This window comes from Somniosus microcephalus, chromosome 15, assembly GCF_052327205.1.
Source record: "Somniosus microcephalus isolate GS21.2 chromosome 15, FLI_Smic_1.0, whole genome shotgun sequence".
In the NCBI taxonomy this organism is placed as follows: Eukaryota; Metazoa; Chordata; class Chondrichthyes; order Squaliformes; family Somniosidae; genus Somniosus; species Somniosus microcephalus.
In genome coordinates this window covers 122273460-122417638 of record NC_141001.1, presented here as the reverse complement: position 1 = coordinate 122417638, position 144179 = coordinate 122273460, and the positions used below count along the sequence as shown (strand labels likewise).

Genomic DNA, 144179 nt, shown 5'->3' with positions numbered 1-144179 from the left:
AGGATTGTGGTGTATGTAACCTGTTCCACCTTAAGAGAACTTAAGCCTGTTCCACCTTAAGAGATGTACTACTTTCTCTGGCTGCTGTATACGTAATACCGGTGGTGACCACCGGTATATAAGTACTGTGTAGTGATATTGTATTTAGTATAGTCCTGACCTCCAACTAGTAAAGACCTGTTGAACTTTATTCTTGTAGTCTGTGTCAGTAATTAATCTTAATACAACTGGAACACACAGACTTAACAGATATGTTGGTTAGTACTGTATTATTTGTTTTTCCCTCCCATGTACCTTATTGGCTTACATTCAATTTTTCCTTTGTGCAGTAAAATTTCATTTCGTTTCATTAAACTTGGTCTATAGAGTATTCTCTGCATTGTAGTTCCTGCCTCAAAGTCCAGTGTATAGAACCTAAGGGGTGAGTGGGTCGAACCATTCGGTAAAATACTGTGCAAGAGAGAGAGGCCTCACGAGAGAGAGAGAGACCTCATTGATCGGAAACCCCTTACACCCCCTTGCACCATTCCTCTAGCCACGTATTCATCTGATATATCCTTCTATTTCTACTCTGACTAGCACGTGGCACTGGTAGCAATCCTGAGATTACTACCTTTGAGGTCCTATTTTTTAATTTACCTCCTAACTCCCTATATTCAGCTTTTAGAACCTCATCCCATTTTTTACCTATATCGTTAGTGCCTATATGCACCATGACAACTGGCTGTTCACCCTCCCCTTCCAAAATGTTCTGCAGCCGTTCTGAGACATCCTTGACCCTTGCACCAGGGAGGCAACATACCATCCTGGAGTCTCGTTTGCGGCTGCAAAAACGCCTATCTATTCCCCTTACAATAGAATCCCCTATTACTATAGCTCTCCCACTCTTTTTCCTCCCGTCCTGTGCAGCAGAACCACCCACGGTGCCAGGAAGTTGGCTGCTGCAGCCTTCCCCTGATAAGCCATCTCCCTCAACAATATCCAAAGCGATATATCTGTTTGAGAGGGGGATAGCCACAGGGGACACCTGCACTACCTGCCTGTGCCTAGTACTCTGTCTGGTGGTCACCCATTCTCTTCCTGCCTGTGAAGCCTTTACCTGCGGTGTGACCAACTCCCTAAACGTGTTATCCACGACCTCCTGAGCATCGTGAATGCTCCAGTATGTATCCACTCGCAGCTCCAGCGCCGCAATGCGGTCTGTCAGTAGCTGCAGCTGGATACACTTCCCGCACACATGGTCGTCAGTGAGATAGGAAGTGTCCCTGATTTCCCACATAGCGCAGGAGGAGTGACATAATAAAACTCACTACACACTTGGTTTGAACATAAAGCAAGGCTTTAATCAACTTGTTTCAGAACATGGAGGTCTAGTTGTACTTCACTAATTACTGTCTTACAAAATGTCCCTGGCAAGCTGGGCCCACGCCCGAGTATTTACACTCCTTGGACGGCACCACCAGCTGGCTGTCCAGCGTTATTTCATCAGTAGTTTCTTTATGATGATGAGATTTTTAACATTCTTCCTGCCTAAAAGATTTGGAAGTTTGACAACATCCTCTTAACGGATTAGGCGGACCACAAATAGCCGCAGTCTTTTAGATTTTTGATTATGGCCAGAAGGCACGTCTCCGTGTCTTGCTCCCTGGGCCGCTTGATCCGTACCGGTGGATTGACAGGGCCCGTGTTGCTCTGATCGACCCGAGGGAGGCTGGGGAGATCGTGACTCCGGTTGCGGGTCCCCACAGGCACAGAACTGGCTTCGTCCCGTTGGTTGACCGGCATCCTGGCCTCGGGTGGCCATCCCACGGGAAGCGCTCGGCTCCCCGAGTGGATCCAGTAGGGCAGCTGGCAGATCTCTCGATGTCCCAGGTAGGGCGTCATCTTTTGGGGAGCGCAGAGTGTCGGCGCATCATCCCCGTGGGTCGCTATATCAGTTGGGTCCGTGGAACCTGCTGGACAGGGAGCCGGGTGCCGGAGCGAAACGGTGGACTCCCGGCCATCAGGGTACCGCACGTGGGCGTATGTGGGATTGACATCTGTGAGTTCTACCTCGTAGATGAGAGGATCGTTTTTAGACAGTCAGACGAATCTTCAGAGCAGCACGGGGCCGGAAGCTGCCAACCATGACGGTCGAGACGTCCCATGGGTGGATCGACGCTGGAAGCTGAAGAATTGCTCGTGAGGTGTGACATTAGTAGACATAGAAAGGAGAGACCTGATGGAATGCAACACGTCAGGGAGCATAGTTTCCTACTGCTGGCCTGGTAGGTTGCGTGACCTTAGTGCAAGACGAACAGCGTTCCAAATGATAGCGTTGTACCTCTCAACCTGTCCGTTGCCGATGGGATGGCACGGTGTCGTTTTACTTGTGGCGATTCCCCGTTGGGAGAGATAACTTTTGAGTTCGCTTGACATGAAGGAGGGACCCCGATCAGAGTGGATGAAATTGGCCGTACCGCAAAGGGAAAAGACTTGATCAAGGCATTTGATCACTGTGGAAGTAAGCATATTGGGACAGGGGAAAGCAAAGGGAAAGCGTGAATATTCGTCCACCATAGTCAGTAAGTAGGTGTTTCGCGTTGAGGAAGGTAATGGCCCTTTAAAGTCAATGCTGAGTCGCTGCATAGGCTGCGTAGCGTGTATGAGCGAGCCATCCAATGGACGGAAGAATTGCAGTTTTATTTCCGCGCAAATTCTACAGGAGGAGCATATTCTTTTCACATCCTCCGTAGAAAATGGGAGATTTTTAGATCGCACAAAGTGCAACATACGGGAGCACCAGGATGGCATAAGTCAGTATGAAGACCCGCAAGAGTTGAAGTTGACATGGAAGAGCAGAATGCCCGCGTGAGGGTATCTGGGGCCACATTTTCTTTGCCGGGTTGATGATGTATGGTGTATCCAAAGGTGGCCAATTCCATCCTCCAGAGTTGTATTTTGTTATTCTTGATCTTAGTGCATTTTCAGTTATCCAGCATAAAGGCCATGGAGCGCTGATCGGTTATAAGTGTGAAATGGCGACGAGCGAGAAAATGACTCCATTTACGTACAGCTTTGATGAGGTTGCAGATAAGACTCAAAAGGAGGGGCAGTACTGAGGGAGCGCTGCACTGTCGAAGGGGCGGTGCTGAGGGAGCACTGCACTGTCGAAGGGGCAGTGCTGAGGGAGCACTGCACTGTCAAAGGGGCAGTGTTGAGGGAGCGCAGCACTATCGGAGGGGCTGTACTGAGGGAGCGCTGCACTGTCAGGGGGCAGTAATGAGGGAGCGCTGCACTGTTGGCGGGGCAGTACTGAGGGAGTACTGCACTGTCAGAGGGGAAGTACTGAGGGAGCGCTGCACTGTCGGAGGGGCAGTACTGAGGGAGTGCTGCAATGTCAGAGGGGCAGTACTGAGGGAGCGCTGCACTGTCGGAGGGGCAGTACTGAGGGAGTGCTGCAATGTCAGAGGGGCAGTACTGAGGGAGCGCTGCACTGTCGGAGGGGCAGTAGTGAGGGAGCACTGCACTGTCAGAGGGGTTGTACTGAGGGAGTGCTGCACTGCCGGAGGGTCAGTATTGAGGGAGCTCCACGCTGTCGGAGGGGCAGAACTGAGGGAGCACTGCACTGTCAGGGGGCAGTACTGAGGGAGCGCAGCTCTGTCGGAGGGGCAGTAGTGAGGGAGTGCTGCACTTTCGGAGGGGCAGTACTGATGGACGCTGCCCTGTCGGAGGGGCAGTACGGAGGGAGTGCCGCACTGTCGGAGGGGCAGTACTGAGGGAGTGATGCACTGTCGGAGTGGCAGTACTGAGGGAATGCTGCTCTGTCGTAAGGGCAGTATTGAGGGAGTGCTGTACTCTCGGATGGGCAGTGAAAGGATTCGCAAATTTCATGTCTCCCCTGAAGATTTACTTCTGGCTTATTGGAGAAACCCTGGCTTGACTGAGTTTAAAATCCAGGGCTCCAGGGCCCAACAAGATGGCTACGGTCAACCTCATGGCCAAGGCCTGCAAAGTTCAGGTTTGGACTGACAAAGAAGGAATGTTCCAGAAATTAGAAGGCAGACAGGCCTTCTGCATTTATGTATGAGAAGCAAACAGTGGCATTCGGGCCTCTGATTAAAACCCATCAAGGCCGTTTGCACAGATAATCAACGGGTAATAGCTGTATTCAGACCTTCGTTAGCTGACTTCAACACTGTTTGGAAATGATCAACGGGGCATTAAAACTGAAATGGCCCCATCACAAGACCAGTTATATAAAGGAAAACACTTATGGGACGTTTAAAAACCAATTAACCGGCCATCCAGGTCGATGGGCCCAGATCGGTTTCCTTTGTAACATCTTCAACACGTCCAGGTTAGACAAAGAAACAGGCTGATCTGGCGAGTGATAAGGGCTCCCAGAAAGGGGTATAAGTAGTCCCTCGGGAAGCCATATCGCTCTCTCTCTCGCCTGGACTCCGGTGCCCTGCCTTACCATCAAGAAGATCGACGACGAAGAGACCGTCCAAGGGAAGCAGGATACCCGCAGTTACATTTTAAATCACTGGGGTATCTCTGCTCTGGGCAGTGAAAACCCTAAAGACATCGGCAGGCAATGGGGCACGGAGCAGGCATTTTAACATCCGAGACTGGTGAGCATAAACTTTCTGGCCCATCGCAAGACAACTTAGATAGGTGTAAAGGGTGGGAGTTAAGGGGATTGCTAAAATTGTCATTTTAGTCATTTTCCCTCGATGTGTCCGTTTCTCCTCCCCCGCTAAGTGTAATTGTGTTACATACATAGTGATTTTCTCTGTATAGTGTTTATTTTTCTCTATTTTTAATAAACATTGGTTTTCTTTGCACCAAACCACTGGTCTCGTTTTGTTTATATCGCTGCTCGTAATAAGTCCAGTGGTCAGAACCAGAGGGGAAGTGATTCGAACCGCATGGGGCTGGAGCAGCTCAGATACGCCTGACTGGCCAGACACAAACCCCAAACCAAAATCCCCTACAGAAATGGCGACCGTGGCAAGGACATTGGCAACGGTATGCGATATAACAGACAGTGGTACGGAGGGAGAAACCGCAATGGAAGAGAGGTTGTCCACTTATGTGTGTAGAAAGGTCAATATCGCCAAGAAATGGGTGGGCGCTATGTTAAAGGCCGAGCATCCCATAGACGCTGCTGCCCAGTGGACGGCGAGTAAACAGCATAAGAGGGCAATTGAAAAGGCAGTCTGGTTAATGTGCTATAAGAAACAAGCCCTAGTGCTGGACAGGGTTGTAGCAGCACAGGCTGCCAAGCTCAAGAAATTGGCCCTAGAAATGCAGGATAAGTTTGCAGCGGAAGAGAAGGTGCTAGTGGCGCTTCAGGCTTTAAGCCAAGAAAGAGCGCAGACGGCCAAGGAACACCAGGCAAAGGTAGAGTGCCTGGAGGCCCGGGCCGTCGAGGTGCAACGGGAACATCAGGCAAGGGTAGAGCGCCTGGAGGCCCGGGCCATCAAGGTGCAACGGGAACATCAGGCAAGGGTAGAGCGCCTGGAGTACCAGACCACTGAAAGTAAAGCCAGCGCTAGGCGCAAGATGGAGCACTTAGAATACCAGGTTAGAGAGGTGAGGGGCAACGAGGTAAGGCTGCAGGACACAATTTGCGACCTTACCCAAAAATTAAAAGAGCAGGAGGAGAAAGTAAGGGAGGTAAAGGCAGCATATAAGCTAGCCTGCGACCGGGGGTTCGAGGAGGCAAATTATGGGCCCTGTAGGGAGGAGATAGAAAGCTTGGGCATGGCCTTGTCGAGGGCGAAGGGGATGATCTGCCTCAGCAGCCCGAAGGCGGGCCAGTCGGACTTTACCGGCAACCCAAACCGAACCGTCCCACAGGCAGCACCCAGGACAAAGTTGGCCAAGGAATCAGAGGTCCCACGGCCGCTACCCATAGCTCCGAGTTTTCAGGAGGTCTGGCAGCAAGGGGGGGCTGGAGGATGAAGTGGTAGGGGAAGCACAGCAGGCCCTGCTAGATAGGCCAGGACCAGGACCGGTGTACCCCCTCCGACAACGGAGGTACGGCCCGCCCGTTGATGACGAGGATCCAGGGGCCATCCAAAATCAGTTTGTGGTGCCGCATGGCACCCAACAGCTCAGGGCCATGATTAGCCACATCCCCAAGCTCACCGGAAAGGGAGACCCCTCTCTGCACTTCAGGGAGATAGAACAGGCAGCGTGCGTTAATTGTTGTGTCGGTACCTTTTTACCTAGACACAATTAGAACTCAGAACTCAGAGATTCAAACATGAAGTGCTTTATTCGAAGGGAAAAGGAAGTTCTGGAGAGTTCCGGACAAAGAGAGCTAAACTTAACCAAGAGAACACCCAACCATTTATCTGCTGTGACAGCGCCACCACAGGTGGGAGGAGAACACACAATACATAACATTGATGACGCAGAGCAAGCTAAGATGCTACTGTTTTCTCTGGGGAGTGATCTCCTCCAGACCCTATCTGATGAATGTAAAAAGGGGCAGAAGGATTACGAGGATTTGAGGAATGAGATATTGGAGGCCATGGGACTCAATGACGGTAGTCCGTTCGCCCGGGTGGAAAAAAACGGTACAGCTCCCAGGGGAATCCCCGCATGCCCGGGAATGCCAGCGCGGGCATTACTGAACCAAGCTCAATTGACCCACTGGCTCCGTTGTCTAATGACAAACTGCCTGCCCCAAATCCGAGCCCAGGCTGCGGCCTGGTTTGACCCTAGTAGCCCCCAGCCCACCGAGGAAACGGTGATCCGCCAGCTCACTATAGCATTTAAAAATATGAGGGGTATCGAGACGCCCCAACCCAAAGGAAAAGACCATGAGGTTAAACCTGGGAGCCAGAGTAAGAAAGAGTGGCACCAGGAGGGGAACCGTCCCTCCCAGACTAAGTTAAACTGCTACGGGTGCGGGAAGGACGGCCACTGGCGCAAGGATTGTAAGAATCCCTGGAAGGAGAATAAGGGAAAGAATTCATCAGCCCCAGCCCAAAAGGCAGAGCCAGGTATCCCTCCCGCTGCGATCGAGCCACTCTTGGAGTCGATACGATCTTTCTTCCTGACCAACCAGGGGAAAATAGCAGCCACCACCGGTGTTGTAATCCCATCAGCCCCATACAACCCACAGCAATGACTAGAGCCAGCGCAGCCTGTCGACCTGTGTCCCCCAGAAAGACACGCACAGGAAGAGACCTCCTGTAAAATGGAGGAATACCTGCGGTGCCAGGTTGCGGAGGCTAAGTTAGTTGAGCAAGCTTTAAGGGAGGAGAACGCTAGGTTAACAGCGAGGGCTGGCAGTTTAGAGGGTCAGCTAAGGGTTTTTAAAATGGTTCATGACCAGTGTGAGCTGTTTAAGCCGGTGGTGAGGGATTGCCCGTCCCCAGTTCAGGCTTGGGAGGGGAGCAGGCCCCATGTTAAGATGGGGGTGAAGACGGTGCAGGGGAGATATTCGGTGGACACTGGAGCTTCCAGCACGGTGGTCTATTCGGAAGACCTGACCAATTCACCCCGGTCTAACAAGGTCCCATTTAGCTAAATGGGATCCACAGGGAACGAGCAGGCTGGGGAAAGGTCAAAACCTTCGGCCATAGATTTAGGATCCCTCCATACCACGTGGGAGGGTAACCAAAAGACCGACGAGGTGGCCAAGCAGGGGGACAGGGAAGGAGAGTTCTGGGACCCCTGTAGAGCAGGCCCGGTAGCAGCAATCCGAGACAAGGGAGGCACACAGGGGATAGCTTTGGCCCCGGACCAAAAGCAGGTTCAAGCCCAAGATTCCGCCTTTAAGGCCGCCCTGGTAAGGAGAAAGAATTTAGAACAGGGTTACTGGCAGGCTGCTAGTTATATTAAACAAAGTAAGTTGTTTAAACCCGAAAAGAAAGAGCAGCCAGTTGGGACAAGGTCTGAGGTTAGAAATCCTCAGCCCGCAGCGGGTACAAGCTCACAGGCTGCACAGGCAGGCGCTGTGGCTTGTGTTAGGGGAGGAGCCATTCCGCCCACTGTTCAGGACACTCCCCCAATCCTCTGGTATTCAGATGGGGAGGAGTCTGAGCGCGAGAATCCCGCCCCCGACCCAGGTTTGGAACCTGGGGGCGGAGACTCACAGCCTGCTGCAACAGGTGGCGAAAGGTTACCTGCCCTCAGCCCAAGTTTGGGAGAGGTGAAACCTGAGGGAGAGGACCCCCAACCAGCGGTCGTGGAAAACCCACAGACCGCGCTAGCAAAGGCTGCGGTCCGAGCCAAAGGTCCACCCGCCAAGAAAACCCCACCCGTAGCCCTCCCTAGAAGGTCCCCTCGGACACCCCAGCACAGAAAGGTATGGTCACCGACTCCCCAGCTTAAAACGACAACTTCCCGAGTTAAAGAGAAGTCGGAAGACAAAGGTCCCCAGCTAGCAGCTACAGACTGCAAGGGACCGGAAGTGGAGATCAGTGCAGCCACGCCGCAGGGAGCAGCCTGCAGCAGCCCAAACAGGGATTAGGCTGGCCGCCCGGAGACGGGCGGCGGATGTATATAGTTTAGGTCGTATAATTTTAAGTAATGTGTATAGAGGATTAAGTTAGGGTGTTTTTAATTTAATTCTAGGCAAGGAACCGGTAGTGTATGAGTTTTAAATATGGAACCGTTCCAGAGTGTTGTCTACGTGAGCCGAGGTCACGGGACCCGATCACACTTCCCCTGAGCCAGGGAGCCTCCAGGGAACCTGGCTAGATGTTTTTATGTCTTTTTCAAAATTTTCAAAATGTACAGAGGAATAATCCTGCTCGCCCTGTTCGGGCTGAGCCTCGCGAGAAGGGGCGATGTCGAGGACCATCATATCTTCGGATGCTCGGGGAAGAGAGCGCCCCTAGCACACGATGGAAGTGGTCTACGGGAGGCGGATGAAATCACCTCGTATGTCCACGAGGGGAGCTGGCCGGGATCCAATTCAACCCAGTATTCTAGTGAGACCGGCTTCACGTATGGGGAGGCCTCCCTCCAGTGCCCGAGGATACGAATCGTCACCCCAAGGATTAGCGTCACCGTGGGCAAAAGAATATGTTTGACCTGTAAAGGGAATGTTCCCCTGGATAGGTGGTGGTGGCTCAGAAAGTTAAGCAAGGACATGGGGAACCCCCGGGTAGAGTGGGAAAGGTTAGGGAATGACACTCACAGGACCATTACAGGGACCCAGGGAGGGTTAAGTGTGTGCTGGGATAAATGGTGGGAACCGGATCAGGGGATCTACGTCTGTATGTGGGGATCAGAGAACGCCTGCCCCACAGGCGTTTCCATCATTTTCCGCAGTCAGTGGCAAAATAACGGGAGGGGGATGGACTGGGAGTCTTGCCTGGACGCATGCGCGATCCCGTACTCCCCAATCTCGGTTAATGCCACTGAACTAGTGACCCGCCCCCGACGGCCCCTGCCCACGACCCCGACATCACGGACAGTAGCAGAGGGATGCCCCGCCACCACCAAGGGACCAGGGAACGGCTTGGTGCTAGTACCCACAGACCAGGTGCTGTACCAAGGGGTGCATTACGCGGTGGCCTCGGTGATTTTAAACCTCATTGAGGTACATTTACCCGCGTAGTGTCCCGCAGAGACTGCCAAATTGTATCAAGCCCTGTTAACTGACATGTTTCGAAAATTCCGTGAATTTGACTTTTCGGAGGTCAATAAGACCGAATTGTATACTCACCACGAGGTTTGGGACGGGGTTGGGAGGCAAAGAAGGGGTGTTTTTAATGATGTTTTAACTGGTTTTAACATGGGGTCCTCGGTCATCAACAGTTTAGATGACATCGAGCTGCAGACCCAGATTAATGGTCTAAAAACGCAATTAAAGGGTATTTTAACTGATGAGAATAAGGTGGTAGGTTCTGAGTTGCATGAAGACCAGGCCATGACTCTCCATTTGAAGGAGATCATCGCGGAGCTGGAAAAACATGCAAAGACGGTAAATGCTCTCATCAGGGAGGACAGAAACGCTTCTGACCAGGCAACAAACACCTCGCAGCCCTCCACCCTTTTGAGAACGCATTAAGCCCGTGCCAGCTCCAGTTAGCTTCTGAGGCCTACCCAGTCCCGGTGGACTGTGGGTGGTCTAACCACACCATCATGGGGATAGTTATAAGAATGCCGGTTATGGGTAGGACGACCCGACCTGCCCCGGTATACAGGGTGGAGAACATTGGAGTCATTCAAGGGGGTGCACACATTCGTTATACAGCGATCCCACCATATGTCATAAAATGGGAGCACGCTATGACTGGTACTGACATCTCGGGGTGCCATAGCCGGGGAGCACACATAATCCTGTGTCCCCAGCACTTGAATGCCTATTCGAAACCACAATGCGGGTTCAGAGCTGCTGACGCAAAACCTAAAAATTGTACCATGGAAGCCGTGGCACAAGGCCATGTTCCCCCACAGGTAGCATATATAGGAGATGGGACATATTGCATCACCACAGGAGCGTCTCACTACCAGCACGGACAGCACAGCTGGTGCGCAGTGAGTGACAGCAGTTTCTGCTTCAAACCCGAGGCAGAAGTTCAAGTGGCACAGGTACGAATTGTCCCCATTCCTGAACCATCCACTGTTCACCTCACTGTGGAGGAGAATTTCACTCACCTCCAGCGCCCATTTCGGTTACCCGATTCCCCCTCCCCCAGAGCACCTTACCAAATTATTAAAAGCCGCCCTAGTATCGCAAAAGCACTTCTACACTTTGGAACAGAAGACTGTACAGATAGGGGCCGACATTTTAGATATCACGACCCCGCCCTGGTGGGACGTTTTTGAGCGTATAGAGGTCCCCTCCTGGATTTGAATGGCGTCCCACATCTTAGTAGTCTGTCAGCTAGGGATCGTCCTCTACCTGGTCTGTGTCCAGTGTGTGAGGGTGCCGGTTCGTTCCCTCAGTAACCCCTAGATGGCACCTTCACTTGTTTGTTTCCTTTTGCTAAATTGTTACTAGTTTACTTAACTGCCTTTTATCAGGTTTATTGGTTTCACCTGTTTTTGCTTGTATTTAAGTTCTGTGGTTTCTTCCCTCTGTGCTCAGTCTTGACAAGTCATTTGCCTAGTGGTAGCTTGTCTTGAGCTCCTATGTTTGTAACTGTTTACCTGTGTGATTCTAGTAAAGTTCTTTTATTTAAGACTGCATACCTGCTTCTCGCCTCGTCTGTCTGCACTTGGGTCCAGAACCAGCCTCGCCCTGACAGAGTGTAGGAGGAAAGGTCCCGGGGTAGAATTTAAAGCAAAAGGGTTGTGGAAGGACCAGTATGCCTGAGTGGAAGAAGAAACACCCGTGTGAGCTTTGTGTCATATCACTGCTGAGTGATGGCAGATCCGTTTGTTATTTTAATAAAGCTCGTTTTGCTTTTTCCTCGTTATTTTTAATAAATATGTTTTTTTGGCTTGATGTTTATTTTTAGTAAAGGTTGTGTGTTGAAATGAAGTTCTATGATGTCCCAAGTAGTGCAGGGGTGTTGGACCCCTCGGTGCTTGGATTATTGTAACAGATAGTAATTTGTTTCTATCGATAGATGCCTGTCGTGCACTGTAGTTTTCTCTAAGTAAGAGGAATGTATGTGTCGAGGGATCGTGGATAGATAAATATAGGGGAAGGTTGTTTGTGGGGGGTCAGAAATTTGCTCACCTTGATTGAATACTTCAAGCAAGTTTCAGTATCCTAGGGGGGACTGAAAGGATTTGCAAATTTCATGTCTCCCCTGAAGATTTACTTCTGGCTTATTGGAGAAACCCTGGCTGGACTGAGTTTAAAATCCAGGGCTCCAGGGCCCAACAAGATGGCGACGGTCAACCTCATGGCCAAGGCCTGCAAAGTTCAGGTTTGGACGGACAAAGAAGGAATGTTCCAGAAATTAAAAGGCAGACAGGCCTTCTGCATTTATGTATGAGAAGCAAACAGTGGCATTCGGGCCTCTGATTAAAACCCATCAAGGCCGTTTGCACAGATAATCAATGGGTAATAGCTGCCTTCAGACCTTCGTTAGCTGACTTCAACACTGTTTGGAAACGATCAACGGGGCATTAAAACTGGAATGGTCCCATCACAAGACCAGTTACACAAAGGAAAACACTTATGGGACGTTTAAAGACCGATTAACCGGCCATCCAGGTCGATGGGCTCAGAACGGTTTCCTTTGTATCATCTTCAACACGTCCAAGTTAGACAAAGAAACAGGCTGATCTGGCGAGTGATAAGGGCTCCCAGAAAGGGGTATAAGTAGTCCCTCGGGAAGCCATATCGCTCTCTCTCTCGCCTGGACTCTGGTGCCCTGCCTTACCATCAAGAAGATTGACGACGAAGAGACTGTCCAAGGGAAGCAGGATACCCGCAGTTACATTTTAAATCACTGGGGTATCTCTGCTCTGGGCAGTGAAAACCCTAAAGACATCGGCAGGCAACGGGGCACGGAGCTGGCGTTCTAATATCCGAGACTGGTGAGCATAAACTTTCTGGCCCATCGCAAGACAACTTAGATAGGTGTAAAGGGTGGGAGTTAAGGGGATTGCTAAAATTGTCATTTTAGTCATTTTCCCTCGATGTGACCATTTCTCCTCCCCCGCTAAGTGTAATTGTGATACAAACATAGTGATTTTCTCTGTATAGTGTTTATTTTTCTCTATTTTTAATAAACATTGGTTTTCTTTGCACCAAACCACTGGTCTCGTTTTGTTTATATCGCTGCTCGTAATAAGTCCGGTGGTCAGAACCAGAGGGGAAGCGATTCGAACCGCATGGGGCTGGAGCAGCTCAGATACGCCTGACTGGCCAGACAAAAACCCGAAACCAAAACCCCTACAGCAGTACTGAGGGCGTGCTGCACTGTCGGAGGAGCAGTACTGAGGGCGTGCTGCACTGTCAGAGGTGCAGTACTGAGGGCGTGTGACACTGTCGGAGGGGCAGTATTGAGGGAGCGCTGCACTGTCGGAGGGGCAGTACAGAGGGAGCGTCGCACTGTCGGAGGGGCAGTACTGAGGGAGTGCCGCACTGTCGGAAGGGCAGTACTGATGGAGTGCTGCACTGTCAAAGAGGCAGTACTAAGGGAGCGCTGCACTGTCAGAGGGGCAGTACTGAGGGAGTGCTGCACTGTCGGAGGGGCAGTACTGAGGGAATGCTGCACTCTCAGAGGGGCAGTACTGAGGGAGCACCGCACTGTCGGAAGGGCAGTACTGAGGGAGCACTGCACTGTCGGAGGGGCAGTACTGAGGGAGCGCCCCACTGTTGGAGTGGCAGTATTGAGGGAGCGCCTCACTGTCGGAAGGGCAGTACTGACGGAGTGCTGCACTGTCAAAGAGGCAGTACTAAGGGAGCGCTGCACTGTCAGAGGGGCAGTACTAAGGGAGCGCTGCACTGTCAGAGGGGCAGTACTAAGGGAGTGCTGCACGTTCGGAGGGGCAGTACTGAGGGACCACCGCACTGTCGGTGGGGCAGTACTGAGGGAGTGCCGCACTGTTGGAGGGGCAGTATAAGGGAGCGCTGCACTGTCGGAGGGGCAGTACTGAGGGAGCGCTGCACTTTCAGAGGGGCAGTACTGAGGGAGTGCTGCAAGTCGGAGGGGCAGTACTGAGGGCGTGCTGCACTGTCGTAGGGGCACCACTGAGGGAGCGCTGCACTTTCAAAGAGGCAGTACTGAGGGATCGTGGCACTGTCAGAGGGGCAGTACTGAGTGAGTGCTGCACTGTCGGAGGGGCAGTACTGAGGGACCGCCGCACTGTCGGTGGGGCAGTACTGAGGGAGTGCCGCACTGTTGGAGGGGTGGTATAAGGGAGCACTGCACTGTCAGAGTGGCAGTACTGAGGGAGCGCTGCACTTTCAGAGGGGCAGTACTGAGGGAGTGCTGCAAGTTGGAGGGGCAGTACTGAGGGAGCACCGCACTGTCGGTAGGGCAGTACTGAAGGAGCGCTGCACTGTCGGAGGGGCAGTACTGAGGCAGCACCTCACTGTCGGAAGGGCAGTACTGACGGAGTGCTGCGCTCTCAAAGAGGCAGTACTGAGGGAGTGCTGCACTGTCAGAGGGGCAGTACAGAGGGAGTGCTGCACTGTTGGAGGGTCAGTACTGAGGGAGCGTGGAACTACCAGAGGGGAAGTTCTGAGGGAGTGCTGCACCGTCGGAGGGCCAGGGCTGGGGGAGCGCCACACTGTCAGAGGGTCAGCACTGAAGGAGCGCCTCACTGTCGGAAGGGCAGTACTGAGGGAGCTGCGCACTGCCGGAGGGGCAGTACTGAGGGAGCGCTGCATGACGTAATAAAACTCACTACGCACTTGGTTTGAGTGTAAAACAAGGCTTTAATCAACTTGTTTCAGAACATGGAGGTCTAGTTGTACTTCACTAGTTCCTTGTCTTGCAAAATGTCCCTGGCAAGCTGGGCCCACGCCCGAGTATTTATACTCCTTGGACGGCGCCACCAGCTGGCTGTCCAGTGTTATTTCACGAGTAGTTTCTTGATGAATGATGAGATTTATATCATTCTTCCTGCCTAAAAGATTTGGAAGTCCAACGACTTCCTCTTAGTGGATCAGGCGGACCACGAATAGCCGCAGTCTCTTGGACTTTTGTTTATGGCTAGAATGCACGTCTCCCCGGACAGTGTCTTGGTCCCTGGCCTGCTTGATCCGTACCGGTGGATTGACAGGGCCTGTGTTGCTCTGATCGACCCGAGGGAGGCTGGGGAGGTCGTGACTCGGTGTGCGGGTCCCCACAGGCGCAGAACTGGCTTCATCCTGCTGGATAGCCGGGGATTGACCGATGTCCTGGCCTTGGGTGGCCATCCCACGGGGAGAGCTTGGCTACCCGAGTGGATCCGGTGGGGCAGCTGGCAGATCTCTCGATGCCCCAGGTAGGGCGTCATCTTCGGGGGAGCGCAGAGTGTCGGCATCATCCCCGTGGGTCCCTCTTTCGTTGGGTCCGTGGAACCGACCGGACAGGGAGCCAGGTCGCGGAGCGAAACGGTGGACTCCCGGCCATCAGGGTACCACACGTGCACGTACGTGGGGTTGACATCCGTGAATTCTACCTCGTCGATGAGAGAATCGGTTTTAGATGATCGGACGAATCTTCGGAGCAGCAAGGGGCCGGGAGCTGCCAACCATGATGGTAGAGACATCCCATGGGTGGAGCGACGCTGGAAGCTGAAGAATCGCTCGTGAGGTGTGACATTGGTAGACGTAGAAAGGAGAGACCTGATGGAATGCAACACGTCAGGGAGCATAGTTTCCCACTGGTAGGTTGTGTGACCTCAGCGCAAGATGAACAGCGTTCCAAATGATAGCGTTGTATCTCTCAAACTGTCCGTTACCGATGGGATGATATGGTGTCGTTTTATTTGTGGCGATTCCCCGTTGGGAGAGATAACTTTTGAGTTCGCTTGACATGAAGGAGGGACCCCGATCAGAGTGGATGAAATTGACCGTACCGCAAAGGGAAAAGACTTGATCAAGGCATTTGATCACTGTGGAAGTAAGCATATTGGGACAGGGGAAAGCAAAGGGAAAGCGTGAATATTCGTCCACCATAGTCAGTAAATAGGTGTTTCGCGTTGAGGAAGGCAATGGCCCTTTAAAGTCAATGCTGAGTCGCTGCATAGGCTGCATAGCATGTATGAGCGAGTCATCCAATGGACGGAAGAATTGCAGTTTTACTTCCGCACAAATTCTACAGGAGGAGCACGTTCTTTTCACATCTTCCGTAGAAAATGGGAGATTTTTAGATCGCACAAAGTGCAACATACGGGTAACGCCAGGATGGCATAAGTCAGTATGAAGATCCGCCAGAGTCGAAGTTGACATAGAAGAGCAGAATGCCCGCATGAGGGTATCTGGGGCCACATTTTCTTTGCCGGGTCGATAATGTATGGTGTATCCAAAGGCGGCCAATTCCATCCTCCAGAGTTGTATTTTGTTATTGTTGACCTTAGTGCGTTTCCGGTTATCCAGCATAAAGGCCATGGAGCGCTGATCGGTTATAAGTGTGAAATGGTGACGAGTGAGAAAATGACTCCATTTACGTGCAGCTTCGATGATGGCCGTAGCCTCCTTCTCGACAGGAGGATAATGGAGCTCGCTACCCTGCAAAGTTCTGGACAGAAATGCAACGGGCCGACCACCTTGATTCAAGGTAGCCGAGATCGCCACCTCCGATGCATCGCACTCGACCACGAAAGGGAGATTTTCATCAATGGAACGAAGCATGGCTTTTTCCAGCTGTCGCTTGAGGAGGTTGAAAGCTGAAACAGCCGTTGCCTTCAACGGAAATGACTTTGCGTGAAGCAGGGGCTGGATCTTGTCGGAGAAGTGGGGTATCCACTTCGCATAATAAGCGAACATGCCGAGTGCCCGACGAAGAGAGCCGGGATTCGTAGGAGGAGGGAGCTCCTGAAGCGGACGAAGTCGCTCCGGATCCGGTTTGATGACACTGTTGCCCACCCAATAGCCAAGGATGTTGACTGATGGTACCGATTTCACAGATTTGGACTCATTTAAGGTTAAGTTGCGACGACGGAGAACGTCAAAAAATTTCTGGAGGTTGGCATCATGCTCCTTCTGGACCAGCAATGGTGATATTATCCAGATATGGAAAAGTGTCCGTTAAGTTCTCCTGTTTGACTAGGCTATCCATTGCCCGTTGAAAGATAGCCACCCCATTGGTGACCCCAAATGGAAGGCGACAAAACTGGTAAAGCCGACCATTGGCCTCAAAGGCTGTATACTTTTTGTCAGAGTCCTTTAACGGCACTAGATGATATGCGCTCTTTAAATCAAAAGTTGAAAATACCTTGTAGCTGGCAAGGTTATTAACCATGTCATCGATGCATGGTAGTGGGTAGGCATCCAGGTCGGTATACTGGTTAAAAGTTTGCGGGTAATCGATGCAAAGACGTTTCTTGTGTTGCTTCAGAGGATTTCTAACAACGACGACTTGAGCCCGCCAGGAAGATGAACATGGCTCAATGATACCGTCAGCTAGAAGGCGAGAGATTTCTGTCTCGATAAAGGATCGATCATCTTGGCTGAAATGTCATGATTTAGTGACGATGGGCTTACATCGGAGGGAAAGATTGGCAAACAAGGAGGGCTCGTCGAGCGAAGCCGCTGAAAGTGCACTAAACGGTACTCTCAGTACTGCCCCTCAGACAGTGAAGTGAATCCTCAGTATTGCCCCTCCGACAGTGAGCCTCTCCCTCAATAATGCCCCACCCACAGTGCAGCGCTCTCTCAGTACTGCCCCTCCGACAGTGCAGTGCTCCCTCAGTGCTGCCCGTCCAACAGTGCAGCACTCCCTCAGTACTGCCCCTCCGACAGTGCAGCGCTAACTCAGTACTGCCCCTCCAACAGTGCGGCACTCCCACAGTACTGCCCCTCCAACAGTGTGGCACTCCCTCTGTACTGCCCCTCTGACAGTGCAGCGCTCCCTGAGCACTGCCCCTCCGACAGTGCGGTGCTCCCTCAGTACTGCCCCTCCAACAGTGCGGCGCTCTCTCAGTACTGCCCCTCTGACAGTGCAGCGCTCCCTCAGTACTACCCCTCTGACAGTGCAGCATTCCTTCAGTACAGCCCCTCCAACAGTGCAGTGCTTCCTCAGCACTGCCGCTCCGCCAGTGCAGCACTCCCTCAGTACTGCCCTTCCGACAGTGCAGCGCTCCCTCATTACTGCCCCTACAACAGTGTGGCGCTCTCTCAGTACTGCCCCTCCAACAGTGCAGCGCTCCCTCAGTAATGCCCCTCCAACAATGCGGCGCTCCCTCAGTTCTGCCCCTCCGACAGTGCAGTGCTCCCTCAGTACTGCCTGTCTGACAGTGCAGCACTCCCTCAGTACTGCCCCTCCGACAGTGCAGCGCTAACTCAGTACTGCCCCTCCGACAGTGCAGCGTTTCGTCAGTACTGTCCTCCGACAGTGCTGTGCTCCCTCAGTACTGCCCCTCCAACAGTGCAGCGCTCCCTCAGTACTGTTCCTCCAACAATGCGGCGCTCCCTCAGTACTGCTCATTCGACAGTGCAGCGCTCCCTCAGGACTGCTCCTCTGACAGTGCAGTGCCCCCTCAGTACTGCCCCTCTGACAGTGCAATGTTCCCTCAGTACTGCCCCTCCGACAGTGCAGCGTTTCGTCAGTACTGTCCTCCGACAGTGCTGTGCTCCCTCAGTACTGCCCCCCAACAGTGCAGCGCTCCCTCAGTACTGTCCCACCGACTGTGCAGCACCCCCTCAGTACTGCCCCTCTGACAGTGCAGCGCTCCCTCAGTACTGCCCCTCCAACAGTGCGGCACTCTCTCAGTACTGCCCCTCCGACAGTGCAGCGCTCCCTCAGTACTGCCCCTCTGACAGTGCAGCACTTCTTAAGTACTGCCCCTCCAACAGTGCAGTGCTCCCTCAGTACTGCCCCTCTGACATTGCAGCACTCCCTCTGTACTGCCCCTCCAAAAGTGTGGCACTCTCTCAGTACTGCCCCTCCGACAGTGCAGCGCTCCCTCAGTACTGCCCCTCCAACAATGCGGCGCTCCCTCAGTACTGCTCATTCGACAGTGCAGCGCTCCCTCAGGACTGCTCCTCTGACAGTGCAGTTCCCCCTCAGTCCTGTCCATCTGACAGTGCAGCACTCCCTCAGTACTGCCCCTCTGACAGTGCAATGTTCCCTCAGTACTGTCCCTCCGACTATGCAGCACCCCCTGTGGTAAACCACTGCTAACTCTGTACATGTCTGTGTGGTAAACCACTGTTAACTCTGTACAGGTCCGGGGATGTCTCCGCCTCTGGCTCCACCCCTAAGCCCGGGTATAAAGGTGACTCACCACCCTTCCCCCGGGAGCTCTTAGGATGGATCCACTAGCAGAGGCATGCTCCAGTTCTTAGTCAATAAAAGCCTACTTCGTATAAGTTCAACTCGTAGTCTTTGGTGTTGTTGATAGTGCATCAATTTTATTGACTAAATTTTCGACATGGAACAAATCTTGAAGCTGGAACGTTTAGACCTGGATCCTCAAGCAGCAGATGCAGCCAATAACTTTGAACACTGGCTGAGCTGTTTCGAAGCCTTCCTGGAGGCCTCCAGCACTACCGTCACTACAGATGACGCGAAACGGCTTGTCTTGAACTCACGGGTGAGCCACCAAGTCTACTCGATCATCCGAGACGCCACAACTTACGCGGCCGCCATCGCGACGCTAAAGGAACAATACGTGAGGCCTGTTAACGAGGTCTACGCCAGACACCTCCTGGCTACCCGAAAACAGCGCCGCGGGGAATCGGGCGCCGAATATTTACTGGCACTGAGAGTCCTCGGCCAGGCCTGTAATTGCAAAGCGGTGACGGCCAAGGAATGCACGGAAGACCTGATCCGAGACGCCTACGTAGCTGGCATCAGGTCCAACTATACTCGGCAGAGGCTGCTGGAACAGAGGGGGCTCGACCTGCAGAAGATGGTGGCCCTCACTAACTCGTTAGACGTGGCCCTCCAGAACATGGACGCCTACCCCCCTGACCGGATGGCCACGTGGATGTCACGGGAGCAGCCATCTTGGGACCCGGTAAGGCCACAAGCCGCCAGCAGCCCAACTACAGCTGCAATGACCAGAGGCCAGAAATGCTACTTCTGCGGCCAGGCCAAGCACCCCAGACAGCAATGCCCAGCAAAGGACGCGACCTGCTCCAAATGCGGCAAGAAAGGCCACTACGCGAGAGTGTGCAGGGCGAAATCGACCCCCAATTCCAGCAGCGCCGCGTGTGAACCGTGCAGGCCGCCATTTTGGACCCCACCAACAACGTGTGAGCCGTGCGGGCCGCCATTTTGGGCACCACCAGCCGCGGGGGAGCCGCCATCTTGGACACCATTTCGGGACCAAGCCCCCGGCGCGGGCGAATACTACAGCGACGCACCGACCTCGACGATGGCCTCCATCACCCTGGACCAATCTAGGCCCCATCAACTAGCCAGGTCCATGATGAACGTAAAGGTAAATGGCCATGCCACAAATTGCCTTTTCGACTGCGGAAGCACGGAGAGCTTCATCCACCCCGACACGGTGCGACGCTACTCCCTATCGGTTATGCCCACACGCCACCAGGTCTTTATGGCCTCAAAGTCCCATACGGCGGACGTCGGCGGCTACTGTGTAGCGACTCTGACAGTGAACGGCGTGGAGTACAGAGATTTTAAATTCCTCGTCCTGCCACAGCTCTGCACTCCCGTACTGCTAGGATTAGACTTCCAGTGCCATCTGGAGAGCGTCACGATGGCATATGGCGGGCCCCTGCCCCCACTTACAGTCTGCAGCCGGCAGAATTTAAACACGGCGCCGCGCAAAGTATGCAGCCTGTCCACCCTAAAGGTCAAACCCCCACCGTTGTTCGCTAACCTCGCCAAAGACTGCAAGCCAATTGCTACTAAAAGCAGGCGGTACAGTGCCGGGGATAGGAGCTTTATTAAATCAGAAGTAGAAAGACTCCTGAGGGAAGGGATTATCGAGGGCAGCACCAGCCCATGGCGAGCCCAAGTGGTGGTAGTGAAGACCGGCGAAAAACAGCGCCTGGTTATTGATTACAGCCAGACGATCAATCGATACACGCAATTAGACGCATACCCACTTCCCTGCATATCTGACATGGTCAACCAGATAGCACAATACCGGGTATTCTTGACGATTGATCTGAAGTCGGCATACCACCAGCTCCCCATCAGGCCTGAGGACCGCCAGTACACGGCCTTCGAGGCTGACGGTCGCCTCTACCACTTCCTCCGAGTCCCCTTCGGCGTCACCAACGGGGTCTCGGTCTTTCAAAGGGAGATGGACCGGATGGTTGACCAGAACGCGCTGCAGGCCACCTTCCCCTATCTAGACAACGTCACCATCTGCGGCCATGACCGGCATGACCACGACGCCAACCTAGAAAAATTCCTCCGTACGGGCCAACGGCTGAATCTGACATACAACAGAGAAAAATGTATGTTCCGCACCACGCGCCTCGCTATTCTTGGCTGCATGGTGGAAAACGGAGTCATCGGCCCCGACCCCGACCGAATGCGCCCCCTCCTGGAACTACCCCTCCCCCACTGCCTAAAAGCCCTGAAGAGATGCCTAGGGTTCTTCTCTTACTACGCCCAGTGGGTGCCCAACTATGCGGACAAAGCCCGGCCCCTCATCAAGTCAACCTCCTTCCCCCTGACGACAGAGGCCCGTGCGGCCTTCACCCTCATAAAAGAGGACATTGCGAAGGCCACAATGCACGCAGTGGATGAGTCCATCCCTTTCCAAGTGGAGAGCGATGCATCCGACTTCGCCCTAGCCGCAACCCTTAACCAGGCGGGGAGACCCGTGGCCTTCTTTTCACGGACCCTCCAGGGCCCCGAAATTCGACACTCCTCAGTCGAGAAGGAGGCCCAGGCGATAGTGGAGGCTGTACGGCACTGGAGGCATTACCTGGCCGGTAAACGTTTCACCCTGCTCACTGACCAATGGTCAGTAGCATTTATGTTTAACAACAGACAAAGGGGGAAAATCAAAAATGATAAGATATTGCGGTGGAGGATCGAGTTATCCACCTACAACTACGATATCTTATACCGGCCCGGGAAACTTAATGAGCCCCCAGACGCCCTATCCTGTGGGACATGTGCCAACGCACAAGTCGATAGGCTACGGACCCTCCACAATGATCTCTGCCACCCGGGGGTCACCAGGTTCTTCCATTTTATTAAAGCTCGCAACCTGCCTTACTCCATCGAGGAGGTCAGGACCATGACCAGGAACTGCCAGGTCTGCGCCGAATGCAAACCGCATTTTTATAGGCCAGACAGGGCACACCTGATTAAATCCACCCGCCCCTTCGAACGTCTCAGCGTCGATTTCAAGAGGCCCCTTCCCTCCTCTGACCGCAACACGTACTTCCTCAATATTATTGACGAGTACTCCCGTTTCCCCTTCACCATCCCCTGCCCGGACATGACCAGCGCCACAGTCATCAGGTGCCTCAACGACCTGTTCGCCATATTTGGCTTCCCCAATTACATCCACAGCGACAGGGGCTCGTCGTTCATGAGCGACGAGCTGCGCCAGTACCTGCTCGAGAAGGGCATAGCCACGAGCAGGACTACCAGCTACAACCCCCGGGGTAACGGACAGGTAGAGAGGGAGAACGCAACGGTGTGGAAGACCGCCATGCTCGCCCTAAAATCCGAGGGCCTCCCAATCTCCCGCTGGCAAGATGTCCTCCCCGATGCGCTCCACTCCATACGATCACTGCTCTGTACTGCCACAAACGCCACCCCTCACGAGAAGATGTTCGTCTTCCCCAGGAAATCCACCTCGGGGACATCACTACCGCCATGGCTGACGTCTCCGGGACCCGTCCTGCTCAGGAAACGCGTGAGGAACCATAAGACGGACCCCCTGGTCGAAAAGGTTCACCTCCTCCACGCCAACCCACAGTACGCCTACGTGGCGTATCCTGACGGGCGGGAGGACACAGTCTCAATTCGAGACCTCGCACCCTCAGGTACCACCCGAAACACCATCGATCACCATCCACTACCTCCACCCACCACCACTACCCACGACGCACCACCGGGCTGTTTACCACGAACTGACAACATGCCGGTGCCATCCCTACCCCGAGAGGACGACACACCAGTGCTCCATCCCACGCGAGAAGCGGTAAAGAACCGCCGCAACCGGAACCACGAAGATCATTACGGCAGACAAGACCCCCGGAGAGACTTTCGTATACGAACTTTTGAAACACTTCACCCCGCCGGACTCTTTTTTAAACGAGGGGTGAATGTGGTAAACCACTGCTAACTCTGTACATGTCTGTGTGGTAAACCACTGTTAACTCTGTACAGGTCCGGGCATGTCTCCGCCCCTGGCTCCACCCCTAAGCCCGGGTATAAAGGTGACTCACCACCCTTCCCCCGGGAGCTCTTAGGATGGATCCACTAGCAGAGGCATGCTCCAGTTCTTAGTCAATAAAAGCCTACTTCGTATAAGTTCAACTCGTAGTCTTTGGTGTTGTTGATAGTGCATCACCCCCTCAGTACTGCCCCTCTGAAAGTGCAGCGCTCCTTCAGTACTGCCCCTCTGACAGTGCAGCACTCCCTCAGTACTGCCCCTCTGACAGTGCAGCACTTCTTCAGTACTGCCCTTCCGACAGTGCAGTGCTCCCTCAGTACTGCTCCGTCGACAGTGCAACGCTCCCTCAGGACTGCTCCTCTGACAGTGCAGTGCCCCCTCAGTCCTGCCCTTCCGACAGTGCAGCACTCCCTCAGTACTGCCCCTCTGACAGTGCAGTGTTACCTCACTACTGCCCCTCCGACAGTGCGGCACTCCCTCAGTACTGCCCCTCCGACAGTGCGGCGCTCCTTCAGTACTGCCCCTCCGACAGTGCGGCACTCCCTCAGTGCTGCCCCTCCGACAGTGCAGTGCTCCCTCAGTACTGCCCCTCCAACAGTGCAGCGTTCCCTCAGTACTGCCCCTCCGACAGTACGGCGCTCCCTCAGTACTGCCCCTCCGACAGTGCGGCACTCCCTCAGTACTGCCCCTCCGACAGTGCAGCGCTCCCTCAGTACTGCCCCTCCGTCAGTGCAGCGCTCCCTCAGTACTGCCCCTCCGTCAGTGCGGCACTCCCTCAGTACTGCCCCTCCAACAGTGCGGCACTCCCTCAGTACTGCCCCTCCGACAGTGCAGCGCTCCCTCAGTACTGCCCCTCCGACAGTGCAGCGCTCCCTCAGTACAGACCCTTCGACAGTGCAGCGCTCCCTTAGTACTGACCCTTCGACAGTGCAGCGCTCCCTCAGTACTGCCCCTCTGACAGTGCAGCGCTCCCTCAGTACTGCCCCTCCGACAGTGCAGCGCTCCCTCAGTACTGCCCCTCCGACAGTGCGGCACTCCCTCAGTGCTGCCCCTCCGACAGTGCAGCGCTCCCTCAGTACTGCCCCTCCGACAGTGCAGCGCTCCCTCAGTATAGACTCTTCGACAGTGCAGCGCTCCCTCAGTACTGCCCCTCTGACAGTGCAGCGCTCCCTTAGTCCTGACCCTTCGACAGTGCAGCGCTCCCTCAGTACTGCCCCTCTGACAGTGCAGCGCTCCCTCAGTACTGCCCCTCCGACAGTGCGGCACTCCCTCAGCACTGCCCCTCCGACAGCGCAGCGCTCCCTCAGTACTGCCCCTCCGACAGTGCCGCGCTCCCTCAGTACTGCCCCTCCGACAGTGCGGCGCTCCCTCAGTACTGCCCCACCGACAGTGCAGCGCTCCCTCAGTACAGGCCCTTCGACAGTGCAGCGCTCCCTCAATACTGCCCCTCTGACAGGGCAGCGCTCCCTTAGTCCTGGCCCTTCGACAGTGCAGCGCTCCCTCAGTACTGCCCCTCTGATAGTGCAGCGCTCCCTCAGTTCTGCCCCTCCGACAGTGCGGCACTCCCTCAGTACTGCCCCTCCGACAGTGCAGCGCTCCCTCAGTACTGCCCCTCCGACAGTGCAGCGCTCCCTCAGTACTGCCCCTCCGACAGTGCGGCGCTCCCTCAGTACTGCCCCACCGACAGTGCAGCTGTAGTGTATGTAACTGTTCTACCTTTACGAGAACTATTGTATGTAACCGTCCACCTTTAAGAGAACTATTTTAGGTGTGGCACTACTTTATCCTGGCTGCTGTATACTGTAATACCGACGGTGACCACACCGGTATATAAGTGCTGTGGCAGAATTTATTGGGCAGATTCGCCCTGACCTTCGAATAGTAAAGTCCTGTTTAAGTTACTCTTGTAGTCTGTGTATTACTTCGCTATACAACCCACAGACTTTACAGTGGCGACGAGTTCGATCTTACCCTGCGGCAATAATACTTCTGAAGAAGTAAACGAGCGTCGAGAAGAGGCACCCGCCCTCGTCGTTTTGCTGAGAGAAAACTCGAGTCTGCAGACCAAGAAAGGAGGAAGATTTCAAACACGAGGTCTCACATCAGCAACAGGCACGGATTGTTCCTTCTGCCACGGTGGTGAGTGAGCCGATCAACACGAGAAGCAAGTCGGCCACGGTGCATGTGAGTAAAGGGAAAATAGGAACAAATAAACGGAGGATAAGGGCGGTGCACTCGACCACGGTCGAGGGGGAAAGGAGCCGGACAGAAGTCGGGCCCAGAGGCGCTGAGACTGGGGCAGCGTGGAGCAGAAGCCGCGGTACAAGTGGGCTGGGGAGCGTCGTGTGACGACTAGACCGCGTCGGCGAAAAAGGCCGGACAAATACCGCGACCACGAGGCGCTGCGACCGGGATCGTAAGGCGCGGGAAGATATAAAGATAAATAAGCCACGGAGAACTCAGCCACAGCCGGGGAGGAAAGCACCGGACTGCGAGAAGCTGGGAGGCGCGATTGGGGTGAAAAGGCCAGACAGTGACTGAGGCCACGAAGCGCTGCGACCGGATCGTAAGGCGCGGGAAGAGATAAAAATAAATAAACCGCGGAGAACGCAGCCGCAGCCGGGGAGGGAAGCACCGGACTGCGAGAGGCTGGGAGGAGCGATTGGGTGAAAAAGGTCGGACAGTGACCGAGGCCACGAAGCGCTGCGACCGGGATCGTAAGGCGCGGGAAGAGATAAAATAAATAAATCGCGGAGAACTCAGCCGCAGCCGGGGAGGGAAGCACCGGACTGCGAGAGGGCTGGGAGGCGCGATTGAGAGCCGCGCGAGCGGGAGAGACAGAGCCCGAGCGAGAGCCGCGCGAACGGGAGAGACAGAGCCCGAGAGAGAGCGAGCGAGAGCCGCGCGAGCGGGAGAGACAGAGCCCGAGGAAGACTGAGCGAGATCCAGCCCAGCGGCTGAAACTGTTCGCCGTCAACGAGTTGTACCCAGAGCCGGTTGCCCGGCCGAGAGAAGGGAACGCGCTGAAGCCGAAGCACAGGCTGCGAACCCCGAAAGCCAGCGGCCGTCGCCCGAGGGAAAAGCTTACCCCTCCTGCCAGGGGAAGAAAAGCGGGAACCGCCATCTTGAAAGTGGGTGGGGAAAGAAGATAAGCGCGGGAAACCGCGGGAAGCCGCCAGTAGGCGGAGAAAAAGACAGAAGCGGGAACCGCCATTTTGAAAGGGGCGGGGAAAGAAGATAAGCGCGGGGAAACCGCCATCTTGGAAAAAAAAATAAAAAAAAGAGTTAAAGAAATATTTCGTTGTTGTTTATCAGGGAGGTGAAGATGCCTAAGCGTGGTAACATCAACGATTTCGATTCCGAGGTAGAAGATTGGGCCACGTATGTAGAACGCATTGAGATATATTGTGAGGCCAATAAAATAGAGGATGATGATAAAGCTATAACCTTGCTAAACTCGATGGGGGCGAAGACATACGGGCTATTGAAGCATCTTCTAGCACCAGTTAAACCGGCGGATCAAACCTTCGATAATATTGTTGCTGGTCTGAAGGATCACTTGAACCCCACACCGCTGATGTTGGCGGAACGATTCAAATTTTATGCGAGAACGCAACGGAAAGAGGAAAGCAACGCGGAATACTTGGTCGAACTGCGTAGGCTAGCGAAATACTGCCAGTTTGGAGGAAATCTGACAGAGGCATTGCGAGACAAGTTCGTGTGCGGGTTGTCGAAGGAAGGAACGCAAAAGCGACTGCTCGAAGAGAACGACCTTACACTGGATAGGGCTGTCCTTATTGCAGCATCACACGAAGCCGCAGCGAAAGGAACTGTGGAAATGCAGCTGAGGGCAGCGGTCCTCAGTGTGGATCAAATTACTTCGGGTGCAACGAAATGTTATCGTTGTGGGAAGACAACACACGACCAGAACCAATGCTGGTTTAAAAACCAGGACTGTAGGAAATGTGGCAAACTGGGTCACATAGCCAAAGTATGCCAGTCAGGGAAGAAGACCAACAACCAAAAAAAAAAGCCATCACAGGAAAAGTACAACAAAGTACACAAGGTGGTTGAGAAGAGTTCAGATGAACAGAATTCGGATTCAGACCCAAGCGGCCAGGAACTGGGTAGTCTGAGAATTCATAATGTGAGTAAGGAAGCTGACCTACAAACTATCTGGGTCATGCTAAAAATAGCCGGAGTCCAAGTGAGAATGGAATTGGACATTGGATCAGCCCTATCAGTCATAAATCGAAGGGATTACAACCGGCTATTCTCACATATACCCTTGAGAGATACCAAGTTCGTATTGCAGACATACACGGGGCATAAAGTATACCCCATGGGAAAGATAAGAGTCAAGGTGAGAGACAGGGGCAAAGAACACCCCGGAATGGACTTATACGTACTACCTGAGGGAGGACCACCACTTCTAGGACGGGAGTGGATCAAGAAAATAGACATGGAATGGCACTACCTCAAAGCAATAACGAGTGAGGACTCGGGGCAGACAATCAGCTCAGACTCTGAAACGGATGACGACAAGACCAGCCCAAGCATGAAAGACAAGTCTAAAATGAACTTGCTGACTAAGGTTGGTAGAACGAATGTGGGCATAAAGGCTTATGCTCCAGAGGAGAACAAAGCTTCAGAACAGAATTCCTCTGAACAACAACAACATAGCTTGACAGAGAATTCTGAGTCTGTTCAAGTTACAGACATATATATTACTGAGGAACATCGAGCTCGAACGCAAACTTATTTCAGATTACGACAGCAATTAGAACAATTGAATTGCCGTCTCGAGCAAGAGATGAAAGCAATGAAAAAGTTCTATGATACCGAATGGGAGAATCTGGAAAGACAACAGAAGCAGCTGGGGAAGAAAAGGGAGCAGGAGCACACAAACCGTCTGCACGAGGAGGCCAAACGAATCAAAGCTGATTCGGCTTCTGAAGGGGCGTGCTCCAATCCGGTGGAACAAGATGTGCCGCAACTGAAGGCGCTGGTTAGCAGGTTGCAGGCAGAAAAAGCTGAGTTGGTCGACATGACTTCCGAGCTCCTACTGAAGTTGGGTGCAGCATCACCGGACGATTCATTTGTGGAAATTCGAATGATGGGGGCTGCGGATGATGGCGAAGTAGAAGCAGCAAAGGAGCCCCAGAACAAGGTTCTAAACAGCCCTGCAGCTAATGGAAAAGGGATGAAGACAGAAGAGTTAACAGTCAGCCAACTCCTCCAGGGCAAGGTTATAAACAGCCCTGTAGTTAATGGAAAAGGGATGATGGCAGAAGAGTTAACAGTCAGCCAACTCATTCATATGCTGAGGGATAAAACTCTAAAATGGGAAAAACTTAAATACGAGCCTCAATCTTCAAAGGGAAGGGAGCTCTCAAAAGTCATTGGAAGAGCTGAGGTGGCAACCCAGACTGAGAAGTCTGCAGCAGAACAGCCCTTGGATGCCAAAAGTACGCTGACGCACGGCAATGTAGAACAACAGAATACTGAAACAGCTACTTCAGTAGAGGGATTGAATAGTCCGATCAATCAATCTCCGAATGAAGTTGAAGTATTGAAATCACAAATGAGGTCATTAGTAAAAGACTTGCAGGAAGCCCAGAAAAAGCAGGATGAATCTGAACGCATGATGAAGTCTCTTCAGGACAGATGTCGGGATTTGGAACAAAAGTTGGCTAACGTCCAGCTGGGTAAGGAGGAAATAGAAGACCCTCTCGCTGGCCTAGCTCAGGACAACACCGAATATTACCATGATCTGTTGAGTGACACTGAATATTACGAGGACCTGGTCTGCCCAGCTTGTGCCGAGAACTCCCAAAGTGCCGAAATCAGAATGAATCACTTAAAGTCTAAGGAACATAGGGAGATGGTGGCGTTACAGCTGGCAGCTGACAATGGAGCCCCGAGAGTCTCCAAGAAGCAAAAAAGGAAAAGACGAAGCAGAAGATGATAACCATCTGAACCATTATTACCTCTACCCGACCACACACGTGGTCCCCCGAACGGAGCCAAATCAGTTGGAAAGTAGGAAAATTTCCCAAGGCAATCCAACTGTTTTTTGTTTGTTTTAAAAAGTCAGCAATGCTGGTTCAGAAGTGATGGAAGTAAAGCTGTTAAGTCTAGGGAAGGACTATGGGATGAGTCCCTCTAGCAAGGTGACCCGACTACACCACGGAGGCGTGGTCCGGACCGAGTCAAGAAGATCAGAGACTGAATCTGTGAACTGTTTCCCGCAGAGACTGAATCTGTGAACTGTTTCCGCAGAGACTACCTCTGTGAACTGTTGTAACATGAAGTTGGATATGTTATGATGTTATGTTAATGGGGAATAAGTATGTTGTAAGCTAAAAAGGGAGGATTGTAGTGTATGTAACTGTTCTACCTTTAAGAGAACTATTGTATGTAACCGTCCACCTTTAAGAGAACTATTTTAGGTGTGGCACTACTTTATCCTGGCTGCTGTATACTGTAATACCGACGGTGACCACACCGGTATATAAGTGCTGTGGCAGAATTTATTGGGCAGATTCGCCCTGACCTTCGAATAGTAAAGTCCTGTTTAAGTTACTCTTGTAGTCTGTGTATTACTTCGCTATACAACCCACAGACTTTACAGCAGCGCTCCCTCGGTACTGCACTGGGAGTGTCAGCCTTGATTTCTGTGCTCAATCTCTGGAGTGGGACGTGAACCCATGACCCTTTGACTCAGAGGTGAGAGAAATTCCCACTGAGCCATACCTGACACCGTACAGTAACGTGGAGTCTCAGCAACATAGGGCAACTCAAGATATTCCTCAACTTGGCATAGAAACTTAGAATGGAAAAAAATCAACTGAAAGTGACAGACTTCAGGAGGACATAGACAGACTGCTGAAATGGACACATGGCAGATGAAATTTATTGCAGAGAAGTGTGAAGTGATACAAAATTAACAATTCAGAGATGAAACTCCCTGTTTTACGTAAGAAATATAGGAACAGGAGGAGGCCATTCAGCCCCTCGAGCCTGTTCCACCATTCAATTAAAATTGGGAAAAATTGGTGGGGCTCTGGGAAAAGAGCAGGGGGGATTGGGACTAATTGGAGAGCTCTTTGAAAGAGACGGCACAGGCACGATGGGCCGAATGGCCTCCCTCTGTGCTGTCTGATTCTACCTGTGTGCACACATTAAGATCTTCAGTACATTATAGATAAAAGTATCATAAATCATAAGAATTTAAGATGGAGCAGAGTTGTAACGTAACGGTTAAGCTCTAACTTGAAATGAGTCTTCATGACACAAATGCTCACTGGCCAGTTGTAGAAAAATCATTCCTGTCCCCACTCCTTAATAACTGGTTTAACTGACAAGTTTGTAATGCGTTTGCCAAAATCCAACTCAGTGATAATGAGACAGAACATTCACAAACTATTTTTGGACGGGTGCTAAAACACTGTGTGAACAAGATGATGAGAATGTGACTGACTGATAAAGACTGTCTGTGAAGGGTATTTAACCAACGTTGAGCTAAGGGACTGGTGTAGAGTACAGCGTCTCCCCAGCTATGTTTAATTAGCCACAGTCTGACAGATTTATATGAACAATTAGCTGAGTTATATCTGCAAAGAGAGACATTACTATCCATTAATGGCACATTGAGACAGGCATTGCGGGAATCGATTGGGAAAATAAAGATCTCAGTGAGAATGACCTCCATTTATATAATTAACAGATATTCAGCAATGACAATTTAGTCCTTTAAGAGCATAAGAATTGCATACACCGGATATACGGCACAGAAACAGGCCATTTGGCCCAACCAGTCCATGCCGGCGTTTATGCTCCACTCGAGCCTCCTCCCGTCTTTCCTCATCTCAATCTATCAGTGTAACCCTCTATTCCCTTCTCCCTCATATGCCTCCCCTTAAATGCATCCACACTATTCACTTCAACCACTCCCTGTGGTAGCGAGTTCCACATTCTCACCACTCTCTGGGTAAAGAAGTCTCTCCTGAATTCTCTATTGGATTTATTTCTGACTATCTTATATTGATGGTCTCTAGTTATACTCTTCCCCACAAGTGGAAACATTCTCTCTGTATCCACTCTATCAAAACCTTTCATAAATTTAAAGACCTCTATTAGGTCACCCCTCAGCCTTCTTTTTTCAAGAGAAATGAGACCCAGCCTGCTTATCCTTCCATTAGCAGCAGGAGTCGGCCATTCGGCCCCTCGAGCCTGCTCCGCCATTTAATGAGATCATGGCTGATCATAGAAATATAGAAACATAGAAGATAGGAGCAGGAGTAGGCCATTCGGCCCCTCGAGCCTGCTCCGCCATTCAATGAGATCATGGCTGATCATCCAAATTCAGTACCCTGTCCCTGCCTTCTCTCCATATCCCTTGATCCCTTTAGCCTTAAGAAATATATCTAACTCCTTCTTGAATATATTTAATGAATTGGCCTCAACTGCCTTCTGTGGTAGCGAATTCCACAGCTTCACCACTCTCTGGGAGAAGAAATTCCTCCTCATCTCAGTCCTAAATGGCTTACCCCTTTTCTTTAGACTGTGGCCCCTGGTTCTGGACTCTCCCGCCATCAGGAACATCCTTCCTGCATCTAGTATGTCTAGTCCTGTTAGAATTTTATAAGTTTCAATGAGATCCCCTCTCATTCTTCTAAACTCCAGCAAGTATAAGCCCAATCGACCCAATCTCTCCTTAAACGTCATTCCTGCCATCCCAGGTATCAGCCTGGTGAATCTTCGCTGCACTCCCTCCATGGCAAGAACACCCTTCCTCAGATAAGGTGACCAAAACTGCACACAATATTCAAGGTGTGGCCTCACCAAGGCCCTGTACAACTGCAGCAAGATATCCTTGTTCCTGTATTCGAATCCTCTCGCTATGAAGGCCAACATAGCATTTGCCTTCTTAACCGCCTGCTGCACCTGCATGCTTACCATCAGCGACTGGTTCACAAGGACACCCAGATCTCATTGCACTTCCCCTTCTCCCAATCTATTGCCGTTCAGATAATAATCTGCCTTCCTGTTTTTGCCACCGAAGTGGATAACCTCACATTTATCCACATTATACTGCATTTGCCATGCATCTGCCCAACCACCCAACCTGTCCAAATCATACTGGAGTTTCTCGGCATCCTCCTCACAGCACACACGCCCACCCAGCTTTGTGTCACCTGCAAACTTGGAGATATTACATCTAGTTCCCTCGTCTAGATCATTAATATATATTGTGAATAGCTGGGGTCCTAGGACCGATCCCTGCGGTACCCCACTAGTCACTGCCTGCCACTCGGAAAAAGAGCCGTTTATTCCAACTCTTTGCTTCCTGTCTGCCAACCAGTTCTCTATCCAAGTCAATACCTTGCCCCCAATCCCATGTGCCTTAACTTTACACGCTAATCTCTTATGCGGGACCTTATCGAAAGTCTTCTGAAAGTCCAAATACACCACATCCACTGGTTCTCCCTTATCTATTCTATCAGTTACATCCTCAAAAAATTCCAGTAGATTAGTCAAGCATGATTTACCTTTTGTAAATCCATGTTGACTTTGTCCGATCCTGTCACTGTTTTCCAAGTGTTCTGCTATTACATCTTTTATAATGGACTCTAGCATTTTCCCCACTACCGATGTCAGGCTTACCAGTCTATAATTCCCCGTTTTCTCTCTACCACCTTTTTTGAACAGTGGGGTAACATTAGCTACCCTCCAATCCATGGGAACTGTTCCAGAGTCTATAGAATTTTGGAAGATGACCAGCAATGCATCTACTATTTCTAGGGCCACTTCCTTAAGTACCCTAGGATGTAGATTATCAGGCCCTGGGGATTTATCAGCCTTCAATCCTGTCAATTTCCCTAACACCATTTCCCTACAAATAATGATTTCATTCAGTTCCTCCCTCTCATTAGACCCTATGTTCCCCGACATCTCTGGGAGGTTATTTGTGTCCTCCTTTGTGAAGACAGAACCAAAGTATGTATTTAATTGGTCTTACATTTCTTTGTTCCCCATTATAAATTCCCCTGATTCTGACTGCAAGGGACCTACGCTTGACTTCACCAATCTTTTTCTCTTCACATATCTATAAAAGCTTTTACAGTCAGTTTTTATGTTCCCTGCAAGCTTACTCTCATACACTATTTCCCCCCTCTTAATTAATCCCTTTGTCCTCCTTTGTTGAATCCTAAACTGCTCCCAATCCTCAGGTTTACTGCTTTTTCTGGCCAATTTATATGTCCTCTCCTTGGATCTTATGCTATCCCTAATTTCCCTTGTTAGCCACGGTTGAGTCACCTTTTTTGTTTTATTTTTATGCCAAACAGGAATTAACAAATTCTGTAGTTCATCCATGCGATCTTTGAATTTTTGCCATTGCCTATCCACCGTCAACCCTTTGAGCAACATTCCCCAATCAATCCTACCCAACTCGTGCCTCATAACATCGTAGCTTCCTTTATTTAAATTCAGGACCCTAGTCTCTGAGTCAACTACTTCACTCTCCATCTTAATGAAGAATTCTATCATATTATGATCGCTCCGCCCCAAGGGGCCTCGCACAACAAGATTCCTTTCTCATTACATAATACCCAGTCTAAGATGGCCTGATCTCTAGTTGGTTCCTCGACATATTTGTCCAGGAAACCATCCCGTATACACTCCAGGAATTCCTCCTTCACAGTATTGTTACTAATTTGGTTGGCCTAATCTATATGTAGATTAAAGTCACCCATGATACCTGCTGTGCCCTTATTGCACACGTCTCTAATTTCCCGTTTAATGCCATCCCCAACCTACACATTACTGTTTGGGGGTCTGTATACCACACCCACTAATGTTTTCTGCCCCTTGGTATTTCTCAGTTCTACCCATACAGATTCCACATCATCAGAGCTAATATCCTTCCTTTCATAAAATAATTGCAAAATACTGCGGCTGCTGGAAATCAGAAATAACAACAGAAAATGCTGGAAATACTCAGCAGGCCAGGCAGCATCCGTGGAGACAGAAACAGAGTTAACGTTTCAGGTCTGGGACCCTTCATCAGAACTGGAAAAAGCTGGTTACATCTCCAGCTTTTTCCAGTTCTGATGAAGGGTCCCAGACCTGAAACGTTAACTCTGTTTCTCTCTCCACGGATGCTGCCTGGCCTGCTGAGTATTTCCAGCATTTTCTGTTGTTATCCTTCCTTTCAATTGTGTTAATCCCCTCTTTAACCAGCAATGCTACCCCACCTCCTTTTCTTTTTTGCCTGTCTTTCCTGAATATTGATTACCCCTGGATGTTGAGTTCCCAGCCTTGGTCACCCTGGAGCCATGATATCGTATCCGTTTGCATCTATTTGCGCAGCTAATTCATCCATCTTATTACGAATGCTCCTCGCGTTAAGCCACAAAGCCTTCAGGCTTGTTTTTTTTAACACTCTTAGACCTTTTAGAATTATTATTTACTGTGGCCATGTTTGATTTAAACCCTTGATTTCTCTGACTGTCACCTTTGCTTTTCTCCTTCCTGTCTTTTGCTTCTATCCTTGTTTCCCTTTCCTCTGTCTCCCTGCACAGGTTCCCAACCCCCTGCCATTTTAGTTTAAACCCTCCCCCAGAGCACTAGCAAACACTCCCCCTAGGACATCGGCCCTGGTCCTGCCCAGGTGCAAACCGTCCAGTTTGTACTGGTCCCTCCTCCCCCAGAACCGGTTCCAATGTCCCAGGAATTTGAATCCCTCCCCTTTGCACCATTCCTCTAGCCATGTATTCATCTGAAATATCCTTCTATTTCTACTCTGACTAGCTCATGGCACTGGTAGCAATCCTGAGATTGCTACCTTTGAGGTCCTATTTTTTAATTTACCTCCTAACTCCCTATATTCAGCTTTTAGGACCTCATCCCGGTTTTTACCTATATCGTTGGTACCTATATGCACCACGACAACTGGCTGTTCACCCTCCCCCTCCAGAATGCCCTGCAGCCGCTGAGACATCCTTGACCCTTGCACCAGGGAGGAAACTTACCATCCTGGTGTCACGTTTGCGGCCGCTGAAACGCCTATCTATTCCCCTTACAATAGAATCCCCTATTACTATAGCTCTCCCACTCTTTTTCCTCCCGTCCTGTGCAGCAGAACCACCCATGATGCCAGGAGTTGGCTGCTGCTGCCTTCCCCCGACAAGCCATCCTCCCCAACAATATCCAAAACGGTATATTTGTTTGAGAGGGTGGTGGCCACAGGGGACCCCTGCACTACCTGTCTGCACCTACTACACTGCCTGGCGGTCACCCATTCCCTTCCTGCCTGTGCAGCCTTTACCTGTGGTGTGACCAACTCATTAAACATGCGATCCATGACGTCCTCAGCATCACGAATGCTCCAGTATATATCTATTCGCAGCCCCTAGTGCCGCAATGCGGTCTGCCAGTGGCTGCAGCTGGATACACTTCCTGCACACATGGTCATCAGGGACACAGGAAGTGTCCCTGATTTCCCAGATAGTGCAGGAGGAGCATACCATGGCGCCGAGCTGTACTGCCATGACTTACCCGTTAATTAATTGAAATTAAATTAAATCACTCAATCCCACCAATTACACTATAATTAAATGATGTACTCAAGGGTCCTTGTTTACCAGCAGTCCCCGCTACACAACAGAGAACCTAGAAACTAGAACCACAAAAATTTAAATTTGGAAGAAATCGAGAAAGAGAGAAATACTCTCCAACACTTACCTGCTTTCTGGTGACGTCACACTTCGATTACTTTTTACTTCTCTCTCCTCTCACATTGAGTTCAGGCCCCTTTCCGACCGTGCTCTTTATTTACTGGCCTCTGCTCCGGTTCCTGGCTAGGTCCGCTCCTCTTCGGCTGCTCACAGTGAGTTCAGGCCCCTCTACGACCTCATCGACCTCAACTTCACTTTCCCGCCTATAGTAATCTCAGATGTAATGCTTAAGTTATCCACTAGATGCAGACAAATGCTAAGGGTTCATTTACCAGTGTTTTAAGGTAATGTTGCATTGTGGGTATGACATCATAGGACCATCCATCTTGGTTTGCTCGTGCAGCAAGAAATACAGAGTGCATGTCTGTAGCTGTGAGAGCTCTGTTCTCTCATTATCCTGTGTAATTAAAAGTAAAGTTTTGAGTTCCTGAAGTCTCACTCCTCTCAGTTATTCGACCTTAACCACTCGGTTAAAACACTGCCCGATCTCCATTAACTGTTTCAACTTGAAGAAGGGAAAATACAAGAACATTGCATAATCTGCCCTTGTAGCGTGTTCCTATGCAAAGCTAGACAGGTAGCTAACAACTTGATATCTTCCCATAAAAATCACAAGGCTTGACTTTTCTTGTAAACTTTACTGAAAGATTCTTATTGTGAAACTGAAATACAATACAGAAATGGAAGCACACATTAGTACACAAGCACATAACTGATGTGCATACACAAATTTAGGTACGCCTGAGCAACACAGTACATTTGGCATGTAACTTACCAAACACGTGGAAACACAGCTTACTGTGAATATACATTTAGCAAACTGAAAGGCATTCTCTTTAAATTAGCCCTGTACATAGTGCATCAAAATACAGCTACAAGTTAACCAGCTAGACAGAGAGCGAGCACTTCACGGCTAGCTGTGTAAGTTTGCTTACAGAGAAAAGTTACAAACTAAACATTTCTGCAAAATATAGTGTACACTAATAATCTATAACATTCTCAAGTACTTACAGACAAATAGTGTCCAAGGCTGGAGCGTGACAAGAATATAACTTCCCAGACCATGTGTGACTGCAGGTCTGTGATATACAGTAGTTTACTTTACTGCACTTTACTGTGCTTTACTGCACTTTACTGCACTTTACTGCACCTTACTGCACTTTACTGCACTTTACTGCGCTTTATTGCACTTTACTGCGTTTACTGCAGTTGCTAGGTACCAAATATCCACTAGGTGGCGGCACACAATGGAAATCGACCCAAATTACTCAAACCCCTGAATTAACTGGAAAACTAACATAAATTCCTAAAGAAAGGCAGCACACTGCATCTGAATCATGGCTATCGAGTTGGAGAGATTTCTGCTTTTGATGTTCAAAATCAAACTTGGGAAGAGTATTGTGAGTTATTGGAGCATTTCTTTGTAGCAAATTATATTGTCGATGTTGGAAAAAGGAGAGCTATTTTGCTAACTTCGGTGGGAAGTCTGATGTATAGTTTATTGAGAAGCTCATGCAGTCCTGCAAAGCCTGGAGATAAATCATTTACTGAATTAGTGGACTTGCTAAAGGAACATTTCAATCCCAGACCGAGTGAGATTGTACAGCATTTTAAATTTAATTCACGGAACAGGATACCGGGAGAGTCTGTGTTGGATTATGTAGTGGTGTTGAGAAAACTGGCACATGATTGCAATTACAGGAACAGCTTGAAAGACATGCTGCGAGATAGGCTGGTTTGCGGGTTAATGGATGCTCGAATGCAAAGGAGATTATTATCCGAGACTGGGCTTATGTATGAAAAAGCATTGGAACTTGCTCAATTAATAGAGACAGCTAACCGTGATGTAAAAGAAATGCAAGGTTCAGACTGGTCTGCTACAAAGCAAGTTGGAAGTCAATTTATGGTGCACAAGTTAAATATGAGTCCAAAATCACAACGTGAGCATATTAAAGCATGTTATAGATGCAATGGAGATCACCTGGCAAGGGAATGCAGGTTTCTGGAGGAAAAGTCCCACAAGTGTGGAAAAAAAAGGACATATAAAACGTGCATGTAGAGCAAAAGCTACCCTGGAGGTATACAAACCTAAAGGGGCAGAGAAGCAAAACCTGGTAAGAGAAGTGAAAAAACAGGGAGCACATCACATCAGTGGAGAAGCTGAGGAAGAAGACGACGTGTTCATATTGCATAGTATGGTAGAGGACATACCAAAAGTGGATCCTGTCACTTTGCAACTGATAGTAAATGACACTAAGGTCAACTTTGGGTGGATACTGGGTGTGGCGTAACCATAATGAACAGGGAGGAATACTCAAAATTGTGGAACCGTGCAAAAGTTCCAGAGTTAAAGCCTTGCTCTATGAAGCTTAAAACCTATACCGGTGAATGAGTGACAACCTTGGGTACAGCTATTGTAACTGTGAAACACAGGGATACCGTGGAACAGCTACCTGTAGTTGTAATATTGGGTTCTGGACCAAATTTGGTAGGTCGGGGCTGGATAAAAGAACTTAAATTAGATTGGGGAGCAATAAATCAAATGGAGAGAGGCAAACAGTTGTCTTTGCAAGATGTGTTGATTGAACATGAGAATGTGTTCAAGGAAGAACTTGGAACATGTAATGGCCCCCCAGCTAAGATTTATGTCGACAAGGAGGCACTGCCAAGATTTTTTAAACAACGACTTGTGCCTTATGCCATGAAACCGAAGGTAGAGGCTGAGCTTGATCGTCTGTTGCGGGAGAACATTCTGGAACCCGTGAAATGTTCAGAATGGGCAGCTCCCATTGTACCTGTTTTAAAACCAGACAATTCGGTAAGAATCTGTGGAGATTATAAATTGACAGTAAATAGGGTGTCTAAACTAGAACAGTATCCTATTCCTAAAACTGAGGATCTTTTTGCAAACCTGGCTGGAGGGAAGAAATTCACGAAGCTGGATATGAGTCATGCATACTTGCAGATTACACTAGATGAGGAATCCAAGAAGTATGTAACCATAAATACACACAAGGGTTTGTTTACCTATAACTGCTTGCCATTTGGTGTCTCATCTAGTCCAGCTATCTTCCAGAGGACTATCGAGGGTGTACTGCAAGGGATTCCACATGTTTCCATCTATCTGGATGATATTCTGGTGACGGGAAGAACCGACCAGGAGCATCTGAGCACTCTGAGAGAGGTACTTCAAGGATTGGATAAGGCTGGGTTACGGCTCAAGAGAAGTAAGTGTACTTTCATGGGGAATGAGGCCGTGTTCCTGGGACACAGAGTGGATTCCACAGGGCTCCATCCAATCAAGGAGAAGGTAAAAGCACTGCAGGAGGCCCCAGATCCTACAAATGTGACTGAGTTAAAAGCTTACCTGGGACTGCTAAACTATTATAACAGGTTTTTGCCAAACTTGTCAACAGTGTTAGCACCTCTTCACAAACTACTGCGCAAGGAGACACAGTGGCAGTGGGAAGAGGAACAGAGGGTTTCATTTGAACAATCCAAGAAATTGCTGCTGTCCTCGGGTGTGCTGGTTCACTACAATGCAGAGAAAGACATCATTCTCTCTTGTGACGCTTCACCTTACGGGGTGGGGGCAGTTCTTTCACACTGTATGGAAGATGGAACAGAAAGACCGATAGGGTTTATGTCTCGAACTCTGACCCCAGCGGAAAAAAACTATTCCCAGTTGGATAAAGAGGGATTAGCAGTAATGTTTGGGTTACAGAGGTTCCACAAATACATATATGGCAGGAAATTCACCATATGCACAGATCATAAACCTCTTCTATCTCTTTTTAATGAGATGAAAGCAGTACCACAGATGGTGTCACCCTGAATCCAGAGATGGGCAGTGACGTTGAGGGCATATGAGTATGTCATCGTTTAAAAGCGGGCAAGTACCATGGGAACGCAAATGCCTTGAGCCATCTTCCACTACCAGGTACACCTATCCGTGCAGCTCCAGAGGACAGAGTTTTGATGTTGGAGGACACGGACACGGCAATTGTGACCGCAGAACAAGTAAGGACTTGGACTGGTAAGGATCCAGTACTGTCTAGAGTCCGAGAATATGTAATGAGGGGTTGGCCACAACATCCAGAAGGGACTGATTTCACACCTTACAGTGTCAGGAAAACAGAGCTGAGTGTGCAGGATGGTTGCGTGTTGTGGGGAGCTCAAGTGATTATTCCACAGCCAGCATGACAGTCTATCCTAGTGCAACTACATCAGTGTCATCCTGGAGTTTCGCATATGAAAGCATTGGCAAGGAGTTACTTGTGGTGGCCAAAGCTAGATGGGGAGATAGAAAATCTAGTCAAGACATGCAGCACTTGCCAAGAACACAGAAAGGCACCAGCAGCGGCTCCTCTCCACCCCTGGGAGTGGCCGGATAAACCATGGAGAAGATTACATGTAGATTATGCGGGTCCATTCATGGGAAAGATGTTCCTCATAATCATTGATGCACATTCCAAATGGATGGATGTGTATCCTGTAAATTCTGTTTCATCTACTGTTACTATAGACTGCCTGCGTAGGAGTTTTAGTAATCAAGGGATACCGGAGATCATAGTAAGTGACAATGCCACGTGTTTTGTGAGTACAGAAACAAAAGAGTTCATGAGAAACAATGGCATAGTGCACGTGACTTCAGCTCCATATCATCCGTCTTCAAATGGACTTGCGGAGAGAGCCGTACAAACATTTAAGGAGATGATGAAAAAAAGTGCAGAAGGGAGTTTGACAGCAAAGGTGTCACAAGTTCTGTTCAGCTACAGAATAACACCTCAATCTACCACAGGACTCTCTCCTGCTGAGTTATTGTTAGGACGTCGACTACGCTCCACTCTTGACCTGGTTCACCCAGATCTAAAAAGGAAGGTGAAAAACGGACAAATCAAACAAAAGGAGACCCATGACAGAAGGACAAACAGACGCAGTTTTGGAGTAGGAGATGCGGTCCTTACCAGAAATTTCAGTTATGGTCCAAAATGGATTCCTGGCGTCATAGACTCAATGACCGGTCCAGTTTCATATAAGGTCATGTTGGGAACTGGTCAGGTAGTGCGCAGACATGTGGATCAGATACTGACCAGACAACGGGAGATCGAACTGGAGGTTCCAGAGGAAAGGTTGGAGGACAAGTTGGTCCCCAGTTATCCAAATGCCTTGGTGGTACCAACATCATGAACAGAGACAGTTATACCTGGACCCCTTAATCAAGAGGAAACCATCGTAGCAGAGTCAGATACTCTGAGTACTGCTCAGGAGCAGCAGGTGGCTTTACCACAACCAAGCAGGGACTTGACTGTAATCTCACAAGCTGCCAGAGCGATTGATCACAACCTGCTAGATTGTTCAGGAGGGACTATCGTTAAAGGAGTTTCCTTATGGACTTTTAATAATGTTGTTAAGAATTGTTGTAACTTAAGAGGGGGGGGATATAGTAATCTCGGATGTAATGCTTAAGTTATCCACTAGATGGAGACAAATGCTAAGGGCTCATTTACCAGTGTTTTAAGGTAATGTTGCATTGTGGGTATGACACCATCAGATCATCCATCTTGGTTTGCTCGTGCAGTAAGAATTACAGAGTGCATGCCTGTAGCTGTGAGAGCTCTGTTCTTTCATTATCCTGTGTAATTAAAAGTAAAGTTTTGAGTTCCTGAAGCCTCACTCCTCTCAGTTATTCGACCTTAACCACTCGGTTATAACACTGCCCGATGAGGAAATCGACATGATATAAGGGGTTAATTTCAAGTGCTTGCTGGGTAAAAGTTTTCAGACTTGACACAGGTAAAGAGTCGATGTGTAACTAGAGCTATTGCACGAACCTGGATTACAGCCAAGAACAGATGTCTGCCCACCTAATAAGAATGTAGAAGTGAAACAATGGGTTCCATTTGATTCACCCAGTGACCTGATAACTTGCGACCGTAAGCAAACCTAGCCTCCCAATACATGATTAAGATTAAAGAGGACCTCCGGTTACACGATTCATGCCCTGTTATAGATTAACGGTTGACTTATGTGTCCAGGATCCTTCTGTCAATATGTCATAAGACCTGATGATTAATCTAAAATGTATCCTGATAGAGGAACAAAGGAATGTCAATCAAACTTGTTTGTTACACTGTATAAATATGGAACGCTTACGCTGTATCATTGGAATAGTAGCCTCACCCCTTGAGTAGAGGTGCTGATTCCCCTTGCAAGCGAAATAAAAGGCCTGTCCGTCTGACGAATCCAAGAGTGTATTGAGTCATTACCCAGAGCTAAGAAAAAAGGCACTTCTACACCGATCTCCATATCCCTTGATTCCCCTAGAGTCCAAAAATCTATCGATCTCAGTCTTGAATATACTCAACGACTGAGCATTCACAGCCCTCTGGGGCAGAGAATTCCAAAGATTCACAACCCTCTGAGTGAAGAAATTCCTCCTCATCTCAGTCCTAAATGGCCGACCCCTTATCCTGAGACTATGCCACCTAGTTCTAGACTCTCCAGCCAGGGGGAAACAGCCTCTCAGCATCTACCCTGTCAATCCCCCTCAGAATCTTGTATGTTTCAATGAGATCACCTCTCATTCTTCTAAACTCCAGAGAGTATCGGCCCATTCTACACAATCTCTCATCATAGGACAACCCTCTCATCCCAGGAATCAATCTAGTGGACCTTCGTTGCTCCGCCTTTAAGGCCATTGGGATAGTGGACGCATTGGTTGTCATCTTCCAAAATTTTATAGATTCTGGAATGGTTCCTGCAGATTGGAGGATAGCAAATGTAACCCCGCTATTTAAGAAAGGAGGGAGAGAGAAAACGGGGAACTACAGACCTGTTAGCCTCACATCAGTAGTTGGGAAAATGCTGGAATCTATTATAAAGGATGCAAAAACTGGGCACTTAGAAACTAATAGTAAGATTGGGCAGAGTCAACATGGATTTATGAAAGGAAAATCCTGTTTGACAAACCTATTGGAGTTCGTTGAGGATGTAACTAGTGGAGTAGACAAAGGGGAACCGGTAGATGTGGTGTATCTGGATTTTCAGAAGGCCTTTGATAAGGTCCCACACAAGAGGTTGGTAAACAAAACTAGGGCACATGGAATTGGGGGTAATATACTAGCATGGATTGAGAGTTGGTTAACAGGCAGAAAACAAAGAATAGGGATAAACGGGTCTTTTTCAGGATGGCAGGCTGTGACTAGTGGGGTACCGCAAGGATCGGTGCTTGGGCCCCAGCTATTCACAATCTATATCAATGATTTGGATGAGGGGACTAAATGTGACATTTCCAAATTTGCTGATGATACAAAGCTAGGTGGCAGTGTCAGTTGTGAAGAGGATGTGAAGAGGCTTCAAGGGGATCTCGACAGGCTCAGTGAGTGGGGGAGGACATGGCAGATGGAATATAACGTGGATAAATGTGAAGTTATCCACTTTGGTAGAAAAAACAGAAAGGCAGAGTATTTCCTAAATGGTGAAAGATTGGGGAATGTAGATGCTCAAAGGGACCTGGGTGTCCTTGTACATGAGTCACTGAAAGTGAATGTGCAGGTGCAGCAAGCCATTAGGAAAGCAAATGGTATGATGGCCTTCATTACAAGAGGATTTGAGTACAGGAGTAAAGAAGTCTTACTCCAATTGTACAGGGCCTTGGTGAGATCACACCTGGAGTACTGTGTACAATTTTAGTCTCCTTACCTAAGGAAGGATATACTTGCCATAGAGGGAGTGCAACAAAGGTTCACAAGATTGATTCCTGGGATGGCAGGACTGTCGTATGAGAAGAGATTGAGTAAACTAAGCCTGTATTCTCTTGAATTCAGAAGAATGAGAGGGGATCTCATTGAAGCATACAAAATTATTACAGGTCTTGATAGGGTGGATGCTGGGAGAATGTTTCCCTTGGCTGGGGAGTCTAGAACCAGGGGCCACAGCCTCAGGATAAAGGGTAGGAAATTCAGGACTGAGATGAGAAGAAATTTCTTCACACAGAGGGTGGTGAATCTTTGGAATTCTCTACCCCAGAGGGCCGTGGAGGCGCAGTCATTGGGTATATTCAAAACAGAAGTCAATAGATTTCTGACTAGTAAGGGCATTAAGGGATATGGCGATAGGGCCGGTGAATGGAGTTGAGCCAGAAGATCAGCCATGATCTCATTGAATGGCGGAGCAGGCTCGAGGGGCCGAATGGCCGACTCCTGCTCCTATTTCTTATGTTCTTATGTTCCTTAGGTAAGGAGACCAAAACTGTGCACAGTACTCCAGGTGTGGTCTCACCAAAGCCCTGTACAATTGTAGCAAGGTACTTTGTATCCTTAAGAATCCTTTTTGGTTTCCATTTTGTAGTTTATTTTTCCCACATCCTCCTCAGATTTGATGCCTCAGGTTACACACCATTCGTCGACTGAATAAGGATGGGCTAAGGCTTTTCAGCGTTCATAGCATCTCCGGGGCCAGCCATGGTCTCCAGTTGCCTGACCGACTGATGTGCTCTCACCTGCCCTGTCCAAGGCAGCAAAGCATTTCCAGGTACACTAGGACTCTTACCTCTGAGTCAGAAGGTCGTGGGTTCAAGCCCCACTCCCCAGCCTTGAGCGCAAAAATCTAAGCTGACACTGCCAGTGCGGTACTGAGGGGGCACTGGCTGGGGAGTCGCCCTGCCCAATATTTATCTCTCTTACAGCAGTGACTATGCTTCAAAAGTACTTCATTGGCTGTAAAGCATTTTGGGACGTCCTGGGGCCATGAAAGGCGCTATAGAAACACAAGCCCTTTCTTTCCTAGACAGTGACACTGGGCTGATGGGCTGCAACGGGCTTTTCCAGTCCTTTACTCTCCTATTGTTCTGGACTTATTACATGCAGATAGCACCCTCTAGTGGTAGTTAGTGTATAGCAGTGTTAGTGTATAGCATTAGGTTATTTGACCTTGTTCCTGTTTGACCCGGAAGTAGTATTCCAGGAAGAACCTGGCAAAGTTATGAAGAAAGCTACATGAGGGATTCTCAATCCTGTTCCATCTCTTCTCATACGCTAGGCAAGACGCAATGTCTGTGAGTATCTTTGTTTAATAACATGAGAACAACCTTGTCAGTGTAGTATTTTGACAATACTTTGTCTATAAGAAGTTATTAGTTGTTAGTTACCGAAGTTTAGCTCCAGTGCTATTTAATAATAATAATAATAATTCAACTTTATTGTCATTGCACAAGTACATGAACAACGAAATGTGATCTTGCAAGCTCCCATGACTGGGAGAAGCAAAGCCGCTGCGTCGGTGCGCGCCGTCATTCCATTTCCACCATTCCTCCTGTCCGACAATCTTCAGCCCAACGCCCGGGCCTGCTCACCAGCCGCTTCTCCTTCCGTGACCTTCTCACCAACCGCCCCTCCTCAGGGCTCCTTCCGTGACCTTCTGCATCTGGTCTTCCCTGATGGTCACCCCTCCAGGTACTAACCAGGCCTGGCTCTGCTTAGCTTCCAAGCCTTGCTTGGTTATACAATTAGTTATACAATTAGTCTATTCTATTGTCATATAAACATGTTTATATCTTATGTAACATCTAATGTATAGTACTCAGTTCTATGTACAAAACATACTTTGTCTTTGTTTACAGTTTCACAAATTTGTTCAAGTAAAGCTTCAAAACAGCAAACCCGCTTCTCGAGGAATTATTTGAATGAGTGTTTAACTGGCTGGATAACTAGATAGGAGCACGTCTAGCGAGACCAGTACAGTGAAAAGACAGCAATACGGCTAGCTGTGAAGAGAGGAGATCCTCCACGTGGAGCAGCAAGAACTCAGAGTAGGCCATCACGACAGAGCCAGCTTAAATCTTCACCTTGTACACCACACTTACCTCACATCAACATGTCAGAAGATAATACCGAAAACGCTACTCAGCGAGTAGAAGACCTTAAACAGTTAGATGAAACTGTAGAATGTGACAATCTGTCTATAAGCTCTCGTTGCTACAGATCGTCAGCTGGTTCTAGATCGCCAGCCGGTTCATGGTCATCAGCTGGTTCACGGTCGTCAGCCGGCTCACGGTTGTCAGGTGGTTCTAGTGTAAGCATGGCCATCGCCAAAGCACGGGCTAGGCTAGAAGCAGCCCAAGCCAGAGCTGCGCATGCCGACAAAGAAATAGAAATAAAAGTTGAACAGGCCCGTCTCCAAGTTGGACGCCAGACTGAACAGGCCCGTCTCCAAGCCACATTAGACGCTCTGCAGGAAGAAAAAGAGATAGATGCTGCATTAGCTGAGGCACAAGTATTCGAGGCAGTTTTAGTGGAAGCTGATCCTGAGGCAGCTAACAAACCTTTAATTCCCGTTCCGCGGCAGAGTCGACGACAGCGCACCAGAGATTACATGAGCGACCAAGCCGACATACAGTTTACGAGAGAGAGGGATGAAGACCCGCACATCTCTACAGACTCAAGCACTTCATATAACATGCCCCATGGCACCAATCAAGGTCAAAATGGACAGCGTGCCTCAAGTCGCGGGATCCTCCCCTGCAAAACAGAAGACACGGTGCAGAGGAATAGAACGCTGAAGAGAGAAAGTCAACAGGAAACCCCCTCTCGTTTCCTTGAGACCCCCAACAGAGCCCCTACTCAAGGCAACCCTGGCACAGGCCCCAGCACCTACGACCTCGCCAAATACCTTGCACGCAGCCAGCTGGTGACTACAGGGTTAACCACGTTCGATGACAGGCCAGAGAATTATTGGGCGTGGAAGTCCTCCTTCCACGATGCCATATCGGGCTTAGACCTGTCGGCAGGAGAAGAGCTCGACCTCCTTATCAAATGGCTCGGCCCAGAGTCCGCCGGACAGGCACGCAGGATAAAAGCGGTCAATGTGGGACATCCGCCAGCTGGGTTGAAGAAGGCTTGGGCGAGGCTGGAAGAAAGCTACGGCTCGCCTGAAGCCATTGAAAGGGCTCTATTTGCCAGGTTGGAGAACTTTCCGAAGTTGACAAATAAGGAACCCCAGAAGCTCCGCGACCTTGGAGATCTGCTGTCGGAACTCGAAGCCGCAAAGCAGGACGGCTACCTACCTGGCCTATCATACTTGGACACTTCCAGAGGGGTAAGTCCCATCGTTGAGAAGCTTCCATTCAATCTGCAGGAGAAGTGGATATCATTCGGGTCAGAGTTCAAGCTAAAGCACAACGTTACCTTCCCACCATTCTCTGCGTTTGCCGAATTCATCCTTAAAGAAGCCAAAGCCAGGACCGACCCCAGCTTCAACCTCTTCTCCTCCCACACTGCACTTGCAATGAGAGATAAGTTTGACAGACATGGAAAGACACCAATATCTGTCCACAAAATGCAAGTGTCTTCAACCGAGAACACGAAGGATCAGAAGAAATCTGAGGATATGAGCAAACAATGCCCCATCCACAGCAAGCCCCATCCATTAATGAAGTGCAGAGGCTTCAGAGAGATGTCCCTGGAAGACCGCAAACAGTATCTCAAAGAGAACTCTATGGCCTAGAAATTCAGTTTGGGCCCGCCAGCTGGTTTGCGCCCAAAAGTTAGCGCTGAGCGCGGAGCCAGTTGCGCCCGTCAGATATTCGGTTTTTGCGCCCCAAGTCGGAACCGGGCGCTATTCCAGGGTGTGCCCGCCCCCGCTTGGGGCGCTGAAACTGAATTTCAGCGCTGTAGGCGCCGCTGCGCCACCCGATGCGGTGCGGCAGGCTGCGGTACTGCAGGCCTCCTCCTTCTCTTAAGGTGGAGGTGCCTGCAACGGGGAGATCGCCGCTGGATTGTGCCGGCAAATGAGCCCGGCACCACGGAGAAGTGCCGGGCTCGCGGAAAGCAGCCGGCAATGCCGCGGGGGGGGGGTGGTGGAGGAGGCCGGGGAAGGAGGTGCGGGCAGGCGGCCACCGAAAAAGCGGCCGGCCGCACCTCCACCTTTATGCGCCCCACTAAGGCTGCAGTAAGGCCCTGGTCTCCGGATGTAAGTAGCGGCCGCCACGGAGGAGGCGGCGGCAACTGAATATGGGATTCGGGCCGGCATCGGGGCGGAACCGGGGCACTGCGCACACCGATGACGTCATCGGTGCCGGCGCAGCGCTACCGGCTACCGCCGCCATTACCGCAGCGCTGAATATCAGCGCGAACTCCTCTATTGGCGCAAAAGCCCTCTTTGGACGAAAACTGGGCGCAAAGCCAACCGAATTTCTAGGCCTATATGTTTCAAGTGCTGCTCTTCCACGAACCACCTCGCCAAGAACTGCAAGGCAGATGCAAAATGCACAGAATGTGAAAGTGATCGGCACATTTCAGCATTCCACCCAGGCCCAGCTCCTTGGAAGTCAGAGTCGCCTCCTCCCGCCTCAGAGCACGGCGGGGAGAGAGAGGGAGCTGCCGGTCCGGAGATTACATCCAAGTGCACCAAGGTGTGTGGAGAAGGAGTGAGCGCAAGAGCATGCTCCAAGATATGCCTCGTTAACGTGTACCCTGTAGGACGTCGCCAGGAATCTGAAAAGATGCATGCCATACTAGACGAACAAAGCAATCGTTCTCTAGCAAGATCCGAGTTCTTCGACATCTTCAAGGTCAAATGAAGTCCGTCGCCTTACAAGCTGAAGACGTGTGCTGGACTTTCAGAGACAGCCGGCAGGAGGGCCTGTGGTTACGTTGTTGAGTCAGCCGACGGGAAGATTAGTCTCCCCCTTCCTACACTGATCGAATGTAATCAAGTCCCCGACAACCGTTCTGAGATTCCCCCTCCGAATGCAACTCATCACCACCGTCATCTGAGACGCATTGCAGACGAGATCCCACCTCTTGATCCAGACGCAGGCATACTTCTGTTGTTGGGAAGGGACATCCTGAGGGTACATAAGATAAGGAAACAGATCAATGGTCCACATGACGCCCCTTTCGCCCAAAGGCTAGACCTCGGCTGGGTCGTTGTTGGAGACGTGTGCCTCAGGGGCGCTCACAAGCCATCTCAGGTGAGCACACTCAAGACTTCCATCTTGGAGAATGGTCGTCCAAGCTACCTTACCCCATGCAGTAGTCAGATCCGAGTGACAGAGAAGTTCAGTCATACGGCTCAGCCTCAGAAAACCCCAGCGCTGATCTCCACAAACAGCACACAGATGATGCTCACTGGAGAGAACCCGGGTCAGCCAGTCTTCTGTCGCACCGCCAACGACCACAAACTTGCTCCATCGATCAACGACATGAGATTCCTCCAGATTATGGACAATGAGGTCTCTCGTGACAGCTCTAACAGCTGGGTTGCACACTTACCCTTCCAGAATCCCAGACGACGGCTGCCAAACAACAGGGGGTATGCCTATAATCGCCTTAACTCACTCCGTCGCACTCTAGAGAAGAAGCCAAAGATGAAAGCACACTTCCTAGAGTTTGTCAAGAAAATGCTTGTCAACGATCATGCAGAGCTAGCTCCTCCACTCAAGGAAGGTCAAGAGTGTTGGTACCTCCCCTCCTTCGGAGTCTATCACCCCAAAAAGCCGGAACAGATCCGCGTGGTGTTTGACTCCAGTGCACCATATCAGGGAGTCTCTCTCAATGACGCACTCCTCACAGGGCCCGATCTCAACAACAGCCTCTTGGGGGTACTCATGAGATTCAGGAAAGAGCCCGTCACCATCACTGCCGATATCCAGCACATGTTTCACTGCTTTGTGGTGAGAGAAGACCACAGAGACTTCCTCCGCTTCCTGTGGTACCGCAACAATGACCCCAACAGAGACATTGTGGACTACAGAATGCGTGTCCATGTCTTCGGGAATAGCCCGTCCCCTGCTGTCGCTATATACAGACTAAGGAGGGCTGCCAAGGAAGAAGAAGACGACTTTGGCAGTGATGTGAGAGGGCTTATTGAATGAGAGTTCTATGTCGACGACGCACTGAAGTCATTCCCGACCGAAGCAGAGGCCATCAGTACCCTCGGACGAGCCCAGGAACTACTTGCACTATCCAACCTCAGGCTACACAAGATAGCCTCTAACAGACCAGCAGTGATGGAGGCATTCCCCCCTGAAGATCGTGCTAAGGACGTCAAAGATCTAGACCTCTTCACTGATGACCTCCCCCTACAGCGTAGCCTAGGAGTGTCTTGGAACATAGCAACAGACACGTTCACGTTCCAAGCCTTAGATGACAAGAAACCCTTCACACGTAGAGGAGTGCTCTCTACAGTTAACAGCCTATATGACCCTCTCGGCTTCTTAGCCCCTGTCACCACACAAGGCAGGCTGCTCCTCAAGGAACTCTCCACACGCCCTGAAGAGTGGGATTCACCGCTCCCTGAAGAGATGGAAGCAGAGTGGGACAGATGGAGAGACTCACTCCAAGACTTACAGGAAATCCGGATACCTCGCTCCTATACGTCCTTCTCTCCCTCAAATGCCCAATTCAAAGAGCTTTGTGTCTTTGCAGATGCATCCGCTAAGGCCATTGCAGGTGTGGCTTATCTGAAGGTCACCACTCAAGATGGACAAAGCAAAGTTGGCTTCGTCTTTGGAAAGGCCAAGTTGGCACCCCAGCCAGACCTCACCATACCCAGATTGGAACTGTGTGCAGCAGTATTAGCGGTTGAGATTGCAGAGTTCATAGTGGAGGAGATGGATCTGAAGTTCGACAGCATCACGTATTATATAGACAGCAAAGTGGTGCTAGGATACATCCATAACCAAAGTAGACGGTTCTACGTATACGTGAACAACAGGGTCCAACGTATTCGACAGTCCACATCCCCCGGCCAGTGGAGGTACGTCCCCACAGACCTGAACCCAGCTGACCATGGGTCTAGATCTGTAACAGCGTCCCTTCTCAGCAGCACGACTTGGCTGTCAGGACCTGCTTTTCTTCAGGATCAGTCCCTGCACTCCTCCGAACTCAATGAGTCATTCGACCTCCTCAACCCTGTTTCTGACTCCGAGATATGCCCACAAGTCACAGTGAACGTTACTCAAATCTCTAAGGACCTGATGAGCACCAAACGCTTCGAGTGTTTCTCCAAATGGAACACTCTCATAAAGACAGTAGCACGCCTAACCCACATAGCTCATACCTTCTCCCACCCTACACAAGAGAGTAGCTGCCATGGGTGGCACATCTGTTGTAAGAGTCCCTCTGAAGAGGAGCTCAAGAGAGCCAAAATCCTTGTGATGAAGAGCGTCCAACACGAGTGTTACTCAGAAGAGTTGAAGTGCATAGCAGCAGAACGCAACCTACCCCCTCACAGCAGTCTACGGAAGCTGCATCCTATCGCCGACACCGACGGGCTTCTCAGAGTTGGGGGACGCATATCGCAGTCTCAACTAGGAACAAATGCAACCAACCCCATCCTCATTCCAGGTCGTCATCACCTGGCCACTCTGCTTGTGCTTCATCATCATGAGGCTGTGAAGCACCAGGGCAGACATTTCACCAAAGGTGCCATCAGAGCAGATGGCCTCTGGTTGGTTGGAGCTAAGAGATGTATCAGCGGCACGCTTTTCAAATGTGTCACCTGCAAGAAACTCCATGGGAAGACAGAGCACCAACAGATGGCAGATCTGCCAGCCGAGCGGCTACAAGTAGCACCACCTTTCACCTATGTAGGTGTAGACGTCTTCGGACCATGGGACGTGGTCTCATGCCGCACCAGAGGAGGACACGGCAATAGCAAGAGGTGGGCGGTGATGTTCTCATGTATGTCCACAAGAGCTGTACACATCGAAGTTATAGAAACAATGAGCGCCTCCAGCTTCATAAACGCTCTGAGACGGTTTTTCCCAATTAGAGGCCCGGCAAAGCAAATACGCTCAGATTGCGGCACAAACTTTGTTGGCACTTGCAGAGAGCTGAAGATGGATGGATCCAGTTCCAGCTCAGAGAGTGTGGAGAAGTATCTCCAAGAGCAGAAATGTACCTAGGTATTCAACCCACCTCACTCATCCCACATGGGTGGCGCATGGGAGCGCATGATCGGCATTGCCCGCCGCATCCTCGACTGCATGCTTCTCCAAGGTAGATCGTCATGCCTCACACATGAAGTCTTGACCACACTGATGGCTGAGGTCACCGCTGTGATGAATGCAAGGCCCCTCATCCCCGTGTCTTCAGACCCAGAATCGCCCCTCATCCTCACTCCGGCCATGCTTTTGACCCAGAAGACAGGTGTTTCCCCTTGTCCTCCAGGAGAGTTTGGGGAAAGAGAACTCTTCAAGCAAGAATGGAAACGGGTTCAGAGTCTGGCAGACACATTTTGGGGCAGGTGGCGATGGGAGTACCTCAACACATTGCAGAGCCGACAAGTGGCAGGACAAGAGGCCAGATCTCAAAGAAGGAGATGTTGTCTTGATGAAGGACAGTCAGGCAAAAAGGAATGAGTGGCCTATGGCTATCATCGTGAGGTCCCTTCCCAGCCAGGACGGGAGAGTGAGAAAGGTGGACTTGAGAGTCGTCAAAGAAGGAACAGCAAAGGTCCTCTCTCGGCCTGTCTCTGAGGTGGTCCTTCTTTTATCGCCAGAGGACTCCAGTGACAAGTAGAGTTAGGATTATGTGGAGTCGCTAACGACCCCAGACGGGGAGTGTTCTGGACTTATTACATGCAGTTAGCACCCTCTAGTGGTAGTTAGTGTATAGCAGTGTTAGTGTATAGCATTAGGTTATTTGACCTTGTTCCTGTTTGACCCGATAGTAGTATTCCAGGAAGAACCTGGCAAAGTTATGACGAAAGCTACATGAGGGATTCTCAATCCTGTTCCATCTCTTCTCATACGCTAGGCAAGACGCAATGTCTGTGAGTATCTTTGTTTAATAACATGAGAACAACCTTGTCAGTGTAGTATTTTGACAATACTTTGTCTATAAGAAGTTATTAGTTGTTAGTTACCGAAGTTTAGCTCCTTGCTATTTAGTTATACAATTAGTCTATTCTATTGTCATAAACATGTTTATATCTTTTGTAACATCTAATGTATAGTACTCAGTTCTACGTACAAAACATACTTTGTCTTTGTTTACAGTTTCACAAATTTGTTCAAGTAAAGCTTCAAAACAGCAAACCCGCTTCTCGAGGAATTATTTGAATGAGTGTTTAGCTGGCTGGATAACTAGATAGGAGCACATCTAGCGAGACCAGTACACCTATGCTCATGTGTAACAGTGAATCAATGTACGGGGTGTGTTGTAAATGGATCTAGCAAGAGGAATTTCAGCCTTTAATCATTAATGATGTGATAGCATCTTTTTATCTGCTCCTTATCCAATCACTTTTCCATTAACCTCCTGCACTCATCACTTTTGCCCTTTCTAGTTACCCCAGGATTGTGAGTCACATACACGTTGACAGATTGACATGTCACAGGAATGCGATGTGTAATAATAACAGACCGAGCGCTGTGTGTTTGAGGGTTTGCAAATTGGCTTCGAAATGACTACACTGCTTATATTTTAAAATGTTTCCAAGATTGCTGGAGTCTCAGAGACTCGTTCCACATCATGAATTTATACAGGGTGCAGAGATAAGCACATTATTGCTGATGCGCCAATCCCCACCGGCCCCAACCCCGCCCCCGCTTCCCCGCAAACAAATACAGATCAAGAATTACTATTAAAAATGACTATTTAAGATTAGCATCTTAAAAAACCTAGAATCATAGAATCATAGAATGGTTACAGCACAGAAGGAGGCCATTCGGCCCATCGAGCCCGTGCCGGCTCTCTGCAAGAGCACTTCAGCGAGTCCCACTCCCCCGCCCTTTCCCTGGAGCCCTGCAAATGTTTTTCCTTCAGGTACTTATCCAATTCCCTTTTGAAAGCCACGATTGAATCTGCCTCCACCACCCTGTCAGGCAGTGCATTCCAGATCCTAACCACTCGCTGCGTAAAAAAGTTTTTCCTCATGTCGTCTTTGGATCTTCTGCCAATCACCTTAAATCTGTGTCCTCTGGTTCTCGACCCTTCCGCCAATGGGAACAGTTTCTCTCTATCTACTCTGCCCAGACCCCTCATGATTTTGAACACTTCGATCAAATCTCCTCTCAACCTTCTCTGCTCCAAGGAGAACAACCCCAGCTTCTGAACGTAAAAAGAAAGACAGACTTGCATTTCTCCCGCGCCTTTCATGATCTCGGGACGTCCCAAAGTGCTTTACAGCCAATGAAGTACTTTTTCAAGTGTAGTCATTGTTGTAATGTAGGAAACACAGTCAATTTGCGCACAGCAAGCACCCACAAACAGCAATGTGATAATGACCAGATAATCTGTTTTTGTTATGTTGGTTGAGGGATAAATATGGTCCAGGACACCGGGGAGAACTCCCCTGCCCTTCTTCGAAATAGTACCTTGGGATCTTTTACATCCACCTGAGAGAGCAGACGCGACCGAAAGACGGCATCTCCGACAGTGCAGCGTTCCCTCAGTACTGCCCCTCTGACAGTGCAGCGCTCCCTCAGTACTGCCCCTCTGACAGTGCAGCACTCCCTCAGTACTGCCCCTCTGACAGTGCAGCACTCCCTCAGCACTGCCCCTCCGACAGTGCAGCGCTCCCTCAGTACTGCCCCTCTGACAGTGCAGCGCTCCCTCAGTACTGCCCCTCTGACAGTGCAGCACTCCCTCAGTACTGCCCCTCTGACAGTGCAGCACTCCCTTAGTACTGCCCCTCTGACAGTGCAGCACTCCCTCAGTACTGCCCCGCTGACAGTGCAGCACTCCCTCAGTACTGCCCCTCTGACAGTGCAGCGCTCCCTCAGTACTGCCCCTCTGACAGTGCAGCGCTCCCTCAGTACTGCCCCTTCGACAGTGCAGTGCTCCCTCAGTACTGCCCCTCCGACAGTGCAGCCCTCCCTCAGTACTGTCCCTCCGACAGTGCGGCGCCCCCTCAGTACTGTCCCTCCAACAGTGCGGCGCTCCCTCAGTACTGCCCCTCTGACAGTGCGGCACTCCCTCAGTACTGCCCCTCTGACAGTGCGGCTCTCCCTTAGTACTACCCCTCCAACAGTGCAGCGCTCCCTCAGTACTGCCCCTCTGACAGTGCAGCACTCCCTCAGTACTGCCCCTCCGACAGTGCGGCACTCCCTCAGAACTGCCCCTCTGACAGTGCAGCACTCCCTCAGTACTGCCCCTCTGACAGTGCAGCACTCCCTCAGTACTGCCCCTCTGACAGTGCAGCACTCCCTCAGTACTGCCCCTCTGACAGTGCAGCGCTCCCTCAGTACTGCACTGGGAGTTTCACCCTGGATTATGGGCTCATGTGTCTGAAGTGGAACCTGCACCCACAACCTTTTGACTCAGAGGCAAGAGCGCCACCCACTGAGCCACGGCTGACATTACACAGGATATACGACACCGAAACAGGCCATTCGGCCCAACCAGTCCATGCCGGGGTTTATGTTCCACTCGAGCCTCCTCCTGTCTTTCCTCATCTAAATCTATCAGCATAACCCTCTATTCCCTTCTCCCTCATGTTTGTCTAACTTATCCTTAAATGTATCGACACTATTCGCCTCAACCACTCCCTGTGGTAGCGAGTTCCACATTCTCACCACTCTCTGGGTAAAGAAGTTTCTGCTGAACTCCCGATTGGATTTCTGTAGAAATAAGAAAGATCGTATTGTGACTATAAGAGTCAGGTCAACTCCCAGTGCAGATCTTTGCTTAGAAACCAAAGGACTCCGGCCGACATTAATGGACGACTGCTTAAAATGTTTGCTTGAAAGTTGTCTGTCCGCCATTTTAACGAAGACATTTATTTTAAACGGTTCTGTGGCTCCACTAAAATAGACTGACAGAAGACTGTCACATGGGCACGATTAACAAATCTATCATTATCAGGAGAGTGAGGAGCGATGTTTCATTATTCAGAGGGTTGTTGGCACTTGTAACAGTTTACCACAGGAAGTCCAATAAATGGAGGGTCAGTGGGGGGAGGGTCAGTGGATGGAGGGTCAATGGATGGAGGGTCAGTGGACGGAGGGTCAGTGGGTGGAGGGTCAGTGGGTGGAGGGTCAGTGGGTGGAGGGTCAGTGGATGGAGGGTCAGTGGATGGAGGGTCAATGGATGAAGGGTCAGTGGACGGAGGGTCAGTGGGTGGAGGGTCAGTGGGTGGAGGGTCAGTGGGTGGAAGTTCAGTGGATGGAGGGTCAGTGAGTGGAGGGTCAGTGGATGGAGAGTCAGTGGATGGAGGGTCAGTGGAAGGAGGGTCAGTGGATGGAGGGTCAGTGGATGGAGGGTCAGTGGGTGGAGGGTCAGTGGATGGAGGGTCAGTGGATGGAGGGTCAGTGGATGGAGGGTCAGTGGGTGGAGGGTCAGTGGGTGGAGGGTCAGTGGATGGAGGGTCAGTGGGTGGAGGGTCAGTGGGTGGAGGGTCAGTGGATGGAGGGTCAGTGGATGGAGGGTCAGTGGATGGAGGGTCAGTGGATGGAGGGTCAATGGATGGAGGGTCACTGGATGGAGGGTCAGTGGGGGGAGGGTCAATGGGTGGAGGGTCAGTGGATGGAGGGTCAGTGGGTGGAGGGTCAGTGGGGGGAGGGTCAGTGGATGGAGGGTCAGTGGATGGAGGGTCAGTGGGTGGAGGGTCAGTGGGGGGAGGGTCAGTGGATGGAGGATCAGTGGGGGAAGGGTCACTGGATGGAGGATCAGTGGATGGAGGGTCAGTGGGTGGAGGGTCAGTGGGTGGAGGGTCAGTGGATGGAGGGTCAGTGAATGGAGGGTCAGTGAGTGGAGGGTCAATGCCACACCAATGCTCAATGGTCCACTAGTCAATACACTATTTTATAAATTCATTATAGCCCAGGAATGAGCGGTAAAATTAGAAAAGTTGGAGAATTAGCGCCAGGCACGAATGGCTTAGATTGCACACAAAATTCATTCTCACTGCACAAAGAAATGGTCGGAGCGCTAATTCAAATCTCTAAGCCCAAACTCATTGGCGTTACACTCAAAGGGTGGACCAATATCGAGTGCAGTCTGGTGGGAAGGTGGGAAGGTGTGTAGTGGTGTTCCGCAAGGATCAGTGCTGGGACCACTGCTGTTCACAATTTATATTAATGATTTAGACTTTGGAATCAAAAATACAATTTCTCAATTTGCGGACGACACTAAATTGGGGGGATAGTCAATACTGAGGAGGACTGCAACAAATTACAGGAGGGCATTAATAAACTTGCAGAATGGGCATATAATTGGCAAATGAAGTTCAACACAGATAAATGTGAGGTATTACATTTGGGTAGAAAAATAGGGAGGTCACATATTACTTGGAAAATAAGAATCTAAGTTGGATAGAGGAATAAAGGGATTTTGGAGTACAAATACACAAATCACTAAAAGTTGCGACACAGGTTAACAAGGCCATAAAAAATGCAAACCAAGCACTAGGGTTTATTCCTAGAGGGATAGAATTGAAAAGTAGGGAAGTTATGCTAAACCTGTATCGAACCTTGGTTAGACCACACTCGGAGTACTGCGTACAGTTCTGGTCACCATATTATAAAAAGGATATAGAAACACTATAGAGGGGGTAATATATTAGCATGGATAGAGAATTGGCTAACTAACAGAAAGCAGAGAGTCGGGATAAATGGGTCGTTTTCTGGTTGGCAAACGGTAACTAGTGGGGTGCCACAGGGATCGGTGCTGGGGGACTTCAACTACAGGTACACTATCCCTTATCCGAAAGCCTTGGGACCAGCTGAGTTTCGGTTTTCGGAATTTTTCGGATTTCAGAAGGTATTATTATAAGACTGGGAAATTTGTATTTAATATAAATTTTTAAAGTTCAGGCTACCTCTTGCGACTGTTCCGTGTCTCATTCCCCTTCCTGCTTCTCTGGAAAGCCGGATATCGGCTGACTCCTACTAAGCTGGCCCACAAATCAGGTCGGGGGTCGGGTCGGATGAGGGGGAAGAAAAGAATATCGGATGGGCCGCGGTTCAGGTCGTGGGGGGTCGGGTCGGCGGCGGGCGGGGAGAAAAGAATATCGGACGGGCCGCGGTTCGGGTCGGGGGTCGGGTCGGGTTGGGTGGGGGGGGAGAAAAGAATATCGGACGGGCCGCTGCAGCTATCGGACGGGCCGCTGTATTGTTGGGTTCACTCTCCCGGTACCTCCTTCACACTGCCTGGCTCGGCCTGCAATCTCCTACCCATGAGGGAACTCTGTGACCCTCTGCCCTGCTCAGCGTAAGTCGTGCACCACTCTGGTCATGTCGTGCGCACGACTTACGCTGAACGAAAAAACTTTCGGTTTTTAGAGGTTTCCGGTTTTCGGAAGTTCGGATAAAGGATAGTCTACCTGTATTTACAATCTACATTAATGACTTGGATGAAGGGACCGAGTGTAATGTAGCCAAGTTTGCGGATGATACAAAGATGGGTGGGAAAGCAAGTTATGCAGAGGACTCAAAGAATCTGCAAAGGGATACAGACAGGCTAAGTGAGTGGCAAACATTTGGCAGATGGAGATTAATTTGGGAAAGTGTGAGGTTATCCACTTTGGCAGGAAAAATAAAAAAGCAAATGATTATTTAAATGGAGAGAGATGACAAAATGCTACAGTTCAGAGGGACCTGGGGGTCCTTGTGCATGAAACACAAAAAGTTAGCATGCAGGTACAGCAAGTAATCAAAAAGGCAAATGGAATGTTGGTCTTTATTGCAAGGGGGTTGGAGTATAAATGCAGGGAAGTCCTGGTACAACTGTACAGGGTATTGGTGAGACCACACCTTGAGTATTGCGTACAGTTTTGGTCTCCTTATTTAAGGAAGGATATACTTACATTGGAGGCAGTTCAGAGACGATTCACTAGGTTAATTCTAGAGATGAAGGGGTTGACTTCAGGTTGGGCCTATACTCATTGGGGAAATCTAGAACTCGGGGGCACAGTTTTAGAATAAAGGGTCGCCCTTTTAGAACTGAGATGAGGAGGAATTTCTTCTCTCAGAGGGTCGTAAATCTGTGGAACTCTCTGCCCCAGAGAGCCGTGGAGGCTGGGTCATTAAATACATTTAAGGTGGAGATAGACAGATTTTTGCAAGATAAGGGAGTGAAGGGTTATGGGGAGCGGGCGGAGAAGTGGCTTTGAGCCCTGTATTGATTTCTTTGTGGGTTCAATGACGAGACATTTATGAAAGAGAATGAGTTTTTATCTAAAGTATGTTCAACTCTTTTTAACAGCATTTACAGGAGACATCATGCTAGTGATGCATCTAGAACGAAACTGAAACTGAACTAAACTGCCTTGCTTGTCTCGGTCACATGCCCTCTGCTGGTCAGGCACAAGCAATCAATACATGCAAACATGCTGGTAAGGCATCATAATCAAACAGGCAAATACCATCTCTATTTGCTGATATCATTACATCTCCTTTTCTTAAAACAAAAGTATTTTACTTTTAACTAACAACATGTTTTCTTTGTATTAATCTGCATTTTAACTGTATCACTTAATGAACTTACATTATCATTATCATGATCAAGGTTTTTTAACCTTGCTTTGTGTGTTCACATGAAATATGTCAATACACTAGAACTTGAAGAAAGAATAAGATAACATTACTTCCTTCTATAACAATAGTCCTTAAATTTGCTCAATGAGTCTCTCAGGAGGCTTCACGTGTCTTGAGGATTTTCTGATTGATTGTCCTTGAATCTGAGTTGTTGCCCTCAGATGATTGGTTCTCAGCTGTGTGATCAGGTTGTTCAACAGTATCAGTCTCTTGACCTGCTGTGGCTGGACCCATGAGAAGATCTCGACGATTTCTTCTCAGAACAGCACCCTCATCTGTCTGAATGGTGTATGATCTTGGTTGAACTTCACTCAGGACAGTTCCCTTCTGAGTCCATGTGTTTGTTTTGTCTTTCAACCTTACTTGGTCACCAGTGTGGAGTTCAGGTAGGTTTTGTGTTCCTCTGTCATAGTAGTACTTTTCCTTTTCTTTCTGTTATTCTTTGAACGTCCTCACTTTCTCCCCCTCTTTTGTTTTCAGGAGGTTCTCCGGGATGGGTAGGTTTGACCTTAGCCGACGTCCCATCAGGAGTTGGGCTGGTGACTTACCATACTCGAGCGGCGTTGTGCGGTATACAAGCATGCTTTGGTAGAAGTCAGTTCCACTGTCTTTTGCCTTGTACATCAGTCTTTTCACTGTCTGGACCGATTTTTCCACTAGTCCATTGGACTGTGGATAGTGAGGACTTGACGTTGTGTGGACAAAGTCCCACTCTTTGGCAAAGTGTCAGAAACTTGCATTGTAAAACTGGGGTCCGTTGTCTGTGAAGACCTCGCTTGCCACGCCATGTCTGGAGAATATGGCTTTCATACATGTTATCACAGCATCTGCAGTGGTGGTGTACAGTCTACAAACCTCTGGATACAGGGAGTAATAGTCTGTGACTACAAGATAGTCCTTCCCTTGACATACGAATAGGTCAGCGCCTACCTTCTGGTAAGGTCTGTCTGGCGCTGGGTGTGGCTTTAGTGGTTCTACCGGATTGCTTGCTCGATATTTCAGGCATATTGTGCAGTTTGACACCTCATTTGTCACATCTTGGTTGATTCGTGGCCAGTACATCACCTCTCGTGCTCTTTTCTTACACTTTTCGATTCCCAGATGTCCTCCATGGATCTTTTTTAACATCTCTTTTCTCAGACTCTTTGGGATAACTATTTTACTTCCTTTGTAGATGATGTCTTCGACCACTGATAGTTCCGCCCTGCAGTTCCAGTACTCTGCCATGTCAGGTGAGCAGTCTTGCTTCATGTTGGGCCATCCATCCAAGATGCTTTTTCTCAGTCGTCTCATTGTTTCATCTTTGTTTGTCTCAGTCTTTATGAGCTCCATTTTTGCATCTGCTATGGGCAGTGCACTTGTGATCATGTCCACGTAGGCGTTCACTTTTTCATCCATTGTGGTGTTTGCGGGCTCACTTGGGTCAACAGCTCTAGACAACGTGTCTGCTGTATACATCAGCTTACCCGGTGTGTACGCAACATTCAGTGTATAGCGTTGCAGCCTGATCATCATTCTTTGTATTCTAAGCGGACAGCTATTTAGTGGCTTTTGGAACAATGCAATCAAGGGCTTATGGTCAGTCTCTACACTGATTGCTTGTCCTGCCACAAACTGGTGAAATCTTTCACAGGCGTATGTGATGCTGAGCAGCTCCTTTTCTATTTGAGCATATCGCGTCTCCGTGTCTGTCATTGAGCGCGATGCATATGCAATAGGTTGCCAGTAGTCATATTTTTGCAGAAGAACGGCACCGAGCCCACTCTGTGATGCATCTGATGATATCTTGATGGGTCTCGCTGGGTCATAAAACCTCAGAACTGGTTCCTCTGTGAGCAGTTTCTTTAGATCGCTCCATGACTTCTCATGCTCATGATTCCATTCCCATTCTATGTTCTTTTCAGTTAGTCTTCTCAGTGGCGCCATCTTTTCACAGAATCAGAATCACAGAAACCCCACAGTGCAGATAGAGGCCATTTCGGCCCATCGAGCCTGCACCGACACACATCCCACCCGATCCCCGTAACCCCTACACCAACACGTAACCCCACGTATTTAATCCCCCTAACACTAAGGGTCAATTTATCATAGCCAATCAACCTAACCCGCACATCTTTGGACTGTGGGAGGAAACCGGAGCACCCGGAGGAAACCCACGCAAACACGGGGAGAATGTGCAAACTCCACACAGACAGTCACCGAGGCCGGATTCAAACCTGGGTCCCTGGCGCTGTGAGGCAACAGTGCTAACCACTATGCCACCGTGCTGCGAGGTTGGATATGAATTTCCCCATGTAGTTGATCATTCCATTAAACCTCTGCACGTCCTTTTTGCATTGTGGCTTTGGCATATTCTCAATGGCGGACACCTTTCTGGGATCTGGTCTGATGCCCTCACTGCTAAGGATATCTCCCACGAATGTCAGTTCTGTCACCCCGAGCTGGCATTTCTCTCTATTCAGCTTCAGGTTTGTTTTCCTTGTTGCTTCCAGCACTTTTTTCAGTCTCTCGTTATGCTCAGTTCTCGTGCTTCCCCATACTATGATGTCATCCATTGATGTATCAACTCCCTCCAGGTGCTCATAGATCATATGAATAGTTTTGTGATACACTTCAGGAGCTGAGGCAATGCCAAATGGTAACCTTAGGAATCTGTATCTGCCAAATGGACTGTTGAACGTGCACAGTCTTGAACTTGCCTCGTCCAGCTTCATCTGCCAAAATCCTGATGATGCATCTAACTTGCTGAAATACTTTGCATTTGCAAACTGTGACATGATTTCCTCACGTGTAGGAAGCTTGAAGTGCTCTCTCTTTATTGCTCTGTTTAGATCTCTTGGATCCAGGCAAATTCTGAGCTTTCCATTCTTTTTGTCCACTACGATGAGGGAACTCACCCACTCAGTTGGCTCATCTATCTTCTGAATCATGTTCAGGCTTTCCATCCTGTCCAACTCTGCCTTCAGTTGCTTTTGAAGAGCAAACGGAACTTTTCTGCATGGATGTATGACCGTTGGCATACTTTTATCTACTCTGATCATGTGTTCTCCTGGCAGGCAGCCTAGACCCTTAAATAGGTTGTTGTACTCTTTCATGAGTTCATCATAGACTGTCTCTCCTTCGCTTTCCACAACGAGGACTCTCTTTACCAGGTTCAGTCTCTCACAGGCTTTTAAACCTAGTATGGCTTGCACATCCTTTGGCACCACGATTAATGCTAGCGTGTGCTCTCTGTCCTTGTGTGTTACTTTGACAATGCATCTTCCTTTCACTGGTATATCAGTACCTGAGTATCCTGTCACTTTCACTTTTATTCCATGTATCTTTGGTCTGGGTCTATTTTTCTTAAAATCAGTCTCTGATATCACATTAACTTGTGCTCCAGTATCCAATTTAAATGGAATGTGTATGTCATTCACTTTTAGTGTCAACATCCAGTCTCTTTCTTCTTTTTTGTTTTCAGACACAACATCTACATAGAACTCCTCTATCTCGCTTTCATCTACTGCATGGACCTTGCTTTGTTGCGCTTGGTTCTTGCAGCAACGAGCATAATGGTTGTTCTTGTTGCAACTATTGCATGTTTTACCATATGTTGGACACTTTCTTGGTGTATGCTGTGTACCACATCGACTACATGTCTTTCGATTGTCCCTTTCATTTTCGTTCACTGGCCATGCCTCTTTCTTCACATTGGCGCTCTTTTTGTTAAACGGTTTGTATCCGTTCTTTCTCACTGCATCCACGTTGCAGCTACTGTCACTGAACAGCTCCTTTGCCTGCGACTTCACAGTTTCTGTAGCCCTACACAGTACTATGGCTTTTCCCAGGTCTAGATCTTGCTCTCTTAGCAGTCTTTCCCTTAGACCATTATCTGGAATACCACACACCAGTCTGTCTTTTATCAGCGAGTCTGTCAGTCCCCCAAATTCACATGTTTTGCTTCTGTTTCTCAGTTCAGTCACATACTGATCAATAGTCTCACCCGTTTTCTGTACACATGTGAAAAATCTGTGCCTCTCAAACGTCACGTTACTTTTAGGTATGCAGTAGGCCTCAAACCGTTCCATTATTTTATCTAGTTTCATTTTGTCTCCATCAGCAGCGAATGTGAAGTTATTATACACCTCCAGCGCTTCATCACCCACGACATGTAAGAACAGTGATGATTTCTTTTTATTACTTTTCTCGTCAGCTCCGATTGCCGCTAAATACAATCCCACACGTTATTTGAATCTCCTCCAATTTTCAGCCACATTACCTGTCAACTGAAGCTTCGCCGGTGGGTGTAATCCTTCCATTTTTTCACTTCGTTAGTGAAGTAAGATTTAAAAATGAGCGTAACAGGGCACGCTTAGTAGAACGCAATTGCGCAGCAAAATGTTTAAAGATGAAATGTACTAATTACTCATATGTTTAATTGCAGAAATGACCATACCAGTTTAGAGAGATGAAACTTAGAAAAGAGACAATGACATAACCCTTTTCTGGAAAAACGAAACTTAGTAGTGGTCAAGAGAGAGAGGGTCTCGTTTCTCAGAAATCACATGACCTGATGACTCATTTCCAAGAAATCAGAGGGGCCACAGGCCCATACAGTGAAAAGTGAAACTTATGTTATTGGTTACCTTGTAGAAGTTAGGCACACCTAGTTAGTGATTAATGTATAGACTTTTAAATCGATTGGACCTCTGGAGTAGGAGGTCTCGGAATATGTGTATAACTGTGTAAACCTCAAGAGATTCGGTGGAGTTGGAGCCTTGTGTTGGGACGCAAGAGCCATAGCTCCCCAGGCCTGAATAAACCGTTTTTACTTCAATTATTGGGTCTGTCTTTCTTACAACAAGCCAGTGTAGTCGACTTTGTATATCACTTAGTCCACACTTTGGGGGCTTACATCAACTGGCGACGAGGATGGGATGCGCGTTCTGAACCAGACTCTCAGACAGCGTTAACCTAAGACGGGTGAGTATGTTTTAATTACCACCTGTAAAATTACGGGTTAATCGCTGGCGAGACATTGAGTCAGAATCGACGTATAAAAGAACTATAAGGAGAAAGACACCCTTAATTGAAGGCGGTTAAAAAGATAGGGATAAGGTGTTCCCTAAGCCGTATAGCGGCAAACCGACAGGGGCGGAAAGACCCCTACCCCGGGAGGCGGGAAATCCTCATTTAGCCGTGTGGCGGCAAACCGACAGGGGCGGAAAGACCCCTACCCCGGGAGGCGGGAAATCCTCTTTATCCGTGTGACAGTGAAATCTCAACAATTGAATGAATGGGTGCACCGTGGTGAGTGAATGAGACAAAACCTTACGGTCATAAAGAGGTTAGAACGGACAAGGGTGAGGTCTGTCCCCAGCACCTAGCCTGAGCCTGAATTAAGAGGACAGTAGTCCCACGTGACGGCCAGGATCAAGTAGGATGCCGGGAGCTACAGACCCCACAGTACCAAAACCTCGGGACTAAAGGGTTGGTGTGTGTCTAACGAAACGAAGTGACTAACAGAAAGCAAGAAACTAACTAAGGTGACGCTATAGGGGCGAACAACGTAGCGTACAAACCTAATTCACCAATACCGTGAATTAAGCATTAAACGTAGCAGTTAGTTATGACTAAGAGGGTGGAAGAAGAATCCTCAAAGGACCTGGATTCTATAACCCGACTCCTGGAAAATAAAAAGAAACAGTGCAGAGAGCCAAAGGCTTGGTGGGGAGGAGCTAAAGATAAAGAGGCAACAGATAATGTAAGGAATTGAAACAGAAGGGAGAGATAAAGTAGGAAAAAGATCTAATTTGCAGGCGAACCAATTTGAAACCCCAGCAAAAAAAAAACAAACAAACAGGGATTTGGAAACTAGGGAAAGCTGTTGAGTCAGATTTAAAAAGGAAGGAAAAGATAAACTTAAAGCTTTACCAACATGGAAGTTATTAGCATCTGTACCAAGACAAGTAAAACACGAGATTTGCTGAGTGAAAGGAACCTTAGACATATGCTGAAATTACAGTTTGTATAAAAATGTGTGAGTGTGGATGTTTTCCTGATTAGGAATGTTTAAGAGGATTCAATATTCCTTTGTCTGAAAATCTGTCCGTTAAGAAAAAGAACTGTCTGCTGTGTGTTGTAGCTCCACCCACTTCTCTGTGTTAAAGTAAAAGCATTTAACCCCTTTGTCTTGTCTGGGATTTTGGAAGTTTAAGAATGTGCAAATAAGATTGTGCCCTCAGAATGAAAAAAAAACCTATTACAATTTAAGTTAAGCTGGAGTGTAAAAACTGAGAAGAGCAACAAAAAGTTTGTTTAACGAGAGATTAAGTTTCAGTCTAAGATCTAACCTTGAAGTTATGAGGTAAATTAACCTATTAAAACCAGATTTTCATTGTGGCCACAGTGAAATTCTGGTTGATGTAAATTGGTGTAGTCCGAATTGAATAAGATAACTCCACTCCGCAAGAATATCTGATAGTGGCAGGTCCCTTTACAATATTTAATTGACTATGGTACTGGAAGCCTTATAGAAGGCGGGACTAGAGTTAAACCTTAGAAAGGTATAGGTAGGGAAGGATGAAGTAGTCGACCTAGGATACATAGTGACACAAGGGAAGAGACAAATGCCCAAAAACAGATGGGAGGGGCATTAGGACTGGCTGCGTGCTTTGATTGCTCGCAAGCTTCTAGGGATGGCAGCAGGAAGGGACCGCGCCAGAGAGGGGAGGGGGATCCGAGGATGTTTGTTGATGCATTGGTAGGGGGCCGACAGGGCAAAATGTTAATAGACACAGGAGCCACAATCTCATTGACAGACTTACCCTTGCCCCGAACGAAACTTTCAGTTAGTATAGCAGGAATCGGTGGACGAAGAATCAGGGCTTATAAGAGCGAAACAGTCTTACTAGAAATTGGATGTATAATAATACCTACACAGTTGTGGGTATGCGAGAACACGGAAGGAACAATCCTAGGGATAGATATACTGCGAGAAGTAGAAGCTTTAGTCGACCCTAAAGCGAATGAAGTGTACTGGCCCCCAGATTATAAGTCAAACAAACAGGCAGGCCCGGGAAACAAAGTAGAAATGGCCCAGCCTATACAGGATTTGATCAAAGGGGGGTAGCCAAAGGAAAATGTGTAAACCTATATAGATAGTCGGAATGCCTTTGGGGTGGTGTCTGATTACATGATAGCGGGAGTAGGCAGGGATATATGACACCAGGAGAAGACCCGTAAGAGACAAGAATATAATCAAGGAATGAGTAGGAATCTCTCTCCTACCCAAAGAGTGCATAATAATAAATTAAAGCACAGAAGAGGATGGGCAGCTAAACGAGCAATTGAGAGAGGGAATCTGACCAATGAAGCCCAAATGTTCATGTTGAATCAAAGTGTGAAACCACAACTGTCTTTCAGTCAGGGATGTTTTTTGGGTTGCGTGAAGTGACGCAATAATGTTTAGCTCCATCTTCAAAAGCCTGTGAAGGAGTTAACCCTTTCCACTGACAGCTGTTTGAGTTCACCAAGTAACAACTTCAGTATTACTGAACAGAATTTAAAGATATTGGACATTATTAAATGTAAATTTCTTAATGTTGAGTTAATATTTCCCCACAGTGATAGAAGGAAAATTAGGATTTGATAAATGGAAGTTATCTTATAAACTAATTGCAGCACCGTCTCAAACGGCCGGGAGACTGCTGGGGAGGCTGTCCGGTTACCCAAAGATAAATCTGGACAGATAGTTAGAGACATGAGGCCAAAGACCAACAGATTATACGGGATCGAGAACAGGATACACGGGACGACCAGAAGGAGGTCTTAGCAATAGATAGCAAAGTGATAGCAGAAATAATACCAGCCAAACCAGGGCTAGCACCCAGATGGTCAGGACCTTATGAAGTATTAATGAATAATGACACATGTGCTCATGTAGATGGGTCTGGAACGGGTAAAGGAAGGTGGAAACACTGGACTCAGTTAAAAATATATAAGAAAGACAATGGCCTAGAAATTCAGTTGCCTTAGCGCCGCTTTTGAGGCGCTAGAGGGACTAGCGCCAGAGTTATGGCCAGTTTAAAAATTCCCTGGGGCCCTAAATCGGCGTTGCACCGGTAGCGCTGCGCCGGCACCGATGACGTCATCGGTGTGCGCAGCGTCCCGGTTGCCGTGGTAACCCGCCCGAACTCCGAAATTGAGTTGCGGCCGCCTCGCCCGTGGCAGCCGCAAGCAACGTTCTGTCAGAGGTGCCTTACTCCAGTTTGCGCCGGCGCATTAAAGGCCCCGCGGCGGCCGCCTGCCCGCAGCTCCCTCCCCGGACTTCTCCCCCCCCCCCCCCCCGGAACAGATGCAAGCCCGGCACTTGTCCGAGGTGCCGGGCTCATTTTTAAGCTGATTTGCGCGGGCCGCGGCCGGGTGCAGGCAGCTCCTCCTTAACGGGAGGAGGAGGCCTGCACGTCCCCAGCCTGCTGCACCGCATCGGGTGCCGCAGCGCCGGAATTGCGGCGCGAAACGGCAGTTAGCGCCGATGTACCGCCGCAAAGACCCTTCAGTAGCGCCGGCAGCCGTTAGGGCGCGGCACTACTGAATTTTTGGCGCGCGCAGGGGGACTTAGCGCCGGCACTAACTTCCGGCGCTAAAGCCCTGGCTGCGCCAAAACTCAATTTCTAGGCCAATGAGTAAACCAGAGATGGTGCCCTTTTTGACAGAGTGAGGAGTATACTAGAAGATATAAAGAATGGGAAGGGGGAGTTACTACATATATCAATGATAGGGCTGTGTATGATGATAATATTATATATGCCATAGTTTGCATCTTCAGGTATGTCTGGGGACAGAGCCACAGAACAAGAAATGAACCAGATGTACAGCATTCTGAACTGATAAAATGGATAAGAGCAGAATAATTCTAACTGGCTGGTGACGACCAGCCCCCTTTTTGTAATTACAGGAACATTGGACGTCCGGAATGAGATGGAGCGTCCTCGCCTTGATTCTAGGGATAAATATAAGTATTGCCATTATCGAGGGGGATTAGTAATAAGGAGAACACAGGATGAGGTGTATTTTAGTGTAGCACATAGAGTTACTAAGCTTGCCATTAATATGAGTACTTTTGAGATACAAAACAAACCTGGAACTCCCTGTGGATAAAACAATTAGAGGATCCACAGAAAAAAATCTATCTTACAAAGATGTAAGAAACGGGGAGTATTGGAAACGACCGGAGCAGGGTATGCGGCCGGGTTAGCAACAGTTAATAGCTTGGACATAGAAGGAGTAAACGAAGGAGTAGAAGAATTACAAGCAAAAATAGAGAAGTTACTAAAACAAGCTACTGGAAATAGCCGGCAATTGACACTGGCAGGGAAACCAAACAATCAATACAATTATTGATAGACTTAATAATGCTTCTCGCCAAACCGATAAGGAACTAATATGTGCCACGTAGGGCTCATGGATATTGTCGAATGCTCAGCATAACATGAGGCAAATAAATAATGGACAGATCCCTGATTGGATTACTAATAAGGATCTGGAACCTAGGATTGACACAAATAAAAGCCTATGTAAGGAATGTAAAATGGGACAAGTATACCGGGCAGGCGATTGTCTGACCCCATGGACTAAGACGATTGGCTTTGTACTGGCCATCCCACAATTCCCAGAAGGGGGACAACCCCGATACGACGTGATTAATATAGGAGAAGTACAAAGGGAAAGTGGGTTAAATATCATGATGTCCCTACCAAGGCGCTTTGGGAAAGGGATGAAGATAATAAACAGAAGAATGAAACCTAAAGGGGGGTGGTAGTGGACGGGTGCCACCACAAGGGAAGGACATGGGTGTGCACACACCCCCCCACCGAGGGAGACACATCCGAGTGCGGATTTGCGTAAATTACCAATTGCACCCTCGAGGTTCACCCAAGGGAATACACCGGACCTGGGTAGCATCAAGGAACAATGGGACCTGTTGTGTCACCACAATTGAACAGAAATATGAATATCAAGATATGGCTTATACCATTCCCCAACCAAACCGTTGTATTGGTCTAAAGATACCTACACAGATAGGAAAACCTGGTCATTTGATAATATGAGACTTACTAAAAAGGGTTGAAACTTATGTCATACCAGAGCCCAAGGCAATTCCTAAGTTAGAGGAAGCTTGCCAGAAGTTACGGCAGGAAACGAAGGAAATTTTAAAGTACTATCATAAAATAGAAGAAGGCTTAAAGAAACAACAAAAAGACATTAGTACAACATTAGAGGAAACTCACCCACTTCCTCATATTTTGATAATTGGGGATCAGGATGGGCGGGGACTGTGGGCGCCTCGGTGGTACAAGGTATAATGATATTCCTCTTGATTGTTATTCTGATATATTGTGTATTTTTATTTCTCCAGTGCCTTTGTGCCAGAATGAGTAAGGCCGAAATTGGTGCGGTGAAGGAAGTAGAGCCTGAGGAGGGGCAGGTAGCGATGTTAAGAATGGACAACTCCCCCGCCTCTCCAAGGCAAATGGTGTAAGACGCGATGGGAAGCCCTGAAATTATATGGGATTAATTGGGCATGGTAATTAAAGACCGGGCCGGCCAACCGTAAGATGGAGGTGGCAGAAGGAGGGTGGCAGAAGGAGGGTGGTGAATGAGGATTGGTGTGTGATGACAGTCTCGAATTGGCACGTCACACACCCCACATGGGAATGAGGGACCGGCTTGAGCAGAAAAGCCTCAACCATTAGTGCAGGGTCTAAGGGGCCCCGGGAATGGTTACACCAGAAGGAGTGCATAAAGGAAAGACCACCCTAAAGGAAAGCCCACCGTAGAGGAAAGACCACCATACCACAGAGGGGGGAAGTCGGCCTCCAAATTGATAGGATATATACATGTATAACCTAGACTGGTAGAAGGCCAGGGAGTGCACGCTCTGGCAGACTCCAGGCAGTGGACATGCATGTTGACCTGTTTTGGAACAATTGTCCAAAAGGTCAAAAGGAGGGACTGAAGTAAGATTTAAAAATGAGCGTAACAGGGCACGCTTAGTAGAACGCAATTGCGCAGCAAAATGTTTAAAGATGAAATGTACTAATTACTCGTATGTTTAATTGCAGAAATGACCATACCAGTTTAGAGAGATGAAACATGGAAAGGGACACTGACATAACCCTTTTCTGGAAAAACGAAACTCAGTAGTGGTCAAGAGAGAGAGGGTCTCGTTTCTCAGAAATCACATGACCTGATGACTCATTTCCAAGAAATCAGAGGGTCCACAGGCCCATACAGTGAAAAGTGAAACTTATGTTATTGGTTACCTTGTAGAAGTTAGGCACACCTAGTTAGTGATTAATGTATAGACTTTTAAATCGTTTGGACCTCTGGAGTAGGAGGTCTCGGAATATGTGTATAACTGTGTAAACCTCAAGAGATTCGGTGGAGTTGGAGCCTTGTGTTGGGACGCAAGAGCCATAGCTCCCCAGGCCTGAATAAACCGTTTTTACTTCAATTATTGGGTCTGTCTTTCTTACAACAAGCCAGTGTAGTCGACTTTGTATATCACTTAGTCCACACTTTGGGGGCTTACATCAGTTAGCTATTCTCCAAGGTAAGTAATGATTTTCTCTTTTGGCTTGCTAATATGTGGAGAGTTGATTTAACTTCAGATTTTTCCTCTTCATCTCTTTCAATCACTTCTGACACCATGTATTGATTTCTTTGTGGGTTCAATGATGAGACATTTATGAAAGAGAATGAGTTTTTATCTAAAGTATGTTCAACTCTTTTTAACAGCATTTACAGGAGACACCATGCTAGTGATGCATCTAGAACGAAACTGAAACTAAACTAAACTGCCTTGCTTGTCTCGGTCACATGCCCTCTGCTGGTCAGGCACAAGCAATCAATACATGCAAACATGCTGGTAAGGCATCATAATCAAACAGGCAAATACCATCTCTATTTGCTGATATCATTACAAGCCCAAGATCAGCCATGATCTTATTGAATGGCGGAGCAGGCTCGAGGGGCCAAGTGGCCTATTCTTGTACTGATTTCTTATGTTCTTTTGTTCTTATGACACTGGAGAGGGGGCAGAGAAGATTTACAAGGATGATACCAGAAATGTGAGGTTATACATATCAGGAAAGGATGGACAGGCTGGGTCTCTTTTCTCTTGAAAACAGAAGGCTGAGGGGTGACCCAATAGAGGTCTTTAAAATTATGAAAGGTTTTGATCGTGAATACAGAAAGGATGTTTCCACTTGTGGGGAAGAGCAAAACTAGAGGCCATCAATATAAGATAGTCATCAAGAAATCCAATAGGGAATTCAGAAGAAACTTCTTTACCCAGAGAGTGGTGAGAATGTGGAGCTTGCTATCACAGGGAGTGGTTGAAGCGAATAGTATAGATGTATTTAAGGGGAGGCTAGATAAGCATATGAGGGAGAAGGGAATAGAGGGTTATGCTGATAGATTTAGATGAGGAAAAATGGGAGGAGGCTCGAGTGGAGCATGAACACTGGCATGGACTGGTTGGACCGAATGGCCTCTTTCTGTGCTGTATATCCTCTGTAATCCTATGTAGTCTAATCTCAAGTCATGATTGCCACAGGCTTATTTCACTACTTAAAGGGGAGGTTCATTGATGCTGCAGAACCTCATTCTCAGCATTGCTGGCTGTGCAGCTGCCTCAGCCAGCAGCAGCAGGTCAAGGAGAAGGAGCCGGAGGACTGAAGCAGCTGTACTCATGGCAGATTCACACCCCAGGGAGAGAGCCCACAGATTCTGCGGTCAAGCATTGGCGGCATTGGTGTTCGCTGTGAAGAGACGGAGGGCGGTGCTCTACCCGGCAAGTGGCAGGAGGCCCTCGCCGCAAGTCTTCTGCACCATGTGGAGGGAGGTAGCACAGCACGCCTTGGGCAGAACTGTGGTCCCCAGGGCCCACACACAGTGCAGGAAGACCTCACTCGGGTGGTCAAGGTGAATCAACGCTTCAACAAATGCTACATACCAGCATCTGAAGCACAATCTTCACACACTGCCCAAAGCACCGCACCCCCAGCACTCACCCACCAACAACCTCCACCTACCAACACTCACACCCACATCTCACACCTTGCACACAATGACAGCTATTCAACTATGACAGGCACATTACCCAAACACATTGCTCCACACTCACTCACACACTTTCCTTTCTCTTGCAGGCCAAGGCGGCTCACAACAGGAGGGAGCAGGAGCGCACAGGCGGGGGACAAGCCGACACCCAACCACTGCCTGCACTGGAGAATCGAGTGCTGCAGCTCATTGGGCGCCAGGTGGTGGGCGCTGTGGCCACTGGTGACGTTGGCCCACTTTGGGACAACAATGGTATGTTCATCCTTACTCCTTCTTCTCACATCCCACTTCCCCCTCACCCCACAAGCCTTTCGCACTTTCCAGCTAATCATGCTGTATGCATGCATTTCTCCCTTCCTGCCCCCCCCCCCGCCCTCCCCTCACCTTTACCCGACTCTTGTGCCTTTATGCTTTCAGATAATGAGGAAACAGCTGAGCCGCCTGTCCCTGAGGACACCATAGAGAGCGAGGCGGGAGAAGAGGAGGAAGAACACACCGTGTTCACCCACAGGCACCAGCTCAGATACTGGCACTACGCGTTCTTTAGAGGCTAGTATAGTAGTGGGACCTGCGCAGGGTGAGACACCGGGGATGAGTGGGCTGCAGCATGGCCAGGGGGAAGGGAAGCTCAGGGGCCAGCTCCCCACAGGGCGAGTTCCCGCGCGAGTTCTGTGGCACAGGACTCAGATGAGGACCTCGATATGGAGGCCTTTAGAAGAAGGGTGATGGGCATGCACACGGAGATGATAGGTGCAATGGCAAGTTGCCTGAGAGCCTGTCGGCAATGGTAAGGAGCGTGGAGGAGTCTGCCTCCAACATTGCACAGAGCTCTGTGAACACCATGGAGCCCATCATTTCCAGTCTGCAAAGGATGGTGGACTCCCTGAGAGACCATGGAGACCCAGAACTGATGCCACATGTGATGGGCGATCTGGCAGCTCCCATTGCAGCACAGGCATAAACTATGCAACGTCTTAGTGCCATAATGCAATCTGTGCTTGGTGCCATTGATTCTCAGACTGCTCTCATGCAGTCTCAGCTTGATGCCACGCAAGCTCTGACTGCTGCCATCGTGGCCGGGTCGACCACCGTCCACCGGGGCTTTCACGGTGTTGCAGCAGGCCAGCAATCTGTGCTCCAGCAGATTGCTAGGGATGCTGAGGTGCTGCCCCGGGGGAGCGGCAGTGTGTCAGTGGAGCAGGAAGCTGCTGTCCTCTCTTAGGATGACAGCATTCCTGCTCCAACCACTACCACTCCGCCATTGCCCTTGCCGCTGCCTGTCATCCAGCAAGCCCAGACTGCAGCCGTCCATGCTGAGGTGGTGCAGTCTACAGCCGGGCCTTCCAGGCCCAGAGCTGGTCGAGGGCGTCCTGCAAGGCCATCTGAAGTCTCCAGCATGGACACTCACCAGCCTTCCACCAGCCCTGCTGCAGCCACTGGGCCAACACTTCGTAGGAGCACTAGAGTAGGCAAAGGCACAGTAACAACAGGCACTAAGGCATTGCACAAGGGTGAATAGGTAATATTTTTGTTGTAAATATGTCTTCACTGATTACTGATAAATTTATTAATTCAGTTTGGATTCTTTTGTGGTAGGTCTCATTTCAGCTTTGCGCTGTCGTATGGCCTGAGACAGGGATGGAATGATAGGGATGTGCAACAGGGTTCTGGGGTTTAATTTATTGGAATTGCCATCTGATGCGGCCGTCACAGACTGCCCTTCCAGAAGGCCGATTGAGTGGCTGCCTCCTCCCTCGTTCCTGTTCCACCTCTTCCTCCTCCTCATCTTCCTCTTCCTCCTCACCCTCCTCCTCCTCCTCTCGCTCTTCCTCCTCCTGAGGTGGTCCCGCAATCCCTGGTGGCAAGGGCTGGGCCCTCATGATGGCCAAGCTGTGCAGCATGCAGCAAACCACTACGAAATGGGACACCCACTCTGGCGAGTACTGGAGGGCTCCTCCCGAGCGGTCAGGGCAGCAGAACCGGTGCTTCAACAGGCCGATGGTCAGCTCGATGATGTTCCTGGTGGCGGCATGGCTTTCATTATATTAGTGCTGGGCAGGAGTGTTGGGGTTGCGGAAGGGAGTCATGAGCCAGTTGGAGAGCGGATAGCCCTTGTCTCCAACCAGCCAGCCATGAGCTTGACGTGGTGGCTGGAAGAGTGCTGGCCCACCAGTCTGGTGCAGAATGAAGGCATCATGGCTGCTGCCAGGATAGCGGGCATTCACATCGAGGATTCGCTGTCTGTGGTCGCACACCAACTGCACATTAAGTGAATGGTAGCCTTTGTGGTTACGGAAGATCTCAGGATTGTTGTGTGGTGCCGGCAAAGCCATGTGGGTGCAGTCAATGGCACCCTGCACCATGGGGAATCCCGCTATCCTGGCAAAGCCACATGCACACTCCTCCTGCTTCTCTCTAGTGATGGGGAAGGAAATGTAGTCCATTCTCCTACTGTAGAGAGCCTCTGAGACCTCGTGGATGCAGCGATGGATGGCAAACTGCGAGATGTTAGCTATGTCTCCTGTTGCAGACTGGAAGGATCTGCTGGTGAAGAAATTGAGGGTGACGGTGACCTTGACTGACACTGGGAGAGCCCTGGTCACCCTGATCTGAGGCACTAAGTCTGGTTGCAGGAGGTGGCAGAGTTCTGTGACCACCTCCTTGGTGAAGCAGAGCCTTCTAATACACTGCTCCTCACTTAATTGGAGGTAGGAGGAGTGCTGTCGGAATACCCTCGGAGAGCCCTGATGGCCTTCCTCCTCCCTCTGGGCAAATGTTCCAATCTTTCTCGCTGCCTCCACTCCCTCCACTGTAGATCCTGGAGGGCAAGGTCGACTGCCAGTACAGCCCCCATTAATGTAATGATGTGTAGCACTTTGATTTTTTTAAGAATAAATGTAACTACTTTTTAGTAGCCACAACACTCCTGATACAAAATAACTTTGAAATTACGGAATGAGACTGTGGCACTATGTGAAACTGACAAGAAAACCACTGAAACTTCAGTAACCTACAGTGGTGACTCATTACTCATGATTCCTTTAAATAACATCCCTGGATCCCGCTTCCTGCTGCTTCATGCCAGCTCTCCCTGTCACTGTTTACTCCAGGCGCTAAGATAGGTGGCGACAATCAATTTCGCAGGTCTGGCAGCCAGTGAGTGTTGCACACTCACTGACGTCACGATCCATCTGGCATTGAGTCCCCCGGCGATAACTGTTAGCGGACATGTTGCGGGGGGGGGATTTGGCGTGCAGCGCTGGATTCGCCTCGTCCCGGCGATACTGCTCTAGCGCCCCATTAGCCCCATCTGCTGGCACTAACGGGAGGCATTAAGGTACAGAATCCCCCCCCGCAGGAGTATTAAATCTCGCCACCAGTTAACCTCTGAATTTTCCCTGTATGGATCACCTAGCCGACTGCACTTATCACAACACATGGAATAGATGGCAAAATAATTACATAACCAGGCAGGAAAAACAGCTCGGTGACCGAGATCCAATGGCAACAGTGATTTATCACTGCATTTAATAAAAAGGGCTAGAGGTGTTGACATTCCTGAAACACGGTTCCGATATTGTACTTGCCATTCCTGCCCAGAATAAAAATGTTGGTCCCTTAAAAACTGAAAGCAGTGATATTGACAATGATAATAAGGAAATGGCAAACATGCTAAATAATTACTTTGCGTCAGTATTTACAGTAGAAGAGGATAGCATGTCGGAAGTCCCAAGGAAACTAATATTGAATCGGGGACTCAATAAAATTAACGTAAGTAAAATAACAGTAATGAAGAAAATAATGGCACTAAAGGGTGACAAATCCCCAGGACCAGATGGTTTCCATCCCAGGGTTTTAAAGGAAGTCGGTGAGCACATTGCAGATGCCCGAACTATAATCTTCCAAAGTTCTCTCGATTCAGGAACCGTTCCTTTAGATTGGAAAATTGTGCATGTCACTCCGCTATTTAAGAATGGTGAGAGAGGGAAATCAAGGAATTATAGACCAGTTAGCCTGATATCTGTTGTCAGGAAATTGCTAGAGTCTATAATTAAGGATAGGGTGACTGAATACCTCGAAAATTTTCAGTTGATCAGAGAGAGCCAGCATGGATTTGTGAAAGGCAGGTCATGCCTGACAAACCTGACTGAATTTTTTGAGGCGGTGACTAAAGTAGTGGACAGGGGAATGTCTATGGATGTTATTTATATGGACTTCCAGAAGACATCTGATAAAGTCCCTCGTAAGAGACTGTTATCTAAGGTAGTTGCCCACGGAATTGAGGGCAAATTATTGACCTGGTTAGGAAATTGGCTGAGCGGCAGGAGACAGAGAGTAGGGATAATGGGCAGGTACTCAAATTGGCAGGATGTGACTAGTGGTGTCCCGCAGAGACCTGTGTTGGGGCCTCAACTAGTCACAATATTTATTAATGACTTAGATGATGGGATAGAAAGTCATATATCCAAATTTGTCGATGACACAAAGATAGGCGGCATTGTAGGCAAAAGCATAAAATTACAGAGGGATATCGACAGATTAAGTGAATGGGCAAAACTGTGGCAAATGGATTTCAATGTAGGCACTTTGGACCTAAAAAGGATAGAACAGGGTACTTTCTAAATGCTAAAAAGCTAAAAACAGTGGATGTCCAAAGAGACTTGGGGTCCAGGTACATAGATCATTAAAATGTCATGAACAGGTACAGAAAATAATCAAAAAGGCTAATGGAATGCTGGCCTTTATATCGAGAGGACTAGAGTACAAGGGGGTAGAAGTTATGCTGCAGCTGTACAAAACCCTGGTTAGACCACACCTGGAGCACTGGGAGCAGTTCTGGGCACCACACCTTAGGAAGGTTATATTGGCCTTGGAGGGAGTGCAGCGTAGGTTTACCAGAATGATACCCGGGCTTCAAGGGTTAAGTTACGAGGAGAGATTACACAAATTAAGGTTGCATGCCCTGGAACTTTGAAGGTTAAGGGGTGATTTGATTGAAGTTTTCAGGATATTAAGGGGAACAGATAGGGTAGATAGAGAGAAACTATTTCCGCTGGTTGGGGAGTCTAGGACTAGGGGGCAGAGTCTAAAAATTAGAGCCAGACCTTTCAGGAGTGAAATTAGGAAACACTTCTACACACAAAGGGTGGTAGAAGTTTGGAACTCTCTTCCGCAAAGGGCAATTGATGCTGGATCAATTAATTTTAAATCGGAGATTGATAACTTTTTGTTAACCAAAGGTATTAAGGGATATTGGGCTAAAGGCGGGTAGATGGAGTTAGATCGCAGATCAGCTATGATCTCATTGAATGACGGAACAGGCTTGAGGGGCTGAATGGCCTCCTCCTGTTCCTATGAAGGACGTGAAGGCTTTGGAGAGGGTACAGAAGAGATTTACTGGAATGGTTCCAGGGATGAATGATTACAATTACGTGGGTAGACTGGAGAAGCTGGGGTTGTTCTCCTTGGAGCAGAGAAGGCTAAGAGGAGATCTGATAGATGTGTTTAAAATTATGAAGGGTTTAGAAAGAGAAACTGTTTCTAATGGCTGAAAGGTCGATAACCAGAGGGCGCAGATTTCAGGTGATTGGCAAAAGAACCAGAGGCGACATGAGGAAAAACTTTTTTATGCAACGAGTGGTTAGGATCTGGAATGCACTGCCTGAAAGGGCAATGGATACAGATTCAATAGTAGCCTTCAAAATGGAATTGGATAAATACTTGAAAGAGAAAAAATTGCAGGGATTTGGGGAAAGAGCGGGGGAGTGGGACTGACTGGATTGCTCTTCGAAAGAGCCGGCACAGACTCGATGGGCCGAATGGCCTCCTCTGTGCCGTTCTATTCTATGATGCTATGATTCTTTAGGAGCACAGGACCCACCATTCAATCAGATCATGGCTGATCTGTTATCCTAATGCTATCCATCCGCTTTGGCTCCATCTCCCTTTATACCCCTGTCTAGCAAAAATCTATCGATCTCAGATTTAAAATTGTTAATTGACCCCCAGCATCTACTGCTTTTTGTGGGAGAGGGTTCCACACTTCTACCAGCCTTTGAATAAAGAAGAGTTTCCCTACTTCTCTCCTGAATGGCCTGGCTCTCATTTTAAGGTGATGTCCCCCCTGTCCTTGACTCCCCACCAGCTGAAAACGTTTCCCTCTATCTACCCCACCAGTTCCTTTCAAAGTCTTAAGAACTTCAACCAAATCACCCCTTAACCTTCTATATTTAGATGAGAGACACCTTCAATCACTCTTTGGAATGGCGATGATATTGAATGGTCAAGTCACAGTGACTGTGACCGAATCTCCTGCTGCCTCCACTTTGATATCAAGGGTTGTACAGCGACTGTTCAATCATGTCATGAAAGTTTGCTCAAGCAGATTTCACCGTGACCGGTGTTCACTCTTTCACAATAGCGATTACTCATGTTTTCAGAGGACGGTTGTTACTGGATGCCTCGCGATTGCAGCATTTCATCAGTGCAACGGACAGTTATTGGCTTGCAAGCTCCTGATATATTGAAGTTCTCACTTTCATCCCTGCTTGCAGACCAAGGTAAAACCTTTCGTTACCGCTTGATGCTGAAACATGAGCATTGATCACAGAATTGTTCCACTATATCACGGAGTGAGTTCTCCATTTGCAGGTTGCAATTCTGCCATCAACTTCTCTTAAAACATAACGGCCGTGAAATTGGATCCGTTTGCGTCGGGCGTTAAGGCCAGTTTGGGAGAAAAAATGGCGGCCGCCTCGCTTCCGCCCACGTGCGGCGTGGAACGCAGCGGCCGCCATTTTGGGCAGGCCGGCATCTCTGCCTTTGATTGCGCTCGCTCCAGATATTTAGATGAGCCAGATCATGACATCAATCGGCGTGCAATGCTGAACTGATGCATGATCTGGTATTTTGGGCGTCGGCGTTCCTTTTAACGCCCCCTCCAAAGTACGAACGGCACAACCTGTGTGCAGCAAAACAGTGGACCTGCTGCCAGAGCTTCTTCACACGCAACTTTCAGGTAAGTTTAGATTTTTGCCTTTGTACTGGTTTCTTTACATTTTATTGGATCAGTGGTTTGGTGCAATACATTTAAAAAGTTGTTAAAGTGTGCAGGGATGCTGCTGGATGTTTGCAAGGCTTTGGCTCTTAGAGGAAGGCCTCTGAGAACACCACTTGCTCCCAGTCCTGGGGGCTCTAGTTGCAGCCCCCCTTGGGTTGCTGCATGACATGGAGAGGGAACAGCAAAGGGGAAAAGCTGCTCGCAGAGGGAGGAGGAGGAGGAAGAGGAGGAAGCAGAAGGAACGAGGCATCCCAGACAGCCCCTATCTGGTCGGGATATCAGGGATCGAATCATCCGCAGTACCAGTGAACACAACCCCAATTCCCCTTTCAACATTTGTCCCATACCTTACCTTCTCTCTGTTACTGACCATCGCAACGTCCTCTTGGCCACAATGCTGAAATAAAAGCTGCTTCTTCTTCTTCTTCTTCTTCTTCTTCTCTCTCTTCTTGATCAACCACTGGCTGGGCCGGCTGGATTTCTTAGGAGTCTGAAATGAAGAAGGCACAAGGGTAGGGTTGTGGTGAGGAGAGGGGGGTAAGGCAAGAGGTGCATGCTTACACCATGTGCAACTTGTAAATCAGAAGAGATTGTGGGATAAGGGGAAGTGGGATGTGAGAAGGAGGATAATGTATGAGGATACCACATCTTGAATTCTTTGAGCCGTGCCACGGGCTCAGCCATGCCCCTGCCAAGAATGGCCAGCACCGTCTTCTCCATGGGGGTGAGGTGAAGCTAGGATTGGAAGGTGTGCCTCGTGTTTGGTACAGATTGTTGGTAGGTGAGTGATTGGGGGTCCCGCATTGAACAGTGTGTGAGGCTAGTGGTGCAGTTGGTAGGAGACATAAGACGTAGGACGTAGGAGCAGGAGTCGGCCATTTGGCCACTCGAGCCTGCTCCACCATTCAATAAGATCATGGCTGACCTGATCTTGGCCTCAACTCCACTTCCTGCCCGCTCCCCATAACCCTTGACTCCCTTACCATTCCAAAATCTGTCCACCTTAAATATATTCAATGACCCAGCCTCCACAGCTCTCTGGGGAAGAGAATTCCAAAGATTCACGACCCTCTGAGAGAAGAAATTCCTCCTCATTTCCATTTTAACTGGGTGCCCCCTTATTCTGAAATTATGCCCCCTAGTTCTAGATTCCCCCACGAGGGGAAACATCCTCTCTGCATCTACCCTGTCGAGCCCCTTCAGAATCTTATATGTTTCAATAGATCACCTCTCATTCTTCTAAACTCCAATGAGTATAGACCCAACCTGCTCAACCTTTCCTCATAAGACAACCCCTTCATCTCCGGAATCAACCTCGTGAACATTCTCTGAACTGCCTCCAATGAAAGTATATCGCTCTTTAAATAAGGAGACCAAAACTGTACGCAATACTCCAGGTGTGGTCTCACCAACGCCCTGTACAGTTGTAACAGGACTTCCCTACTTTTATACTCCATCCCCCTTGCAATAAAGGCCAACATTCCATTTGCCTTCCTAATTACTTGCTGTACCTGCGTGCTAACTTTATGTGATTCATGTACAAGGACCCCCAGGTCCCTCTGTACCTCAGCATTTTGTAATCTCCTTACTTGTGCCTTGTAGGTGGTGGAAAGGCTTTGGTAGGTCAGGAGGTGAGACACTCGCCGCAGAATACCTAGCCTCTGACCTGCTCTTGTTGCCACAATATTTATGTGGCTGGTCCAGTTAAGTTTCTGGTTAATGGTGACCCCAGGATGTTGATAGTGGGGGATTTGGCGATGGTAATGCCATTAAATGTCAAGAGGCGGTGGTTAGACTTTCGCTTGTTGGAGGTAGTCATTGCCTGGCACTTCTGTGGTGCAAATGTTACCTGCCACTTATCAGCCCAAGCCTGAACGTCGTCCAGATCTTGTTGCATGCGGGCATGGACTGCTTCATTATCTGTGGAATTGTGAATGGCACTGAACACTGTGCAGTCATCAGCGAACATTCCCATTTCTGACTTTATGTTGGAGGGAAGGTCATTGATGAAGCAGCTGAAGATGGTTGGGCCTTGGACAATGTCCTGAGCAATTCCTGCAGTGATGTCCTGGGGCTGTGATGATTGACCTTCAATCACCACAATCATCTTCCTTTGTGCTGGGTATGACTCCAGCCAGTGGAACGTTTTTGCCCTGATTCCAATTGACTTCAGTTTTACTAGGGCTCCTTCACAGAAAGAATCACAGAATCACAGAAACCCCACAGTGCAGATAGAGGCCATTTCGGCCCATCGAGCCTGCACCGACACATATCCCACCCGATCCCCGTAACCCCACGTACTTAATCCCCCTAACACTAAGGGTCAATTTATCATAGCCAATCAACCTAACCTGCACATCTTTGGACTGTGGGAGGAAACCAGAGCACCCGGAGGAAACCCACGCAAACACGGGGAGAATGTGCAAACTCCACACAGACAGTCGCCCGAGGCCGGATTCGAACCCGGGTCCCTGGTGCTGTGAGGCAACAGTGCTAACCACTATGCCACACTTGGTCAAATGCTGCCTTGATGTCAAGGCCAGTCACTCTCACCTCACCTCTGGATTTCAGCTTCTTTGTCCATGTTTGAACTGAGGCTGTAATGAGGTCGGGAGCAGGGTGGTCTTTGCGGAACCCAAACTGGGCATCAGTGAGCAGGTTATTGGTGAGTAAGTGCCGCTTGAAAGCACTGTCGATGACACCTTCCATCACTTTGCTGATGATTGAGAATAGACCGATGGGGCGGTAATTGGCCAGCTTGGATTTGTCCTGCTTTTTGTGGACAGGACGTACCTGGGCAGTTTTCCACATTGTCGGGTAGATGCCAGTGTTGTAGCTGTACTGGAACAGCTTGGCTAGAGGCGCGGCTAGTTCTGGAGCACAGTCTTCAGCACGATAGCTGGGATGTTGTCGGGGCCCATAGTCTTTGCTGTATCCAGTGCGTTCAGCTGTTTCTTGATATCACGTGGAGTGAATCGAATTGGCTGAAGACTGGCTTCTGTGATGGTGGGGACCTCAGGAGTAGGCCGATATGGATCATCCATTCGGCACTTCTGGCTGAAGATGGTTGCAAACGCTTCAGCCTTGTCTTTTGCACTCACGTGCTGGGCTCCACTGAGGATGGGGATATTCATGGAGCCTCCTCCTCCTGTTAGTTGTTTAATGGTCCACCACCAATCATGACTGGATGTGGCAGGACTGCAGAGCTTTGATCTGATCCGTTGATTGTGGGATCGCTTAGCCCTGTCTATAGCATGTTGCTTCCACTGTTTAGCATGCATGTAGTTTTGTGTTGCAGCTTCCCCAGGTTGGCACCTCATTTTTAGGTACGCCTGGTGCTGCTCCTGGCATGTTCTTCTACACTCCTTATTGAACCAGGGTTGGTCCCCTGGCTTGATGGTAATGGTAGAGTGAGGGATATGCCAGGCCATGAGGTTACAGATTGTGGTGGAATACAATTCTGCTGCTGCTGATGGGCCACAGTGCCTCATGGATGCCCAGTTTTGAGCTGCTAGATCTGTTCTGAATCTATCCCATTTAGCACGGTGGTAGTGCCACACAACACGATGGAGGGTGTCCTCAGTGTGAAGATGGGACTTCGTCTCCACAATGACTGTGCGGTGGTCACTGCTACCAATACTGTCATGGACAGATGCATTTGAGACAGGTAGATTGGTGAGGATGAGGTCAAACATAAGAACATAAGAAATAGGAGCAGGAGTAGGCCAATCGGCCCCTCGAGCCTGCTCCGCCATTCAATAAGATCATGGCTGATCTGATCCTAACCGCCAATCCACTATCACAGAACCATCTCCTGAATCTAACAGAATTAGACACACAAAATAGGAGCAGGATCAAGTAGGTTTTTCTCTCGTGTTGGTTCACTCACCACCTACCACAGGCCCAGACTGGCAGCTATGTCCTTCAGGACTCGGCCAGCTCGGTCAGTAGTGGTGCTACTGAGCCACTCTTGGTGATGGACATTGGAGTCCCCCACCCAGAGTACATTCTGTGCCCTTGCTACTCTCAGTGCTTCTTCCAAGTGGTGTTCAACATGGAGGAGTACTGATTCACCAGCTGAGGGAGGGCGGTAGGTGGTAATCAGCAGGAGGTTTCCTTGCCCGTGCTTGACCTGAAGCTATGAGACTTCATGGGTCCAGAGTCAATGTTGAGGACTCCCAGGGCCACTCCTTCCCGACTGTATACCACTGTGCCGCTACCCCTGGTGGGTCTGTCCTGCTGGTGGGACAGGACATACCCAGGGATGGTGATGGAGGAGTATGTGACATTGGTTGTAAGGTATGATTCTGTGAGTATGACTATGTCAGGCTGTTGCTTGACTAGTCTGTGGGACAGCTCTCCCAATTTTGGCACAAGTCCCCAGATGTTGGTGAGGAGGACTTTGCAGGGTTGACTGGGCTGGGTGTGCCGTTGCCGTGTCTATAGCCGGTGCCGAGGTCAATGCCGGGTGGTTCATCTGGTTTCATTCTTATTATTGTGTTTCGTAGCAGCTTGTTACAACTGAGTGGCTCGCTGGGCCATTTCAGAGGGCAGTTATGAGTCAACCACATTGCTGTGGGTCTGGAGTCATAGGCCAGACCGGGTAAGGACAGCAGATTTCCTTCCCTAAAGGACATCAGTGAACCAGATAGGTTTTCTGACAATCTGATAGTTTCATGGTCACCATTACTGATTGTAGCTTTTTTTTTAACATTCCAGATTTATTTAATTAACTGAATTTAAATTCCCCAGCGGCCGTGGTGGGATTTGAACTCAGCTTTTGTGGATCATTAGTCCAGGCCTCTGGATTACTAGCCCAGTGACATTACCACTACGCTACTGTTCCCGTGCAGTAACCTTTGATGTGGCACCTTATCGAATGCCTTCTGGAAATCCAAATACACCACATCTACTGGTTCACCTTTGTCCACCCTGCTCGTTACATCCTCAAAGAACTCCAGCAAGTTTGTTAAACATGATTTCCCTTTCATAAAACCATGCTGACTCTGCTTGACTGTATTATGATTTTCTAAATGCCCTGCTACCACTTCCTTAATGATGGAATCCAGCAATTTCCCAATGACAGATGTTAAGGCTAACTGGTCGATAGTTGCCTGCTTTCTGTCTCCTTCCTTTCTTAAATAGGGGCTTTTATAGACGGCTTTTGAAGATGCATTCACTGACCTTGACCTCTCGCCTGAGGTCATGAAACTTCTTTTTGGGCACTGGAGCCAGGTCCTGGGCTCGACACTGCTGACAGTGATGGCCTTAGTGATGTACCCCCACATCCTTCTTTCTGGAGGGCCTCCTCCTGGCCCTCTGTGGGTAGAGGGCCAGTCTTCCAGTGTTGACCCCCCGCACAAAGCTGGAGTGCTGTGTGCTAGACCCCGGGTGCCCCTTCCCCTGGCCTGTTGAGCCATTTAGTTTAGTGCTGAAGCGCTTTTACCATTTTTCATCAGCGGAAGGCAGCTCACCTTTAAGTGGTGCAGACTGCCCTTTAAGAGGAGCAGGCTAGCTTTAAGTGAAGTAAGCCTCGCCCGAGCAACGTGAACTTCGGCCCCCTGCTGAGCGCGCAGCCTGTCAGCAGCACGTTCCACGCTAGGCTGTGCGCTGCAATCATTCTAATTAGCAGGCAGCACGAAGGTGATGTGCTGCCTATGCTCTCTGAACGAGTGCAGGCACACCTCGCATCGCAGTGCCCATGCCCGCTTTATCCTGTTCTCCAATTTCTAGTCTAATAGACTTTCATTAAAGTATCTTTTGCCAATCTCTATCATTGGCTTGGTTGCTGTCTGGGCCAATGTTCCCTCGAATTCTTTTTTTGAACTGAGCGGGCCACAAACTCCTTTGAGCAGAACCAAGATTCTGAGGGGGTTGGACAGGGTGGATGCAGAGAGGATGTTTCCCCTCGTGGGGGAATCTAGAACGAGGGGGCACAGTTTCAGGATAAGGGGTCGCCCATTTAAAATGGATGTGAGGAGGAATTTCTTCTCTCAGAGGGTCGTGAAGCAAGGATATGGGGAATGTCCCCCAGCACATCAGAAGGAGGGACAATACAATAGCACTAGACCACCGTGTACAGAATTATTTAATGTGAGAGATTTGTGCCCATAAGACAGGCCGACACTCCCAGGGCAGTACTGAGAGAGTGCTGCACTGTCAGAGGGGCAGTACTGAGGGAGCGCCGCACTGTCGGAGGGGCAGTGCTGAGAGAGCGCCGCACTGTCAGAGGGGCAGTACTGAGGGAACGCCGCACTGTCAGAGGGGCAGTACTGAGGGAACGCTGCACTGTCGGAGGGGCAGTACTGAGCGAGCGCTGCACTGTCAGAGGGTCAGTACTGAGGGAGCGCCGCACTGTCGGAGGGGCAGTACTGAGAGAGCGCTGCACTGTCAGAGGGGCAGTACTGAGGGAACGCCGCACTGTCAGAGGGGCAGTACTGAGAGAGCGCTGCACTGTCAGAGGGGCAGTACTGAGGGAACGCTGCACTGTCGGAGGGGCAGTACTGAGCGAGCGCTGCACTGTCAGAGGGGCAGTACTGAGGGAGCGCCGCACTGTCGGAGGGGCAGTACTGAGGGAGTGCTGCACTGTCAGAGGGGCAGTACTGAGGGAACGCCGCACTGTCAGAGGGGCAGTACTGAGGGAACGCTGCACTGTCGGAGGGGCAGTACTGAGCGAGCGCTGCACTGTCAGAGGGGCAGTACTGAGGGAGCGCCGCACTGTCGGAGGGGCAGTACTGAGGGAGTGCTGCACTGTCAGAGGGGCAGTACTGAGGGAGCGCTGCACTATCAGAGGGGCAGTACTGAGGGAGTGCTGCACTGTCAGAGGGGCAGTACTGAGGGAGCGCTGCACTGTCAGAGGGGCAGTACTGTGGGAGTGCTGCACTGTCAGAGGGGCAGTACTGAGGGAGTGCTGCACTGTCAGAAGGGCAGTACTGAGGGAGCGCTGCACTGTCGGAGGATCAGTACTGAGGGAGCGCTGCACTGTCGGAGGATCAGTACTGTGGGAGTGCTGCACTGTCAGAAGGGCAGTACTGAGGGAGCGCTGCACTGTCAGAGGGGCAGTACTGAGGGAGTGCTGCACTGTCAGAAGGGCAGTACTGAGGGAGTGCTGCACTGTCAGAAGGGCAGTACTGAGGGAGTGCTGCACTGTCAGAAGGGCAGTACTGAGGGAGTGCTGCACTGTCAGAAGGGCAGTACTGAGGGAGTGCTGCACTGTCAGAAGGGCAGTACTGAGGGAGCGCTGCACTGTCAGAGGGGCAGTACTGAGGGAGCGCCGCACTGTCGGAGGGGCAGTACTGAGGGAGTGCTGCACTGTCAGAGGGGCAGTACTGTGGGAGTGCTGCACTGTCAGAGGGGCAGTGCTGAGGGAGCGCCGCACTGTCGGAGGGGCAGTACTGAGGGAGTGCTGCACTGTCAGAGGGGCAGTACTGAGGGAGTGCTGCACTGTCAGAAGGGCAGTACTGAGGGAGCGCTGCACTGTCGGAGGGTCAGTATTGAGGGAGTGCTGCATTGCTGCAGGTGTTGCCTTTCGGCTGTGACGTTAAACCGAGGCCCCGTCTGCTCTCTCGGGTGGACGTATAAGATCCCACGGCTCTATTTCGAAGAAGAGCAGGGGAGTTCTCCCCGATATCCTGGGGCCAATATTTATCCCTCAATCAACATCACTGAAAGAGATTATCAGGTCATTTATCACGTTGCTGTTTGTGGGAGCTTGCTGTGCGCAAATTGGCTGCCACATTCCCTACATTACAACAGTGACTACACTTCAAAAAGTACTTAATTGGCTGTAAAGCGCTTTGGGACGTCCTGAGGTTGTGAAAGATGCTATAGAAATGCGAGTCTTTCTTTCTTACTGATAACGCAATATACAGGATCAGGAAGTTTGGTGAGATATTACACAGTAGAATACTTAATGGAAGAATTAGACTCAGCCCACAAAGAGTTAGCATTTACCATCTCCAGGCCAGCAACAGTTCCTATGGACAAAACAGATAATAAGTTTACACTCGGTGAGTGTTTGGGGAGCTGGAGGTGCTTGGCAACAAGATGGGGAAGGGAAGTCCCTTGTGGTCCCCTTTATGAAGAAACCCCTCACCTTCATGGGTGCAGGCCTGACCCTCGCTTGGGCCCATCTCTTCCCCTGTAATGAGGCCCGACCCTCGCTTGGGCCCATCTCTTCCCCCGTAATGAGGCCCGACCCTCGCTTGGACCCATCTCTTCCTCTGTAATGAGGCCCGACCCTCGCTTGGGCCCATCTCTTCCCCTGTAATGAGGCCCGACCCTCACTTGGACCCATCTCTTCCCCTGTAATGAGGCCCGACCCACGCTTGGGCCCATCTCTTCCCCTGTAATGAGGCTGGCTCATGCTGTGATTCGTGGTTGGGGCACTTCTTCTCCATTCGGTTGAAGAAGCTTCCGATTTCATGCCAGGTTCCCAGGAGGCCGAGGGTGCAGGAACTTCCAGCGTTGCAAATTCCTGACCTTGGGTCCGCCCTCCTTGACATGGGTGCCCAAGTAAGAGATGGACTGAGGCTCTGCCCCCTTACTAGGCCCAGTGAGAATCCCCAGAACCGACAGGGACCGTTAACATTCCTTTGTGCCTGAGGTATTGCAGACGATAAAGCATTTATCTTAAACGAATTGGCCTCAGAGGGGGTGGAAAGAGGAAATTTACTAGAATGGTACCAGGGGTGAGGAATTTCAGTTATATGGACAGACCGGCGAAGCTGGGATTGTTCTCCTTAGAGCAGAGAAGGTTAAGAGGAGATTTAATAGAGGTGTTCAAAATCATGAAGTGGTTTGATGGAGTAAATAAGGAGGAACAGTTTCCAGTGGCAGGAGGGTCGGTAACCAGAGGACACAGATTGAAGGTGGCCAAAGGGGGGAATGAGGAAACATTATTTTACGCAGTGAGTTGTTGTGATCTGGAACGCCCTGCCTGAAAGGGCGGTGGAAGCAGATTCAATAGTAACTTTCAAAAGGGAATTGGATAAATACTTGAAAAGGAAACATTCGCAGGGCTGTGGGGAAAGAGCAGGGGGGGGTGGGACTAATTGGAGAGCTCTTTCAAAGAGCCAGCACAGGCACGATGGGCCGAATGGCCTCCTCCTGTGATGTGATTCTATGTGTAATGATATTGTGAGCAAAGTAATTTTAGGTGAAGCAACATCGGTGAAAATGAAAGTCGATTCTTCCAGCTCCCAGTCAGTGTTGGTTCCCGAGAGTTTGTTTAATGAATAAAATTAGAAAAGCTTTTGTGAAATGTCAGATTGCAGTTGTGTCTGACCTTTAATTAATTCCAGAGGCACGTCGAACATTTCAGATCGGCACCGTGCGCTTGCCTTCATCGTAAAGATCCAGCGGCGAATTCCCAGTGCGTCATACCCAAACCTGCAGCTCAGCAGCATGACTCGGGTAACTGTCTGTGTGGAGTTTGCACATTCTCCCCGTGTTTGCGTGGGTTTCCTCCGGGTGCTCCGGTTTCCTCCCACAGTCCAAAGGTGTGCGGGTTAGCTTGATTGGCTATGATAAATTGACCCTTAGTGTTAGGGGGATTAAATACGTGGGGTTACGGGGATAGGGTGGGATACGTGTTGGTGAAGGGGTTACGGGGATCGGGTGGGATATGTGTCGGTGCAGGCTCGATGGGCCGAAATGGCCTCTATCTGCACTGTGGGGTTTCTGTGATTTTCTGTGACTCAGATTAAACAGAAACCGAGGCAGTCTCTCCGACTCTGAACCAGTGGGCAAGAGGGACTGAAAAACACGTCTAATTCCTTTTATCCTTGGCTCAATCATGTTACAACCGCTCAGGGGGTTTAACGTTTGCCGATAGTGTAAAGCGCTCAATATATTGGATTCGGCGCTGGTTATATCTCTCTCCCGGTTCTAATTTCTATTGGCGTTGGTGGAAGCGAATATCATCTGGAATAATAAAAGGCATTCTTCTCTCCTTCCTTCCCACGGTGGATTCGCAGCCTGTGCTAAAGCTGCGATTTTTAAAAAATGTAGTCGTTCCTGGGATGTGGGAATCGCCGGCATTTATTGCCCATCTCTGGTTGCCCTTGAGAAGGTGGTAGTGAGCCGCCTTCTTGTACTGCCCCTCTGACAGTGCAGCGCTCCCTCAGTATTGCCCCTCCGACAGTGCAGCACTCCCTCAGTACTGCCCCTCCGACAGTGCAGCACTCCCTCAGTACTGCCCCACCGACAGTGCAGCACTCCCTCAGTACTGCCCCTCCGACAGTGCAGCGCTCCCTCAGTACTGCCCCTCCGACAGTGCAGTGCTCCCTCAGTACTGCCCCTCCGACAGTGCAGCGCTCCCTCAGTACTGCCCCTCCGACAGTGCAGCAACTCCCTCAGTACTGCCCCCCCGACAGTGCAGCACTCCCTCAGCACTGCCCCTCCGACAGTGCAGCGCTCCTTCAGTACTGACCCTCCGACAGTGCGGCGCTCCCTCAGTACTGCCCCTCCGACAGGGCAGCGCTCCCTCAGTACTGCCCCTCTGACAGTGCAGCGCTCCCTCAGAACTGCCCCTCCGACAGTGCGGTGCTCCCTCAGTACTGCCCTGGAGTTCCAGCCTGGATTTTTGTGCTCTAGCCTCTGGATTGGGACTTGACCCCTCAACCTTCTGACTCAGGGGAGAGAGAGACACCCACTGAGCCACGGCTGACACTGTTACAGTGGAGACAGCTCCTTCGGCAATCTGTGCTGCGGTCTCGTGTCAGCCTAGGTTCGGTGTTCAGTCCCAGCGTGGGGATTGAACCCAAGACCACCTGACTCAGGAATGGTCTTTGATTCAGTAGAAAGTTGCCTTTCAAAGCGGGTATTGGGACTTGGAAGCAGACGAGATGCGGGCAAGCTTGCTGACATCAGTCCCCACTGGAATTTTCAACTGCACAGAGTGTCTTGTGACATTCAAATCATGCCGAGAGGCTGTGGGCAGGAATTAACGGAGATATTATTTGCCTTAAACCAGCTCATTTGTGTTCTGGTTGTATTCTTGCAGCTTGTGGTTTTTGAGCAGAGTTTTATTGGGTGACGTTACTGTCCGAACAAAAGTGTATTGAAGGCCGTGCGACAGCCTCGTTGGGGCATTTGGGCTGCTGGAGAAGCTGCTTTCTCTTTTGAAATGATTCCAATTACAATGTAGCCTGGGATCGATAGGAAAACGATTGAAGTTGTAAAATAAATAACATTTTTCGGAGCCTCAATCTTGTTTTTGTTGCTTCTCAATGATTAAAATAACTGCCGACCCACACACGAGGGAATTGTATTTGGGGCTTGAAGTGCTCGACACAAATCTACCGCACCAGGGCGCAACCAGAATGATAAACAGAATTGCATCCTTCATCAAAACATAGAAATCAAACTAGGCCCACTTCAGGATTGAGCTCCAGATCTGGGAGGTGGGAATGCAGAAATAATAACCGTGTTTCTAGCAGCAGAGGGTGCTGTGGGCCTGGTCATAACTGAGCTGGAGGTAACCAGGGGCAACGAGGGAACGGGAAACAGCCAACTAGTTGAGAATATCTTGATCTGACTGCAACTAAAGCCATCAAGCATCCTATTCACTGAGCTTCCTGATATTGTACCTCGATTTCAAAATTCTCATCCTTCCTTTCAAATCCCTCCACGGTCCTCACCCCCTCCCTGTCTCTGTAACCTGCTCCAGTCCCACAACCCCCGAGATATCTGCGCTCCTCTAATTCTGCTCTCTTGAGGATCCCTGATTATAATCGCTCCACCATTGGTGGCCGTGCCTTCTGTTGCCTAGGCCCTGAGCTCTGGAATTCCCTCCCTAAATCTCTCCGCCTCGCTACCTCTCTCTCCTCCTTTAAGACCCTCCTTAAAACCTACCTCTTTGGCCAAGCTTTCGGTCACCTGCCTAATTTATCCTTATGTGGATTGGTGTCAATTTTTTTGTCTTAAAATACTCCTGTGCAGCGCCTTGGGACTTTTTATTACGTTAAAGGTGCTATATAAATACAAGTTGTTGTTGTTGTTGTGAACCGTTTTGGACTGCGATTACAGGGCGGGTATAAAAGCAACGCTTTGTGCGTTCACTGGACATTCCTAGGGACGAGGGCGGGGGGGGGGTTACCCTTATCAAGAGAGACTGGAGGAGCTCGTGCTTTGTCCCCACTTCACTAGGCTGAGACGGTTGCCCTGGGTTACGATAGGACAAAGTGCGTGGCCACACGCCAAAGGTAATTGATTTGCTGTACAGCGCTTTGGGACGTCCTGAGGTCATGAATGGTGCTATAGAAATGCGAGTCTTTTTTTCTTTAGGAACATAAGAATTAGAAGCAGGAGGAGTCCATTCGGCCCCTCGAGCCTGCTCCGCCATTCAATAAGATCATGGCTGATCTTCGACCCCATCTCCACTTCCCCGCACGATCATCCTATCCCTCAATTCCCCAGGTCTAGAAATTCATCTGCTGAGCGCCACTCCGTAGCGTGGTAAAATTGTGGCTGCCGCTCTTTCACCAGCTGGTGGTGGGTCCCGTGGCGGCCGCCATACTCGTGTCCCTCTTTGCACTGCCGATAACTGGCAGCGCCCTGAAAGAAAAAATGGCAGCGTGGTGACATCAGTCGGCGTGCAGCGCCAACTTACCGTCACCACGCCGAACTTCAACCCCAGCACTGGGTCCTAAGCACGCCAGGTAAACCTGCCGTGCAAGCAGGCTGACAGTGGCGATGTCAGCACCTCTTAAAGAGACACACACCCTTCAGGTAAGTTTGCAGTTAAGCTTTTGGACTGGGTCTTTTTGATTTTATTGAAGTAGTGGCTTGATGCAATAGATGTTAAAAGTTTTTTCAGTGTGTATAGAGTGCTGCCGGACACTTGCAAGGCCTCAGATGGTAAAGGAAGGCCTCTGAGAAGACAGGAAATGCTGCAAATGCTCAGCAGGTCAGGCTACATCTGTGGAGAGAGTGTAAAGGAATGAGCCATACCTATTCAGAAAAATACACCATCCAATGAATAGAATTCTGACTTTATTAAAACATGACAAGCTGGGTTTAAAAATCTAAAAGCCTCAACGACACAAAGCTGTAAACAGAATACAGGCTTTTGAGATAAGATAAGTTGTTAACACAAAGCTGTAAACACCATACAGGCTTTTGAGATAAGAATCAGTTGTTGACACTGAAACAATAGCGCTATTGAAGTAAAGGGTTAGAGCTTCCAGAAAGTCTGAGCTTTGGAAAGAACACAATAAGATATACCCAGTTAAATTGTTTTAAACCAACACTTTGTAAACAGGCACATGAAAGAGCATAATGGTATAGTGTTAAGGTGTCATAAACCAACACTTCGGAAACAGAAACACAGAACATTAAAGAAACATATGCCTTCATAAATATGACATCAAATGAAACAAGGAGACACGAAGACTGTAATACCACCAACTAAGGTAGCTAGGAAGACAATCATGTACTCAGTTGAAGTGTTTTTAATTTACATGTTATAAAAGATACAAACAGAAGACTTTGTAAAAGTGACATCAATAGATGCAACAAGCAATCACATGGTTTTTGTGTTGAACTTGGGACACTTAGGAGACACAAAGTCTGCTTACAACCAGCTAAGGTGACTTAAGAATTGAAAAGAAGACCTTCATAAATATGACATTGTGGCAAAGTCACCAAAGAGACTCTCACAGTAACTTGTACAATTGTCTTTAATCATTATTGTTACCTTTTAATGTTTGCCCTGTTTAAACAGCGCGGGATCGATAAAATCGCGATCTGACGCGATGACGTCATCACGTGGGTCACGTGACGTTCCCAACGACGGGAAACGTGATGGCGTCATAACGTCAGGGTTGGAGGGCGTTTCCAGTTAGTCCTCATGGAGTGAGCTAATGTACAGACCTGTTTGGAGTTTCTCCTGCGTTTTTGTTTTGCAATACTTTCAGTGCATTAAACTAAGTTTGTTAACTACCAGTTTAGTTCACAGTGTTTTTGTTAGGAGTGCACAGACTCCTACAACATCAATAGATGCACCAAGCAATCACATTGTTTTAATAAGTTTTGAACACCTACACAGCAGACAGAATTCTGCAAGCTAACAGCTGAATTGACAGTAAGAATAGAAAGAAGTCAACAGAGAAATGACTAGAGATAATTAGCTTACATCAGCAGAAAACTTCAAAGGATATATCACTGAAAAAAGGATATAAAATATAGAACTTTCAAATAGGAAGTCAGAAGTCGCTGGAAGGGGCAAAGTGATTCTCAGCTTCAGAACCACTCTGTAAGCCTACAACTCTTTGAGTCTCGGGTAATCAAAGGTATTTGATTTTTGTGGATAGCCTGGATTAAGAATAAGTAGAAATGTAAAAATGTAACAAAGTTAAGATTTGAGAATAAGGATCTCTGATGATAAGAATTGTAAGCTATTTGTTTTTGGAACTGTTAAAGTTGCGATTGACTCACCAATCTATATATTTTTAGAATTGTCTCACATAGTACTTCTGTATCAAACTCGCGAACTCAATCTCTGTACACTCTTTGGTGAGGAGTTGCAGAATTCTGGGGGAGTTTCCCGGACCCTCATAATATTCGGAAGGTTACAGTCTAGTTAAACTTATTAAAAGTGCTATCTGGAGGATGGTAACATTTTCAGGTCTTTCCTTTCCTTTAGGGAGAGCTAGTCCAGACCTTTAGACCCAATTAAGCATCTATAGGATTCGGCTTCCTCTAACTTTAGTTGAAGGTGAACGTCTGGGGAATACGCCTGATCCGGGGTAGCCCGAAAAGGGCTAGGACTAGTAATTATCCCTTCAAAAGAATCAGAGTTCACATCTCAGGTTGAGATGCTGTCTGACCTGCTGAATATTTCCAGCATTTTATGCTGTAATTTCAGATTTAAAGCATATGCTTGCAGAAGGAAGAGGAATTTTCAATTTCAATTTCAATTTTATTTGTCACATAACCAAATACAGCAAGTGAAATCCAGTCAGTGAAATGCTTTTTTCTTAACGAGCCGAGCGCACCAAGCAGCAAAGGACACTTAGCTGCCTGGTACGCACGGAGCCCGCAAGGACGGCAGCCACCTTCATCGGAGCCTCGCTCCGCCTTTCCCGCACTCCTGCCCGACAACCTTCAGCCGCCGTGGTACCGACGGGTGGAACCCAGACAGCCCCTTTCTGGCTGGGATATCCGGGATGGAATCAGTTGCCTGCGGTCCCAGTGTCCACATCCCCAATTCCCCTTTCAGCATTTGTCCCACACCTTTCCTTCCCTCTGTTACTGCCCATCACAATGTCCTCTTGGCCACAATGCTGAAATAAAAGCCACCACACAGCAAACTTTGCAATCCAACTTTATACATCTATCCATCCAATATGACATTGTGGCAGAACCACTGAATGACCCTGGCTAACTGTATATAATTCTCTTTAACGATGTTCTAACACCAGCCTAAACCTGTACCATTGTGTTAGGCATTACTGTGTTTTGTATATAGAGTTTGCATGTACGGGGCGTGGCCCCTTTAAGAGCGCGGGAAAATGCGATGACGTCACGTCGCAAACCACGGGGCTGCCCAGGCAGTCCTCGTGGCATCTCCGTTGAGTAAAGACCTGTTTAGTTGTTCTCTTGTGTCGATCTCCGTTATTCGTTGGAATTCGTTAATTCCTACATTGGTGACCCCGTTTTTGTGAATGTTTTCACATAAGAAGAGCGCAGCATGGAAACAAACGCCGTATCGCTAAAGCTACCGCAGTTCTGGGAGCAGCAAGCGCCCTCGTGGTTTATTCAGGTCGAGGCCCAGTTCGCCCTGAGGAACATCGATGTGGAGCAGACCAAGTACCTTTATGTGGTCTCCGCACTCGACAGCTCTACCGCCTCTTGGATCGTCAGCCTCCTCGAAAACCCCCCAACGGAGCGCAAGTATGAAACCCTCAAAGCGCGGTTACTGCAGGTTTTCGGGCTCACAAAATCGGAGCACGCCCGTCGATTACTCGCTATGCCCGGGCTCGGGGACTCCAAGCCTTCAGAGTTGATGAGCCAAATGCTCACACTCCTGGGCTCAGAACGGGAATGTTTCCTATTCCGCGAGATTTTCCTCAGCCAACTGCCTGAACAGGTACAAACTGCCCTGGCCAGATCTGAAATTGAATACTGCGTAACACTTGCTGCGGAGGCCGACAACATTTTCGCTGTAACTCGGCAGTACTGCGCCGCCACGAGGCACCCATCCCCCGCAGACGCCGCCCCAGCTCGTCAGCCTGCTGGCCTGTGTTTCTACCACGCGCAGTTCGGCGCGAAGGCGAAGCGTTGCCACCCTCCCTGCAGTTTCCCCCCAAAAAACAAACAACAACTGACACTGCGACCACTGAGGAACGGGTCTAACGGGCACCCCGCGGCCGCAATGGCGATTGGCAATGCGGGAAAATTGCTGTTCATCACTGATACTCTCTCTGGTCGTCATTTTCTGTGCGACACCGGGGCGCAGTGCAGCATTTTACCCGCGTCCGCCCTCGATGTGCAGACGGGGAATCACGGCCCCACCCTTGAAGCGGCCAATGGTGGAGCAATTCGGACCTTCGGCAGACGGCGAGTGGAGGTGTGCCTCGGTGGGCAACGTTTTCACTGGGAGTTTGTTACGGCCAGAGTTTCCCAGCCCCTCCTCAGCGCGGATTTCCTGTGCGCCAACAGCCTCCTGGTCGACGTTAGGAACCGACGGCTGATCAACGCAGCAACTTTTAATTCTCCTCCGTGTTACCGCAGTAACACTACGTCACGCACCGTCTCCTGTGCGTTCTCGACTCCTGATGAGTTCGCTCACCTGCTCGGCGAATTCCCCAACCTGACAAGACCCACGTTCTCCTCCACAGTCACGAAACATGGTGTGGAACACCACATCACCACCAACGGCCCCCTGGTCTACGCGCGGGCCCGGCGCCTGGAACCTGGCAAGCTGGCGTTCGCAAAGGTGGAGTTCGCAACCATGGAACGGTTAGGGATTATTCACCAGTTGAATAGTCCCTCATCTTCATCACTCCATATCGTCCCGAAGCCTGGCGGCAGATGGCGGCCATGCGGCGACTATCGACGCCACCACTCCTGATCGGTACCCGATCCCCCACATCCAGGGTTTCTCTGCCCATTTGGCAGGGAACACCGTGTTCTCAAAAGTCGACCTCGTCCGGGGCTACCACCAGGTCCCAATGCATCCACAAGACGCCCAGAAGACCGCAGTCATCACCCCATTCGGCCTCTTCGAGTTTTTATGAATGCCGTTTGGGTTAAAGAACGCCGCCCAGGCTTTCCAACGCCTGATGGACTCCGTGCTGCGGGACCTCAAGTTCCTCTTCGTCTACCTGGATGATATTCTAATTGCCAGTCCTACTAAGGAAGAACATACCTGTCACCTACGCACCCTTTTTCGATGCCTCAGCCAACACGGCCTGATTATAAACCCGGCCAAGTGCCAGTTTGGCCTGCACCAAATTGACTTCCTGGGGCATCGCATCACCTCAGAGGGAGCGGTTCCTTTACCTTCGAAAGTAGAGGCGGTGACATCCTTTCCACGCCCGCAGAACATAAAGGCCCTGCAGGAATTCCTAGGCATGGTAAACTTTTACCACCGTTTTGTGCCTAAGGCGGCACTACTCATGCAGCCCCTGTACGAGGCCCTCAAGGGCAAGACTGGCAAGAACCCGGTAGACTGGATGGATGACATGGCCCGAGCGTTCGCCGACACCAAAAGCGCCTTAGCCAACGCGACTATGCTGGCGCACCCGCTGCCAGGAGCCACCATCGCCCTCACCACCGACGCGTCGGTGCCGTGCAACAGCAGTGGGTGAACGGGACGTGGCAGCCGTTGGCATTCTTCAGCCGTCAACTATGGCAGAACGAGAGAGCATACAGCATGTTCGACCGGGAGTTGCTCACCCTTTTTCTGGCCATCCGCCATTTTTGGTTCCGACTGGAAGGACGTCCTTTCACCGTCTTTGTGGACCATAAGCCGCTAACCTTTGCAATGGCCAAGACCGCCGAACCGTGGTCAGCCCGACAGCAGCGTCAACTGACCTACATATCCGAATTCACCACGGATATACAGCACGTGGCCGGTAAGGACAACCTGGTGGCAGACTGCCTCTCCCGCGCGATCGTCAATACGGTTCATTTGGGCATCGACTACGCCCTCATGGCAGCAGACCAAGCCTCAGACCCGGAAGTCCAAGCTTACAGAACGGCCATCACTGGCCTCCATTTGGCCGATGTCAAGTTCCATTCGGCAGGTACCACGCTGTTGTGTGACGTCTCCGTACAGGATCCTTGCCCTATCGTGCCGGTCGTCTCGCACCGCAAAGCGTTTGACGCCATACATGGGTTGTCACACCCAGGAATGAAGGCCTCTGAGAAACTGATGTCAGCGAAATTTGTATGGCATGGCATGCATAAAGATGTCCGCGACTGGGCCAAAAGGCCAAGGTACAGCGCCACATCAAAGCTCCGTTGGCCACCTTCACAGTTCCGGAGTGACGTTTTGACCATGTCAACGTGGACCTGGTAGGACCACTCCCACCCTCCCATGGTTTTTCACACATCCTGACCATGGTTGACCGCACCACCAGATGGCCAGAGGCGGTCTCCCTGTCATCCACTACTTCAGCGGATGTGGCCAGGGCGTTCATTTCCTCCTGGATCGCCCGTTTCAGAGTGCCCGCAGATATTTCATCAGACAGGGGACCGCAGTTTTCCTCCGAACTCTGGAATGCAGTGGCCCAAGGACTCGGTGTCAAATTTCACCGCACCACAGCCTACCACCCACAGGCGAACAAAAAGAGGATCACCCACAGGCGAATGGCCTCTGCGAACGCTTCCACCGGTCAATGAAAGCCGCCCTGAGGGCCAGCCTCCAGGACGCTGGATGGGCAGACAAGCTACCGTGGGTCCTGTTGGGCCTTCGCACGGCCCCCAAAGAAGACCTTCACTCTTCATCAGCGGAGCTTGTGTATGGTCAGCCGCTGCGAGTCCCAGAGGACTTCCTACCAACATCGACGGAGCCCTGGTCTGCGTCTGCCCAGCTTGCTAGTCACCAAGAGGCGGCCAGATGTTTCGCACCGGTGCCCACTTCGCACCACGGGCTGCAGAGGTCACACGTTCCCACGGAGCTTCACAAGGCTGAATACGTTTTTATTCGCCATGATGCACATAGGGATCCGTTCAAGGCCCCATATACCGGTCCCTTCCGCGTGTTGGAAGCAGGGGACAAAACCTTCACGGTAGATGTCGGTGGTAAACCGGACCACATTTTGGTCGACCGCTTAAAGCCAGCACATTTAGACCTCGACCGCCCCGTCGAGACAGCACAACTGCCGAGACGGGGTCAGCCACCCATCGTCGTTACGGCAGACCAAGTATGACCGCCCGCTGTATTGATTTCTTTGTGGGTTCAATGACGAGACATTTATGAAAGAGAATGACTTTTAATCTAAAGCTTGTTCAACTCTTTTATACAGCTTTTACAGGAGACACGATGCTTGTGATCCATCTAGAACGAAACTGAAACTAAACTCCCTGCCTTGCTTCTCTCGGTCACATGCCCTCTGCTGGTCAGGCACAAGCAATCAATACATGCAAACATGCTATTAAGGCATCATAATCGAACAGGCAAATACCATCTCTATTTGCTGATATCATTACACCTCCTTTTCTTAAAACAAAAGTATTTTACTTTTAACTAACAACATGTTTTCTTTGTATTAAGCTGCATTTTAACTGTAACACTTAATGGCCTAGAAATTCAGTGGGCCTTGCGCCCACTTAGCACCTAAAGAGGTCTTTTGCACCGGCGGGGTGGTAGCGTGGAAATTGAGTGCAGCGGTATTGGCGGTGGTAGCCGTTAGCGCTGCGCCGGGACCGATGACGTCATCGGTGTGCGCGGTGGCCCGTAACGCCCCGAAACCGCGCCAATCCCCATATTTATTTGCGGCCGCCTCCTCCGAAGCGGGCGCAAACAGTGACCAGAAAACGGGGCTGTCCTGCTGCCATAGTGGGGCGCTTTAAAGCGGAAGGTGCGGCCGGCCGCTTTTTCGGCGGCCGCCTGCCCGCACCTCCTTCCCCGGCCTCCTCCACCCCCCCCGCAGCATTGCCGGCTGGTTTCCGTGGAGCCCGGCACTTCTCCGTTGTGCCGGGCTCTTTTGCCGGCACTCGCGATCGGGGCTGCGGCCGTTGCAGGCACCTCCCCCTTAAGAGAAGGAGGAGGCCTGCAATACCGCAGCCTGCCGCACCGCATCGGGTGGCGCTGCGGCAACTAGCGCGCCGATATTCAGTTGCAGCGCCCCAAACGGAGGCGGGCACACCCTGGCATCGTGCCCGCTTCCGAATTGGGGCACAGAAGACGAATATACGGCGTGCGCTAATGCCTCCCCGCCCAGCGCTAACTTTTGGGCGCGAGCGAGCTGCCCGCGCCCAAGTGAATTTCTAGGCCAACGAACTTACATTATCATGATCATGATCAAGGTTTTTTAACCTTGCTTTGTGTGTTCACATGAAATATGTCAATACACTAGAACTTGAAGAATAAGATAACATTACTTCCTTCTATAACAATAGTCCTTAAATTTGCTCAATGAGTCTCTCAGGAGGCTTCACGTGTCTTGAGGATTTTCTGATTGATTGTCCTTGAATCTGAGTTGTTGCCTCAGATGATTGGTTCTCAGCTGTGTGATCAGGTTGTTCAACAGTATCAGTCTCTTGACCTGCTGTGGCTGGTCCCATGAGAAGATCTCGACGATTTCTTCTCAGAACAGCACCCTCATCTGTCTGAATGGTGTATGATCTTGGTTGAACTTCACTCAGGACAGTTCCCTTCTGAGTCCATGTGTTTGTTTTGTCTTTCAACCTTACTTGGTCACCAGTGTGGAGTTCAGGTAGGTTTTGTGTTCCTCTGTCATAGTAGTACTTTTGCTTTTCTTTCTGTTGCTCTTTGAACTTCCTCACTTTCTCCCCCTCTTTTGTTTTCAGGAGGTTCTCTGGGATGGGTAGGTTTGACCTTAGCCGACGTCCCATAAGGAGTTGGGCTGGTGACTTACCACACTCGAGCGGCGTTGTGCGGTATACAAGCATGCTTTGGTAGAAGTCAGTTCCACTGTCTTTTGCCTTGTACTTCAGTCTTTTCACTGTGTTTGTGGGCTCTCCTGGGTCAACAGCTCTGGACAACGTGTCTGCTGTATACCTCAGCTTACCCGGTGTGTACGCAACATTCAGTTCATCATAGACTGTCTCTCCTTCGCTTTCCACAACGAGGACTCTCTTTACCAGGTTCAGTCTCTCACAGGCTTTTAAACCTAGTATGGCTTGCACATTCTTTGGCACCACGATTAATGCTAACGTGTGCTCTCTGTCCTTGTGTGTCACTTTGACAATGCATCTTCCTTTCACTGGTAGTTCAGTACCTGAGTATCCTGTCACTTTCACTTTGATTCCATGTATCTTTGGTCTGGGTCTAATTTTCTTAAAATCAGTCTCTGATATCACATTAACTTGTGCTCCAGTATCCAATTTAAATGGAATGTGTATGTCATTCACTTTTAGTGTCAACATCCAGTCTCTTTTTTCTTCTTTGTTTTCAGACACAACATCTACATTGAACTCCTCTATCTCGCTTTCATCTACTGCATGGACCTTGCTTTGTTGCGCTTGGTTCTTACAGCAACAGGCATAATGTTTGTTTTTGTTGCAACTATTGCATGTTTTACCATATGCTGGACACTTTTTTGGTGGATGCTGTGTACCGCATCGACTACATGTCTTTCGATTGTCCCTTTCATTTTTGTTCGCTGGCCACGCCTCTTTTTTCACATTGGCGCTCTTTTTGTTAAACGGTTTGTGTCCGTTCTTACTCACTGCATCCACGTTGCAGCTACTGTCACTGAACAGCTCCTTTGCCTGCAACTTCACAGTCTCTGTAGCCCTACACAGTGCTATGGCTTTTCCCAGGTCTAGATCTTGCTCTCTTAGCAGTCTTTCCCTTAGACCATTATCTGGAATACCACACACCAGTCTGTCTTTTATCAGCGAGTCTGTCAGTCCCCCAAATTCACATGATTTGCTTCTGTTTCTCAGTTCAGTCACATACTGATCAATAGTCTCACCCGTTTTCTGTACACATGTGAAAAATCTGTGCCTCTCAAACGTCACGTTACGTTTAGGTATGCAGTAGGCCTCAAACTGTTCCATTATTTTATCTAGCTTCATTTTGTCTCCATCAGCAGCGAATGTGAAGTTATTATACACCTCCAGTGCTTCATCACCCATGACATGTAAGAACAGTGACGATTTCCTTTTATTACTTTTCTCGTCAGCTCCGATTGCTGATAAATACAACCCCAAACGTTGTTTGAATCTCCTCCAATTTTCAGCCACATTACCTGTCAACTGAAGCGTCGCCGGTGGGTGTAAACCTTCCATTTTTTCACTTCGTTAGCTATTCTCCAATGGTAAGCAACGATGTTCTCTTTTGGCTTGCTAATTTGTGGAGAGGTGATTTAACTTCAGATTTTTTCTCTTCATCTCTTTCAATCACTTCTGACACCATGTATTGATTTCTTTGTGGGTTCAATGACGAGACACTTATGAAAGAGAATGACTTTTAATCTAAAGCTTGTTCAACTCTTCTATACAGCTTTTACAGGAGACACGATGCTTGTGATCCATCTAGAACGAAACTGAAACTAAACTCCCTGCCTTGCTTCTCTCAGTCACATGCCCTCTGCTGGTCAGGCACAAGCAATCAATACATGCAAACATGCTATTAAGGCATCATAATCAACAGGCAAATACCATCTCTATTTGCTGATATCATTACACCCGCCAGACCGCCAGCCGACCTGCAGCCTCCGCCTCGAGAGTACAGGAGTCGTTCTGATAGGCTCGTCAGACCCCCTCACTGTTTGACTTTGTCCGTTAAAGCGAATTCTGGGGGGGCGCATGTGGCAGAACCACTGAATGACTCTGGCTAACTGTATATAATTCTCTTTAATGATGTTCTAACACCAGCCTAAACCTGTACCATTGTGTTAGGCATTCCTGTGTTTTGTATATAGAGTTTGCATATACGGGGCGTGGCCCCTTTAAGAGCGCGGGAAACACGATGACGTTGCGTCGCAAACCACAGGGCTGCCCAGGCAGTCCTCATGGCATCGCCGTTGAGTAAAGACCTGTTTAGTTGTTCTCTTGTGTCGATCTCCGTTATTCGATGGAATTCGTTAATTCCTACATCAAGAAATCAACTCATCGCCCTTAGGCATTCTCCTAGTGACTGTCTTGTGTGTGCCTTTGCCTACCCTAGTGATGTCACGCAGTGCTACCCTAGTGGCTGCAGGAAGGCTGCTGACCTTCAATGGGGGACACTGCAGATGGCCTTGCTGGTGGACCTTGAGGAGCTGGTGGCTGGGAGTGTGAAATCAATCACCTTCTTCTTCTTCTTCTTCTTCTTCTTCACTCTCCTTTCCATCTTCTTGGGCACCCACTGGCTGGGCAGGCTGCATTTCTTGGGTGTGTGAAATGAGGAAGGCACAAGGGTAGGGTTGTGGTGAGGGAAGGGCGGGAAAGCAAGAGGTGCATGCCAGAAGGAGGATAACGTACGAGGATACCAGCATCGTTTATTCTTCAGCCCCACCGTTGGCCAAGTGCTCAGCCATGCCCCTGCCAAGAATGGCCTGCACCGTCTCCTCCAAGGGGGTGAGGTGAGGCTAGGAATGGGAGATGTGCCTCGTCATTGGTGCAGATTGTTGGTAGGTGAGTGATTGGGGGTCGTGCATTGAGCAGTGTGTGAGGCGAGTGGTGTAGTTGGTAGGAGACGGCTTTTGAAGATGCAGTCACTGACCTTGACTAGTGGTCTGAGGCCATGAAGCTTCTTTGGCCACTGGAGCCAGGTGGTGGGGGTGAGGGGTGCGACACTGCTGGCAGTGACGGCCTCGGTGATGTCGTCCCACATCCTTCTTTCCAGAGGGCCTCCTGGCCCCCGTGGATAGAGGGCCAGTCTTGCAGTGTTGACCCCCTGCACAAAGCTGGAGTGCTGCGTGCGAGGCCCTGGGTGCTCCTTCCCTGGCTTGCTGAGCCACTTGTGTTAGTGCTGAGGCAGTTTTCCCATTTGTTGAGGTTAGGAAGTGAAATCACATTTGGAACTTCTTTTAAATATTGAATATTTTTTTAAAAGGCTGGAAGGGCTGAAAAATGCATTGATTCACTGCATTTTATTTTGTATTGCTTCATTGTGCGTGGCCCCTTTAATTCTCAGACCACTTCATTGCCCACAATTCTTTGCGAGCTCCACAGCCTCGCTCACAGAGGCATCGCCGGACCTGGTCAGGAACTTTGTCCCGGATCCTCCAACAGCGCCACCAGGATGGCGTTGCACGGAAGGTGAGCGCTGCGCCTCCTGTCCCCACGCCCCCCGGACCAATTTCACTCAGTTAACATTGCAGCCATTTCCAGCGACCGTTAACTGCAGTTGCCGGTAACGCCAGCAACTTTGCCGGCAAACACGAATTTTTCCCCATTAGTGTCCAAAACTCTATCGATCTCAGCCTTGAATATACTCAACGACTCAGCATCCACAGCCCTCTGGGGCAGAGAATGCCAAAGATTCACAACCCACGGAGTGAAGAAATTCCTCTTCATCTCAGCCTTAAATGGCCGACCCCGTCTCCTGAGACTCTCCAGCCAGGGGAAACAACCTCTCAGCATCTACCCTGTCAATCCCCCGCAGAATCATGGGGGAAAAATTCAGTTGCTTTGCGCCTCCTGTTAGTGCCTTAAGAGGGCGCTAATGGGGCGGAAAGCAACTAGCGCCTGGGTGCGCCGATGTTTGCGCCGCTCGCAAAATTAACTAGACATTTTGTGGCAGCGCTAAACACTACCGCCACGATCTCCTGCGCCGGCAGATCGTGACACCAGTCGAGTGCGCAACGCCCCGGTAGCGCCCCGGACCGGATATTGAGTGGCGCTCCCTGCCTTACCGCCTGCCGCGAGCAACGACAGGTTGAGGGGAGCGTTTTGCTGTCAGAAAGGGACTGGGGGAGCGCTATTTAAAGGCGACCGCTTCCTGCCTTTTTTTGTTGGTGACATTTTTGCACCACGCAGTCTGAGAGAGAGCGAGAGAGAGAGACTTCTGGAGAGATTCAACGCTGTGTGAAGGAGTTTTGAGTACTGAGCAGCACTTTGCAGGTTGGTTTTGATTTGCCCTTCCTTGCTTCGCCAGCGCTCTGAGGTAGCGCCTCGCTCCTCAGCCTTTGCGCCTTAAGACAGGTGTGAAGCGCCTGATTTAGCGCTCCAATCACCTCCAGGGGCGATAAAAGCCAAGTTTGCTGTCGGAGGCGATAATTAGCGCCAGGCGCTAATCTTTGCGCACGGCCGATAATGGCGCCCCAAATGGGGCGATACTGAATTTTTCCCCCTAGATGTTTCAATGAGATCACCTCTCATTCTTCTAAACTCCAGTGAGTATCGGCCCATTCTACACAATCCCTCCTCATAGGACAGCCCTCTCATCCCAGGGATCAATCTAGCGATCCCAGGGATCAATCTCTTTCTCTCTCTCTCTTTCCCTCTCTCTCTTTCACTTTCTCTCTCTCACTCTCTTTCACTTCCCAATGAAGCAACAACAAGAGTCTAAATTTAAGATGATCACAGAAAGAATTAAAGGGAAGTTTAGAAACAGATTCTGTGCACAGAGGACGGAAGTCTCTGCCACAGACAGCAGCTTAAATCAGTCTATAAATGCCGTGCTGGATCAGGCGATCACGCTGTGATTCAGGGAGGTGTCTGTTTTGATCAGTTAACCATTGCTCTTTCCGATTTCAGGACAGTGACGCATAATTTGTGTCCTTTTCCCCAATTTTTTTCTGCCCAAATCTCCTGGCCAGGAAATTGGACCATGTCACGAGAGCATAAAATGGGGGTAAAAAGTGACCAATTGCACGGGGTCATTTCCAAGGATGGCGCGGCAGTTCTGAGAGAATTTGGTGTCTGTAAAAGTGACCACGATGGAGGTCGGGTTTCCTTCCCGACAGGGACGTCGGTGAACCCGTCGGGTTTTTAGCGACAATCCGACATCTTCACGGTCACTTTTACCGATCCCAGCTTTTTATTTACAGATTTTAAAACCAGAATTCAAATTCTCAAACTGCCACTGGTGGGATTCGATACTCGCATTCTGGGGATTAATAGTCCAGGGACAGAACTACCACACACCAGCGTGCCTGAGACTTAATAATAGAACCGTTCAGAGCAGATAAAACGAGTTTTCTGTCTTGCGAGATGATTGCGCATCTATCCAAGTTTGGGTTTCTATGGCACCCAAACTGCTTCATCCTGATGATACGCTTGACTGCCGGGAGGCTGCACACACTCGCCACGGTTATGATGCCACTGACTCATTTATAATTTACTATTCTGCTCCCAGTCGCAGCAGTATTTTTCCATCTGCGTTCTATTTTTGAAACTCTTTGCTGCGAGGTTGGGTGAGGCTCAGCCATTCAGCGCGCAGGCTTAGGGTTAGCAACTCCGATTGGACCCATCCCTGGAGGTATCGTCACATGACCCTTGACGTAAGAAAACTACTAGGCACTTGGCCTAAGCGTTAAACAAAGCTTTAATCGACTGTTTTACAACATGGAGGTCTAGTTGTGTCCTTCACTAGTTCCTGTTAAGAATGTCCTGCGCAAGCTGGGCCCATGCCCGAGTATTTATACTCTCCCTGGACAGCGCCACCAGCAGGCCGCTCAGTATTATTTCATAAGTCTTTCTTTCATGAATGGCTGATTCAAGTCAACACTCGCACCTCCAACTGCTCCGTTCCCCCACACCCACCCGCTATTGGTCACCTGTCCCCGCGGCGCCCCGCCCTCCCCGCGGCCAATTGGAAAGCGAACAGACTCTTCGCTATCTGATTGGATGATTCTTGGCTGTCAGGCGAACAGCCTCCTTCTCGTGTCCGATATTTTTATAACTAATTTTTTTTCATTCATTCTTGGCATGTGGGCGTCGCTGGCAAGGCCAGCATTTACATAGAAACATAGAAGATAGGAGCAGGAGTAGGCCATTCAGCCCCTTGAGCCTGCTCCGCCATTCAATGAGATCATGGCTGATCATCCAAACTCAGTACCCTGTACTGCCTTTTCCCCATATCCCTTGATCCCTTTAGCCTTAAGAAATATATCTAACTCCTTCTTGAATATACTTAATGAATTGGCCTCAACTGCCTTCTGTGGTAGAGAATTCCACAGGTTCACCACTCTCTGGGTGAAGAAATTCCTCCTCATCTCTGTCCTAAATGGCTTACCCCTTATCCTTAGACTGTGGCCCCTGGTTCTGGACTCCCCGACCATCGGGAACATCCTTCCTGCATCTAGTCTGCCTACCCTTATTGCCCATCCCTAGTTGTCCTTGAGAAGGTGGTGGTGAGCCGCCTTCTTGAACCGCTGCAGTCCATGTGGTGAAGGTGCTCCCACAGTGCTGTTAGGGAGGGAGTTCCAGGATTTTGACCCAGCGACGATGAAGGAACGGCCGATATATTTCCAAGTCAGGATGGTGTGTGACTTGGAGGAGAACTTGGAGGTGGTGGTGTTCCCATGCGCCTGCTGCCCTTGTCCTTCTAGGTGGTAGTCGTCGTGGGTTTGGGAGGTGCTGCCGAAGAAGCCTTGGTGAGTTGCTGCAGTGCATCTTGTAGATGGTACACACTGCAGCCACGGTGCGCCGGTGGTGGAGGGAGTGAATGTTTAAGGTGGTGGATGGGGTGCCAATCAAGCGGGCTGCTTTGTCCTGGATGGTGTCGAGCTTCTTGAGTGTTGTTGGAGCTGCACTCATCCAGGCAAGTGGAGAGTATTCCATCACACTCCTGACTTGTGCCTTGTAGATGGTGGAAAGGCTTTGGGGAGTCAGGAGGTGAGACACTCGCTGCAGAATTCCCAGCCTCTGACCTGCTCTTGTAGCCACAGTATTTATAAATAAACAAAACTGTTCAAAGAAAATGTGAAAAGAATATTTTGTTTTATAACACCCTAATATTTTTCTCCAGGGTTGCTGGAAGCAGTGTCCTGGTGATTAATCTTTAATTGCTGCAGACTCCAGGGAAATCCTCCAGAACTTGCCCCACTTTGAAGCCATGCTCTGGGGGGTCCTCAGAATCTATCAAGTAGTGAAGAATCCCCGGCGGGAGGTTCAGTCTGCCATAAGGTCCGACATTACGGGAGCCGAATGTTTACAAAATAGGTTCAAGTTGCAATTGAGATTCCCAACCTGACTGAATAACCCCGCTCACACCCCCTCCCACCTTCCCCCGCCGATTCCCCTCTTCCGATCCCCCCCCGATCCCCCCCTCGATCCCCCCCGATCCCCCCCACGATCCCCTCCCACTCCCCACACCCACTAAAGAAAGGAGGATTTTTTTAAGGGGTTCCCCTTGATAAGGGGTCTGGGTTAAGCTCTGACATCACCCTTCCTGGCCTGACTGCCTCTGCCGGAGGCCAAACATTCCAGATACGCCCACCATAGGCATTTCCTCGAAAGGGGCTGCCCCCTGACCCTGTGAACTTTGGTGGGGTCAGCACCGGGAGGTCCTGAGACGGTGACCCCACTCAACATTCCAGGACCGGCCTCCCCACCAACTTCTGGGGCACTACGTTCTTTTCAAAGTTGACAGGTATATTTTGTTCTTCCTCTTTCTGTTATTCCCCACCTACCCTCCTGCATCGCACGGTGTTCCTCCACGGAGAGGCTGGGCAGAGGCTGCTGGGGGTGGCGAGGGGAGTGGGGAGGGGGGGATGCGTGGTGTGGGGGTCAATGTTTGCGCTGAGCTGTGCGGCCACACGGCTACACCTGCAGCGTCCCGCGCAGGCGCAAACATTAGAATGGCCCGTGCATTGGGGGAGGCAGCGCAGCCTACGGGGGACACTGGGGGGGGGGGGTATCTATCACCCTTTGATCTCCCCCGCTAATGGTGTGCAAAACTGGGCTCATTTCACTCAATTTCCAATATGAGGTCAGTTTATATATCTTCGCGCTCTTCCCCTTGGGGAACAGAGTGAAGCACTGGGAGGATCCGCGGGTTGATTATCAGTCTGACCAGCCGCGGCGTGAACGTTCCTTCCATGGGCCGTGACCATCTTTACCTCAGCTGATAGTGGGGTTAGTCCTGTACTGGGGCAAGCGTCTATGGGCACACACACCTGCACACCCACCAGATGCAAGGATCCCGCTGAATGTCAACCTGGAAGTCCGAGCTGGCGCTCCGGGTCTCCACTTGCCTGGAGCGGGGTTTGAACTGGGATCTCCTGACTCAGGGGCGGAGAATGACTATCAGTGAGCTAAAGGCTCCGTCCATCACTTCCCTCCAGCTGTGATTGGGAACATACCCAGTCTAGAGGGAAGGCAAAAAGAAAGACTTGCATTTCTCTAGCGCCTTTCACGACCTCAAGATGTCCCAAAGCGCTTCACAGCCAATGAAGTACTTTTGAAGTGTGGTCACTGTTGTAATGTGGGAAATATGACAGCTAATTTGTGCACAGCAAGCTCGCACAAACAGCAATGTGATAAATGATCTGTTTTATTGATATCGGTGGAGGGATAAATATTGGCCAGGACACGAGGGAGAACCACTCTGCTCTTCTTCAAAAAAGTGGTGATGGGATCTTTTACATCCACCTGAGAGAGCAGACGGGGCCTCGGTTTAACGTCTCATCTGAAAGACGGCAACTCCAACAGTGCGGCGCTATCTCAGTACTGCCCCTCCGACAGTGCAGCGCTCCCTCAGTGCTGCCCCTCTGACAGTACGGGGCTCCCTCAGTACTGCCCATCTGACAGTGCAGCGCTCCCTCAGTACTGCCCCTCTGACAGTGCAGCACTCCCTCAGTGCTGCCCCTCTGACAGTACGGGGCTCCCTCAGTACTGCCCGTCCGACAGTGCAGCGCTCCCTCAGTACTGCCCCTCCAACAGTGCAGCACTCCCTCAGTGCTACCCCTCTGACAGTACGGGGCTCCCTCAGTACTGCCCGTCCAACAGTGCAGCGCTCCCTCAGTACTGCCCCTCCAACAGTGCAGCACTCCCTCAGTACTGTCACTCCGACAGTGCAGCACTCCCTCAGTGCTGCCCCTCTGACAGTACGGGGCTCCCTCAGTACTGCCCCTCCGACAGTGCAGCGCTCCCTCAGTACTGCCCCTCCGACAGTGAGGCGCTCTCTCAGTACTGCCCCATTTACGGTGCGGCGCGCCCTCAGTACTGCCCGTCCGACAGTGCAGCACTCCCTCAGTACTGCCCCTCCGACAGTGTGGCGCTCTCTCAGTACTGCCCCATTTACGGTGCGGCGCTCCCTTAGTACTGCCCCATCCGACAGTGCAACGCTCCCTCAGTACTGCCCCATCTACAGTGCGGCACTCCCTCACTACTGCCCCTCTGACAGTGTGGTGCTCCCTTAGTACTGCCGCTCCGACAGTGCCGCGCTCCCTCAGTGCTGCCCCTCCGACAGTGCAGCACTCCCTCAGTACTGCCCCTCTGACAGTACGGGGCTCCCTCAGTACTGCCCGTCCAACAGTGCAGCGCTCCCTCAGTACTGCCCCTCCAACAGTGCAGCACTCCCTCAGTACTGTCACTCTGACAGTGCAGCACTCCCTCAGTGCTGCCCCTCTGACAGTACGGGGCTCCCTCAGTACTGCCCCTCTGACAGTGCAGCGCTCCCTCAGTACTGCCCCTCCGACAGTGCAGCGCTCCCTCAGTACTGCCCCTCCGACAGTGCAGCACTCCCTCAGTACTGTCCCTCCGACAGTGCAGCGGAGCGCTCCCTCAGTACTGACCCTCCGACAGTGCAGCACTCACTCAGTACTGTCCCTCCGACAGTGCAGCACTCCCTCAGTACTGCCCCATCTAGAGTGCGGCGCTCCCTCAGTACTGCCCCTCCGACAGTGTGGTGCTCCCTTAGTACTGCCGCTCCGACAGTGCAGCGCTCCCTCAGTACTGCCCCTCCGACAGTGTGGTGCTCCCTCAGTACTGCCCCTCCGACAGTGCAGCGCTCCCTCAGTACTGCCCCTCCGACAGTGCGGCGCTCCCTCAGTACTGCCCCTCCGACAGTGTGGTGCTCCCTTAGTACTGCCGCTCCGACAGTGCAGCGCTCCCTCAGTACTGCCCCTCCGACAGTGTGGTGCTCCCTCAGTACTGCCCCTCCGACAGTGCGGCGCTCCCTCAGTACTGCCCCTCCGACAGTGCAGCGCTCCCTCAGTACTGCCCCTCCGACAGTGCAGCACTCCCTCAGTACTGTCCCTCCGACAGTGCAGCGGAGCGCTCCCTCAGTACTGACCCTCCGACAGTGCAGCACTCACTCAGTACTGTCCCTCCGACAGTGCAGCACTCCCTCAGTGCAGCCCCTCTGACAGTACGGGGCTCCCTCAGTACTGCCCCTCCGACAGTGCAGTGCTCCCTCAGTACTGCCCCTCCTACAGTGCAGCACTCCCTCAGTACTGTCCCTCCGACAGTGCAGCACTCCCTCAGTGCTGCCCCTCTGACAGTACGGGGCTCCCTCAGTACTGCCCCTCCGACAGTGCAGCGCTCCCTCAGTACTGCCCCTCCGACAGTGCAGCGCTCCCTCAGTACTGCCCCTCGGACAGTGTGGCGCTCTCTCAGTACTGCCCCATTTACGGTGCGGCGCTCCCTTAATACTGCCCCATCCGACAGTGCAGCGCTCCCTCAGTATTGCCCCATCTACAGTGCGGCGCTCCCTCAGTACTGCCCCTCCGACAGTGTGGTGCTCCCTTAGTACTGCCGCTCCGACAGTGCAGCGCTCCCTCAGTATTGCCCCTCCGACAGTGTGGTGCTCCCTCAGTACTGCCCCTCCAACAGTGCAGCGCTCCCTCAGTACTGCCCCTCCGACAGTGTGGTGCTCCCTCAGTACTGCCCCTCCGACAGTCCAGCACTCCCTCAGTACTGACCCTCCGACAGTGCAGCACTCCCTCAGTACTGCCCCTCCGACAGTGCAGCACTCCCTCAGCACTGTCCCTCCGACAGTGCAGCACTCCCTCAGTACTGACCCTCCGACAGTGCAGCACTCCCTCAGTACTGTCCCTACTACAGTGCAGCGCTCCCTCAGTACTGCCCCTACGACAGTGCAGCGCTCCCTCAGTACTGCCCCTCCGACAGTGCGGCACTCCCTCAGTACTGCCCCTCCGACAGTGCGGCGCTCCCTCAGTACTGCCCCTCCGACAGTGCGGCGCTCCCTCAGTACTGCCCCTGCAACAGTGCGGCACTCCCACAGTGCTGCACCTCCGACAGTGCAGCAATCCCTCAGTACTGCCCCTCCGGCAGTGTGGTGCTCCCTTAGTACTGCCCCTCTGACAGTGCGGCACTCCCTCAGTACTGACCCTCCGGCAGTGCAGCACTCCCTTAGTACTGCCCCTCCGACAGTGCAGCACTCCCTCAGTACTGCCCCTCCGACAGTGCAGCACTCCCTCAGTACTGCCCCTCCGACAGTGCAGCACTCCCTCAGTACTGCCCCTCCGACAGTGTGGTGCTCCCTTAGTACTGCCCCTCTGACAGTGCAGCACTCCCTCAGTACTGACCCTCCGACAGTGCAGCACCCTCAGTACTGCCCCTCCGACAGTGCAGCACTCCCTCAGTACTGCCCCTCCGACAGTGCAGCACTCCCTCAGCACTGTCCCTCCGACAGTGCAGCACTCCCTCAGTACTGAGCCTCCGACAGTGCAGCACTCCCTCAGTACTGTCCCTCCGACAGTGCAGCGCTCCCTCAGTACTGCCCCTGCGACAGTGCAGCGCTCTCTGAGTACTGCCCCTACGACAGTGCAGCGCTCCCTCAGTACTGCCCCTCCGACAGTGCAGCGCTCCCTCAGTACTGCCCTTCCGACAGTGCAGCGCTCCCTCAGTACTGCCCCTCCGACAGTGCGGCGCTCCCTCAGTACTGCCCCTCCGACAGTGTGGTGCTCCCTCAGTACTGCCCCTCCGACAGTGCGGCGCTCCCTCAGTACTGCCCCTCCGACAGTGCGGCGCTACCTCAGTACAGCCCCTCTGACAGTGCGGCGCTCCCTCAGTACTGCCCTTCCGACAGTGCAGCGCTCCCTCAGTACTGCCCCTCCGACAGTGCAGCACTCCCTCAGTACTGTCCCTCCGACAGTGCAGCGCTCCCTCAGTACTGCCCCTGCGACAGTGCAGCGCTCTCTGAGTACTGCCCCTACGACAGTGCAGCGCTCCCTCAGTACTGCCCCTCCGACAGTGCAGCGCTCCCTCAGTACTGCCCTTCCGACAGTGCAGCGCTCCCTCAGTACTGCCCCTCCGACAGTGCGGCGCTCCCTCAGTACTGCCCCTCCGACAGTGTGGCGCTCCCTCAGTACTGCCCCTCCGACAGTGCGGCGCTCCCTCAGTACTGCCCCTCCGACAGTGCGGCGCTCCCTCAGTACAGCCCCTCTGACAGTGCGGCGCTCCCTCAGTACTGCCCTTCCGACAGTGCAGCGCTCCCTCAGTACTGCCCCTCCGACAGTGCGGCACTCCCTCAGTACTGCCCTTGCGACAGTGCGGCGCTCCCTCAGTACTGCCCCTCCGACAGTGCGGCGCTCTCTCAGTACTGCCCCTCCGACAGTGCGGCGCTCCCTCAATACTGCCCCTCCGACAGTGCGGCGCTCCCTCAGTACTGCCCCTCCGACAGTGCAGCGCTCCCTCAGTACTGCCCCTCCGACAGTGCAGCACTCCCTCAGTACTGTCCCTCCGACAGTGCAGCGGAGCGCTCCCTCAGTACTGACCCTCCGACAGTGCAGCACTCACTCAGTACTGTCCCTCCGACAGTGCAGCACTCCCTCAGTGCAGCCCCTCTGACAGTACGGGGCTCCCTCAGTACTGCCCCTCCGACAGTGCAGTGCTCCCTCAGTACTGCCCCTCCTACAGTGCAGCACTCCCTCAGTACTGTCCCTCCGACAGTGCAGCACTCCCTCAGTGCTGCCCCTCTGACAGTACGGGGCTCCCTCAGTACTGCCCCTCCGACAGTGCAGCGCTCCCTCAGTACTGCCCCTCCGACAGTGCAGCGCTCCCTCAGTACTGCCCCTCGGACAGTGTGGCGCTCTCTCAGTACTGCCCCATTTACGGTGCGGCGCTCCCTTAATACTGCCCCATCCGACAGTGCAGCGCTCCCTCAGTATTGCCCCATCTACAGTGCGGCGCTCCCTCAGTACTGCCCCTCCGACAGTGTGGTGCTCCCTTAGTACTGCCGCTCCGACAGTGCAGCGCTCCCTCAGTATTGCCCCTCCGACAGTGTGGTGCTCCCTCAGTACTGCCCCTCCAACAGTGCAGCGCTCCCTCAGTACTGCCCCTCCGACAGTGTGGTGCTCCCTCAGTACTGCCCCTCCGACAGTCCAGCACTCCCTCAGTACTGACCCTCCGACAGTGCAGCACTCCCTCAGTACTGCCCCTCCGACAGTGCAGCACTCCCTCAGCACTGTCCCTCCGACAGTGCAGCACTCCCTCAGTACTGACCCTCCGACAGTGCAGCACTCCCTCAGTACTGTCCCTACTACAGTGCAGCGCTCCCTCAGTACTGCCCCTACGACAGTGCAGCGCTCCCTCAGTAGTGCCCCTCCGACAGTGCAGCACTCCCTCAGTACTGCCCTTCCGGCAGTGTGGCGCTCCCTCAGTACTGCCCCTCTGACAGTGCGGCGCTTCCTCAGTACTGCCCCTCTAACAGTGCGGCGCTCCCTCAGTACTGCCCCTCCGACAGTGCGGCACTCCCTCAGTACTGCCCCTCCGACAGTGCGGCGCTCCCTCAGTACTGCCCCTCCGACAGTGCGGCGCTCCCTCAGTACTGCCCCTGCAACAGTGCGGCACTCCCACAGTGCTGCACCTCCGACAGTGCAGCAATCCCTCAGTACTGCCCCTCCGGCAGTGTGGTGCTCCCTTAGTACTGACCCTCCGGCAGTGCAGCACTCCCTTAGTACTGCTCCTCCGACAGTGCAGCACTCCCTCAGTACTGCCCCTCCGGCAGTGCAGCACTCCCTTAGTACTGCCCCTCCGACAGTGCAGCACTCCCTCAGTACTGCCCCTCCGACAGTGCAGCACTCCCTCAGTACTGCCCCTCCGACAGTGCAGCACTCCCTCAGTACTGCCCCTCCGACAGTGTGGTGCTCCCTTAGTACTGCCCCTCTGACAGTGCAGCACTCCCTCAGTACTGACCCTCCGACAGTGCAGCACCCTCAGTACTGCCCCTCCGACAGTGCAGCACTCCCTCAGTACTGCCCCTCCGACAGTGCAGCACTCCCTCAGCACTGTCCCTCCGACAGTGCAGCACTCCCTCAGTACTGAGCCTCTGACAGTGCAGCACTCCCTCAGTACTGTCCCTCCGACAGTGCAGCGCTCCCTCAGTACTGCCCCTGCGACAGTGCAGCGCTCTCTGAGTACTGCCCCTACGACAGTGCAGCGCTCCCTCAGTACTGCCCCTCCGACAGTGCAGCGCTCCCTCAGTACTGCCCTTCCGACAGTGCAGCGCTCCCTCAGTACTGCCCCTCCGACAGTGCGGCGCTCCCTCAGTACTGCCCCTCCGACAGTGTGGCGCTCCCTCAGTACTGCCCCTCCGACAGTGCGGCGCTCCCTCAGTACTGCCCCTCCGACAGTGCGGCGCTCCCTCAGTACAGCCCCTCTGACAGTGCGGCGCTCCCTCAGTACTGCCCTTCCGACAGTGCAGCGCTCCCTCAGTACTGCCCCTCCGACAGTGCGGCACTCCCTCAGTACTGCCCTTGCGACAGTGCGGCGCTCCCTCAGTACTGCCCCTCCGACAGTGCGGCGCTCTCTCAGTACTGCCCCTCCGACAGTGCGGCGCTCCCTCAATACTGCCCCTCCGACAGTGCGGCGCTCCCTCAGTGCTGCCCCTCCGACAGTGCGGCGCTCCCTCAGTACTGCCCCTCCGACAGTGTGGTGCTCCCTTAGTACTGCCCCTCCGACAGTGCAGCACTCCCTCAGTACTGACCCTCCGACAGTGCGGCACTCCCTCAGTACTGCCCCTCCGACAGTGCAGCACCCCCTCAGTACTGTCCCTCCGACAGTGCGGCACTCCCTCAGTACTGCCCCTCCGACAGTGCGGCGCTCCCTCAGTACAGCCCCTCTGACAGTGCGGCGCTCCCTCAGTACTGCCCTTCCGACAGTGCAGCGCTCCCTCAGTACTGCCCCTCCGACAGTGCGGCACTCCCTCAGTACTGCCCTTGCGACAGTGCGGCGCTCCCTCAGTACTGCCCCTCCGACAGTGCGGCGCTCCCTCAGTACTGCCCCTCCGACAGTGCGGCGCTCCCTCAGTACTGCCCCTCTGACAGTGCGGCGCTCTCTCAGTACTGCCCCTCCGACAGTGCGCCGCTCCCTCAGTACTGCCCCTCCGGCAGTGGAGCACTCCCTCAGTACTGCACTGGAGTGTCAGGCTGGATTTTATGCTCAAGTCTCTGGAGTGGGACTTTGAACCGACGACCTTCTGACTCAGAGGTGAGTGTGCTGCCCCCGGAGACTCGGCGGACACCTTCTATTTGGTAGCACAGTAGATTAGACACAAATGCATCCATTCAGTCAGGACAGCCATCCAGGAATTCGATGAAATCTTTGTACCCCTCAGAGTGGAAGGCAAGGCCTAGGCTTTGGTTTGAGACACACAATGGTCAGGATAGTTTTAGATGTTCTAAATTGTTGGTTCCGCGTGCTTTTAATCACGATACAGTTGGGACTTACAGTTTTTCATGAGAACCAAAGCCTTAAAACCTATATTTGCTCAAAAGAACACTTCACTGAAATAAGTTGCTATGGCAACTGAAGCTGAGAAATCCTTAACTGAAGTCGCAGGGGCTGAAACACAATTTCTGTAAAAAAAAAGAAATCTTAAGAGGAAATTGCACGTAATCATTGAAGTCTTTTGAAAAAGCTCCAAGAGGCAATTTCAGTCAATGGTCAATTAGCCGAAATTGACGTGAGTTATATTTATTTCTGATCCCTTCATTTCTTTATTCTCAGACGAAGATCAGCCATGATCTCATTGAATGGCGGAGCAGGCTCGAAGGGCCGAATGGCCTACTCCTGTTCCTATCTCTATGTTTCTATGTTTACATTACCCAAGGTTCCTGCAGCATCGGTTTGTGAAATTACTTCCAATATCCTCTTCAAAACATAATGCAATCGGTGCGATTGATCGAGCAGTAACACAAGCACACATTGCAGCAGGTTCCATAGAACAACGGAAGCTTACAGCACAGCAGGAGGCCACTCGGTCCTTCCTGTCTGTGCCAGCTCTTTGAAAGAGCAACATGAGTCAAATCCCACTGCCCCGCACTCTCCCCATAGCCCTGTATCAATCCCAAACTAATCCCACTGCCCCGCTCTCTCCCCACAGCCCTGTATCAATCCCAAACTAATCCCACTGCCCCGCTCTCTCCCCATAGCCCTGTATCCATCCCAAACTAATCCCACTGTCCCGCACTCTCCCCACAGCCCTGTATCAATCCCAAACTAATCCCACTGCCCCACTCTCTCCCCACAGCCCTGTATCAATCCCAAACTATTCCCACTGTCCCGCTCTCTCCCCATAGCCCTGTATCAATCCCAAACTAATCCCACTGCCCTGTTCTCTCCCCATAGCCCTGTATCAATCCCAGACTAATCTCACTGCCCTGCTCTCTCCCCATAGCCCTGTATCAATCCCAAACTAATCCCACTGTCCTGCTCTCTCCCCATAGCCCTGTATCAATCCCAAACCAATCCCACTGCCCTGTTCTCTCCCCAGAGCCCTGTATCAATCACAAACTAATCCCACTGCTCCGCTCTCTCCCCATAGCCCTGTATCAATCCCAAACAAATCCCACTGCCCTGCTCTCTCCCCATTGCCTTGTATCAATCCCAAACTAATCCCACTGCCCCGCTCGTTCCCCATAGCCCTGTAAAAACTGCTAGAGTCCATTATAAAAGATGTAATAGCAGAGCACTTGGAAAGCAGTGACTGGATCGGACAAAGTCAACATGGATTTACAAAAGGTAAATCATGCTTGACTAATCTACTGGAATTTTTTGAGGATGTAACTGGTAAAATAGATAAGGGAGAACCAGTGGATGTGATGCATTTGGACTTTCAGAAGGCTTTCGATAAGGTCCCACATAAGGGATTAGCGTGCAAAATTAAGGCACATGGGATTGAGGGCAAGGTATTGACTTGGATAGAGAACTGGTTGGCGGACAGAAAGCAAAGAGTTGGAATAAACGGGTCGTTTTCCGACTGGCAGGCAGTGGCTAGTGGGGTACCGCAAGGATCGGTCCTAGAACCCCAGCTGTTCACAATATATGTTAATGATCTGGATGAGGGAATTGGATGTAATATCTCCAAATTTGCAGACGACACAAAGCTGGGTGGGAGGGTATGCTGTGAGGAGGATGTCATGAAACTCCAGTACGATTTGGACAGGTTGGGTGATTGGGCAGAAACATGGCAAATGCACTATAATGTGGATAAATGTGAGGTTATCCACTTTGGTGGCAAAAACAGGAAGGCAGATTATTATTTGAATGGCAATAGATTGGGAGAAGGGGAAGTGCAAAGAGACCTGGGTGTTTGTGCACCAGTCGCTGAAGGTAAGCATGCAGGTGCAGCAGGCGGTTAAGAAGGCAAATGGTATGTTGGCCTTCGTAGCAAGAGGGTTCGAGTACAAGAACAAGGATGTCTTGCTGCAGTTGTACAGGGCCTTGGTGAGATCACACCTTGAGTATTGTGTGCAGTTTTGGTCGCCTTACCTGAGGAAGGACGTTCTTGCCATGGAAGAAGTGCAGCGAAGATTCACCAGGCTGATACCTGGGATGGCAGGAATGACGTATGAGGAGAGATTGTGTCGATTGGGCTTATACTCACTGGAGTTTAGAAGATTGAGAGGGGATCTCATCGAAACCTATAAAATTCTGTCAGGCCTGGACAGACTAGATGCAGGGACTATGTTTCTGATGGCCGGGGAGTCCAGAACCAGGGGTCATAGTCTAAGGATAAGGGGTAAGCCATTTAGGACTGAAATGAGGAGGAATTTCTTCACCCAGAGAGTGGTGAACCTGTGGAATTCTCTGCCACAGAGGGTGGTGGAGGCCAGTTCATTAAGTATATTCAAGAAAGAGTTAGATATATTTCTTAAGGCTAAAGGGATCAAGGGATATGGGGAGAAGGCAGGGACAGGGTACTGAGTTTGGATGATCAGCCATGATCGTATTGAATGGCGGAGCAGGCTCGAGGGGCAGAATAGCCTACTCCTGCTCCTATCTTCTATGTTTCTATCAATCCCAAACTAACCCCACTGCCCCGCTCTCTCCCCATAGCCCTGTATCAATCCAAAGCTATTCCCACTGCTCCACTCTCGCCCCATAGCCCTGTATCAATCCCAAATTAATCCCCCCTGCCCCCACTCTCTCCCCATAGCCTTGTATCAATCCCAAAACAAATCCCACTGCTCCGCGCTCTCCCCATAGCCCTGTATCAATCCTCAAACTAACCCCACTGCCCCGCTCTCTCCCCATAGCCCTGTAACAATCCCAAACTAATCCCACTGCCCCGCTCTCTCCCCATAGCCCTGTATCAATCCCCAAACTAATGCCACTGCCCCGCTCTCTCCTCAAAGCCCTGTATCAATCCCCAAACTAATCCCACTGCCCCGCTCTCTCCCCACAGCCGTGTATCAATCCCCAAACTAATCCCACTGCCCCACTCTCCCCACATAGCCCTGTATCAATCCCAAACTAATCCCACTGCCCCACTCTCTCCCCATAGCCCTGTATCAATCCCAAACTAATCCCACTGCCCTGCTCTCTCCCCATAGCCCTGTATCAATCGCAAACTAATCCCACTGCCCCACTCTCTCCCCATAGCCCTGTATCAATTCCAAACTAACCCCACTGCCCCGCTCTCTCCCCATAGCCGTGTATCAATCCCAAACTAATCCCACTGCCCCACTCTCTCCCCATAGCCCTGTATCAATTCCAAACTAATCCCACTGCCCCGCTCTCTCTCCATAGCCCTGTATCAATCCCAAACTAATCCCACTGCCCCACTCTCCCCACATAGCCCTGTATCAATCCCAAACTAATCCCACTGCCCCACTCTCCCCACATAGCCCTGTATCAATCCCAAAGTAATCCCACTGTCCCGCTCTCTCCAATAGCCTTGTATTAATCCCAAATTAATCCCACTGCCCCGCTCTCGCCCCATTGCCCTGTATCAATCCTAAACCATTCACAACTACGGAGGAGGCATCATAGCGACACACTCATAGGAACAGGAGGAGGCCATTCAGCTCCTCGAGCCTGTTCGGCCATTCAATGAAATCATGGCTGATCTGTGATCTAACTCCAAATACCTGCCTTTGGCCCACATCCCTTAATACCTTTGGTTAGCAAAAAGCTATCAATCTCAGATTTAAAATTAACAATTGATCTAGCATCAATTGCCATTTGCGGAAGAGAGTTCCAAACTTCTACCACCCTTTGTGTGTAGAAATGTTTCCTAATTTCACTCCTGAAAGGTCTGGCTCTAATTTTTAGACTTTGCCCCCTAGTCCGAGACTCCCCAACCAGCGGAAATAGTTTCTCTCTGTCTACCCTATCTGTTCCCCTTAATATCCTGAAAACTTCAATCAAATCACCCCTTAACCTTTTTAAATTACAGGGAATACAAGCCTAGTTTGTGTAATCTCTCCTCGTAATTTAACCCTTGAAGTCCGGGTATGATTCTGGTAACCCTACGCTGCACTCCCTCCAAGGCCAATATATCCTTCCTAAGGTGTGGTGCCCAGAACTGCTCCCAGTGCTCCAGGTGTGGTCTAACCAGGGTTTTGTACAGCTGCAGCATAACTTCTGCCCCCTTGTACTCTAGTCCTCTCGATATAAAGCATTCTGTGCTCCAACCACCCTCTGTGTAAAGGCAGTTCTCCGAACCTATTTCCTCACTCTCTTAGTGATAACGTTATATTGATGTTTCCTCGTCACCGTCTCCCCAAATAGTCTTTTCCTGTTCACTCTAAGAAAGCCCATGATCACTTTTTTAAAAAGCCTCTATTAAATCTCCTCTTATTCTTCTACTCTAGTGGAAATAGGATTACATACAATGTACAACACAGAAACAGGCCATTCGGCCCATCTGGTCCGTGCCGGTGTTTCTGCTCCACACCAGCCTCCTCCCACCCCAATTCATCTCACACTATCATATCCTCCTATTCCTTTCTCCCTCATGTGTTTATCCAGCTTCCCCTTAAATGTATCGATACTATTCGCCTCAACCACTCCCTGTGGTAGTGAGTTCCACATTCTCACCACTCTCTGGGTAAAGAAGTTTCTCCTGAATTCCCTATTGGATTTATTAGTGATGATCTTATATTGATGGCCCCTAGTTCTGGTCTCCCCCACAAGTGGAAACATCTTCTCTACGTCTATTCTATCAAAACCCTTTCAGAATTTTACAGACTTCAATCAGGTCACCCTTCACCCTTCTCTTTTCATATAAAGAGTCATATAAATAATATAGTCCCAGTATCTGGAGTCTGAGTTCCTCAGGGCAGTGTCCTCAGCCCAACCATCTTCAGCTGCTTCAACAATGACCTTCCCTCCATCATAAGGTCAGAAGTGGAAATGTTCGCTGATGACTGCACAGTGTTCAGCGCCATTCACAACTCCTCAGATAATGAAGCATTCCATGCCCACATGCAACAAGACCTGGACGACGTTCAGGCTTGGGCTGATAAGTGGCAGGTAACACTCGTGCCACAGAAGTGCCAGGCAATGACTATCTCCAACAAGCGAGAGTCTAACTGTAGTGTATGTACCCGCCTACCTTTAAGGGAACTATTGAATGTAACCGTTCACCTTTAAGAGAACTACTTTAGGTGTGGCACTATTTGTTTGGCTTCTGTATACTGTAATACCGATAGTGACCACACCAGTATATAAGTGTTGTGGCAGGATTGCTGGGGCAGATTCGCCCGGACCTTCGAATAGTAAAGACCTGTTTGTTTGTTACTTCTGAAGTCTGTGTATTTATTAACTGCACAACCCACAGACTTTACAGTGGCGACGAGTCCGATCGTACCCTGCGGCAAGATTACCAAAGCAAGAAGAGCGTCGAAGAGAGGCAACTGCCCTCGTCGTGCTGCCGGAAGAAAACACGAGGCTGCAGCAGGAGAAAAGCAGGAAGACTAACAACAAAAGCTGTATCAGCAACAGGCACTGACTACCCTTCTGCCACGGTGCGGAGTGAGCCGACCAGCAAGAAACAAGGCGGCCGAAGAGACTGTGAGTAGGGGAAGGTGTAGAAGTATCCGGAGGATAAGGGCAGAGCACTCGACCTCGGTCGAGGGGGAGCTGTGCCGGCCAAAAGTCGGGTCCAACGGCGTCGGGTGACAGCCGGACCGCGATCGGCGGGAAAACTCCGGGCAGCGACCGCAGCCACGAAGCGCTGAGCCTGCGAGTAGGCGCGGGAAGAGAAACCCAGCCGCAGCCGGGGAGGGAAACACCGGTCTGCGAGAGGGCTGGGGAGGCGAACGGGAACCTTGCGGGTGAGAGCCGGGTGCAGAGAGAGAGACTGCGAGGAGCCAGTCCAGCGGCTGAGCTGTTCTCCACCAACGGGGTACTCAGAGCCGGCAAAACCGAACGTGCGGGAGTGGGTGAGAGACACAGCCGAAAACGGGGTGAGAGACTGCGCGAGAGCCAGTCCAGCGGCTGAGCTGTTCTCCACCAACGGGGTACCCAGGGCCGGTAGCACCGAACGTGCGGGTGAGAGAGCGACAGAGCCGGGTACGGAGAGAGAGACTGCGCGAGAGCCAGTCCAGCGGCTGAACTGTCCTCCGTTAACGGGGTGTACCCAGCGCCGGTAGAGCCGTGCGGGCGGGAGGAAAAGACATAGCCGAGTAAGGGGAGCTGTGCGGTAGCCAGCCAGCGGCTGAACCTGTCCGCTGTGGGGGAAGCGTACCCCTTCCACCGGGAAGAAACGCGGGAAGCCGCCATTAGGCGGAGAAGACGCCAGAAGCGGGAAAACCGCCATCTTGATTGACATACCGCCATTGAAGTGGGCGGGGAGAGAAGGAAAGAGCGGGAAACCGCCGATTTCGCGGGAAAACCGCCATCTTAGAAACAAACAAAAAAAATAAAAATAAGAATACTTAAAGAAATACTGGTGCTGCTCCCAAGGGAAGAAAGATGCATAAGCGAGGGAATATTAATTATTTTAATTCTGAGATAGAAGACTGGGCCACGTACGTGGAACGCATCGAGATCTATTGTGAAGCCAACAAAATAGAGGAAGACGACAAGGCGATAACATTGTTAAACTCGATGGGCGCAAAGACATACGGGCTCTTGAAGGATTTACTAGCACCAGCTAAACTGGCGGATCAGTCTTTCGAAGAGATTGTGGTTGTTCTGAAGGACCACTTGAACCCCACGCCATTGATGTTGGCTGAACGATTCAAATTACATGCAAGAACGCAACGGGAAGACGAAAACAACGCAGAATACTTGGTCGAACTGCGTATGCTAGCGAAATACTGCCAGTTCGGAGGGAATCTGACAGAGGCACTGCGAGACAAGTTCGTAGGCGGATTGTCCAAGGAAGGGACGCAAAAGCGCCTACTCGAAGAGAACGACCTTACACTTGACAGGGCTGTCCTTATAGCCGCATCACACGAAGCCGCAGTGAAAGGAACGGCGGAAATGCAACTAAAGGCGGCGGCGCTCGGGGTGGACCAAATTACCTCGAGTACAACAAAATGCTATCGTTGTGGGAAGACAACACACGACCAGAATCAATGCTGGTTTAAGAACCAAGAATGTAGGAAATGTGGCAAACTGGGTCACATCGCTAAGGTATGCCAGTCAGGGAAGAAGACCAACAACCAAAGGAAGCCATCACAAGAAAAGTACAACAAGGTATACAAGGGGGCTGAGAAGAGTTCAGACGAACAGAATCCAGACTCAGATCCAAACGGCCAGGAGCTGGGTAGTCTGAGTATCCACCATGTGAGTAAGGAAGCTGACCTACAAACTATCTGGGTCATGCTAAAAATAGCTGGAGTCCAAGTGAAAATGGAGTTGGACACTGGATCAGCTGTATCAGTCATAAATCGAGGGGATTACCACCGGCTATCCTCAAACATACCCTTAAGAGATACCAAGTTCGTATTGCAGACATACACGGGGCATAAAGTATACCCCATGGGAAAAATAAGAGTCAAGGTGAGAGATAGGGGTAAAGAACACCCAAGAATGAACTTGTATGTACTACATGAGGGAGGACCACCACTTCTAGGACGGGAGTGGATCAAGAAAATAGACATGGAATGGCACTACCTACAAGCAATGACGAGTGAGGACTCGGTGCAGACAAGCAGCTCAGACTCTGAGCCGGAAGACGATAAGTCCAGCCCACGTATGAAAAACAAGGTTAACATGAACTCACTGACTAAGGTTGGAAAAACGATGGCGTGCATAAAGACAGAGAATTCTGAGTCTGTTCAAGTCACAGACATATGCATTACGGAGGAACACCGAGCTCGAACTCAACGTTATTTCAAAGTACGACAACAATTCGAACAATTAAGTTACCGTCTCGTACAAGAGATGAAAACAATGAAAAAGTTCTATGACACCGAATGGGAGAGTCTGGAAAGACAACAGAACCTGCTGGCTCAAGCAGAGAGCGACCATAGAGCCATCGTGACCAATTACCGATCACACCTCCCTTATGATGTTCAGGAGTTAGAATATTTGCATGATCTAGAGATACAGCATAAAGGCAAACCACGCTACACTGAGGATTTTGTTCTGCAATTGGAGACGGAGCTAGTGCAGGCAAGGTTAAGAGAAGCTGAATCGCAGTGTGCACTTAAAGAGATGCAGAAAAAAATCTTGGACATGGAAAAGAGAAACGCTTCTTTACCTGATGTGAATAATGTGGCCATGTTGCAAGAGGAGCTTATCACTCAGTTAAATGAAAATAAATGGAAAATGACTGAGATAGACTGCAAGAATAAAGAAGATTTGATGGCAGTGAGGCCTCAAGAGGCAGATAGCATAGCAGCCTTGGCTGAACTCCAACAGGAAATTGCGAAAGAAGCAAATGAAGAGGAATCTTCAGGAAGCCGGGATTTTATTCCAGTTCTTCTCTACGACTCCTTACAAGCAGAGTGTGAGAAGTTGAAAGAACAGCATGAACAGGCCCAGGCTACAATTCTGGAGGGGATTAACTCGGCAACCTCCGAAAAGCTAGTTTTAGTAGAAGCATATGAACAACTAAAGGTTGAACATGAGCAAGAAGTCCAAAGGCTGCAGGAAATTCTTGATGAGCTCAAGGCCAAGACAGACTCATCGGTAGAAGTTCCATCCATAGAGGAGAATTTAGAACATGAAAGACAAGATGTCCAAGAACTCATAAAAATATTGAAGGAAACCCAAGACAAATATGAGGCGGCAATGACCGAGGTTCAACGACTTGAAGAGCAGAGCCAACTGGGAATCCTTTCAGTGGAAGGGAAGGAAACTGTAAGAAACACAGAGACTGTAAGAATGGGCTCTGAACATGAGCTTGGGAGCATCAAGGCGCAACTTCTTCGAGCGCTTGAAACCAAAGTACAAGAGGAAAGGAAGGTGAAAGCATTGGAGGGAAAGGTGGATGAAATGGTGAAGACTCTGATCCACAGAGTCCCCGTGGAAGAGTTAACGGTCAGCCAACTCCTTCACATGCTGAGAGACAAGACTCCACAATGGGAACACGAGCTTCAATCTGCAAAGGGAAGGAATTCGGAGCTCCCAAAAGTTACGGAAATAACTGAGGTGGCAACACAGATTTTGTGTTACAGTTTACTCTATGAAGAGTTCGTTGAATCACGTCAATGTGAACAGAAGAATGTTGAAACAGCTGCTTCAGTAGAAGGATTAAATAGCCTGATACCGCAATCCCCGGTGGAAGGGAAGGTATTGAACTCACAAATGAGGTCAGTAGTGAAGGAATGGCAGACAACCCAGGAAGAGCGGGATGAATATGAATGCATGAAGAAGTCTTTTCAAGAAAGATGTCTAGGGAAGGAACCACCGTCAGCTAACGTCCAGACGGGTGAGGAGGAAGAAGAAGGCTCTCTCGCTGGCCTAACTCAGGACGAACCCGAATATTACCATGACCTGTTGAGTGACACTGAATATTACGAGGATGTGGTCTGCCCAGCTTGTGATAAAAACTCCCAAAGTGCTGAAATCCGGAGGAAGCACTTAAGGTCTAAGGAACATAGAGAGTTGGTGGCGCTACAGCTGGCAGCCGAGAAAGGAGCTCCGAGAGTTTCAAAAAGGCAGAAAAGAAAAAGAAGAAGCAGAAGATAATAACTGTCTAAAATATTAGCACTTCTACCATCTCAGGCGGGGCACTACGAAAGGAGCTAAATTAGTTGAAAAACTGGAAAATGTCAAGACAGCCAGTTGGTTGTAAAAGTCCGCACTGCTGGTTCAACAGGACGAAGGTTCAAGCTGTTACGTCAAGAAAAAGGCTATGGAGGAGTCACGCTAGCCAGGTGAACCGGCTACACCAAAGAAATGTTGTTCGGAACGAGTCAAGATCAGAGACTGAATCTATGAACTGTTTCCGCAGAGACTGAACCTGTGAACTGTTCCCACCGAGATTATATCTGTAAATTGTTTTATATGACATTGACTCCACCGAGATTATATCTGTAATTTGTTTATAGGAAGTTGAAGATATGTATGTTTAACGGAGACTCTGTAAGTAATAAGCTAAAAAGGGAGGATTGTAGTGTATGTACCCGCCTACCTTTAAGGGAACTATTGAATGTAACCGTTCACCTTTAAGAGAACTACTTTAGGTGTGGCACTATTTGTTTGGCTTCTGTATACTGTAATACCGATAGTGACCACACCAGTATATAAGTGTTGTGGCAGGATTGCTGGGGCAGATTCGCCCGGACCTTCGAATAGTAAAGACCTGTTTGTTTGTTACTTCTGAAGTCTGTGTATTTATTAACTGCACAACCCACAGACTTTACACTAACCACCGCCCCTTGACACTCAATGACATTACCATCGCCGAATCCCTCACCATCAACATCCTGGGGGTCACCATTGACCAGAAACTTAACTGGACCAGCCACATAAATACTGTGGCAACAAGAGCAGGCCAGAGGCTGGGTATTCTGCAGCGAGTGTCTCACCTCCTGACTCCCCAAAGCCTTTCCACCATCTACAAGGCACAAGTCAGGAGTGTGATTGATGCGCCATCAATTACTCAAAAGACTGAGGTTAAGCGAGTAACAATCAGGCTTTTATTAACTAAAGAATGAAGGTCTTGTCTCGAGTGGTCGACCCGTCCAGAATACTAAGGGACTGGGAGGTAGTCACTTATATACCTGGAATAGTGGGAGGAGTCAGCCGAGGCATGTCCAGACCTGTACCTAGTGGAATACACATACCTCTACAGACAGGTATAGCAGTGGTTTACTACATTCACCCCTTGTTTAAAAATGAGTCCGGCGGGGTGAAGTGTATTTAAAAGTTCATGTATTGGAGTCTCTCCGGAGGTCTTGTCTGCCGCTGTGATCGACGTGGCGACGGCAGGGGTGGTGGAGCTTCCGGCGTCGCGTCCCGTGTAGGCTGGGGCCCTGGAGTGTAGTCCTCGTGGGTGACGGTCCAAGGCGAGCCGGCTGCTGGGGTTGGATATCGGGTCGTCGGGGGGGGTGGTAATGGGTAGTGGGTTACAGCGGTCCCCGAGGGTGCGAGGTCTCGTATGGAGACTGTGTCCTCCCGCCCTACAGTGGTCCCCAAGGGTGCGAGGTCTCGTATGGAGACTGTGTCCTCCCGCCTGTCCGGGTACGCAATGTAAGCGTACTGGGGGTTGGCGTGGAGGAGGTCGACCCTCTCGACCAGGGGGTCCGTTTTATTGGTCCTCACGTGTCTTCTCAGTAGTACCGGCCCTGGGGACGTCAGCCATGGCGGTAACGATGTCCCCGATGTGGACTTCCTTGGGAAGACAAACATTTTCTCGTGAGGGGTGGCATTGGTGGCAGTGCAGAGCAGTGACCGAATCGAGTGGAGCGCATCGGGGAGCACCTCCTGCCAGCGGGAGGTCGGAAGGCCCCTAGACTTTAAGGCTAGTAGGACGGCCCTCCAAACTGTCGCATTCTCTCTTTCCACCTGTCCGTTCCCCCGGGGGTTGTAACTGGTGGTCCTGCTTGTGGCTATACCCCTAGCGAGCAGGTACTGGCGGAGTTCGGCACTCATAAACGATGAGCCCCGGTCGCTATGGATATAGCTGGGGAAACCGAACAGGGTGAAGAGGCTGTTCAGAGATTTAATGACCGTGGCACTGGTCATGTCCGAGCAGGGGATAGCGAACGGGAAATGGGAGTACTCGTCAATGATGTTGAGGAAGTACACATTGCGGTCGGAGGAGGGGAGAGGCCCTTTAAAATCGACGCTCAGGCGTTCGAAAGGGCGAGTGGCTTTTATCAGGTGGGCTCTGTCTGGTCTATAAAAGTGCGGTTTGCACTCAGCGCAGACTTGGCAGTTCTTGGTCATGGTCCTGACCTCCTCGATGGAGTAAGGCAGGTTGCGGGCCTTGATGAAGTGGAAGAACCTGGTGACCCCCGGGTGGCAGAGGTCATTGTGGAGGGCCCTCAGCCTATCGATCTGCGCGCTGGCGCAGGTGCCACGCGATAGGGCATCTGGGGGTTCATTGAGCTTCCCAGGCCGGTACAAGATCTCGTAGTTGTAGGTGGAAAGTTCGATTCTCCACCTCAAGATCTTGTCATTTTTGATTTTGCCCCTCTGCTTGTTGTTGAACATAAAAGCAACTGAACGCTGGTCAGTGAGCAGGGTAAATCGTTTTCCAGCCAGGTAGTGCCTCCAATGACGCACAGCCTCCACAATAGCCTGGGCCTCCTTCTCGATCGCGGAGTGTCTGGTCTCCGGGCCCTGGAGGGTTCGTGAGAAGAATGCCACAGGTCTCCCCGCCTGATTAAGGGTGGCGGCCAGAGCGAAGTCGGACGCATCGTTTTCCACCTGGAAGGGGATGGATTCGTCCACTGCGTGCATGGTGGCTTTGGCAATGTCCTCCTTGATGCGGTGGAAGGCCGAGCGGGCCTCTGCCATCAGGGGAAAAGAGGTGGATTTGATCAGCGGCCGGGCTTTGTCTGCATAGTAGGGGACCCACTGAGCGTAGTAGGAAAAAAACCCTAGGCACCTCTTCAGGGCTTTTAGGCAGTGGGGCAGTGGGAGTTCCATAAGGGGACGCATCCGGTCCGGGTCGGGACCGATGACTCCGTGTTCCACAACACAGCCAAGGATGGCGAGGCGGTCTGTGCGGAATATGCACTTCTCCTTGTTATATGTCAGGTTCAGGAGTTGGGCGGTGCGGAGGAATTTCTCGAGGTTTGCGTCATGGTCCTGCAAGTCCTGGCCGCAGATGGTCACATTGTCTAGGTAAGGGAAAGTGGCCTGCAGCGCGTTTTGATCGACCATCCAGTCCATCTCCCTTTGGAAGATGGAGACCCCGTTGGTAACGCCGAAGGGAACCCTAAGGAAGTGATAGAGGCGGCCGTTTGCCTCAAAAGCAGTATACTGGCGGTCTTCAGGGCAGATGGGGAGCTGGTGGTACGCTGATTTCAGGTCAATGGTCGAAAAGACGCGGTACTGCGCGATCTGGTTGACCATGTCAGCTATGCGGGGGAGTGGGTAGGCGTCCAGCAGGGTGTAGCGGTTTATTGTTTGGCTGTAGTCGATGACCAGGCGTTGTTTCTCGCTGGTCTTAACGACCACAACCTGGGCTCGCCAGGGGCTGGAGCTGCCCTCAATAATCCCCTCCTTCAGGAGTCGCTCCACTTCGGTTTTGATGAAAACCCTGTCCCCGGCACTGTATCGCCTGCTCTTTGTGGCGATGGGCTTACAGTCGGGGGTGAGGTTAGCAAACAGTGGGGGGGGTGGGACTCTGAGTGTGGAGAGGTTGCATCTGGTGCGCGGCGGGCAATTTGGAGGCTGCTGGCTGCGGACTGTGAGTGGGGGGAGGGGGCCACCGTACGCCATTGTAACGCTTTTGAGGTGGCACTGGAAATCCAACCCCAGTAGGACGGCAGCGCAGAGGTCGGGCAGGACCAGGAGTTTAAAATTATTGAATACAGTCCCGTCTACTACTAGTGTCACCAGGCAGTAGCCGCCAATGTCCGCTGACTGGGACTCGGAGGCCATAGAAATCCGCTGGTGCGCAGGCAGGACTGGGAGAGAGCAACGCCGCACCGTGTCGGGGTGGATGAAGCTCTCTGTGCTCCCGGAGTCAAAAAGGCAGTTTATTGCATAGCCGTTTACCTTAACGTCCATTTTGGACCGAGCTAGTTGGTGCGGTCTCGTTTGGTCCAGCGTAACAGAGGCCAGCGTAGGGGTCAGTGTGTCGCTGCGGGTATCAGATGGGGGGGGGTTGGCGGTCTGCTGCATCCCGGCTGGTGTCCAAGATGGCGGCGTCCATGATTCCCATGTGGCTGGAGTCGTCCAAGATGGCTGCTGCTGCGGTGGTTCGCACATGGCTGGGGAGGCCCAAGATGGCGGCCCGCACGGCCCACACGCGTCGCTGTTGGGGGCCCAAGATGGCGGCTCGCCCGGCCCACACGCGGCGCTGCTGGCGTTCGGGGTGGCTTTGGCCTTGCAGACGTTGGCGTAGTGTCCCTTTTTCCCGCAGCCCAAGCAGGTCGCATTCTTCGCCGGGCAGCGCGCTCTGGGGTGTTTGGCCTGGCCACAGAAGTAGCATTTCTGGCCTTGGGATACTGCTATCTGGCTTTGGGACACTGCTGCGGTACTTGGGCCATTGTTGGGCTGTGGCTGGGGTGGCACGGTGCTATGGGGCTGTCCTACTGTGTCCCAGGTTGTCGTTCCCCGCGGCGTCCACGGTGCAGAGGAGTAGGCATCCATGCCCCGGTCGGCTGCGTCCAGCGTTAGTGCGATTTCGGAGGCTTTGTTGAGGTTGAGGTCGCTCTGCTCCAGCAGACGCTGTCGGGTGTAGCTGGACCTGTGGCCCGCTACGAAGGCATCCCGGATCAGTTCCTCCGTGTACTTAGCGGGCGTTACCGCCTTACACCCACAGGCCCGGCCAAGCACGGACAGTGCTTGGAGGTATTCCTCAGTCGATTCCCCAGGTTGTTGCTTGCGACTCCCCAGGAGGTGCCTGGTGTACACTTCGTTCACAGGGCGCGCGTACTGGGTCTTGAGGAGCTGGAGGGCGTCTGTGTACGAGGTCGCGTCCTGGATGACTGAGTACACTCGGTGGTTCACCTTGGAGATCAGGACAGACAGTTTGTCCGCATCCGTTGTGACCGCAGTGGAGGCAGTCAGGAATGTCTCGAAGCACATGAGCCAGTGAGCAAACTTGGTGGAAGCGTCCGCTTCCCGACTGTCGAGGTCCAGGCATGCTGGTGTGAGGATCTTCTCCGTTATAAAAATTTAGTTAATAAAATTGATGCGCCATCAATTACTCAAAAGACTGAGGTTGAGCGAGTAACAACCAGGCTTTTATTAACTAAAGAATGAAGGTCTAGTCTCGAGTGGTCGACCTGTCCAGAATACTAAGGGACTGGGAGGTAGTCACTTATATACCTGGAATAGTGGGAGGAGTCAGCCGAGGCATGTCCAGACCTGTACCTAGTGGAATACACATACCTCTACAGACAGGTATAACAGTGGTTTACCACAGTGATGGAATACTCTCCACTTGCCTGGATGAGAGCAGCTCCAACAACACTCAAGCAGCTCAACACCATCCAGGACAAAGCAGCCCACTTGATTGGCACCCCATCCACCACCTTAAACATTCACTCCCTTCACCACCGGCACACCATGGCTGCAGTGTGTACCATCTACAAGATGCACTGCAGCAACTCGCCAAGGCTTCTTCGACAGCACCTCCCAAACCCGCGACCTCTTCCACCTAGAAGGACAAGGGCAGCAGGCGCATGGGAACACCACCACCTCCAAGTTCCCCTCGAAGTCACACACCATTCTGACTTGGAAGTATATCGGCCGTTCCTTCATCGTCGCTGGGTCAAAATCCTGGAACTCCCTCCCTAACAGCACTGTGGGAGTACCTTCACCACACGGACTGCAGCGGTTCAAGAAGGTGGCTCACCAACACCTTCTCGAGGGCAACTAGGGATGGGCAATAAATGCTGGGCCTTGCCAGCGATGCCCACATCCCATAAACAAATAAAAGTCTCTGCCCATAACTGTGATTTCCCATTCCTGGTAGCAGACTGCTAAATCTATTCCATCCATCTTGTGAAATGTATGCTTCAGCCCTGTGCAGAACACCTCACATTCTGAGCAATGAGTGTCGAGGATGTTAAAGGGAAGGTCCTTGTAGAATGTATCTCCTCAGGTTGGCATTCAGATGACTATAGCGTGTAGATAACTGGAAGACGGGAATATGTCCCCTGAACCATTGGTCACTACATCCAGACACGAGTCCCCCGCTGGATGTAAGCCCAGTGTTAGGAGACCATATTGTCGTCTCCACCAATGTTCCCGTTGGAGGTCCCGTGCCGGTTGCTCGCTGGCTTTTAAATGGAGAAAACCGCATATGCGCGATAATTTGAATTAGCCGTGCATCCCAAAGAGAATTAGCCGGAAGATTGGTCTCCGCGCCCCGGGGCTGCCTGGAGTGGGGTTCGAACCGTTCACCTTCTGAATCAGAAGAAGTTAAAAGAAAGAACTCACATTTCTATAGTGCCTTTCACCACCTCAGGACGTCCCAAAGCGCTTTACAGCCAATGAAGTACTTTTTGAAGTGTAGTCACTGTTGTAATGTAGTCCGAGTGCGGTAATTACAGAGAAGTTTCCCTGCTGTCTGCCACAGAGAAAGTCATTGCAAGAATCCTCCTCAATTGCCATCTCCCAGTGGCTGAAGAGCTCCTCCCAGAGTCGCAATGCGGATTCCACCTATTAAGGGGCACAATGGACATGATCTTCACTGCACGCCAATTACAAGAGAAATGCAAGGAACAGCACCAACCGCTGTACATGGCCTTCTTTGATCTCACAAAGGCCTTCGACACTGTCAACCGTGAGGGAGTAAGGAGTGTCCTCCTCAAATTCGGCTGCCCTCAAAAGTTTGCAACCATCCTACTCCTGCTTCACGACGACATGTAAGCCGTGATCTGACCAACGGTTCCACCACAGACCCAATTCACGTACGAACCGGGGTCAAGCAAGGCTGTGTCATTGCACCAACGCTCTTCTTGATCTTCCTTGCTGCAATGCTCCATCTCACCCTCAGTAAGCTCCCCGCTGGAGTGGAGATAATTTACAGAACAAACGGGAAACTGTTCAACCTCCATCGCCTCCAGTCCGGATCCAAGGTCGTCCCATCCTCTGTCGTCGAATTACAGTATGCAGACGACGCTTACATCTGCGCTCACTCGGAGATCGAACTCCAAACCATCGTCAACACCTTCACCAAAGAGTACCAGAGCATGGGCTTTACACTAAACATCCGTAAGACAAAGGTCCTCTACCAACCTGCCCCCGCCACACAGTACTACCCCCCGATTATCAAAATCCACGACGGGGCCTTGGACAATGTGGACCACTTTTCAAACGTCGGGAGCCTACTGTCAACAAGGGCAGACATCGATGACGAAGTCCAACACCGCCTTCAGTGTGCCAGTTCAGCTATCGGTCGCCTGAGGAAGAGAGTTTTTGAAGAATAGGACCTCAAACCCGGCACTAAGCTCATGGTCTACAGAGCAGCTGTGATACCCGCCCTGCTGTATGCCTCAGAGACATGGACCATGTACAGCAGGCACCTCAAAGCACTGGAGAGGCGCCACCAACGCTGCCTCCGCAAGATCCTGCAAATCCATTGGCAGGATAGGCACACCAACGTCAGTGTTCTCGCTCAGGCCAACATCCCCAGCATCAAAGCTTTGACCGGGTCACATTGTCCGCATGCCTGATACGAGACTCCCAAAACAAGCGCTCTACTCAGAGCTCTGATACGGCAAGAGAGCCCCAGGTGGGCAGAGGAAACGCTTCAAGGGCACCCTCAAAGCCTCCTTGAAAAAGTGCAACAACCCCACTGACACCTGGGAATCTCTGGCCCAAGACCGCACAAAGTGGAGGAGAAGCATCCGGGAAGGCGCCGAACACCTCGAGTCTCTTCGCCGGGAGCAAGCGGAAGCCAAGTGCAGGCAGCGCAAGGAGCGCACGTCAACTCAAGCACCCCACCCACCCGTCCCCTCAACCACCGTCTGCCCCACCTGTGACAGAGACTGTAGGTCCCACATTGGACTCATCAGTCACCTGAGAACTCATTTTTAATGTGGAAGCAAGTTATCCTCGGTTCCGAGGGACTGCCTAAGAAGAAGAAAAAGTAGGAAACGCGACAGCCAATTTGCGCAGAGCAAGATCCCATAAACAGCGGTGTGACAATGACCAGATAATCTGTTATAGTGATGCTAGTTGAGGGAGAAATATTGCCCGAGGACATCGGGGATAACTCCACTGCTCTTCTTCAAAATAGTGGCCAACGGATCTTTTACGTCCACCTGAGAGGGCACATGGGGGCCTCAGTTTAACGTCTCATCCGAAATACTTCCCCGCCGACAGTGCAGCGCTCCTTCAGTACTGCCCCTCCGACAGTGCAGTGCTCCCTCAGTACTGCCCCTCCGACAGTGCAGCGCTCCTTCAGTACTGCCCCTCCGACAGTGCAGCACTCCCTCAGTACTGCCCCTCCGACAGTGCGGCGCTCCCTCAGTACTGCCCCTCCGACAGTGCAGCACTCCCTCAGTACTGCCCCTCCGACAGTGCGTCGCTCCCTCAGTACTGCCCCTCCGACAGTGCAGCGCTCCCTCAGTACTGCCCCTCCAACAGTGCAGCGCTCCCTCAGTACTGTCCCTCCGACAGTGCGGCACTCCCTCAGTACTGCCCCTCCGACAGTGCAGCGCTCCCTCAGTACTGCCCCTCCGACAGTGCAGCACTCCCTCAGTATTGTCCATCCGACAGTGCGGCACTCCCTCAGCACTGCCCCTCCGACAGTGCAGCACTCCCTCAGTACTGCCCGTCCGACAGTGCAGCACTCCCTCAGTATTGTCCATCCGACAGTGCAGCACTGCCTCAGTACTGCCCCTCCGACAGTGCAGCACTCCCTCAGTATTGTCCATCCGACAGTGCAGCACTCCCTCAGTACTGCCCCTCCGACAGTGCAGCACTCCCTCAGTATTGTCCATCCGACAGTGCGGCCTCAGTATTGTCCATCCGACAGTGCAGCACTCCCTCAGTACTGCCCCTCCGACAGTGCAGCACTCCCTCAGTATTGTCCATCCGACAGTGCAGCATTCCCTCAGTACTGCCCCTCCGACAGTGCAGCGCTCCCTCAGTACTGCCCCTCCGACAGTGCAGCGCTCCCTCAGTACTGCCCCTCCGACAGTGCAGCGTTCCCTCAGTACTGACCCTCCGACAGTGCGGCGCTCCCTCAGTACTGCCCCTCCGACAGTGCAGCGCTCCCTCAGTACTGACCCTCCGACAGTGCAGCGCTCCCTCAGTACCTCCCCTCCGACAGTGCAGCGCTCCCTCAGTATTGTCCATCCGACAGTGCAGCGCTCCCTCAGTACCGCCCCTCCGACAGTGCAGCGCTCCCTCAGTACTGCCCCTCCGACAGTGCAGCACTCCCTCAGCATTGTCCATCCGACAGTGCAGCGCTCCCTCAGTACTGCCCCTCCGACAGTGCAGCGCTCCCTCAGTATTGTCCATCCGACAGTGCAGCGCTCCCTCAGTACTGCCCCTCCGACAGTGCAGCGCTCCCTCAGTACTGACCCTCCGACAGTGCGGCGCTCCCTCAGTACTGCCCCTCCGACAGTGCAGCACTCCCTCAGTATTGTCCATCCGACAGTGCGGCCTCAGTATTGTCCATCCGACAGTGCAGCACTCCCTCAGTACTGCCCCTCCGACAGTGCAGCACTCCCTCAGTATTGTCCATCCGACAGTGCAGCACTCCCTCAGTACTGCCCCTCCGACAGTGCAGCACTCCCTCAGTGTTGTCCATCCGACAGTGCGGCGCTCCCTCAGGACTGCCCCTCTGACAGTGCAGCGCTCCCTCAGTACTGCCCCTCCGACAGTGCAGCGCTCCCTCAGTACCGCCCCTCCGACAGTGCAGCGCTCCCTCAGTACTGCCCCTCCGACAGTGCAGCACTCCCTCAGTATTGTCCATCCGACAGTGCAGCGCTCCCTCAGCACTGCCCCTCCGACAGTGCAGCGCTCCCTCAGTACTGACCCTCCGACAGTGCGGCGCTCCCTCAGTACTGCCCCTCTGACAGTGCAGCGCTCCCTCAGTACTGCCCCTCCTACAGTGCAGCGCTCCCTCAGTACCGCCCCTCCGACAGTGCAGCGCTCCCTCAGTATTGTCCATCCGACAGTGCAGCGCTCCCTCAGTACCGCCCCTCCGACAGTGCAGCGCTCCCTCAGTACTGCCCCTCCGACAGTGCAGCACTCCCTCAGTATTGTCCATCCGACAGTGCAGCGCTCCCTCAGTACTGCCCCTCCGACAGTGCAGCGCTCCCTCAGTATTGTCCATCCGACAGTGCAGCGCTCCCTCAGTACTGCCCCTCCGACAGTGCGGCGCTCCCTCAGTACCGCCCCTCCGATAGTGCAGCGCTCCCTTAGTATTGTCCATCCGACAGTGCAGCGCTCCCTCAGTACTGCCCCTCCGACAGTGCAGCGCTCCCTCAGTATTGTCCATCTGACAGTGCAGCGCTCCCTCAGTACTGCCCCTCCGACAGTGCAGCGCTCCCTCAGTATTGTCCATCCGACAGTGCAGCGCTCCCTCAGTACCGCCCCTCCGACAGTGCAGCGCTCCCTCAGTATTGTCCATCCGACAGTGCAGCGCTCCCTCAGTACTGCCCCTCCGACAGTGCAGCGCTCCCTCAGTATTGTCCATCCGACAGTGCAGCACTCCCTCAGTACTGCCCCTCCGACAGTGCAGCGCTCCCTCAGTACTGACCCTCCGACAGTGCGGCGCTCCCTCAGTACCGACCCTCCGACAGTGCAGCGCTCCCTCAGTACTGCCCCTCTGACAGTGCGGCGCTCCCTCAGTACTGACCCTCTGACAGTGCGGCGCTCCCTCAGTACTGCCCCTCCGACAGTGCAGCGCTCCCTCAGTACCGCCCCTCCGACAGTGCAGCGCTCCCTCAGTATTGTCCATCCAACAGTGCAGCGCTCCCTCAGTACCGCCCCTCCGACAGTGCAGCGCTCCCTCAGTACTGCCCCTTCGACAGTGCAGCACTCCCTCAGTATTGTCCATCCGAAAGTGCAGCGCTCCCTCAGTACTGCCCCTCCGACAGTGCGGCGCTCCCTCAGTACCGCCCCTCCGATAGTGCAGCGCTCCCTCAGTATTGTCCATCCGACAGTGCAGCGCTCCCTCAGTACTGCCCCTCCGACAGTGCAGCGCTCCCTCAGTATTGTCCATCCGACAGTGCAGCGCTCCCTCAGTACTGCCCCTCCGACAGTGCAGCGCTCCCTCAGTATTGTCCATCCGACAGTGCAGCGCTCCCTCAGTACCGCCCCTCCGACAGTGCAGCGCTCCCTCAGTATTGTCCATCCGACAGTGCAGCGCTCCCTCAGTACTGCCCCTCCGACAGTGCAGCGCTCCCTCAGTATTGTCCATCCGACAGTGCAGCACTCCCTCAGTACTGCCCCTCCGACAGTGCAGCGCTCCCTCAGTACTGACCCTCCGACAGTGCGGCGCTCCCTCAGTACTGACCCTCCGACAGTGCAGCGCTCCCTCAGTACTGACCCTCTGACAGTGCAGCGCTCCCTCAGTACTGCCCCTCCGACAGTGCAGCGCTCCCTCAGTACTGCCCCTCCGACAGTGCAGCGCTCCCTCAGTACTGCCCCTCCGACAGTGCAGCGCTCCCTCAGTACTGCCCCTCCGACAGTGCAGTACTCCCTCAGTACTGCCCCTCCGACAGTGCAGCGCTCCCTCAGTACTGCCCCTCTGACAGTGCAGCTCTCCCTCAGTACTGCCCCTCCGACAGTGCAGCGCTCCCTCAGTACTGACCCTCTGACAGTGCGGCGCTCCCTCAGTACTGACCCTCTGACAGTGCGGCGCTCCCTCAGTACTGCCCCTCCGACAGTGCAGCGCTCCCTCAGTACCGCCCCTCCGACAGTGCAGCGCTCCCTCAGTACTGACCCTCTGACAGTGCGGCGCTCCCTCAGTACTGACACTGGAGGAGGCGAGAATGCTACCAATAAGGCAAAGGCTCCACATCCACCTCTATTAATTATTGTAGTATGGAAGCTACCTCGGATACCTTTAACTCTCCGATTTATTTGCTCATAAACATTCCGTCCGCCAAAAAAATGTTTATCCATTGAAAAATTCGACTTGCTGGCAAATGATCTCCGAAGTGGCCCAGTGTGAAGCACCACGAATGATTTACAGGCTGAGAGTGGGAGGGTCCCTCTGACTGAGGGCAATTCTAATGAGAATTAAAATTATTTCAGGCAATAATCCAACTAAAACCAAGTGGAGTTTTTAACGTGGTTTATTTTGAGGGACACGACTGAAAAATTGATGAAATCATGGAAAGTGATTCCCAAAACACCGGTACAAATCCTGGAAAATCTCATAATCAATCACACAATGCAAAAAAAAAGAGGCCCCCAATATCCCTGAGAGTTTCCACTGGCTTCCTGGTGCAACGCCGGCGGGACTCCTGAAAAATCCATCAACAAACGACAGACACTTGGTTGCATCAGAACCTCCGCCATTTCTGGGAGTTTCCCGTGCGCGGCGCAGGGCGGGTGAGGGGGCTTCGTGGTAGAAATGTCCATCTACAGCTTTGAAGGCAAATGGCGTCTGGGGTGTGGAGGTGTCAAAGAGCCAGGGACCTCCCTACTCTGCGAGTACGCTGCTCTGGCTGACATGGGACCTCACATATCAGTGGCGGATGGTGCGGCCTTCGAGGTGAGGGGTATTGGATTTGGGCCGCCAGTGTTGGATTGTCATTCTCATCCTTGTGTTCAAATCCCTCCGCGGCTTCGCCCTCTCCCCATCTCTTTAAGCTGCTCCAGCCCTTCAACCCTCCGAGATCTCTGCGCTCCTCCAATTCTAGCCTCTTGAGCATCCCTGATTTTAATCGCTCCACCATTGGCGGCCGTGCCTTCAGCTGCCTGGGCCCTAAGCTCTGAAATTCCCTCCCTAAACCTCTCCGCCTCTCTCTCTCCTCCTTTAAGACCCTCCTTAAAACTCTGTCCCACCTGTCCTAATAGTTCCTGTGGATCGGTGTCAAGTTTTGTTTAATGAGTACACCTTTAGACGTCAGAGGTGGGAAATAAATGGATGGAAGCCCTTACTGAGGGGAGTTGTGAAGACTGTGATCGGGCGGGGGGGGAGGAGGAAGAGGGTCTGCGGGGTAGGTGGAGAGGGTAAGGGCAGACTGGAACCTGCCACGGAGAGGCGGGCACTGGAAGCGTAATGAGGCGCCCTCCCCCTGATAGCCTAAATGCGGGGATGGGGGTGGGGGTGGTGGCGGTGAGGGATGGTCAGCACTAAAGGACGCCGGCGGGCGAGATCCCGGTGTGACTGCCGGGGTCATCACCCGTGAATGTTTGGTCCCAGTCACCAAAAACCAGCCGGCCCAGGAACATATAGTGAATACATAGGTCGCCTTATCTGAGGAAGGATGTTCTTGCCATGGCGGGAGTGCAGCGAAGATTCACCAGACTGATACCTGGGATGGCAGGAATGACGTATGAGGAGAGATTGGGTCGATTGGGCTTGTACTTACTGGAGTTTAGAAGAATGAGAGGGGATCTCATTGAAACTTATAAAATTCTAACAGGACTAGACAGACTAGATGCAGGAAGGATGTTCCTGATGGCGGGGGAGTCCAGAACCAGGGGTCACAGTCTAAGGATAAGGGGTAAGCCATTTAGGACAGAGATGAGGAGGAATTTCTTCACCCAGAGAGTGGTGAACCTGTGGAATTCTCTACCACAGAAGGCAGTAGAGGCCAATTCATTAAATATATTCAAGAAGGAGTTGGATATATTTCTTAAGGCTAAAGGGATCAAGGGATATGGAGAGAAAGCAGGGACAGGGTACTGAATTTGGATGATCAGCCATGATCTCATTGAATGGCGGAGCGGGCTCGAGGGGCCGAATGGCCTACTCCTGCTCCTATCTTCTATGTTTCTAGAATGGTTCCTCTCCACCACTCCACCCGGAGTCCATTCCACGTGGTATCCCTGCTACATTTACCTTTCACTGGTTTGAACCTGTGTCCCTGCGTCTTTAACTGAAAGTGTTCGGGATCAAATCGCAGGCCACCACCACCTCCAAAGGGCAACTAAGAATAGAAAGAAAGACTTGCATTGCTACAGCGCCTTTGCTCGACCACCGGACGTCCCAAAGTGCTTTACAGCCAATGAAGTACTTTTTGAAGTGTAGTCACTGTTGCAATGTAGGCAACGCAGCAGCCCATTTGCGCACAGCAAGCTCCCACACACAGCAATATGATAATGACCAGATCATCTGTTTTTGTTATGTTGGTTGAGGGATAAATATTGGCCCCAGGACACCGGGGAGAACTCCCCTGCTCTCCTTCGAAATGGCCGTGGGATCTTTTACGTCCACCTGAGAGAGCAGACGGGGCCTCGGTTTAACGTCTCATCCGAAACTCCGACAGTGCGGCGCTCCCTCAGTACTGCACTGGGAGTGTCAGCCTAGATTTTTGTGCTCAAGTCTCTGGAGTGGGGACTTGAACCCACAACCTTCTGACTCAGAGGCGAGAGAGAGTGCTGCCCACTGAGCCACGGCTGAGATGAATGGGCAATAAATACCGGCCTTGCCAGCGATGCCCACATTCGGAGAATGAATAAAGAAAAGATATATTATGAAAAGGATGGATTTAAATATGGAGGTGCATGTTGATCGAGTAATTTTAGTACAATGCCAGTGCAAAACCTCCAACAACACTCGAGAAGCTTGACACCATCCTGGACAAAGCAGCCCATTTGATCGACACCCCATCCACCACCTTAAACATTCACTCCCTCCACCACCGGTGCACCATGGCTGCAGTGTGTACCATCTACAAGATGCACTGCAGCAACTCGCCAAGGTTTCTTCGGCAGCACCTCCCAAACCCACGACCTCTTCCACCTAGAAGGACAAGGGCAGTGGGCGCATGGGAACACCACCACCTGCAAGTTCCCCTCCAAGTCACACGCCATCCTGACTTGGAAGTATATCGCCGTTCCTTCATCGTCGCTGGGTCAAAATCCTGGAACTCCCTCCCTAACAGCACTGTGGGAGCACCTTCACCACACGGACTGCAGCGGTTCAAGAAGGCGGCTCACCACCACCTTCTCAAGGGCATGGGCAATAAATGCTGGACTTGCCAGTGATGCCCACATCCCAGGGACAAATAAAAAAATGATTTGAAAGGATTGGATGGAACGTTTTCTAGTGCAGTATTCATTACACAACGTCTCGTTTCTCCATTGCTTTGGCGTGAGAGGCATTCAAATGACCGGAGCAGTCAAGAATTTATCATCAAAAAACCGGTCTGGCACCTACACGAGCTTCATTGACCAAATGTCTCTGATTGGATGAATGGGGCCGTTTCCAATCTATTTGCACGAGCACGCGTCACAGCAGATGTTTTACATCGTTCCATTGTAACATGGTAAACATTAGAAATATTGTGCCTCTGTCCCGTGCCTATGTACATGTGGAAAATATTGAACCGTTTTGACCCTGGTTTGATTCTTGCTGACACCAGCTCCCTGTAAACCCCGTACAACTTCATTCTCAAGTACAAAAAAAAGAAAGATTCCTCTTCATCCCCACAAACCCGAGACACCCGAAAGACAATTACACCAGAGACTTTGCAAAAACGTGCTACACAGCAGCACAGAAACAGCGAGGAAGGGGAGAGAGGTTCATTGCGAAGGTGTCTTCTTTAGGCCATTTGAGATGGTCCATCGCTGGCCAGTGCATTCCTGAATTAAAATTTGGAGCTCAAACTTGTTGTCAGGATTTTCTTGAAGCTCCATGCACCTCTGTGATTTTGTGCTCTGTATCGGACCATCCTAAGAAAGAGAAACAAGATCAAATCATTATGGCCGAGAAATGCGATGATGCAAAACGGGTGGCCGAGCATCCAATATTTGAAGCGCGGCACGCACGCTAATTACAGGCTGGACATGCGCCTTCCGCCATACTGGTAAAGGCAGAAAAGGAGGCCTCCGGGGGGCCATGTTCTGGACTTCCCCACCAGAGGAAACAGTTTCTCCGTATCTACCTTAGCGAGTCCTTTTTTATCAACAACAACTTGCATTTATACAGCACCGTAAACACAGTGAATCGTCCCAGGGCGCTTCACAGGAGCGATTATCAGGCAAAATTTGACACCGAGCCACCTCAGGAGAAATTAGGGCAGGTGACCAAAAGCTTGGTCAAAGAGGTAGGTTTTAAAGAGCATCTTCCAGGAAGAGAGAGAGGTAGCGGGTCACAGAGGTTCAGGAGGGGAATTCCAGAGCTTGGGGCCCAGGCAGCTGAAGGCATGGCCGACAATGGTGGAGAGATGGAATCTGGAGATGCGCAAGAGACCAGAATTGGAGGAGCGCAGAGACCCCGGGTGTTGTAGGGCTCATCTTAAACACCTTGATTAGATCAACCCTCAACCTTCTAAACTCAAGAGAATACAAACCAAGTTTATGCAACCCTTTAAGCCCTGATGTCATGGGCCAGGAACCACATCTATTCATCTGCAGAGGGAAAGTGCTGCATAAATACTCCCTGATCCATGAAATCCACTATTCCACTCTGGCCTGCAGCTCTCCACTTTCCTCCTCCCCTCCCCCCTCCTGCCCCTTTCCGCTTCTCCCCCCCTCCTCCCCTTCTTCCCTCCCCCTCCCGCTCCCCCTTCAGCTCCTCCCCCTCCCCCTCCTCCCGCTCCTCCCCCTCCCCTGTCCACTTCTCCCCCTCCCCCTCCTCCCCCACTCCCTCCCATTCCTCCCCCTCCTCCCCTTCCTCCTCCTCCCCCTCCTCCCCCACTCCCTCCCGTTCCTCCCCCTTCTCCCCCACTCCCTCCCCCTGTCCACTCCTTCCCCTCCCTCTCCTCCCCCTCCCACTCCTCCTCCCCCTCCCCTCCTGCCCCTCCCCTCCCCCTCCTCCCCATTCCCTCCCCCTGCTCCACCTCCCTCTGTCCACTCCTTCCCCTCCCTCTCCTCCTCCTGTCCACTTCTCCCCCTCCCCCTCCTCCCCCACTCCCTCCCATTCCTCCCCCTCCTCCCCCACTCCCTCCCCCTGCTCCCCCTCCCCCTGTCCACTCCTTCCCCTCCCTCTCCTCCCCCTCCCACTCCTCCCCCTGCTCCACCTCCCCCTGTCCACTCCTTCCCCTCCCTCTCCTCCCCCTCCCATTCCTCCCCCTCCTCCCCCACTCCCTCCCCCTGCTCCAACTCCCCCTGTCCGCTCCTTCCCCTCCCTCTCCTCCCCCTCCCATTCCTCCCCCTCCTCCCCCACTCCCTCCCCCTGCTCCACCTCCCCCTGTCCGCTCCTTCCCCTCCCTCTCCTCCCCCTGTCCGCTCCTCCCCTTCCCCAAGTATTTTGAGGTCAGCCAACCTATCTTTGGAGGACCGCCTCCATTTTTCTCCCAGGACCCCCTTTGGGGCTGGGCCTTTGGTCTAGGATAAGTCGGCATTCCCCAATTGCCAGCCCGGTCCCCTTCCTGCTAAACCGGCAAAATCTTGAGTTTGCACCCCCCCACACCCAATCAGCCAGAGCGGGCTTCCCCATTGACCAGAACTCAAGAGAGCTTCCAACGTGTCCTTGTTTATTACTTGTTACAGAGCCGAGATCTGGGCCAGGTGCAAAGATAACGGGCTAGAAATTCCTCTCGGGCAGTGGTGCGGGTTGGGCGGAATCGGATCGGTCGCCCGTTACACATGGCGCCGGATATTCACTCCCATTCCGTCAACGGAGTATCAGACGCTGCCTGTAACAGGCGGCCGATCCAGGACCGCCCGTTCCCCGCCATCGCCCGAGAGGGATTTCCAGGCCAATGTGATTAACTCTGAAATAAAAACAGAAGATGCTGGAAACACTCAGCAGGTCAGGCAGCATCTGTGGAGAGAGAAACAGAGTCAACGTCTCAGGTCGATGACCCTTCATCAGAACTGGAAAAAGTTGGAGATGGAACAGGGTTTTTAAGCAAGTGTAGGGGCCGGGAAAGGGGGGAGGAAAGAACAAAAGGGAAGGTCTGTGATAGGGTGGAAGGCAGGAGAGGTTAAGAGACAAAAGGGATGATGGTGCAAGGCAAAAGGAGATGGTAATGGGACAAGTTAAGAAACAAAAGCTGACTCTAGATAAAGTGTAAATGGCAGAATGATCGACAGCTGCCACGTGAGAGAGAGAAACAAAAATGGAAAGAAAAGATAGGGGCCGAGGTTATGGCTTTTGATTAAATCTGTAGTTAATTGTGTGCATTCAAGTTATTAGCTTAACTGGTAAAAGCCAGCATTTCATGCACTATAATCTCAGTCTGGCTGTTGAAGTCAAGGGCTGACCGTCGCAGTTGATGCAGAGCTGAACTAGCTTAAGTAGTTGGTTCATCACCTGCCGAATTATTCATATTTTTTAAGCCACTTCAAGTCAGTGATTGAAAAAAAATCACCGAGCAGTCAATCGCATCATTCATTTACCAGAAAAGTCAATAGCCCGACCTTCATTACATTGCCACAGTGAGATAAACGAGTATTGGATTGAATTCCGATTGAATTCAGAGGGTGAAAGAGTGGCTAAAGAGCCCAGTCTCTACCTCCATAACATCGCCTGACTTCACACCTTCCTCAGCTCATCAGAACATAAAAAATAGGAGCAGGAGTCGGCCACTCGGCCCCTCGAGCC

At 50.8% G+C, this 144179-nt stretch overlaps 1 protein-coding gene across 1 annotated transcript in view; it reads right to left on the bottom strand.

Moving 5' to 3' along the window:
• Nucleotides 1-137792: 137792 nt before the first annotated feature.
• Nucleotides 137793-144179, bottom strand: part of LOC147107196 (polypeptide N-acetylgalactosaminyltransferase 18-like) — a 729889-nt gene continuing 723502 nt past the window's right edge. The window contains exon 11 of the mRNA XM_086008375.1: nucleotides 137793-141361. Within this exon, the coding sequence (XP_085864501.1) occupies nucleotides 141212-141361 (150 nt within the window). The 3' untranslated portion in view covers nucleotides 137793-141211. The remainder of the gene's footprint in view (nucleotides 141362-144179) is intronic.